Source organism: Poecile atricapillus, chromosome 5, assembly GCF_030490865.1.
Source record: "Poecile atricapillus isolate bPoeAtr1 chromosome 5, bPoeAtr1.hap1, whole genome shotgun sequence".
NCBI classification, from domain to species: Eukaryota; Metazoa; Chordata; class Aves; order Passeriformes; family Paridae; genus Poecile; species Poecile atricapillus.
In genome coordinates, this window is record NC_081253.1 from 22,707,472 (window position 1) to 22,839,404 (window position 131,933).

General features: G+C 37.5%; 4 protein-coding genes across 9 annotated transcripts; 3 read left to right on the forward strand and 1 right to left on the reverse strand.

Annotated features, from left to right (window-relative positions):
- The first annotated feature begins 567 nt into the window (after nt 1-567).
- OSBPL6 (oxysterol binding protein like 6) lies at nt 568-98,257 on the forward strand. Of its 4 annotated transcripts, none has more exons than XM_058840159.1 (24): nt 568-823; nt 41,239-41,476; nt 52,930-53,025; nt 55,899-56,021; nt 59,285-59,338; nt 60,028-60,141; nt 60,260-60,424; nt 60,941-61,073; nt 61,514-61,617; nt 67,268-67,342; nt 71,589-71,754; nt 72,775-72,905; nt 74,921-75,028; nt 77,365-77,502; nt 78,397-78,484; nt 78,682-78,935; nt 81,308-81,445; nt 81,767-81,830; nt 82,395-82,473; nt 83,709-83,853; nt 84,807-84,951; nt 85,956-86,082; nt 86,623-86,745; nt 87,688-98,257. In XM_058840159.1, exons 2-24 carry the CDS (start codon nt 41,375-41,377, stop codon nt 87,794-87,796), a joined length of 2,781 nt encoding a protein of 926 aa, XP_058696142.1. In that variant the 5' UTR covers nt 568-823; nt 41,239-41,374; the 3' UTR covers nt 87,797-98,257. The 4 variants fall into 4 exon arrangements, 3 of the variants coding, with proteins under 3 accessions (XP_058696142.1, XP_058696141.1, XP_058696143.1); XM_058840158.1 differs by lacking the exon at nt 568-823 and adding an exon at nt 947-1,037; XR_009277766.1 differs by lacking the exons at nt 568-823; nt 85,956-86,082 and adding an exon at nt 947-1,037 and having other exon boundaries at nt 87,688-87,833.
- A 7,008-nt stretch (nt 98,258-105,265) lies between these two features.
- On the forward strand, nt 105,266-112,627 carry PJVK (pejvakin). Its single transcript, XM_058840070.1, has 6 exons — nt 105,266-105,476; nt 107,494-107,689; nt 108,937-109,078; nt 109,783-109,900; nt 110,902-111,006; nt 112,326-112,627. Exons 1-6 carry the CDS (start codon nt 105,266-105,268, stop codon nt 112,625-112,627), a joined length of 1,074 nt encoding a protein of 357 aa, XP_058696053.1.
- A 1,722-nt stretch (nt 112,628-114,349) lies between these two features.
- Nucleotides 114,350-119,159, reverse strand: FKBP7 (FKBP prolyl isomerase 7). 2 transcript variants are annotated; one of them, XR_009277780.1, is made up of 5 exons: nt 118,801-119,159; nt 117,267-117,418; nt 116,322-116,464; nt 115,056-115,189; nt 114,571-114,708 (listed from the first exon to the last, which is right to left on the reverse strand). XR_009277780.1 is itself a non-coding variant. In XM_058840324.1 (4 exons), the coding sequence occupies exons 1-4, from the start codon at nt 119,007-119,009 to the stop codon at nt 114,547-114,549; spliced, it is 657 nt and encodes a 218-aa protein (XP_058696307.1). In that variant the 5' UTR covers nt 119,010-119,159; the 3' UTR covers nt 114,350-114,546. The 2 variants fall into 2 exon arrangements, 1 of the variants encoding a protein (XP_058696307.1); XM_058840324.1 differs by lacking the exon at nt 116,322-116,464 and having other exon boundaries at nt 114,350-114,708.
- Nucleotides 119,160-119,209: 50 nt separating this feature from the next.
- PLEKHA3 (pleckstrin homology domain containing A3) lies at nt 119,210-130,428 on the forward strand. 2 transcript variants are annotated; one of them, XM_058840322.1, is made up of 9 exons: nt 119,210-119,476; nt 121,689-121,871; nt 122,942-123,058; nt 124,061-124,216; nt 124,666-124,802; nt 125,757-125,921; nt 127,070-127,113; nt 127,633-127,748; nt 128,561-130,428. In XM_058840322.1, the coding sequence occupies exons 1-9, from the start codon at nt 119,437-119,439 to the stop codon at nt 128,686-128,688; spliced, it is 1,086 nt and encodes a 361-aa protein (XP_058696305.1). In that variant the 5' UTR covers nt 119,210-119,436; the 3' UTR covers nt 128,689-130,428. The 2 variants fall into 2 exon arrangements, with proteins under 2 accessions (XP_058696305.1, XP_058696306.1); XM_058840323.1 differs by lacking the exon at nt 121,689-121,871 and having other exon boundaries at nt 119,213-119,476.
- Nucleotides 130,429-131,933: the final 1,505 nt, after the last annotated feature.

Consider the following 131,933-nt stretch of genomic DNA (forward strand, 5'->3'; position numbering starts at 1 on the left):
GACCAGAGGCAAGTCACTAACCAGTCAGACGAGTCTACAACCTGGCTGCCCCACAGCAGGGTGACCTGTTCACTCCACGGGTTCTCTACACAAGACAGTCCAGCTTCCCCTTTCCAAAGGTGTGTTTAAGCTATCAAGGATGTTGTAAAAGCTGTGATGGAGGATCTACAGGGAAGAAAGAACAACTCCCTCTCCCCAAGAAAACCACCTACCAAAACAAAACAATCCCCCCAAAACCTAATACCAATTAAATCAGAGGAGTCATTTCTACGGCAGCTTTCTGGCGCACGTAATGGTTTTTTACAGCCTCCCATTATCGGATGACAAAGATTGATCAGCTAACGCAGTGACCACTGCGGGAGGGTGACGGTGCAAGGCTGGTCGTGCTTGTGTCACCAAACCTGGGTGGGGAAAGGCCCTTAGGCTGCTGCTGACAGCCCTGTCCCTCGGCGGCACCCCTTTGTCTGACACCATCTCCCGCCCCTGGCACGGAGGTCCCTTTCGCTCCAGCACAGCCCCGCTGTTGCCCACGTGCTTTCCAGTTTAATTCCAGACCTGATGTCATGACCGAAGCCCGGTACGCGGTCGCCGCCGCTGCCCCGTTTCTCCGACACGCCGGCAGCACCCGACTCGGGGTTTTGCTCGGCGCACCGGGGCCGGCTGCGGGAGGGACGGCGAGGTGCTGAGCCGAGCCCCGGCGCCGCCCCGCCGCTGCGCGGAGAGCCGCAGCCGCTCTCGGCTGAGCATCCCTGCGCCGCCAGCCCCTCCTCAGCCCGGTCCCCGGCACCTGTGCCCAGTACCTGTGCCCTGTGCCCGGCCGCAGGTGGGTACGGCCGCGGAGGGCACCTTGGCCAGCGGGCGGGGGCGGGGGGCGGCGCGGCGGGGCTGCGGCGGCGGCTGCCCGCCCCCTCCCTCTCTCCCTCCCTCCCTCCCTGCCTCCGTCAGGCGGGCGGGGAGCTGCGGCGGGAGGGAGCGGGAGCGGCGGGGCGCAGCCTCCCGGGCCGCAGCGGGGATGCGCCGCGGATCCCAGCCAGGAGGTGGGCGCTGAGCGGCGGCGCTGGGGGCGCGGGCCGGAGCGGCGGGCCGGGCCGTGCGGGGAGCCCCGGGTCGGGCGGCGGCGGAGCCGGGGCTCGGCGGGCGCTGAGCGGTGCCGCTGCCGCGGCGGGCGCGGCGCTGCCGCCGGGGGAGGCGGGAGCGGCCGGGGCGCGGCGGGGCCGGGGCCGGGGCCGCGTCCGGGGCGGGGGCTGGGGCTGGGGCCCGGCCCGGCCGTGGCTCTGCGGCCCCGGGGCGCAGCCGGAGCATCCGGACCTGGGGGGGGCCGGGCCGGGGTTACGTAACGGCATCCGCGCAGAGATGCGCCGGTGTCAGCCCCGGCTTCCCCGGCGCTCCCCGAAGTCGTGATCTTTTCCCTCTTCCCTGCAGAGCAATTTGAAATAGTCCAATAAACTGTGCGGTCTGTGAGGTTCAGTTGCAGATGAGCTATTGCCAAGTTGATGCACTCTTAGGATTTTTTTGTTTTGTTTTGTTTTCATTCCGTTTCTCTCCAAAAAAGGCAAGAACGGCCTGTATTCCCAATTTGCTAGCAAGGCTGCAAATCCCTTCCAAGTACTTTGAACATGTATGGATTCATTAAAACTGATGTTTGGAAATCATGTGTTTGCCAGAGGTGCTGATGCTTAAAATGACTGTATGACGTGAGTTTTGCCATTGGCTCGTCATTTCTTGTCAGTTTCTAATTGCTGTCGTGTGCTGGAAGGATACATTGGTGATTTTCTGCCCGAAAGCTTCAGCAATGCAGGTACCATGAACTAACAGTAACTGAAACAAAAGACCTTGGTGGAATTCTCGGAGCAAATTAGGAAGCCAAGGTCGAATAGCAAACGTCAGTGCAACTTGTATGGGGTAGCGTGAGAGAACAGAAGTATTCACAAATCTTATTTGAGAGTTTAAGTGAAAAGTGTTCCTTAAATAGACTATTACTCAGTAGATGAAAAAAAAATGCTTAGTGAAGGTGTGAGGAAATTGCTATTTTAAGACTACAATTAACTATATAAGCTCAATTTTAATGGAACTAGTACATTTAATTGCATTCCTAACAGATTTTCTGTTCTCTAGATGATTAACTTGCAGAATGATACCAGCTCAAAGATTAAAATCTCATCAAGTATCTAATGGTTTCTCTGCAGTGTAATTGTGTTTGGTTTATAATAGTTCTTTCTCTGATAATCAGCCTTTGCCCATACATCTGTAGATACTATAATTAGACTTTTTTTATCTTGGTGTAAATGACATGACCTTGACCTTTAGAGGTTAAGTAAATGTCGTTTTTATGGATCTTCTATGTTTAGTGGAGCATTTTTATGTATATAGAGTAAATACAGTTTTCTGTTTGTTTAAAAACTACACAAGGAGACTACTTTATCTTTTCTCTCCAGCTTAGATAAATTAACAGAGATGTGTACATCCCAAACATTTCCCCTTGCTACTGAAGGCTGAAAGAGGTGCCCTTTGTTGTACTGTAGTTCATCAAGCATGCTTCTTCCACTTCCCATTAATTTGCTATTGCACTCCCAGATCCTCCAGAGCACTTAGAGCTGTGCTGTTGGGGGCCTTGTCTGCAGCCTTGCTTATTGCTGGAAATTTTTTGCTCTTAGCCCATTCTGGGAGCTTATTCATAAATGTCTGCGGTGCGAACATTGGGTCACATGTACTTGTAGGAACACGTGTGGGGTTTTTTCCCAAGTGTTGGTGTTGAATGGCTGTACTCTGTATGTCTGTATGCTCAGATGTGTTTTTTATACAGCCATCAAAAACATTTACTCACAGGTGTGAGAGTTACTGTGCATCTGAGCAGCCATTTGGACATTATCACAAAGGTGTCGTGGCTATGGAAAGTTAAAGCTCCGTGCCTTGTGTAATCGGGCAGTCCCTGGCCTCCTGCTTTACTGGAAATGGTGGTGGACATGAGACTGCTCTCCTTTGCCACTTTCTCCAGTCCACTCTGGAGATGAGAGCAGAGAGTGTTCATCATACTTCTTCCTTTAGTCCTCTGGCACACGTGTGTGTGATTGTGTATGCTGTCATTTCAGCTGAGCCGCAGTCTACCGATGGATTTCTTAGTGAGATGGAAATGAATGATTTTGCTCTTGTTTTCCCAAAAATATGTGATGTCAGCATGGGTTTTTCCCTGAGAATTTATGCTGCTTTACCATGGGGCTTATTCTCAGGAGGGCTGTATTTCTTAAGGGACTTCAGTCAGCCTTCTGTGCCTGTGCCACGCTGGAGAACCTGCTGTCACTGCGGTGGGAGACGGGAAGAAACTGCCAGCGCTCCACTGCTAAAGATGTGTGTGTTTATATTTTTAATGTGTGTGTTTGTATAAAACAAGCCTGTCCTGACAGTTTAATTAGCCACAGGGTAGCAAATACTTGTACCTTACTCCTGTGTTTTCTAATATTTTTAAAAAACACTGAACACTTTAAACAATTCCTAGAGATTTCTGGGATTTTTTTTGTTTTTCTCTCGTAACTTAATGTTTTCTGGTTTTGAAGCTTTTGATTATCCTGGTATGGGAAAAGGCAGCAGTTTCTGTAGATAATTTTCATGGGAAATATTACTCTGGGCAATTAGATTTCAAAAAGGAATGTCTCCAAGAATTTCCTTCAGGCTTGTGTTTCTTTCTTAAGCTAAGTTTAAATGAGATAAAAAAAAAAATCTTTCACAGCGGAATACTAAAGTAAATGCTTACATTTTGGGTTTTTTTGGAGGGGGGCAGGGTGTTTGCTTAATTTGTCATATCAACATTGTAGGTGTTGAAGGAAGCAGAAACAGGTACAATACACAAATGCAAGTAAACATGCTTAGGCCATTTGAGGAATGTTGAATTTCTGGAAAATTTAATATATGACTTTGGTCTTATAAAAGAAGCTCCAGCTGCCACAAATCTAGTGAAAAGAAAGCTATATAATGAGGGGCCAGGTAACATGAGCTGACTTTGGTTGTAATGTTATGAAATATTAAAGATTATGTAGCTATAGAGTCCTGGAATGGTTTGGGTTGGAAGGATCCATGACAGGTCTGCTCATCCAACCTCTTGCAATGAACAGGGGCATTCTTCAGCTAGATCAGAGTGCTTGGCCTGGCTGTTTCCAGGGATGGGGTATCTACTACCTCACTGTTACAGTGTTTTCATAAAAAAAAACTTATTCCTTTTATCTAGTCTGAATCCACACTCTTTTAGCTTAAAACCATTGCCCCATATCCTATTGCTGTTGTCTTAGGCCCCCTGTTAGTAGAGTTTATGCTACCAGTGGTGTTATTATGTTTGCAATTAATTTCACTCTCAGTACCAAGGTTTTCTGAGCTGTAAATACAAACCTACAACTTTCAGCTATTTCTTGTAAGTTAGAATACAGACATGGAGGCAGTTAAAAGTTTGTGGTTTTTTAAATGCTGGTGCATATGTCCTAATAAATGGTGTTTCTAGCATGTCCCTCTTTTGGGGTTGTTCCTTTTGAAAGAGTTGAAAAAGGATGGAAGAACCTTTTGGTGGTGACAGCTGATAAACCAGTGAAAGGGAGAACAGCTAAATGTGGAAAATGAGAGAACACCAGCAGAATTACCCTGTGTTCGCTGTCAAACTTGTGTTTTCTAGGGAAACTTCTTCTTCTGCATAGACTTTCTAAGATTAAGGGAGGAAAAAAGTGAACAGTATCAAAATACTAGAGACAATTTTTAAATGAGGGGAAAAAACAGGTTTGGTTTTGTTGCCATTTTTCCCTTTTTTAATGGGATTTGGCCCAAGTGATGCCTAAAGAGTCCTTCCTACCTAAATTATTCTGTAGTTTTGTTTTGTCATTATAGGTGAAACCCAGAAAATTGTTAATTTTCTATTAACAGTGAAAAATAGATGGTGCTCAGAAACTCAGACTGATTATTTTTCTGGCATATATATACATATATTTTAACCCTGTGGAATTTCCAGATAGTTTTAAAGCTGGTTCCAAGTGAAATGTGTCAGTCTGTACTGAGGGCTATTTACAGTTATGGGTGGTAGCAGCAGGTAGGGAGATGGTGGATTTCCAAGCTTGTCTTTCTGACAAATCTGAAGACTGGTTGCTTAAATGGTTTCTGTGTGAGTTTCACAGAGTCCAGTCCCTTGGCATATTTAAAAGATTCTGTGTTTCTCAATCAAATATTTCACATTTTTTGAATTTAGACCATCCTCCCATTCCAATGTATCTTTTCCCTCTTATTTTGACATGCTGAGAATAAGGTAGGCAAGTTGAATCTACACAGAATTTAGCAGATAGCAAGCTTGGTTATGATCTTTTACAGTGTGATCTGACTGCTTGCATTTGTAGCTCTGATATGAATAAATACAACAGTATATAAAGAAGTTTTGTTTTCCCTTTTTTTTTTCAGTGGAAACTGAGAGGTGGAAATGCTCCTAGCCTATAAACTATGTAAACTCCTCAGTACTTTTTCATTCTAGTGAAATTTGTGAAAATCACAAAAGTCGCGATTTTCATTAGTCCCTATTGATTTACATGTTTCTAGCAGAGGTGCAAAGGCACTGGTGGATTCTCTACTTAAAAGGCTGGATTGAGAGGTGTCTATGTGCTACCAAATTCAGTCCCACTCTAATGCAAATGTTGTTCTGTTGGTATGAGGCTTTTCTAGAGCCCATGTTATTCTCAATTAAATTAGTGAATTATGATTGTGAAGGATGCAGGGGTGTAAAAATTATGCATTTTGTCCTTTACACCAGTACAGCAGGGCACAGGTCTGGGATTGCTTTGTTTTGAAAACAAGTCAACCCAAAGTAGGTAACATTTATCTAAGAATGATCTAAAGATCGATTTCAAGAAACCTTATCTTGGCATGTGATACACTTTTTCAGATGATGAACTGAAACATTTCTCAACAGAAAATCTAACAAACTCAGGTTGCCCAAAGAAGAGTCTATATGAACCCTGTGCCATGGAGTGAAGCCTCCCTGCTCAGACAGATGAGGCCTTGGTGACATCTGCCCAGCAGCAGCTGACCTGATTAATCCTGGAAAATGAAAAACAATAGAAGGACTTTGATCTGTAGCAGTTCCTAACTTCCTGCTTCCTGTAAAATTATGTGGTGGGAGACCAAAGTGTTACAGAAACCTTGGTGGTGACTGCTAATTGACCTTAGGTATGGGCAGTGGAATTGGTGAGGCTTTCATGGCTCATGCCAACAGTTTAAATGAGAAAGGGCTAAATAATAAATAAATGAGGAGGGAGTTAAAGCAGTATCCCCAGGTGCTGGGGGGAGTGACAGGGGCCATGCACTTACCTCTGCCACTTGGAAGGGAACAGCTTGGTGTGAGGTCCAGGCCAGTGGTCAGGACTTGGACACACCGAGCAGCTGGAGTGAGCATTCTGTTCCTCAGGGTCTCTTGTGACCTGGATCTTGATTTTTGTGTGTCATGGAATAGACAAACTGGGATAGAAATGCCACACTCATCCTGATTAATATAGCACGACTATATTTTATTCAGAATATGTGATGCAGTGGTGTCTCTCGATTCTTGTTGCCACCCCAACCTCTTCCCCTGTGACAAACCCAGTATGAATAAGGTGATGTTAAATGCAATTTGGGTCAAGAGAAGTTTCTGTTAATATCCTACAAGAATGGTTCCAGGCTTCTGATTCTTCTTCCTGTTTCATCTTTGCCTTTACTGTGTCTCTCCTGTGTGTAATCAACCTGCATCTGCAGTGGGACTGCAAGTGCACTCTTGCTCCTTCTTCTATTTTATTAGGATTTTTAGAGCTGACCTACTCAGGGATGCCTGGCACCCTTTTTATCTTTTTTCAAAAAAACAGTATTTAACTGTTTCTTCCCTTCTGCCTTTGAAAATCAAATTCAATTCTTGTTTGGAAAGAAATGGCAGTGTTACAGGAGAAGTGGGAGAGAAAATAAACCAGTGAGACTGTGGCTCATGTTCTTAGATTATGTTTTTTAAGATTTTAGCCAGAACATAAGTTTCTTTAATTAATTTATTTTCACGGAAAATGGTGGAGAGAAACTAATTTCTTTTTATAAGTTGATATTTAGGAAGCCAGTTAGCTGTGTTGTCACCTGGTAAGGATAGGTCTAGGGAAAATGGAAAGGCAGAATCACTGATGGAGAGCTACAGAAATGGCAAGAAATGGACCAGATAAAGGGATTTTCATCTTGAAAATGGGAAGCTGGAGTGGTTAGTTTAGTGACAAATATTTCTTGCAGAGTAGAGTGGGTAAGCTGGGTGAGAAGGTGGTGGCTAATGGTGGAAATGATAGTTAAAAGGAAGAAGCTTCAACATAAAACAGCTTGCTGAGATCTGAAACGGCAGCAGTTGGTGTTGAGTCATCTTGAAGTCCCTCTGACCCCAATGTGAGCATGGCATATACATCCCTCTGGTAAGTAATGACGTTGCTTTTCTGCTTTAAGTCCGTGCTTCTGGAGATTATGCTGTTTCTGGAGAACAGGCTTCATAAGATGCGTGCCAAAACCAGAAGGATAGGAATGATATGAAATAGAGCTGTAGAGCAGTCAGAGGATGAGTCTGTCTGTAGCCAGACAAATTCTTTTTCTTCCTGTGTAATGGTTGAAGAATTCTAAAATCCATCTCCTTTTCCCCTTTCTTTCTGCCAGTTAAATACAAGTTGTCTTTCCACGTTCACTTGTGCCTGACAACTCTGTTCTGTGTGTACCTTCTAGGAAGTACAGGCAGGTCACAGTTGCTACCTGGTGTAATATTCTTGTGTGACATAATCATGGGCAAAAATAATGCATTCTCTTACTGAAGGGGAAAAAAAGAGTTCTCTAACTCTCCTTAACTGTGACCTATATTGTGTGGGTGTGCAAATATGCTGTGGAAAGCTAAATGTAAATTATATGTTGTTCTACTGAGCATGCTTTTCTCAGTTCTCCTAATAATTGGTAGCGTAGCCTACATACAAAACCCATGGCCAGTTTGCAATATTAAATTCAGTGACATGCAATGCAATTATTATTTGCAATGCAAAATAATCTTTAAAAAACCCAAACAAGGTAATTTCTTTAGTTAGCAAACTGTCTCTTGCCCAGTCACCATAAGTACTGTTTTGTGACAGAGCTTACAATTAATAAAAGAGTGGCTTCTGTCTCTAATTAATACAATAATGGTTGTTCTTTCTTTTGATGTGGATAGGGGATTGCTGGGGGAGGCCTCAAACCGAGTCAGAAATGAGGATTAGAATTAGCCCAACTGACCAACCCTGAGACCCTTACAGGACTCTTCAACATGGCTGTGCAGTATCTGTGAGTTTAAGGGGAGGAAACAGAACTTCAGAAGTAATCTATGGTATATGCTTTTTAATTTCCATTTCTGGTGATGCAAAGGTTGTGGTTGGATCTGCAGATGCTCTGAAATGTAGCAATGAGATGGCAGCTTGGGTTCATAGCTCCTTCCCTTTCCATAACAGGAGCTGTGTGTGTCTGTCTTCCTGCTACAAATTTAAACTTTCTGAACTACTTTAGGAAGAGGAGAGAGTGTCAGATTTTTTGCCTTTAAAATTAATGAATTCCTATTCATCAATTTCTTTTGGCTTTCAGAGTGTTTTGGCCAAAACAATGTAATATTAATCTACAAAGGTTCAGCTAAAACAGCCATGTTGTAATCATGTGGCCTGTGATATTTTTCCTCAGTAAAACCGTTGGGTTTTAGGTTTCCAGCTGAAATGCCTAGACCAGTTCTGCAAAGATTGTGTAACAGATTGCTGCTCATAGTTCTGCCGATGTTTTGTGCCTTCCTGAGTGCCTCATTCTCCTCCCAGCTGTATGACCTTTATAGGTCCAGATACCCACTTGTCCTCCTGACATGTGCACATTTTATCGTTGGAATGTTACTCAAACTGTTACCTTGCACCATGCCAGGGCAGTGCACGGGACAGGGATGGATGGATGGATGGATGGATGGATGGATGGATGGATGGATGGACGGATGGATTGTTGCCCCCAGCTTTGATGCCTGCCCAGCCCAGAGCTGTTCTGGCCCTTGGCTGCCAGCCTGTGGTGCTAAGGCACAGAGATACTATTATTCCCTGCCACCTTACGGTGTTTCTGGTGTAATTACCTTCTGATATATTCATTATTAGATTTCCCTCTCAATGTTCTTCAGCATTTTTAAAGATTTAGTCAGTGTTTTCAGATTTTTATGCTTTCTTCTTAACTTTGTGAGCACATTAGCTCAGTCATAAACCTATGCTGAATCTCTTTACTATGCCATTAGTATTAATAGTCAATATTATTGACTATTTGAATTATTTTAAGGTTACACAGAATTCTTTTGTTACGAATAAATCCATTGACTTAAGAATCTTCTCCATTTTCTTCATTTTTTTTCACATGTCTTTTTGTAGTAAATCAGTAAGAATTATTTCAAAGATGGAGTGAGAAATAATGCTGTGTAAAATGTAAGTAGATAATAACAATAACTTGCTAACATGGTGAATTTCCCCTAAGGGGAACAGAAGTATGCTGGCTAACATCAAGTGAAGGGGCTTTACATAGAGTAAACCAGAACTAGTTAGGCTGTGATAGATGTAATTAGGCTCACTAGCTCTCTCTAGTATCTCATAACAAGGAAGTTTTATTTTTTGATGCCATTGCATAAGTTCAAAGGCAATGAACAGAGTTCAAAACTATGTTTTTGTTTTGTGTTCTGCTTTGTCAGGTTGTGGGCACTGCTCTCAGTGCAGAGAAACTCTGAATGTGGTTGTGGGGAGTATGGCAGCTTCAGGAACTTTATACTTCAACATCTATGGCAGCATTCCCATTTTGAAAACTAGTGGAAACAAACTGCTCTTTAGGCTGCAGAGATCTTGAGGAACATATAGTTCTGCTTTCTTGGCTGATTCTTGGGTAGTTAGCCTTGAAAAATGTGTCATAGCTGTGTGATATAACACCGAGAAAACCACCAACATTGGCTAAATCTGTTTGTAGGTGAAATTTAGTTCCTTATGAAGAAATGTAATGAATACAGACTTATTTTGAAACTAATTTTTTTAAACCCAAATGCACCAGGGTTGTGTTCATCACTTCTGGCTTTCCAACACTGAGACCTCTTCCACAGCTCTTGCCCTCTTTATCATTCCATCCGTCCTCCACAGGTCAGTCCCCACCCGTTAATTCGCTGCTCTCAGAATTCCAGAGCTGTGCCCAGGCTCACTGCTCCTCCTGGTGACACAATCATGTCCCCTTGGCCAGGCTGGTGATGCTCCATGCCTGTTCCCTCCAGCTGCCACATCTGTGTGCTTCCCCTGAGGTCCTTCAGATCTCGGGAGATCCTTGGGTGGTAGTGCCAGGGGCTGGCAGTATAAAAGGAAAAGGCCTGGATAGTCACAGTGTAAGTATACCAAGGAAAATCAGTTCTTTTCCTACCAGTTCTTACACCTAGAGGCGGTGTAAGGTGCCATTTCTTAATGGCAGCAGGTGAAATATTTTTGCACTTTAGGTTGGTGTTTCTGTCAAGGTTGGTTGTACATCTCAGCCATGCTGAAGCAGATTTAAACGTAATGGTGCAACTTCCAAATGCTGGTTTCTCATTTAGAAGTACAAGTCTGAACAGAAATAAATGTCTGTATGTGTTGTGGGACTCAAAAAGTAATTCAAGCAGAGCTTTCTGAAATTTTTCTTTTAAAGCAATCTTGGTATGCTGCAAAAATGAATTTAAAATCTTTAGTTACCCACAGGTAACAGCACAGAAAATCAATACATTTTCAGCTAATGTCAATTTTTTCCATTAAAAGATAAATGATGTGGTGTGAAGCTTCCAGTCTTCTCAGACTTCTGTGTGCTTCCCAGACAGCTGGTTTTAATTTAGCTTTGTTTTGTATAGCATGTACTTAGTGCTTGTCACTCTCACTTGCTTGTACTTACGAGTTAAATAATCAAATAATGAAGCAACTGTGGTGCATTTTAAAGGCCTTTGTTCAACTAAGAGGGTGAATGTTTTATTTGAGGAAATTAGACTTTGTAGGAAACTGAAAATGATCCCTATCATGGGTTAGATTTTTTTCTTACTTGGAAATGTGTTGGCTCATATTATCTTCATAGTCACTGAAGTGTATCAGTGTTTAAGTAGTGGTGCTTTGGAGGGTCTGGTCTCCCATTTAATTTTTATAAACAAAAATATTGTAAGACAGAATAGGTGTTTTACAAATAATTTAGAAGGCTAAAACATAAATATTTGAAGAGAATGGACTGCAGATTTCAAGCTTCTGCTATAGACTTCTACTCTACATAGCCTTTTGTCTTCTGAGGGTCTGACTGGAGTGATGGGGAAGTGGAGACCACTGCTCTGGATCTGTAGAGAATGGGAAAAAAAAAAAGGAAAATAACCTTCCTAAGTTTTTCAAATGCATGGGCAAAGCCCTGCTTTTTGAAATAGATTCAGTTTTCCTGTTTCAGGATACTTGTTAAAAAACAGAAGAAATAAGGATGAATTTGAAAGTTTCTTTCCTGAACACTACAATTTCCAGCTGAATATCTACAGTGTTTCTTTCCTCCTCTTTTTTAAGCTGCCTTTTAGAATTTCTGTAGTCGGGAAGCTGTCCCAAAATATATTTGTCAGGTGTCACTATGTAGCACTAATGCAATTAACCTTAAAAGTCCTTTTTACTTCCTTAGTGTATTTGCTTGGTAATCTTTCAAGAATTATTTTTCTGCTATTTTCTGGTGTTGATTAATTTTGGAACAGGTATTGCATACAGCAGGGGAGTTTCTTTTCTGTGTAAATGGCTATGGGCATCTTGGCTGAGGTTGCTGACACATATTTGGCTAAATGCTGACTTACCAGCTATTGTGAAGGACTGAAGAATGTTGAAAAAATTAACTGAGTTACTTAAGAAAATTACTGTTGTCCTTATAGCTGGAGTGATTTCTCCTCTCAAGGAAGAAAAAGAAATTGAAACAGAAATTGAAAGCTGGTATTGAGATAAAACAAATGTCAAGGGTAACAAAGTACTGTACTATGTTGAAGTATGACATTGTCCTAAAGTGCCTTAAAAAAAAAGTGGCTAAGGTTGGTATCTTTGTTCATTTTGTAGCAGTATACACATTAATGAAAAGTTTGAATGGAAAAACACTACATCTCACTTTTGAGTAGAACTTGGATGCTCTAATTCAGTTTTCTGGTATAACTTTCTCAAGATATTTTTTTAATGATAATGAAATGGTGATAAAAATCTTTTTGGAATAACATTTATGTATATCACAATATATTTTCACTATCTAAATGACAGATGACTCAGAATCAATGTTTTTTATTCTAATGAATTTACAAATACGAGTTGCCCTTACCTGATTTTATAATTTGTGAATGGTAACAAGGAGCAGAGGGAGAAATTTCAGCTCTATTTCTATCTTTATGGTATCTTTTATGGTTTTTAATATAGTAGCATTTTATTGTTTATACTTTTATCCGGCATTAATGTTGCACAAAGTATTGCTTTCAGGTCTATTCTTATGCCTAGATGTTGCTGCCAGATAATGTTAGGAGATTTTTCAGTAACTAAGAAATCAGTAGGCAACAGGAAGCTTAAAAAGGAGATGCTGAACTTCAAAACCATGAGTTGCATGGCATTAGAAGTTCAGAAAAACCTAAGGACTGGAGTTGGAACCTCTGACACAAATTGTGAGGGCTGGAACACATCTCCTGTGAAGACAGGCTGTGAGAGGAGAAGGCTCCAGGGAGACTTCATAGCACCTGCCATTACCTAAAGGGAGTCTTTTTACAAGGGTGTGTTGACAGGACAAGGAGTGATGCCTTTAAACTGATAAAGGGTGGGTTAAGGTCAGATATAAGGAGGAAATCCTTCACTGTGAGGGTGGTGAGGCACTGGCACAGGTTTCCCAGAGAAGAATCCTTGGCAGAGTTCAAGGCCAGTTTGGATAGGGCTCTGAGCAGCTCTGTCTAGTGGAAGGTGTCCCAGCCCATGGCAAACTAGATGATCTTTAAGGTTCCTTTCTACCCAAAACATTCTCTGATTCTACATTTAGGTTTCCATTGCCAGCAAAATATGAAATGAACCCTTCTATTCCTTTTTCTACTTTGGTGGTGGTGCCTAAATCATCTGTTTCATGGATGTGTGAGTCCTTGAAAGAGAAGAGAGGACGCTTGTAGTTTGGTCACCAGTTTATCATGCAAGTTTATCACTAGGATTCTGCTCATATTTGATTGAGCATGTTCTGGAAAATCCAAATTTGTTGGCATCCTACATGGGAATGAGAAACTCTGAGTGGGAACAGTGCTCCCTGATTTGTCAAAGTCAGTGAGCAGAGGGAGGAGGAATACTTAATGAACACTGTTTGACTGGAGTTTGTGTCAGCCAGCACATCTTCTCAGCTCAGCCAAGATCGCAGATAAAATCTTCTGGTGGTTGTTAACAGCAAAGTTGGAGGTGTGGATGGAATCCTGGCAACGGAGGGATTTATGTTACATGAATGAAGTCGGATGTCGTCACGAAAGAAAATTTTTAGTATCCTGTCTTGAGCATGAGTATACACCCAGCAGTAATAAATGCCTCCTCTTCAGGCTGAGAATCAGTCCTAACAGAATTGCAGGTGAAGGTTGAGCTGCTTCCCTCAGAGAAATCATGATGACAGTAATTGAAACAATCAGATTTATGTTCAGCTGCTTACTGCTGGAGGTCTTTTTGTTATCTTTAACTCAGTGTTAATTTAGGTCACCCTTTAGTCTAAGTAAAAGAGACCACAAATGCTTCTGCTCTTGACTCTGTGTCTGTACAGAATGTGTGGAGAATGCTGTTCATTTTGGTGCCAGTGTATTTTATGAAATGTCTGTTTGATATGAGAACAAAAGGGCTTTTAAAATAATTTGATAGCTTGCAGTATGCATTTATTTATTCTGGGCATCCTCCTGTATTCCTGCTTTTATGTATAGTACCAAGTCCTTAAAAAAATGCTTGTTTTATTGGCAATCATCATGGATGCAAAAGTGCAGCAAGAGCATGTGAGTCTCTAATATCTCTGCCCTGCAGCTTGGAGGGTGCCAGCAGTGTCCTCCTTGAGCCCTCCTGAGACAGATGAGGAGCGATGTGTGCACTAAAGTTTGAGGTCTGCACATAAATAATGTACAAGGAAAAGTATCTTCCAAAACTTAGCTCATAATTGAAAACAGAATGCAAAGAGAAAAACCCCACAAGAGTTACTTTTTTTCCTTTTTAACACCAAATTAGTGCAACTCATCATTTGCTCATGCGGCTCTTCTGAAAATTAACACACTTACAATAGAAATAGTTGTGAGGACAAGTCTTTAATTTTCCTGTTATTTATCTTCTGAATACAGTCCACCAATGTAATTTGTTTCATTAACGTTTCAGAGTGCATAATAATTTTTAATATAGAAATATGACTGTCCTTGCCTCTTCCTCCAGGCTTAAATAACAATGTTTTGTTATGTCTATTTATCTTGTGTATGTTAAAGTGTCATTATGAAATTGAAAGTGCCTCTGAGTATGTTTTGTGGAAGCTGAAAGCCCTGAGTGATAATGGCAGGACATTATTGACCTTGTTGGTGTGTAAAGTACTAGTGGCTGTGTTTTGGGATGCAGAATATCTTGACAGTCAGTTATCTGTGGTGTTGGCCTCTCAGATGCTCCTGTTCAAGTGTTCTCAGTGGTAAAATCTGCTTGCTTATGTTGGAGAACTGGAGTGCTTTCCTTGGATAGGGGAATATGTCTGAAAATGTGAAACAAAAGGAAGGAGCCACCCACTGTGGAAATAATGGAGGCTAAGAAAGTTATTTTGCCAAAAATAGTTGCAAGTACATGCAAATCTAGCTAAACAAACACTATATGAGAGCTTTCTGACTAGCTGTGGATAAATAATGTAAGATTTCCAGAGTTATTCTATATAGTGGAAGCCATACATTTTCAATGAAAAGTTCATTTTGGTGTGTCTTGATGTTTAAATGTTTTTTATACTTGAAATTTCTCCTTTCTTCCTCCTCTAGGTCTCTGAACTAAAAAAGAATCTGCTTTTCATGCAGCCAAAATAGGTTCTGTTTTTCCCGTTAAGGATTTGAGGTTTATGAAACATGTCAATAAACATGCCCAAGGAAGAACTTGCTTGTTCCAAAAATATAAGGCAGACTTTTCTAGTTAAAAAAAGTCATCCCAACATATGGTGTGTTTCTTTAAAGATGCAAAATATACATATACTGAGATGAACCCTTTGGAGGAACTTTGAGGCAGTAGCTCTTGCTCTTAAAGCTTCTGTCTTCATTTGTTTCAGCAGACATGTACTTTCTGAAGATTTTTCTTCTGATTTCTAAAAGATGTTAATGGTGCCTTGCCAAACTGTTGTTGACAATCTGTTTCTTGTAGGATACTGTTATATATAAATAGTGCCTTTTTTATGTTTAATTTTTCAAGCCAGGAGAAACATTCAGATTTGCTTTCAGCATGAGTGTAGAATAACATTGTCTCTGGCATACTAGTTGTTGTAGTCTTGTATGACAACTGTTGTACACAGTATTTTACATGACTGAGGCTGCAGAATATGATTATCTATAGGATAACCATAGGATTTTCTATGTTATTAATGTGTTTTTGCATGTAGGGCTGCCTGATGTGTTTTTTTCAGTGTCTTGGTTGCTGTGGCAGTAACCTGTGTTCAGTGCCACCACGCTAGTGTGACCTTCAGACAGACCAGCAAAAAAGATCCATCTTGTTTGCTCAGCATCCCAAAAGACAATTAGGAATGGTTGCCTGAGCAACATAACATCCTTGTCCAGTGCCACAGGGATGGCTGTGATGCCAGTTGGACTGTTCTCCCAGAAGTGGCACGCTTCCATGCACAAAACAGTGGACTAGCAAAGGAATGTTTTTGCTTCCCATTTGTTTTTTATCTTTGCTTGGACTCTCTTCTGCTGAAGTGGTAGAAAATAAGCAAAGACACAGAGTAAACAGAGGAGTAGAGGGGGGAAAAAAAAGGGCAATGTGAACAAAGAAAGGAATCCTGGGTGAAAGAAAGGTGAGGGTGCTCTGAATTTTGAATTAGGAACAAAGGAATGGAAACAATCTGTCAGAAAAGGTTGTCAATGTTGAAGAAGCACTTAAGCAAAATAAAATAATTTAGAAAAGGAATGAGGGAGAAAACATGGGCAGTGCTGGATGAACAGTACAAATGCGTAAAAATGGGAAATATCTTTTTTTAAAGCATGTAATACCTCTTACATTAAAACTGTATTAACTAATGATATTTCTTAAATCTGTTTTGCTGAAAAATCTGTGTTTCAGGTTTTGGTGTTGCTGTTGTTTGTTTTGGTTTCTGTTCATTATAAAGAAACCAATAGACTTATTGATGCTTTGATACCTGGGTATGTTTTCCTAAAACAAAACCCACCAAAGATCTCTTCTGGATGCAGGTTGCTTATCGATCTTGTGTGGTTAAGGCCCTCTTGTATTTTGCAGCCAACAGCTCACAAGGGAGCAATATGGCTGGTATCACATCTGTCTGCCTTTTTTCTTCTCAGCTTGAATGAAGAGCTACCTATTTACAGCTAGCATAACTGTGGGGAGGCCTTGGCACCCATCCATCCCAAGGGCACACAGTCACGTCTCTACATCACACAGAGATGCTGAAGCTACTTTCCTGCTGTTAACCCACCTAATTTTCCTTGTTTTATACACATATAGCCTGTGAATTTTTGGATAGCTCATGTACTGTATGAAATGTTTGTTCCATCTGTTCAGAACACTTGAGCTTTATAATAAATTCAGAGCAATTCATAGGTTTAGAACTTGACTATTTTTTTTAGCCAGTAAAGAATCATATGGAAGTCTTTCAAAATAAAAGCTAAGCTGTGAGAAGAGAATAACACAACTAACTAAATAGGAAATAAGGAATATTGAAGCTAGATGATTTTTAATGTCATTTCCATCCCAAACCATTCTATAATTCTATGAAATATTTTCTTTCTGTGTTTTAAAACTGGGGTGTATGTATTTGAATTTTAACTACCTGAGTTAATTTAAGGAGAGTTTAACTAACTCTTCTTAAGAGTCACTTTATTCTGCCACTTAGGTGGTAGGTTCTTCAATTTTTACAGAAAATATTTGTTGTTCAGAAATGTTTGCGTTCTACTTTAACAGCTTTTCTGCTATATAATTTGGTTATGGATATTTAAAGCTTTTATTTTTTCATCTCTGGTAGCATGGTTTGATGGGACCAACAGAATCTGTTACACTGAGGTGTGTTCTAATATATTAAAATCTCATTTTTGCTGGTCACTGTGGTAGTCTGCTCTATCAGATGCTTTTAGCATAGCTGCTACTGTGAGCAGTCACAATGACAAAGGACTTGTGCATGTGGAATGGGGTTTAGAGTGCAGAAGCTCATACGTTACAGAGCTCTAATGCCAGCTACAACAAGCTCGTCTCTCTTCTCTAAATAGCTTAATAGTTGACATGAATTTATTTTCTACTTTCATGGCATCCACTTCTCTCCGTGGCCTTTTTATATTATAATCTCACCAACATCTCCTCGTTTTATCACGTGGTGGTCTGAGGGAAAGGTGAAGTTCTGATTGCCCCATCAGCTTCTTATAGAAACATCAGTTACCAAAGTAACAGAAAATGATAAACCCACTCCATAAAAGTACCTATACAGGTTTCCCTGTCCTGTCTCGAAATTAAGTTTTCAGATCATCCATCTTAAAAGGACCTGTCTCTTTCTATTAGAGAATCTGTACTTGGTTAGAGTTCCTTTTTTGCCTTGCAAAGCTTGTTGATGAAGCTTGAAGCAATTGCAGTGACTAGGCACATAAAACAGCCACCCCTCTGCAGGTGTTGGAGCAGCTTTCTTGTAAGAGCTTCGAGTCAGCCATTGAGAATTGTTTATTTAAATTTCAACTCTAAATCAAGGCTAAATGCAGATTTAGGAGGTTAATTTTAGGGTTGATCTAGTAAAAAAAAAAATAAAAATTACTCTTGTTTCTAAGGTAAGAATAAGTAAATGAAAATATTATGTTTGGGTACACTGTCCTCAGGATAAAACATCTCTGTTAATATAAATAGAGATTTTTATTTATTTATTTGAATGAAGAACAGTACATTTTTAAAGTGTAGTTGAAGATAAAAATCTTCATATCTTTGTATAAATGTTATAAATAATAAGCAGAAAGACCTAGGGTATTTTCCCTAATATTAAGGGAATAAAATAAATTTTACTGAAATGTTTTGCTTTTTTTTTTTTTTTTTACCTTGGAATCAAAATCTCTTTTATGATATGTGCACATAATGATTTATAACTTTTGTCTCTTGACTATAATTATAAATATATATATATAAGAAGAGGGTTTATTTACTCTTTAATCCAAAAAATTGGTTACTTTGAACTTTTCAAAGCTGTATATTTTATGGGTTGTTCAGTAAATTCTGAGTCCTCTACCTAGAATTTCTGGTGTTTGAATAATAAATTTATGATGGTCTCCTTTTGAAAAATAAAATTTATTAATTAAAATTTTGATTCTGTAATTGTAGAACTTTTTTTTTTTCCTCTTCCATTATCTCCTCTACATGCAGCCTGTGTAATCTTACTTTCCATTCTTCTGACCCCACACTTCCTGGGAGATCTCTGTGTATTATTATTTTTATTAGATTAAAATAGAATTCTGAATACATTTTCTGTATGCCTGCTATTAATGGGATTGGGAAGGGACCCTGTGGGCATTTTTGTTTATTTATTTGTGTGTGTTCCTATCCCAGAGTGCCTTGTCATGTGCAAGTCAAGTGGCTGGGCGAGTCACGGTGTGCAGGTTACAGTCAGCCTCTCCCATCTTACTCAGTCCTTTGGTGCTGTATGGTCACTGCTAATGAGTCATCTCTCTCCACTTCACTGATAAATTCTTGTCATTTCTGAGAAGGTTGTTACTGTGGCAGATACAGAACAGACTGGGAAGGAATATTTACTAGGATGCATGCCATAACTGAGAGGTGCTAGCTCAGCGCTGGCCACAGAGCTTTTGTGTGCAGTGCAGTTCAAGATAGGCTTCTACGACTGACACTCAAAACTTTCTTTAATCACTACATAATGGGTTTTTAGATTTGAAATCTGTCAAATAACATTTTTTTCAGGCAACTCTCAGAACAGAACCGCACTTTTGTTAGGCATTAGGGAATTTTTAAGACTTGGAAGAGATGATGGATGTCTTGGTTGGTGTGCTACATGAGACAAGAGAAAAACCTCCACTAACAATTCCTGCGGCCATCTAATTGATCTGCGTTGTATCATCTGCAATAATTCTACTCTCTGCTTACACCAGTTCCATTTAGACACATAACAAGACAGAAGAGGAAGAAAACTACTGCAAATGTGGAATATGTAACATTTTCTTAAGAAAGGCTGTTCTTTGATGTTTTATCTTTGTATACTTTCAAGCCTAAATAGCAAGAAGGGAGATTTGATGCGTGAAACAGCGAGCAGCCAACAAGCTCTAAAGGATGTGTAGGTGTTAGAAAGACAAATTAGTTGTTGGTAGAATTGCTTTGTTAAGGTTTAAAGCTTGACATGCGTCAGTGATCTCAGTGAGTTACCAAAGCTTGGGAAGAAGGGTGGTGGACACACAGAATGCAGAATTTACAAGCCACGAGGACATTTGGCAGAACTGTCAAGATAAGGAATAAAACAAACTCAGCAGCTGTGCTGAATCAGCTCGGGCTGGGTAAGAGGCGTTTCCAGCAGGGGGAGATCAGAACCACAACTCAGGGATCACTGACCCAAGAAACCACCGACTCAAAAGAAGAGTGAGCATGTGAACTCTTTTTAGCAAAAGAGAGTTAAGCAATAGCATAGTCATTAACCAACAGAAGACAGAATACTGATTAATAAGAGACCTTTGCAACTTGTGGTCAAAAAATACAAATTCCGTTGTTTGCCAAAATGTACACATTGCAAAAAGTTTTGTGTGCTTGATTTGTGTATTACAGTGAGCACCCAGGCTTGACAGCTCTGTCTCCCTCAAATGTGTCATTATTGGCTATTGCACACTGGGTAAAGAGACTGAATTTTATGGACAACAAAACAGCCCATGTGATTGAATCACATCACATGCGGTTCTGCAGTGGGCAATAATTCCTGAACATCTGTAACAATAGCTGCTGTGGACAGAAGTCAGAAACAGAATAGCAAACATCATAAATCCTGTTGTATAAAAATCCCAGGGATAAAAACATGAATTATGCTACCTAAAAAGCAAGCCTATCACCATTGAGGTACTCCAGTGACTTGGAGGCCTATGCCCCAGCAAGGAGCTCATACTTGCATATCACATGCCTTTCTCCTTTCTGAATTCTGAACAGCAATGACTGAATAATGCTATACAGTTGATCAGTGAATATGAGCATGTGAAGAGCTTTTGAGAAACAGTAATTTGATTATCCGTACTGTACAATTTTTATGATATTTAGAATACTCAGGTTTCCGTTCTGGTACTTGAATAATTATGATTAAAATGCTTTCCTGAAGTGGTAACAATGCACCAATTGGCTCTTAATTCTGTGTTTTGGTGTTTTGTTTTTTTTTTATTTGATGATTTTTGTGTGGCAAGTGTGAATGTGCTCTTTAAGTGATTTGTATTTTGCCTTAGCCTGGAGCTGCTGCACCCTTATCTCCCGTGTGGCTTCAAAGACTTGGTTGGCTTGTAGCATTGCAGATGTAAAGATGATGCATTTGGTCATTATGTGCTCTATTTGTCCTGGCTCTAATAGTGGCTTTTCTGGTTCAAGAAAGGCAATGCAAGCAGCATCTGCAGCTTTGTGGTAGTTTTGCAGAGGCTTCAATCTTCATAAGTGTGTCAGATTCTTCCAATGAATAAGTACTTCACAGTGCTATTTTCTCCTTGGTGGGTTTGCTTTATATGTGATATGTTCCTTAGGAACCAGTCTGTTTCTTTTGTGTGATAGATCACAGTGAGGACTTGTGTCTTTTCCATGTTTCTTTTGGAGTAAGAAATGAGACCCATTAAATGACAGTGTTGATTTCAATGAGCCTCACTGGTACAAATACATACATGTGTAATATCCCTGAACTGGCTGTACTAATAGACTTTTCTTTTTAGCTGCAATTTTCCAAGGTGAGCTTGCACACCAAGATACACTAGTGCTGCCTTTCTCTGAAGAAGGCATCTAGGATTTGTCTCTGCTTCTTTGTCTGATGTGTGAAATACACCGCTTAGATAATGAATCTAAACTTCTGTCATGACAGTTGCCATGTGTAGAAATAGTATTTATATAGTAATTTTCTGGTGATGCTTGTAGGTGGTCAGGAAGTGCTGGCATTTCTGGTGGTGCTAGTTTATTCCTGGAGAGCAGCCTTGCTCATGTGGCTCCCTCATACTGCAGCTTTCATTTGTAGTTCAGAAGAAGAGTGTGTCCCAATATGGGTGTGGTGTTGTTTTTTCCTTTTTCTGAAGTTTTATCAACACTTTGTTTTAAAGCATTTATTAAATCATCTCTATGTGGATGCAATTTGTCATATTACAGAATTAAAATCTGTATATTAGAGCTAAAGTATTTCTGTAATAATTGGCTTTTGTGGCCTTTCAGCCCACCAGATGGGCAAATAGTAAAAGTCAAAAGCATTTCAGGATAAATATTTCAAATTAGAATACTTAGTGTCACTGTGACTAAAACTCTTATTTTTTCTGTGTGCCTGTAGAGTTTAGGACACTGCAGAATATCCCCAGCATCTGCAGTGTGGAGCATAGGCAGTGAGTCATAAATACTCTTCTATTTTAACAGTCTTCAGGAGGGAGGATAATGGAAGTGTGGTGTTCCTGAGTCCTGGCCTCCTTCCAGGGGCTTTCAGGCAAGGCAGAGTGGCCACAGTGAAGAGTGAGATTTGATTGCTGTCAGTTTGCTTTTGATATGTGACTCAGTGGGCTCTGACCATTCCCAGGTTTTGAATCACTGCTCGTGTAGCTGACGTGGGTGTGCCAGCTTTGCCAGATAGGAAATTACCAAGATTCCTTTTAGAAAGGAAATTATGAATCCTGGGTTTATGCTGATATGGAAACATCTAAACCAAACAGAGATAGGAACTTTTATAAAACAACCCAAATTCCTCGATTTTCTTATTTCTCGTTTCTTTTCAAGCATACTACTAATAAAAAAAAAAAATATAAGGGCTTTTCTTTTTGGTTTGGTTTGGTTTGGTTTGGTTTGGTTTTTTTCTCCCCGGCATCATATTGTATCATTTTTTTCCAAATGCTAAGTGAGGGCTGTTAGGATATTTGCAGATCCACAAGCCACTACCCTTATTATATTGAAAAAGCAGTTCAAAAAGAGCTAGTTCAACCTTCTTACATGATTAAAATACCATTAAATAGATACAGGCCTGCAGGGACAATACTGCAAAATGTAGGTGTTGTTTCTGTCCTGGTTTTTAGTTGTGGAATGGCACTTTGGTTTTACATCTTAACACGTTCCCATGCTTAGTAATCCACAGAGAGAAATGTAATTGCATGCAATTTTTGTTTCTCTCAGAGTACTAGTTAATATCTTGAGGTGTGGGTTTGGTGGTAGTTTTTTCTTTCAGGGGGAACTGTGAGTTAATTGCTCAATTGCAGTGAGCCCTATGAAGATGACGAGTATGGACCTGATGACAAGTTTTTCTGTTCTTCATTTTCTAATGTGCTGCTTTGAACTCCCCAGTTTCACTAAATCTGTTCTACTGGAAGTGACCATTGCTCTTTATTGTTTCCAAGCCAAAAAAAAGGAGACTAGTCTTCCTGATGGTCAGTGGCAGGCATTTCACTTACCACTTCTGTTAGGATGTTCAAGCAGGTCCATATGATAGCTAAATAGAGATGGTGCTGTACAATGTAGGTAGCAGTTAGATCGAGGAGAATTGAACTGACTGCTGTGGACTACCTAGAAAATTCTATTTATGGCTTCTTCATAGTAAAGAATAATAGATTTGTTTTCAAATTTATGAATACTGTTTATCATCATGTATTACATTCAGGACAGCATAAGGAATCAGAGATTTTATTACAGTTCTTTTTGTCTTGCAATTTTTTCATCTTCAAAATTGTAGAGAGAGAGACATCCAGGTAGCTGATCCTGTATTGGAGCTTCTTTTTGTGGCAGACTTTCACATGACATTAGTTGAGGTGACATTTTTCTTTTGATTTGTAAATAAAAATTGTATCTCAATGTCGTGTATCAAAAAGTAGAACTATTTTAGCTGATGGTGTGAACCTAGAACATCCAATGTCAGGAGGTTGGTTTTCTCCCCTTTATTTTATGCAGTAAATTCATGATTAGAGGTTTTTAAGGCAGCAGTAGTAACTTATGCCTTTCTGGAACAGATAAAACATTTATATTTGGAAGATTCTTCAAGAAAGTGGTACCTCAAGTCTTTGGCTCTATTCCATTTGATTGAACGTACCATTATTGGAATTTTTCATTATAATTTAGGTGATGAGTCATTTCTGATTAGACAAAGAGCAAAGAATCAATCTGTAAAGAAACCCAAGATATGAAACAAGAATGACAGTCACAGCAGAATAAAATAAGGAAAGGCTGGAAACCTGGATATGAAATTCTGTAGCATCTCCATTTACTATTTACTATTTTAATATTTACTTTTATTTGTCTAGTGAATGAAATAATAAAGAAAACCCTTGAAAATCTATCTCCAATTAAAGAAAGCTACTGTCAATGTGGTGACAGAACGAATGCTTTAATGAACTATTCTTAAACTAATTCTTCTTGTATAACCAACAGTAGTTCACTTAATGAAGTGCAATATATGATAGGCTTTTTTGTGCTAGATTCTTTGAACTGTTAACTTTCAGTTTACCTCCCTTGGGACAGTGAGGTGATGGTTGCCACGCAAATATATAAAGGTGGTGGTAGGGCATGAGGAAGGCAGCAGAAATGGAGTGACAGCCTTTTTGCTCAGATGCATGGATCATATAAATGTGAAGCCCTTTTGGTTTCTTTGATGTCAAAGTCACAGAAAAAGCCCTTATTACTTGTCCTTTATCTTGTTGTGAGGATTTACAGAGCAGCTCATCAGCATCAGTGCCGTTAACTTTTTTGTGCAAGGCAGAGTTACATTCTACATTCCATGTTTTTGGCCTTGCCAGCAGTCACAAGCCATTCAAAAATCAGTGATCTTTTTCTTTGAAAAGTGACTTGCTGAAGTACCAGCTCCAGTTTGGTGAAGCCCTCAGAGCAACAGGATATGGAAGAGGAGAAAGTAAGATATTTGTGATGGACAAATGTTTCATTTCCTAAAGGACTTGAGAAAATAGTCAAATATTTTAATAAAATGAAACAATATTAGACTTCTGTATTTATACTGGGTACTTGCTTTTGTTTAATCTTTTAAATTCAAGGGAGATAGCCGAATATTTGCTATATACACACAGAAAAATGAAAACTGGGAATATTTTCCTTGCTATTCTCTCACTTGTGCTTTCTTAAGCATCTTCCCCATTTAGACAACAGGCTGGGTTAATAATTTTATTTGTCTGAATAAAATTTCAAAGAAAATGTCTAAATAGTTTATAATGCATCCTTCTATTTTTATCTTCTGTGCTATATTGTGCTGCAATTGTTAATATTGAAGTCTTAATCTTACATTAAAGTTGCTGGATAATCCTTGTATTGGATTTTTGCCTCCCTTCCAGCTGAAGACATCATTACCTCATCTCAGAAGGACCAAAAAAAAAGAACCATCAAGCATTCTATCTAGGAGCTTTTATTTCTATTCGCTGCTGCTTTATGTTTTTGCTGCTTCCTCCTCAATGTAGGAAGGAGATGACTGTGTTAGAAGTAGCATCTCAGGAGCATGATCCGTCCTGCCACCACCTCATCATTAAGTTTTGCTATGCTAAAACTAAAGGAGGCCTCAGCACAATGTTGATCCTATGGATATTTCTGGTTTTGATCATAAATTGCCTTTCCTCGAGTGTTTGCTGTCCTTGATAGTGCTGGATTCAAATTCCTGTGTATGTTAGAAAGCTTTCTCTCCCAAAATATTTACGACCACTGAAAACTTAGCTCAGATTCCTTTTCCTACAGCAGTTCATTACCATGCGGGTGCTCTTGCGTAGTTGCTGTAGTTCTCTACCTTCTTGCTATGCCATTTCTTTGTACTTTCAAGTTCTCTTTGTCTAATGGATGTGATTAAGGAAGCTGGAACCATTAGCAGGTAAAATGAATATTGCTGTGATCTGTCATCCTTAGCCTTTGATTTTTTTGGCATGTGGATTAACAGTGTATGGCAAATATTGTGGTACTGCTGCTTGGCTATCAGGGGTTCCTGTGGGTAACCACTGCGGACTGAAATAGCTCTTTTAATTAAAAAACAACAACATATGATTTCTTTGTTAATTAATATAAAAACTCTTTAGTTTTCTTCCGTTTTGGATTTATTATGACAAGTTAGAAATCATCATTATAAATAATGAAACAGGACTTTTATTTAAACCTCTGCGTGAAAATATGGTCTGGAAAAGCAGGCTTACCCTCTTTATAAATATGGGCTTGGGAGTTAGCTCCTGCTGTTCTCTGGAGGCAGAACTCAACACCTTGTGCTACAAGAAGCATTTTAAACAGGGCAGCATTTTATTGTGGAGTGTGAGAAGAAACAAGTTTTTTGCAGATCACATTGACAAACACAATCTGTTAATGGTTTGCTTGTATAAAGAACAACACTTAAAAAGCAGGCAAAAATAGCTCTAAAAAGACCTAAATAGGCCACAGCAAAGTCATATCCAGCTATAATTTACCAAACACTGACAAAATCTTTTTCGCTTCAGCACTGCCTTATGGAGGACTCTGTTGTACATTCTGTTTTTACATCTCTATGCTGCAGCAGACAGACTTTATTTATAAACAGTCAATTAGCACTATCATCTCTAATCTACGGAATATATTATGTCAGGGAAATACCCATCTGAAATTTGATACTGTTATTCTTGAAAACATGCAGATGTCAGGGATCTCCATACAGTTAATATTCCACAAGTCTTCTCACTGCTTCTTCAAAGTGAAACTGTAAATTTGTAGATGCCAGTTTTGAGGTAGAAGGTTCCTACAAAGGCCTCTCCAGTCAAGAATAAATACTCTCAGAGATGTTTAGAGTTACTGATCTTTTTTATTTTTGGAAGGTACTAGCTGCACATTTTTAATCTTTAATTGATCATACTTAAGAGATTTTTTTTTTCCATTGAGGCCTGTGATATATATTAGTGTAACTATTGAATTATTAGTAATAGCTGCTGTAGCACAACACCTGTATCTCTGTTGGTTTAGGTGTCGTGTGTGGAGCTTTTTAGTGCAAGCTAGACAGGTATCAGAGAGTAAATGGGACAATTTTACCAGGCAGCATTCCAGAAATCAGGGAGTGAATGTGGGGTGCAATGCTCATGCATTATCAGCTGTGAAACTTTAGGGGGAAACTGAGGCAGAGGTACCAGAGGAAAAGTGAGAAATGTGCAATGCAGAGCCTCTGTGAACTTGCTAGTGGGATTTTATTGCAGCTGTGGAAGCACAAATACCAGTGACATGTCATTTTGGAGCCAGGTTTGTGTGAGTATTGGATAAACAAGAGGACATTCTTTTAATGACATATTTTTAGCAGTTGCTGTATGGTAATAGAAAACTATGTGTTTCTGTTTGGTTTGGTTTGTTTTAGTTTCATTTTTTCCATTTCTCTATTAACAAAAACTGAAAATGCTTTACAATGTTTCTAGGAAGCCACTGTTTTACATGGTCCCATTAATACTTTCGGATTGTAAAAGCTCCTGAAGGATTGCTGCAAACTTGAGAACTGTTACAATCTTATTCTATTTGATTTTTTTTTTTTTTTTAAAGACAGAATACTACAACCCGCCTGTCTCTGTGCTTGGCACTTATACAGCCATGTCTCTGGATGTTGTTGTACAAACTATCCTGTGTGTACAGCACAGCAAACATTTCATCTCGATAGTTTGAGGCAGTTGGTGCATGCTAATTCAGTGATTTTCTTTGGTGCTTTATCCACCACTTAAAAATCTTATACCTGTGAAATACTTTTCAGTGTATCTTTTCATTATAAAAAAAAGCATCACAAAAGAAGCAAACATCCTTCTCTTGAGCAGGCTGCCCCAAATCTTAGGAGTTACTAAGGAAGGTTGAAATACTGCAAAGTCACACTGACTCCATTGCATCTGCAGTTACAGTTTGGTTGCAGTTACTCACTGTTCTAAGTGCAGAGATCCAATTTATAGCTATTTGCTTACTAAATTTAGATTGGACAGAATTAGAATTTAGTATTACTGGTCTGTTCAGGAGGTGAATATTTCATACCCTCATTATAACTTACATGATACTGTGCAGAAAACAGAGGTGCAACATTGCCATCTGATGCAGGGACACCGTAAGCGAGTGAGGATGTGACAGTCCCTGCTGACATCTGATACTGGTACTTAATCCTCCAGTCCCTCTGGGATTTGGGGACTCTGAGTGGAATGAACTCTGAGTCTCTGCTTTCCTAGGTGGAAAACAATTTGCTTTGGTTAAATTTGAGTTAAAAGTATATAGGAATCATTTTGCTATTCTGATTTCTATTTCAGGTATGATAAAATGGTGCAGTACTTAACTGACTGATAGAAGATTGTTTTATGGGCTATATATATAGCAGAAGAACATATGTGAATTTACACACAGAGGTGAAACAATTCTGCCATATCTGGGACTGACGGTATCAGCCAGAACGTGAGGTGAGGGGAGGGTCCCCTCTCTTCAGGGCAGTGTGGTTGTTTGAAGAAAACACTTTCACTGAAATGCTCATTTTCTTGTGTGATCTTCTGGATAATTACCACACAGAGGAGAATACAAAAAACTGAAGACAAGTAAATAAAAAAAATATTTAATTTCAACTTTTGGCTTTAGTGAAATATTCCAAGATTTATAAAGTATTTTAGTGCTTTTCTGCTTGCTTTTCTCTTCCTGTAAAAAGAGTGTATATAAAAATTGCATTATGAAAAATTAGCCATAATCCATGTTCCAACGCTAACAATTTCTATAATTTATAATATATAATTATAACTAACTATCCACTGCTATTAATATTTTGTTGATTAAGAGATGATAGTACTTCTATTTCAACAGTCCAAAAAAAGCATATTTTGAATAATTTCAGTACCAGAAGGAAAAAACACTTTTTTTAAAAAATTTTTTTTCCCCCCAATTTGTTCCTGCACTGTTCATCTTTCCATGAGCTGAAAAGGCAACAGATTTAGGTCACCTGCATTGGTCAATCTCATGTTAGCTCCCCTACTCAAAAGATTACATTTTCTGAGTCAATAAAAGCCCCGTGGAGTTCACTGATTTATTTTATGACTTTTTATATTTCCCCATTCATATGAACATCAGCTGCCTTCTAAAACAGGAAGCACAGAACAGTGGAACAGTCAAGACTTTCTGTTATGTCATTGATGTTCATAAGCACCAGAGGACAAGATGTTATTTTAGATGACCTGAGGGTTTTGGTTATTTTTAATTCAGACAGACCTTAAATCAGAATTCATCCCTGACTGATCTTACTTTTAACTGTAATGTATTAGAGAAAGAAACCTTACATTTCCTTTATGAATTAAGCAAGGTGACTATTCATGGAAAGCCATCACTGGTACCTATGATTCACCCTGTCCAGCTGACCAGCGTGGAGATGGTCACGACTGCAGACGAGCCCTCTTTCAGCGCTCCTGGTTAATGTCGTCAGTTTGCTGCACTACAGGAGCAATTCTGTCGACTCCTGGATTTTGCATCCCTCTCTTGCTATGCCCTGGCTGCAGCTGAGTCACTGCCTTTGGCCAGATGCTGGGTTTGCCTCTTGGCTGTTCCTTTCAGTTGCGGAGTTTGCTGCTGGCTGTGACGTTGATGCACATCAGCCAGCAAAGCGCTGAGTGTTGCTCTCACCCCGGAGCCTCACTTTTGGCTGCTTGTATCTGGTTAGCAGCTGACCAACTCTGGGCACGTGTGCTTGCTCAGGAAAAGAAGGAAGTAGTTATTTTTATTTTCCCCAATACTAATAATTTTCTTTCTGTCTCACCTTAAAATAAATTTTGGTTTTTCACCCTCTAGGTTCTGTGACATGCGTGAGAACTTGCTGCAGGTTTTTCATTTAGTCTACCTCACTGATAATCTGAGAAGCTCTCCAAAAGGCACCTCTCTAATGATATTTACTTCTATAAATGTAAAATACGGAATTCTGACATTCATAGATAGAAGAAAAATTAATTATTTTATGTGTGGTAACGTTTTTAAAAAGTTTTAAATTCACCTTATGAGGGGCTTAAAAAAACAATTTCATTCATACCAATGTAGGTAGAATGAAAAATATGTAAGTAACCTGGTAAATAAGGCATGATTTGAAAAGTTCTTACATAGGTTAATGAATTTCTAAATCAGAGTTTCAAAAATTTGGAGTTAAATATAAGATATTGTATGTATGTGAGTGGTGTTTTAAATGAAGAATCCTTAATAAGGACTTCGAGAGAATTCATTGCAACTTGCAAACTCTGTATCTTCTGTAGCTGATCTGAGTCCATGCTAAAATTATACTCCTTAAAATGCTTTTGTGGAGTACAGCTGACCCTGAGTAAGTGCTGATGTTGCTGGAATAACTTTAAGCCTCTCAATACAAACTATTTTGCAAAGAAAATTGCAAATAATTTGTGATAAAATCATAGTCTACCACAGGTTTAGTAGTGTTAAAATAAGACATATTTTTGCTTGCTGTCATGCCATTCATTTTTTGTTTAGATGAAGCTGAAGAAGAATTTCTTCATATCTCAGCCCTAGAGAGAGAGAGAAAGACTAGTTTATTGCAAAGTGGCAGGGTGAAGCCACTTGGTCTTTAAATGCTAATTTTAGGTTCTCTTGTTTATTTTTTTTACTTATTACTAGAATCTGCAGTCATGGCCTCTCCCATGAAGAGAAGGTTTTTGAAAATAAAGAATATGTTTAAAATTTTTTCTAAAGAATATTTTTGCTGTGAGCTAAGCTTCTAAGATGTGATCTTTGACATAAAAAAAAGTGGGGCATCTATAGAGCTTGGGTTAGAAATGGAAAGATAAATTCCAAGGAGCATGATTGTGTGCAATTTATGAGAGAACATGAACAAAGAAGGAGGAAGGGGGACCTGACACAGTCATGAAGTATAAAGGAATAACTGGGTCGGTAGGGAGGTAGTCTGTGCCTCAGGATTGCAGGATGAGGGAGAGGAAGAATGGAAATACAGGAGTGGGGGCAGAGAGGTTGGTCTTTGATGGGAATGGGTTTTCAGAACCCAGAGCAATTGTGAGAATCTGGGGTGATGCAAGATAAGAACAGTGGGGTAAAAAAGAATTTATAGTAAAAAAATATGTTAATAATATCTAGTGGCATTTCAAGGATTTGTGTTTCAACTGCTCTGTTATCCCTACAAATCTTTTGTGCTGGTTATCACAGGTTATTTATATGGCACTTGGGAGATGGAAAGGTTCTTAAGCACCAAATATGTCACAAGCACCTATCGAGGCTGGCAGGTGTGAATGTTGATCATTAGCACAGAATAGCCCTCTTCTCTAGCCTGTGTAAAATTAGCCTGGCTCTCAGTTAATTGACTGAGCTTTATACACCGTGTTTCAGACAGCTCCATCCGAGTGGCTCAGCTTATCCTTGGCTGCTGTTGTATGTATTGTGGTTTGTTGTGTGTCAAGCAGAGGAAAACTAACTACATGTCGTCCAAGTGATGCTAATCTGGAAGTTATGCAATTATGATCATCACTTAACTGAAGTGTTAAAAGGCGAGTTGTTTTTAGACAGGGTTTTCAGCTGGTTATTACTAACCTTGGTGTTTTCTATAAGCCACCAAAATGTATGTGTCCTGTCCCAAATTATGAGGAAGTGTAATTAGTGTAATGCTCAAGGAGAACAGCAGTGTTTGATGTTAGGAGGGAAGGATATTGTTTGCCAGCTGGCATGTTTGCTAATTTATGGGTGTCTAACTGTTAATTGTGGCAAAAGATTTCTGTACTTTTTGTCCAATATCCTGTTGAAGCACACCATGCTTGCTGCCGTGTCGAATATGATTAATCATCATGTTGATGTCTAGTTTGTATAAACAAGAACTGCTCTGGGAACTTGAGGAGTTACTGTTGGGCTCAAGCAAGCTCTCAGCGCTCCTCTTATTTACTAAATACAAGCCTTTCTTCACATCTGACTATAAAATATTTGTCAATTCTTCAGTTAAGCCAATTCTTCTCTAAACTTCATCAAGCTTGCTAAAAATCTTTTAGTAACCTGAGAAAACTGAAGTTGGGTGACTAAAGTGTTGTAAAAACAGTGTAGTTGTGCACTAGCAAATCTTGCATTTGTACAGAGCTCTTCTGCATAGTAGGCAAAAGTTTGACAAAGGCTCTTGGCTAAGACCTGAGTTTAGACATATTTAAAGGAGAAATGATTTTCACATTCTTAATAATGCAGGAAATTAATAACTTTTTTTGATTTTTGGTCAGTTTACAACACTGAAAGCTTTTCCATTGGAGCTGTATGGTTTGCTATGTTATATGGTTTATTTCAAATAGGAGCTAAGCTGGAAAATTCCTTTGGTCCTTTCTATGCTATATGACTCCAGTGTTCTATTCTGGTTTTATAATCTGTGTGTGTATAAAAATCAATACATATTAGTAATAATTTTCTGTTTTCAATATGTTTGGGAAATCACTGACTGATGGTAAACATACAGCTTTTCAATTATGAGAATAGGCTAGAAGTACTCAGATATTTCCTTCTGTGCCAGATGCCTTAGGGCATTGCTGTCCTCATATTAGATCATGCTTTGTGCACAGGCAAAGGCAGTTCAGTGTGGTGTGATTTCAGCTGAAATTATTAGCAGTTTAGAAGCAGAGCATTTCGTCTATGACAAATAAATGTTACTTTTGACTACACTGTGATTTTGGTCAGTGTAGCTGAATGTTGATTCATTCGTATTCCAAAGGCAGGAAGAATTAAACATATCTAGCAATTGATGTGTGCTGGACTTGGAGGATAGGAAATATTATGTTTTTACCATATGGAAGAGAGTCAAGAGATAACCAGCTGGGCATTAGCAGAAAAGGGATTTTTCTGTTATTGTGGGGTTTGTTTTGTCTCTGATTCACTCTGTCGGGAAACTACTTTTGAGCCAACTGCCTATTTTTATGTTCAGTTTAACTTCAGTCAATATGTCTTAGACTTTTCAGGAAATTTAAAAGTGATTATTCCATCTCAGGCTCTATTCAGCCCTGTCTGTGATTCCTAATGTATTTGTCAAGTGCTCAAGACATTTTTGGCATTTTTTGTTGCCATGAGCAGTAATTTTCTATTTTTCTTTCTTGTCTTTCTGATGGAAAGATCTCTGAGTGAGGTGCAGAGAAATTTGTGTAGTAATGAAATAAAGAATTACTTTATGATGTGTTCCTGCTCTTCCATGGAAAGTTTGGTTTTAAACATACGTGTCAGTAAGAAAAACAAATATTAACAGTGATCAGAATCTTTCTCTAAACTTGAGGAACATTTACCATTGTTCCATACAAAAGATCAGACGTAATAAATGCCTAGTGACAGAGGAGGATAAAATTGGAAAACCTTAAGTGGAAAAATAATTGAGCTGCACCCGACGTAGAATTAAGAAAAAAAAAAAATTCCTTTTCTTTTATCTCTCTTTTTCTGTGTTACTTTGTTTCTTCTTGATTGGTTGGTTTCAGTTGTGGAGAGGCTGCATTACAGTGTAACCTGAACTCTTGCCATGGAATGGGTCATTAGGCTGGCCAGAATGAATTTCTTCTCCCAAATCAGCAGTGCTGACTGAGTTTTGGAATATATTTTAAAAAAAACGGACTTTGAAAATTCTGTTCTGAATCTGAAAATGTCTTCTCATACCTCTACACAAATACCCATTGTAATCCTCATTGTATTTTAGCAGTATTAATTATCTTCATCATTATAAATCTTTCTTTCTAACCTGCATATATTTATCTCACCTTTGTTTCCCGCTTAGATTTTGTCAGACCTTTGAGAAGAATTCTCATGATAAAGTCCTTCCCCCATATAGTGAGCTATAGATTGTCATCCAGTGACACTTCAATCTTCTATTTGACAAACTAAACAGATTGACCTCTATAAATCTTTTATTAGTAGTGATGTTTTTCAATCTTGTGGTCATGCTTATGGTTCTCTCTTGAACCCATTTGTGAATGTCTTTGAAATGCTGACAGCAGAACTGGACACAGTGATTTAGTAGCAGTCACAGAGGCAATGCAGCCTCCCTCTTCGTTCTCAATATTCCCCAGATTACCTATAAGCCATTAAATATATTATCCTGTGCAGCTGTGATCTCCTTATTATTTGTCAAGCTAATTACTTCTAGGAGTAAAATTGCATTCTGATTTTTGATCCTGGATGTGACCTTCCACACAGCACCCCAAAAACCTTGGTTGGCGAAGCTCTGACTAATCTGCTGGTTTTGTCTCCTCTCTCTCTTCTCCATGACCTGATCAAACTCCATCAATTCTAACCTTTTATTCATTCCCATAAACACATTGTGTTTATATTGAGACAGCACTGATTTTTTTGATTTTTTACATCCTTCCTACAAACATTTGATAATAATGTTCAAAAACGGTAAAATAGGCAGCCCTTAATTTGCTGTGAATCAAAATTTTACTTGGTAGTTTTGAAACATAGCAAAAATGTAATGTTTTTGTGGTAGTGGAAATAAAACATGCAGAGAAACAAGAGAACTGAATACATGAAAGGCAGTAAAATGCAGCCAGACAACATGGATTTTAAGGGTCACAAGAAACTTTTAGGCTCCAGTGATCTGAAGGATTAGTACAATTTTTGTGAAAATATTTTATAGCTCTTTTATAAGGGAAATTAGTTTCTTTGCTTTAGATTGCTGTTTGGTTGAGATTTTATTAAAAAGCATCTAAAATGTCTTGAGAATTCTAATTTAGATTTCTTTTGTCCAAGTTGCTGAGTGGTAAAGAAAAAAAGTAATTAGTAAAATAAGGAAATGATTTCTGATTTTTATTTTTTAAGAGCTTGTTAAAAGCAGGATGAATGCAAATGTTTTATTCTTTAAAGCACTACCTGTGTTTTGATTTTTTTTAATTGAAAAATGTGGTTCTCTGAAAAATTCTGGATGAAAATGAAAAATTCCCCATCAATATTTTCAGTTTTTAACAAAGGGATATTATAGCATGTACTGCATTCTTTTTCTTTGTTTTTTGTTTGTTTTTTTTTTTTTTGTTTAAATGTCCTAAATGTAGGTTAGTCTAGAGAGGATGATAATGTCCACCAGTTAGTTTTTCCTGTTTAACTGGTATAGATTGCCCATTTGTGTTTCTGTATCTGTGAATCTGTGAACCCTCTGCTCACAGGAGTCTGTTTCAAGTGCATGTGACAGAGGCTGAGAGTGCTGACTCTGAACTATGCAAACCATTTCCGTGCCATGCAGATCAATAGTACTCTATTACTGTAATAGCCTGAGGAACACGGAACAACAAAGATTTCCTAATGAAAACTAGGATCACATCAGCTGTTGAGGCAGTCCTCAGAGGCTGCAAATGGTTTGAGGGTTTATTTTGAAATTGTCATCTAAACCGGAGGTTTCGACATAGTGGGACTCTGTTAATTGCTATGAATGCTTCAGGGCCTCTGGAAGGGCAGAAAACCCTGCTTAATCGTGTAGGCAAGCAGAAAATAGAAAAGACAGATGTTGTGCTGTCCTCTTCTTGTCTGAATCTGATTATCTGTTTTTTGACCTCATCCATCTATTTGATGAAGTCTGTCATAATTGTGTATTTTACAGATACATGCCCATGCAAGTAATTTTCTGAATATTATTTTTAGTCTTTATGTGATTGAGACATGCTTGGACTAGCCACTCAGGATAAAAACTATAACTCAGAGTTAAAGAAATCATACCAAGTGTTGGGGCACATAACATTCTGTTAAGGATGACATGAAATAAGAGTTTCTCAAAGTTTGCTGGTATAGCAGTCTCCTGTGCAAAATGCTCTGTATGATGTAGGATTACATATAGAAGTAGAACTTAAAAGCTAAAAACCTACAAGATTTTCTCACCTGCATACTGCCCTCCTCAAAAAACAAATGAACCAAAACACCTCAAATCAAAACCTCCCTTAACCTGAGCACCAAAAAAACCCTTAGGACTTTAAAAAATACTGCATTTAACTTGGTTGTTCTTTTGGGAAACACCATGTTAATTTATTTTAATTTCCTTGATAATTCCTCCAACGAATGCTTGTCATGGGAGGTTGTGAAATGTAGGGCTGTGGAACATCTATGAAATTGTTTTTTATTCCATTACTTTGACTGCATTACTGAATATCAATCAGTCAAGAAGTGGTATCCTAATTAAGAATAGTGATACTTTAGACTTTGCTGTTATTGACATAAACATTGTGTTTTAGCCAATTAACTATTTAATCTTGAAAGAGTTTGCAGGAAACTGCATGTGTAAATTAGGTAAGTGCTGTTCTTGTCTGTCATCATATGAAATATGACATAAAAACCCTTGGGGTTTTCATCAGCTGAGTTTAGCGGTCGCATTGTTACTGAGTATGACTGGTTATATATTTAGCTAAGTTAGCAGAGTAATCAGTGAGGTGAAGGAGATGAGGCCCACATCTAACACACAGCAAGCCCTGAAAGCAAACAGGAGGCAGCAGAGTTGTGCTGAAGCCCAACTGTAGGAGAAAGGCTGAGTGTGTGCCTGCATCACCCGCAGCAGAGAGGCTGCTGATCAACGCCGTGATCTCGGACAGTCATCAGCACTGCTGCTGACAATTCACTCACCATAATTTGCCATTTTCACAGAATCATTACATTTGGAAGAGAACTGTAAGATCATAGAATGAAAACACAACACTGCCAAGTTCACCACTAAACCATGTCACCAAGTACTGCAGCTACATGTCTTTTAAATACATTCAGGGAAGGCAACTGCTGCTTCCTTGGACAGCCTCAGTGTTCTTATTTTTGTGAGGGACCCACAACTGGACACAGGATTCAAGGTGTGGCCTTACCAGTGCTGAGTACAGGGTGACAATCACTGCCCTGGTCCTGCTGGCCACTCTACTCCTGATCCAGGCCAGGATGCCTTTGGCCTTCTTGGCCACCTGGGCACACACTGGCTTATGTTCAGCTGCCTGTTGACCAGCACCCCCAGGCCCTTTTCCACTGGGCTTTCCAGATGCTTATTTCCTATAGCATTGCATGGGGTTAAAGGTCTTTAGACATGATCTTAAAGATATTTTCCAATCTAAATGTTTCTATGATAATGGAAGTTGCAAACGACGCAAAATGCAGCAGGTTGGTCTGTATCAGAGCTCTTTTCCAGGGGAAATGCTGCACACAACTCATTTCCTAGCTACAAGCAGGATCTAGAGCCTCTTGAATAAGGGATAGAGATGATTTATGGCAGTATTTAGGCACTGTATGCATTGCTGTATATAATATCAGATTGAGACTTTGCATATGCCAATGTTGTTATGAATGCCTGAGAACAGACATGTACATTTGTTATCCAAACCTTCAGTATACAGTTCTTAAGAATACCTGAAAAGAGAAATGGTAATACAGTCATATGAATTCTAATATCTTCTATCTTAAAAAATCATTTAGTGGTATCTAGAGTTCTCATTTTTCCTGTAGCACCTCACTTATTCCTACGTATAAATATTGGACTTCAAAATAAATCATGACTGTCTCCCTTGGATCAAGTGTTCTTTTGCTGTCTTTTAATCAGTGATTTAAAATTCACTGCTCAGAGATCTGCTAATAAAATTTAAAATTAATTGATGAAAACCATTTCTTAAGAAGTTAGTAAAAGGATGTTGCTGATTCTCAAATAGTGTCTGTAAAGGGATTGGTTCTCTTTTTTGTTAAAAATAAAAAACAACAAACTGCTTATTTCCCACAATAAGTGTCTATTAAATCACCACATCGTTGCCACTGCATTGAGAAGTTTTATTTCCATAGTATTTTTGTGTTTGCAACATTTATGTACTGTAACAAAAGCAGGGTTATGATTTTCCTGCATGGAAGGTCAGCAGTGAAGAAGGAAAGAGGCAGTTGCATATTGCTCATTATATGAGAACAAAGGTTGGCCTTCAGTGGGTGCTCGAATATTGAATGACTGTGTTCCACAGCACCACAGAAAACCTCTGCCTTCCCAAGTGAAAAGCAGCCCCTGATCAGTTTGAATGTTTTCCTTGAATGAATGCCAGTGACAGTTGCATGCTTTTGCTTCGTTTATGTATAAAGATTCATCTCTGTGCTCTAAATTGTCTTCTCAAATTACTCCAATACCACAAGAGATATTAAACACTGAAGTATTCTGGGCACTCTTGCAGAAAAGACTCAATCTGAGTGAGAAGCAACATAACATTAATCACAGAAGTCTGTTATTTGAGTCCAGACTTCATTTTGAGTCACCGATTGAAAACTTTAATTTATCTTTTATACGCCATGCATTTATTCATAACTCTGGATTTATACGATTTACGTGCCTGTTCTTTTTCATCATTTCTGCTAATAGCTTTCTCACAAACCACGCTGCAGTTGATGCAGTTGCCCTTGGTGGAATATTTTTAGATTATGGGACAGGACAGAGATTTCCTGTTTGGTGTCAATGGACTTGTCATACTGATACTTCTGAATGGCCAAACTCTCTCTGCAGTGTCTGCTTTTCTCACTATAGGCCATGTCTCTTCTGTACGCTGGAGGCAATGAATGTATCCCCTGCTTGGGGACTCATGGCAAAGCAAGGCCAATGCCAGTGCCCTGTCACATTTGTTGGGCTGGATCAACTCATGGTCCTGAGCTGGCAGGTGCTTCTGAGCAGCTCACTGGGGATGAAATTGGTGTGCTCAAAATGCATCCAACAAGCTGATATTACTTGGATATGCAGCAATTAATAACCAACAGCCAATGCTCTTACCCTTGCCTATGTCATTATTTTTTTTCCCAATTGATTTCTGATAGAATTGATTAAAATACTTCCAGGTAGAAGATATATTTGCTGTGAAGTGAAGGAATAATAAAATTTGCCTTATACTTGCCAGGAACAAATGCATAATTACGAGGAGGTCGTCCCCACTCATCCAAAACCTATCATCATAGTTTTTGAATGTATTTTCAGATTTTCTGTTACTCTCCAGAAACTTAATACCATGGTATATGACTTGCTCCTGTTCCCATTGAAGTCAATAGCAAAACTGCTAGTGACTGATGGAAAAAGCCTGTGAAAAATGTCTCAAAAGCAATGTTTTCATTTTGGTAAATTCAATTTGTTGGCCAAAAATTAGATTTCTAATTGTTTGCTTCAATCACAGTTACAGAGAGACTGGCGTCCCTTTATGTCAGTTCCACTAGATTTATTCCTTGTAACATGCTCTAAAAAAGATCTGTTGCTCAAATTTTAAGCCAAATTTGGAAAATAGACTCTTAGTAATATAGAAAGAATCCAAATTCAATGTTCAAGAACAGTAAGAAGGAGCTCTGTGCTCTTTCTAATTTGCCTAATATTTTTTTTTTGCTGTGCTTACAAAGCATGTTTTCTCAAATATTCCAGTTGTCTTTTTTTTTAAATTTCAATCCTGAAGTGCACTGTTTCTTAATCAGAAGTTTCTATGTATAAATAATATGGGTTTAGTATTGAGTCTATTTTTGCTGTGAAATAGGGAAAGAGGAAATGTTTGCTTCTTTTAGTGTGAAGGGGGGTGGTTTAGAATTTTTGGCATTTTTTTGTTCTGTTGTGGTCACAAGTCAGTGTGGTGTGAACAATTTGCTGGTTAGCTTCAGCTCTTAGTGCTTGGAGAGTGCAACAGAACCATCGTGGAGCTTGGCTCAGGTGTAAGCCACTACTTTTATTTAATTCCTTTCAAAAGAAGAAGTCCATAGTCGACAGAATCCCAGACTTGGCAGCTATTACAGAGCTCTTTTCTTGTGTACAGCTTGTTAGCATTGTGGTTGCTTCTTACAAAAGCATCTACTGCTTCCCAAGAGCCTTCAGAACACACTTGAAGTTCCAGACCACTGTCCTTCTGTGCTATTACTAAATATAAATTTTTCCACTTGAGTCAACTGAGTGAAGATCAGATGTTTTAAAAAGGGTTTGATTTTCATTTGCCCAAAGGCTACTCTGCTAAAAAAAAATTCAGTGACCTCATAGCTGAAAGTAACTGCAGATTTCCTGTTAAATAACCCAAGTGTTCTGCATAGCTCTGTGAACTAGGATTATATTTTTGTTCTGATTTTTGTTATTTAATTTTTGATTTAAATGAAAATTGCATAGACTTTGAGATATCCCTGTTGTTACACTTCTTTGACTAAAAATTCCCTGATGCATTTGTAGGATATGAAAATGCTGTTAAACTAGACCAGCAGTCCCTTGGAATGCTAGGATAGAAGGAAAAGCCTTTCTTTGGGTTCATCTTCATTATGTTTTCCCTCTGAAGTTCTGAAACAAATGTGCTGTGCAGCTTGTTTCTTTCTTCCTGCAACCTTTTGTCTTGTTGTAGCTCCAGCATAACCCATCTTCTTAGGCTTCTTCTATCAGGAACTTCTCATCCTGAAAAGAATACAGAATTTGCCAGGGTGTTCAGGGAATGTGGGCACCTTTTGCTGTTGGAGCAGCCATGTCCTCCCAGTCACGTCACTGGGATGCTGTGTAGCCTCTGTGTGCAATATGTGGGATTTGTAATTCTATGGGAGACTTCATGATGGAGATTGAAGCTCATTCATAAGATATAGATAATATTCATACTTATAAAACTACTGATAAAGTGATAAAAACCGATAAAGTGACGCCGTTCCACTCTCCTTAGAACAGCAAGCAGAAAAAAGGTGTCTGTTTTGAATTGTCACAGATCTTGGCTCCAGCAGGAATGTGTTTCTTAGGATGCAGTATTCAGAAGCAGGTGGCACGATGTAAACAATTATTTAGCTGCCTCTCTGTGAGTATCTGGGCTCAGGATGATATTCTTGCATGGATATCTGTTTTTTCTGGAGATGCTCTGTGTTCAATATGGCATCATTTCTTGAGTGTGCAGTCATGTCTGAGTGTTAATGCATTTTTGTCCTGATCTGATTTAACATGGTGCAGGACAGCACCTTTCTCCACACCCATCTGCAGCTAGCTGTGCTGTGCTGACCCTTGGTGTGCTGTCAGCACAGTGAATGTGGAAGGGCACTATTTCAAAATTAGAAGGGCAGTGGAGAAGATATGTCATCTGCCTGAAGCTAACATCTCATTCAGGGAACAATTTTATCCAAGGTTAATGGAAGATCAGACACTGTATCAGCCAGCTGAAGCAAGATGACGGCGATCTGTTAAACATGGAGAAGCGTAACTCCGTTCCTGAACTGTCATGATGTACCTACAGCATTTTGATAGGGATTGACAGGTGGTGTTTGACTGTTTATTGACACAGATATCCTCTGAGCTGCTCTCAGTGTCTGTTTTTCTCTTTGTGGGTGGAAATTAAAGGTTTGGGTGGAGACAAGTGAGAGAAATTTTCTGCTATTAGTGAAGCGGTGATGTACCAACAGTGGCTGAGAAAACGGTAATGGGAACACTCCCTGCACTGGATAAGCCCTGGCCAGGAGCCAAATGACCCCCCAACCACACACTCCCCTGCCTCAGTAACACCTTTGATACTGCAGGTGAGGGCACCACCTTTGAGAGAGGGTTTTTAAAAAACCTGCAGAGTTCTGAATTTAACTGCAGGATTCTTATGAGGTACTGATGATAATGTGGTGTTCAGTGATATCTGTGTTCTGAGGGAAGTCCTGAGGAGTTACTGCATAATGTCGTGATATTATGCAGGATAGTACCCCCACACACCAAGCATTTGTAAACTTTGCCTGAGAACTGTTGTAAATTATTTAAGCCTTTCTTTAGGATTTTTTAAAATAATACCACTTTCATCTTCTGTGAGAAGGCAGAAAAATGCATTTGTGTTTGTGCTGGGTAGTTGTTGGGGAGTAAAAGACTGGGAGATGTGTTGGATTAAATAGTCACCATATTTCTTTGCTGCAGAGCTATTTTGGAGTGAGGGTATGTTAATTCATCCTTTATCTCACATTTTTCTTTATTAAGGTGCAGTTCAGCTGAGACTGACTTCCTCTTTGGCTATCCATAAACTGTGAAACAGAAGGATGCAGGAGACCATCCCCTGCCTTTTCGTCCATGAGTGATAAGAGCACAAGATCATTAATACAAGTTTGCTGCAAAGATGAGTTCAGAGGAGAAGAGTATATCTCCAGCTCACAAAACATCCACTCCATCACATAGAAGTGCCTCCTCCTCATCATCCTCTCAGAGAGACAGGAGGCAGGTAAGGAGATACTTGAGCTTTTTTGTACCATCTAGTGGGATGACACATTTATTCCTGTAATGGGGCTGTTAGTTCTTGTTAGCTCTAGATTTGTTTGCTTATAGCATTGGATGATAGCACTAGAGACAAAACTTGCTGATTTTCTGAGTTTACTTTTTCCATTTCCTGAAGTGGCTGGAAAAAGATTTAGAAGCAACATGGGCACTATGTACAGCACTGGAACAGGAAGTATATAATCTCATGGACAAGTAGGGAACATGCTCTGAAGTATTTTGGGACTTGGTTACTTGGTTTCTTTGGCAGCATGATCCTACAGCTGCTTAAAGTTGTTTTGTGTCACCTGTGAATATCTCTTTTTGTAAATCCAACAACAGAGATGCATTATCCTTTTAGAAAATGGTAATTCAGTTTAAATGCCATGTTGTTCATCCTTTCTGTAAACACCTAATGTTTTAAATATTATTTGTTTCACTATAAATTAACACTGATTGTACTACCTCATAGAGTACAAATCCAATTATGTTACACCTCCATTTTTAAGAGACTCTTGTTTATGTGGTTGTAATTCTCCAGGATCTCTTTGAGTGAAGACTGTATTAATTCCCCTCAAAACAACTTGAGCTTTCCTGTAGGGTTTTTTTGAGGGATGGGTGTACAGTGTGACCACAATATCAGTGAGAGCACTTCAGAAAATATCAATGCTCTCTACTAGGTTTCAGATAAATTCATGCATGCATATTTTACAAATGCAAAGGTTGATACCGAAAAACTGATTAGAACAGAAACATATTTTAAAACTATGGTCCATGAAAAAGAGGTAAATAATTTTGAAAAATTCAAAGAAAAATCATTGGCTTGGGAATGTTTTCTCAGCTACTTGTATGGAAGTTCTGATACTATTTTCTCAGCTGCTGCTGAGGAAGTTTCTTCCCTTAACTCTTAAGAAAATTTTGAAATGCAAGAATTTTTAATGAAAACTCTAAAATTTACAGCTTTGAATGTAAATAGCCTCATCACAAGGTACTTTTTAAATGTTGAATTGGGAGAAGAATTCTGATGCATGCTCAATAAAAGGTAGGAAATGTGTGTGGAATTTCTAATAGCTTCCATTGCTTAAGTAAATACAAAAAGTATTTTCTCACAGGTGATAAATATTTTCCCTTTCACAGTGTACAGGATTTTGGATAGCTGTATTTAGTTAATTAAGTTTTGGTTAGGATATAACCTTTTAATTTTTCATTAATTCCATCTGGAGCAAGAATTTTGATATAATTTGTTTAAAGCATCGGTATATTTTATCTCCCACATTTAAGCCCAAAGAATGTAAATGCAAGACTCACATGAGCTGCTACTCTCAGCTAAGGGCCTGTTTTCTGAGTTTCCTTTGTAATTAGGTAGTTTGACACAATCATGCAACTAGAATTTAAAAAAAAATAAAAATTACCTCTTGGGAATACATTTTACCATGAATCTAATGGCTACCATATCTGTTACCATAGCAACGGTACAGAGCAAGGTATACCTGTCATTATAATGAAATGGATGCTTAACTTTAAGTCCATATTTGATCACGGAAACGTGAAGTATGATTTTAAAATAATGCTATAAAGGTTGATGGTGTGATGCATGCCGAGGATCCCATAAAGTGTGGTGATGCTTAACGATGTACTTAGGCATGTAAATGTGGACTGGAAGGGCTACTCTGTGGCATTTGTTTTTTTGCCTTAGTTCTTTCAGTGTTAAAAGCAGGAGAATGAACGGGTGAGCAATCTCCTCTGCAGAAAGAAACGGAGCTGCAGCGTGCAGCGCGGCATCAACTGCAGTGGTGCTGTGCCCAGGGAAAGGAGCATGCACGCTTCCTCTCTGCATGTAGATACAGCAAAACATCCATTTCATCTCACCATCTACTGCAACAGCTGTACTTTTAATACCTTCCCTTGCTTGTGGTATTATTTTTATATGTTTTGATTTTCACAGGCTTTTGCCCAAACACAATGATAGCAGGGGGTAGGGGATTTTGTTTCAGGGGCTATCAGATTTTACTTTTAAAAGGCTTTGAAATTCTATCTTGCTGCCTCCTTGGACTCTTCAGAAGAGCTAGTGGAAAAGCGCCCTTCCAAATTGATAATATAAATGAATATGGAAAGTGATGTGACTGGATGAAGTGCCAATGTAGCTTTTACTGTCATATGTGAGGATAACACTGGATATTTCTAGATGGTTAATGATCGAAACCTTCTCATCATATAATTCCAGTCAAAGTCATACCAGCAATTATGGAACAGTTTCCCAATAAATTATAGTACAGGAATCTGAATGAGTTTGAACACATCTATGATAAATCATTTCAGGGAGAGTGGAAAATGTCGTGCTGTATATAATGCTGGCATTTTAATGTAGCTTTTTTATTTGTACAGTATACATCACCTAAGAGAATTAGCAGTCAGCAAAAGCTTTGACATTGCTAATTTGCAGGCTCCATGACTAAGAAATAGATAAATGAATAGACTAATGAAGCCAGCAATAACTAAAAAACTGATTTCAGGTTTTTGTCATTCATTTTCATTACAACCATGTTTAATTTGGATGATTCGTCAGTAGAAGGCCCAGAAACAAACTGTTTTGTTTAACTGCTGAGCTGGACAGGTTGGCAAGGCAGTTGTCATGCCCTCCGATAAGGAACACTTTAGCAGGGAGCAGCAACAGTTTTTCCTGCTGTGGAACTGTTGCAGAGCATGAAACCTGTCACTTCTACTGTCAACAAGGTACAAAAGGTAGCATAAAACGTGCAATTCTGATAGCCTTTTCTTGTGGTCCATGCTAACAAGGTAGATTCTTGTGTTTCATCCCTTATGTAACTCTGAAAAGCTAGCTATGTACTGCTGCACAGCAAAATGGAGCAAAACAAACAACTCCTAGAAGTACAGCTGGATATGGTAAAATTGTATGTTGTATATTCAGTTTTATGGGTGTAAGTTCTTTATGAATATTCTGTATTTTTTATTGGTGAAGTATGCAGCTCATAAGGCAGACTGTAATACATTATATATTCTCTGCAATGTGTGGGTAGTTATATTGTGCTGAGAAGAAAGAAGTGCATCATAGGGTTAATAATGGGCAGTTTGGCAAATCGGAGCCTGACCTCAGGCTACTAAACTGAGGGAGTGATACAGAAGGAGAGTAAGAATATTGAAACTTTGAAGAAGGGGAAGATTTTGGCTTTTCTGACCAACGTCTAAAAGCTAGCTAATACATGATGTGGAAATAGATGTTGCAGTGTTTTCCATTTTAAATGTCAGGATTTCTCTTCTAATGTCTTAATTTTCTTTTGGGTCTTTTCTGGGGGAGAGATGATCAGCTGTTCTCTCATTCTTGCTGTGTTTTTCTTTATCAGTTTACTTATTCAACAAATCCTTGGTTCTGTTCCTACACAGCTATCTCAGAAGAAGAAAAGCTTTTAGTCCTATTGCATTTAGCCTTGTGTGGTCACCTTTCTACCAGAGGAGTTTTCATAGTTCAAAAGACTGTTGTCTTTTAGCCATATGTAAAGAGGGAAAGGTGAGGGCTTTGAAGGAAGAGGAAATAAGATTTTCCAGAGTAACAATCTGCTTTTCAGGTTTTAATATGGCTTGTTGTTTGTTTTGGATTGTTGGTTTTTTTTCCTTTCTGTACAAGCAGTATTGACTAATAGAAGGGGTGTACCCAAGGGATTCACAAAGGACTGAAGATGTTTGGGCTGAAGATGTTTACTGGTCACGACATTTAGAAGCAGAGTGTGATTCCAAGGCTCTGGTCTTGCCTAAGGGTCTGCACTGAAAAATGCCTATTTAGCTTTTTACACCACTGTATTTTAATTGTCAAAGTAGTCCCCTGGAAGTGGTATTTCCTGATTTCCTGAGGTGGGTGTCACCATTTTGTAGATGCTTAGACAGTGCTGCTCATACAAGATTGCAATGTGATATAACCTAATGTATTCCATGTGGAAGAGACGTCTGAGTGCATTTATGTACCTTCTTTATTCTGAAAGTGGGTAGCAGCCTACATGCTTGCTCACTGCTGTCAGCCTGATGTGACATCTGGGAAAAATATTCTTGTTGGTTACCTGTAGATTTCATTTGTTCCTGTCTCCCTGTGACTTGTAAAGAAAGAAAGGCAAGGATGTAGACATGGTACAGACCTGAGAACATGCAGCCTTACTTCTAGCTCTGCAACAAAGCAGAGACTTTTAGAAGCCTTTTTACTTTGCAGTAGTCAGTGAGAAGTATTTGAATAATAATTATTAATCTCTCTGAGAGTTTTGAACTAAAGAGGCTACTAAATGCCAAGTACTGTTTTTACAGTGATGTAATTCTCTTGTGCTCGCTTTCCTAATTAACTTTCTTCACATAAAACTATTCAAGCAGGATTAGAGCAGGAAGTGTTGAGTACTTTAAAAGCAACAACTCACTGGAGCAAGCAAATATTCTGAGGGAGCCAAAGAATGAAATATCAGAATTGTTAACAAAAACATGCAATTATTCTTTAAATTGATTAGTTGCTGCTACTCTACAGCATTTTTATTTTTTTTTCTTTTGCCTTTGACAGAGCGTGAAAATGTTCCTTAGGTTTGGAAGGTAGTGGATCTTACTTCAGTGTCTGAAAAAATGTCTGGAGCAATGTAACTTTTAAAGTCATAGAGTACTCATGTAAATGTTATGTTGGGTTCAATGCCATAACACTATAAAAATGATATCATAAATCTCAGACCTGTAAGATTTTTATCATTTAAATGATAAAATTGCTGAGTGAACATCTACACTAGATACAATCAGAAGATGGCTAAACTTATGAAGTTCTTTGGACAGGTGTGTCTGGGGATGGGACAGGAACCCCTGCAAGTGAGACTCAGAGGGAATGGGTACAGATTGATCCCAGGGGTGAGGCAGACCCTTGAGTAGTGATGCTGATGGGTGCATTGGAAGTATGAGACATTCTCCTGTGCTGGGAATTTTTGTGGGAAGGCTGCTGGCATATCCTGGCAGCAGCACATGCCCAGGATCCCAATACACCTGGGTGCATCAGGCTGGCTCAGTGTGTGTGTGAGGCTAGCCTGCAGGCACACAGCAGATGTCCTTCATGTTGTGCCTGTCTTTCTGCCTAGAATTTACCTGAGAGATAGACAGCAAACAGAAGAAGTACTTCTGTCCATGTGCGTGGGATGTCCCTCTGCAGTCTGGATTTGGAGATACTTGGATCATGACTGCTCCTGCCCTTGGTAATACCTGTAGTGGTTTAGAGTGTGGTCTGGAGCACAGACATGGAGATTAATAGATGGAGATGCTGTCTCTTCCCAAGAAAGACTTGGCCTTAAAGCTTAGAAGAAATAAAATGGTCTGGAGCCGTCAAGGAGAGACAGTGATAGCATTTATACCAGGGCTGTGTGTACACATTCCCTGAGCTTCATAAACATTGCTATCTCAGTTATCCTACCTCTAGGAGTGCTTTAAAGGTTTCATGGAGAATGCTGAAATTCAGATGTGGGCTATGAAGAAAGATTTCTTTTTTAAAAATATGTCAGTTTGATTGGAAATGGTGCCTGTAGCTATCTTCTGTTACAGAACCAGGGGAATTTTTCTCATAAAAGCTTAATTACCCATGCAAATGATGACAGATAATTTAAGATGGCATTTTCAGAACATGGTCACTTTTGCATTCCTCTTGTCTCTTTTTTTCTCTCATGCATACAGTCCTACGTATGCATGTCTCACTTTTGTTGAGAATACAAAAACTCGAAGTGCAGCACGTACACACACACTCATACAAAATTTGGAAGGAAAAAGTACAACTCTTCTGAAGTGCCACTGAGGATTTCTGGGAAACAAATGAGAGAGAAGAAAGAGAAGCATGACTGTATTTTTATTTCCTCAGTGAAGAGGAAAGGCACGAAAGTGAAGAGGGAGGGTGATGGCAGGTATGATACGGAAGCTTCTGTTTTCCAGACACTCTTGTGTGATTGAGATTATCCACATGCAAAATATACAAATGTATTAGTCAGAATAACTGTGTGCCTTAGTAATGCTATTTGCTTTTCTGATACCTCTCTTTTCCTGTTTTTATTAAATACTTTATACCCTGGAATTGAAAATGAAGCGATTACATAAAAACATTTTTTTTCCCCTAGTAGGATAATATTTCATGTAAAAAAAAAATTGGATCAAAATTTTTTCAACCTCTCTTTTTCCTATCTCATATATTTTTATAATGTGTATATTGAAGTTTAAAGGATATTGAGAAAGGCTAAGACAGTAGCTTACAGAAGGAAGTGAAAGTCACAGGAAGAAAGGTCTTTCTTCTGAACCTATGCATCTTTTAAAGAGATCCAACTTTTTCATTTATTATTTGTGTTAACATTGACTCCTTTTCATGCCTAGAATGTTTCATTCATAGAAAAATCAACACATCAAGGAATGATTTTCTTTTGTGTATGGAATTTTATTTTCCTGCCTTTTTTCTTTTAAACTAAATCAGCATCATTAATATGAACTGCTAGCCTGAGACTATTTAACAGAATATCAAGTCTTTTAATTGTGGTTATTCAAGATTCATAAAAAAGCTTTCTATCATTAGCTTAAGTTTAAATTCTGTCTGTCAGGCACTGTAAATTTATCTGTTTGTGCTATCTTAAGGTAAGTGCAAAGGGAGAAGACTGACATTAACACCCAGGCTGTGACTTGGTACTGTTCTGGTAGAAGGAAGGTTGCTGGTACAATGATAGATAGCTCTTTTCCGCTTTATCCAGTTGTGCTAATGATTCCCTCCAAGAAGCTCTTCATGAGAGCAAGAGCTTATTTGTCTTCTGAATTTATCAAAAATCACCTTGAAAAGCAAAGACTTCCTTGCTGCCAGAGCCTAAAAGCATTGACACAAAGTACAATAAAAGCTGGAGTTCTGGAAAAGGCTGACAGAGAGCTCCTGAGCTAACAAATCCTTGACATTTCTGTTACACAAGAAGGGTTTACTTTGCATATCCCAGGAAAGAGGTAGGCATACATACCTGGAATTTATTCATGTGCTACAGAACTGCACCTTATATATACATGTCTTTCAGTAAAAAGGTTACAAAAAGAAAATGTTGCTCTTAAATACATTTCTGTACAAGATGAACGTGTGTTACAAGAAGAAAAAAGCCATACTAACTGTGTTTGCTATTCACAAGGTACTGCTATGTTCCTTTGTCAGTTAGCTGATAGCTGAGATTGCTGAAAACAGCTATGGAGCAGTGCCAATAGAAAAGACTGAGGATAAGAATAGGACTACGGTGGCTTTATAAAATTTAAAAAATGTGCTAGAAGATATAAAGGAGAAATACATTGAAGAGATGTGGTTGTTTTGCTTTGCACTCACTCTTCTCTCCCAAAATGTATTCAAGAATCTGTCTTTCTTCCAACATTAACAGGAGGAAAGCCAGAGGTGGCTGAGAATCAGCCTAAGAAAAAAGCAAGTTTCAAGATTATAACCTTGAAAATAATACAACCTTAGCAAATAATATTGCAGATTAACTTGGCATGTGTCACAGCTTGTTTAGAAAGTATAAAACTTGGCGTGTATGCAGTCAAATCCGTATCTACTGTACAACTTCTGTGTTTCAGAGAGACACGAGTGTCAGACTTGTCTTTTACTGGATATTCTATCTCTGCTTACTCAAAATCTCTTTTCTTTCCTTGCCTTTCCTGTGAAAACAGTTGAATGTCATTTGTTTTAATAGAAATTCAGACTCAGTAAGGAAAGGTTAGGGTCTTCAGCCTCTGGTCTGATGAGACCAACCCTGCCATTGCAATGGGGAGGAGAATCAGAGGAAAGAAAAGGTAAAACTTGAGAGTTGAGATAAGAACAGTTTGGTAATTGAAATAAAATACAATAATGACTGTAATAGAAAGAAAGAACAAGAGAAAAAGAAATGAAACACAAGAAAGGCATGTGATGCCCAGTACATTGGCTCACCACCTGCAGTTGAGGCCCAGCCCATCTCCAGCAGTGATGAGCCTCTCACCTCCAACTCCCTCAGTTTATACACTGTCCTTGACATTCTGTGATGTGGAATATCCCTTGGACCAGTCCAGCTCACCTGTCCTGGCCATGCCCCTGCCAGCTCCTCATGCACCTCCTCACTGGCAGAGTATGGGAAAGTGAAAAGTGCTTGATTTAGGGTAAGAACTACTCAGCAGCAGCCAAAGCATCACTGTGCCTTCAACACTGTTCTCATACTAAATCCAAAACACAGCACTATACCAGCTACTCGCAAGGAAATGGACTCGGTCCCAGCCAAAACCAGGACAACAAGCTCTATGAGTCACTGAGCTCCAAAGTGAGAAGCTGGCAAGACACATGGAAGGATATTGTAAAACACGTTTTCCATTCTTGCCTTCCAGTGAAGACAAGAATATGATACAACATCATAGCACTATTTTATTTTCTCCATCAATTTCCTTCTCCTTCATGTCTTTGGGGAAAAAAAGGAAAAAAAGCAAGGTGGAACAAACTTTTGTGTTCCCCATATGGCATGCTAGGGTTATTTTGAGGCAAATGTGTGTAACATACATAGTGTATGTTGTGGATAATAATAAAGATGGAGGAAAGATGTTAGGATGAAGATTTTGCAATGGAATTACATAGTAATTTGAGTTAAACTAGTAATTGTGTTGAGTTAGTTTTCAAGAGCACATGGAATTGGCTAGTGCTGGCATTTTCCTCTAAGAGAAACCATCTATAGTGCATAAATAATCCTGGAACATGGGGGGAGTCTGGAATGCAACAATGCAGACGCTGATTTTGTCTGTCTGTATTTTTGGGATGAGAGGAATAAGAGTACCAGGTCGATTGATATCCCTAGTTCAATGGATTATCATTCATTTTTTTTGGTTTAATTATAAGTAAACCCCAAAAGCTGTGTTGATCTGCCTTTTTCTTCCTCCTTATTAGCTTTTTTATTACTGCTTCCTTTACCAACTCTGTTTTCGTGTTAAAATACAAGAAAACCCCTTGACAATAATGTCAAGGTTTAGATAATTTTTATTTCTTTGATTCTAAATAACTAAGCTCTTGCACTGTAAAATTAGCTGCTTTTTAAAATGTCAAGCAATTGTGTGATTTCTAGCTGTAATTTTGCAGAAAAATAGCATGCATTAATGGAAAACATTTTGCACCAAGTAAGGTCTCTTAATATTATGCTAGAGACATGTCACAAATCTAAAAAAATGATCTTGTGTCAGTGTAATTGTGGTCATGAGTAAAGAGAATTGAAAAGCAAGCATATATAGACAACAAGCCAACACTTCTGGAAGTAAGGAATGTAAAGAAGGCAATTTTATTTAAAAGGTGTTCATTTTCTAATTTTCAAACAAATAGCTGAATAAGTCAGCATTCATTAAAGTGCTGCTGGCTAATAATGTATTTCTCAACTGAAGTGGAACTGTAATGACTGAAGGCTAATTAAAAAAAAAAAAAAAAAAAAGGCACAGAACCTTCCTGACTTAAAATCATGTAATTGAAAATGTCACTGGAAATCTGGCAAGCTAAGGGCTGTTGGGCTACTCCTCCCTAAATGTTGTACAAAATGAAATTGCAGTTATGTAACAACAAACTGCACCAGCTGCTACATATGAGACCTTCAGAACATCTGTGTTGGGCATTGCTCCATCTCAGGATGGATGGATTCCTGCCTGCCAGACAAAACTGGCAAGAAAGTTGGGAATCATCCTGATTATGGTAATCAAGAGACATTTTAATCTTCCTTAGAGGAACAAATTTAATTTCTTTTGTATATTGTTATAATGTCATACTGTTTATATAAGTAGCATTTCCTTTATTTGGTAAGAGAACTTATTTTCATTAGGAACATTGGGGTTCTCAGCTCAAATTAGTTTATTAAATTATTTGATATGTAACATAGACACTTGTGCTACATACATACACATTTCTTTTCATCATCTGACTAATAAACCACACTAGACTAAATCAGTAGGTTGAACTTCCTTTGATAAAGCAGAAGTTTTTAAAGCACAAATGACAAAGCTTTTCACTGGTTGGCCCTGGAGTAACATAATAATGCTGTTTTTTCACATTATTCACTGTAAAATTTAATTAAAAGTAACTCAAAATAAATGTTGATTATCATTGCATGGAGGCAGGGACACTGAATAAACTCCACTGAAAACAGAGAATATTTTCCTATTCTCATTCACAGTCACAACTTGAAAGAGAACAAGGAAGGTCTGTATGTTGCTCTGCAGCAAGATGTGGTCTGTGTTCTACATAGGCATTTAAATGAATAGCTGTGTTTATTTTCATTTAGTTTTGTTATGGTCTTTATGTTCTTAATCATTTGTATAAACAGTAATATTTACATTTCCGTTTTTATGTGCTTTTATATTCCCTGATTGTTTCTGCTACTGCTGGTACCTGGGTAATCTCTTCTTCAGTCAATGTAAAGTAGCTTAATTGTGAACAAAATTTAATTGGCATTTTCAATTGAGAAAAAAATATGCTTCTCAGAGGGTAATTGCAATTGCAAGTTTGTCATTGTGCTGTGTGTCCTGGAAATGAAGTACTTTTATTTTATGCCAAAGAGATACCAATGACATGTTGTGGTAGAATTCTTACCAAATAGCAGTATGAGATGTAGCAAAATTTCACTGGAGAATGAAATACAGATCCATGCATGAGGATTGTGGTCATTGTGGTATCAAAAATGCTTTTTCTTCTATAAAATAGGAGTGAAACATTATGGAAAATGGAAAGACATGTTTAGATGTCTTTTAAGAACGGCAGTTTTTTCAGGACTAGTAGTGACATTATGTATTTCATTTTTATTACACTGTTTTGAAGATACAATTTTTATAGTATATAAAAATTTTACAGTATATAAAAATATATATGTATAAGTAATATAGTATATAAAAGTATATATGTAAAAACAACTGCAATGGTTTAAGATCACAGTGTTCCATGAATGTTCACCAGCAAGCCCATCAGCTGAGACACTGTAACTGATCTTGTTAATACCTGTAATCTATTTAAAAGCATTCCTGTAGTGCGTGACTTTATCTCAGCTGAGAAGCCAATAACAAAATGCTAAGGTGTGATAATGAATATTTTAGAGGCAGTAGTATCTTATGTGAAGTGAATGTAGGGCAGTGCTGGCTGCACAGTATGTGCACTCAGTGTCTTGTATATTAACAGAAAACATGATAAGTCTGGTTAGGAGCACTAAGGATCTCTGTAGATGTAAGAGCTGGATTTTTCCTAGCTCTTTTTTTTGTTCAACATCATTTCTAGCTTAAACTAAAGAAATTAAAAACCCAGTAATAAAAAAGAAGTATATTGCTTCTGAAGGAAAACCCTTTGTTCATTCAAGTCATGGATGGGGTGGTATTTTGTGTTTTGAGCCATGATGTTGTGTTTAATTATTTTTTTAGAGTGTTCATATTTTGGAGCGAAAGGCTTCTTCAGGAAGCACAGACCCTTCTTTAAGCAAGCAGTTCCTTGAAAGTGATCATCTCTCTCTATCCAAGGTAAGCAAAAGCCTGGGATGGAGTCTGGGCAGTGTTTCCCTCTAGAGTTACAAAATAGTTTGACTAACACTTCAGGGACAGCGTTTTGTATGATTCTACCACTGAGTATATTGTGAGTCTGCCCTGGAGCTTATTGTTCTATAACTGAGGTGTAAGAAGAGCCAGTAATCTTTATTAGTAGATGTTATAGTAACAAAATTAAGGATTGGTTTGGTTTGGTGTTGGTTTTTTTTACATGGAAGACCCCAGAAACAAATTTTATTTTCTCAGAATATGGGGCTAGAAGGGACTTTGATGATCCTTGTGGGACCCCTCCAACTCAGGATATTATATGATTCTATGACTGAGAAATTTCCCAGTTCAGTCCTCTTATTAAGGCAGAGCAAGTCATATCAAAATCTCAAATTGCTGCCAATAAATATTAGTTTAAAAAATACATCCTAATAACATCCCTTGAGCATAGTTTGAAATTTCAAAGCTCTTGCTGAGACTTTCTTTCCTAAAGCAGAGAAAAGGATGCAACTGCAGAGGTGACATCACTCTCGTAAAAGGTAAAGCCTTGTCTGTGGTGTTTTGAAGTCAACTTCTCTCTGGGTAAATTGCTCAGTTTTGGAGTAGGTAATTTCAAACAAGTCTAATTCCACATAAAGAAGGCTTCATTTTAAGATACTTCATATGCAAAAGTAAGATTGTTACTGAAAAGGTGAGGGTGCTGTGATGGAATATTTGGTGGAAAAGAAAAATCTGAAATTAAATATCTGTAAGTTGTGAAACAGACTTGATAAAACAATTTTGAAAGGAAATATTTTGTTCATCCGGGGAAAATGAAATGGTTTATTATTTTTTATTTGGAAAAATAAATATTTTGCAGTCAAAAGTTGAGAAAGCAGTTGGTAGTGGCTCCCTTAATCGCCATACAAGGGGCATGTTCAGAGCCAGGGACTGAAAGCTGTGACTGTGTTCCCCCAGTCATGCTGCTTTGCACAGGGCTGCTTCTCATGTAATCCCTGAGGAAACTGAAGTCCTAAACTACTGCTGCTGTAACTGAGAACTGGCCCTGGATGAGGACTCTTCAGGTGTACCACTTTCAGTTTGTTTTTTCCCCATTTTTGTCTCTCCTTCATAATGGCCCTCGCATTGCATGTATCTTAACACACCAAAACTGTGGGATGAGGCACAGTGAGGATTTTTAGGAGGGTTTTAAGAACAGCTTGTAACACTGATGCAGCAGGAGACAAGTATCCACACTGCACTGAATAATTGCTCATTTTATCCCTCTGTGTCTGGCCTTTTGTCTAAATGAATAGCTATATGACATTGTGTGATTTCTAGTTGAGAATTAATCAATACTGATGTTATCTAGTAGATAAAAGACTTATGCCCGCAGCTGATGATCTAAAGGAGAAATCAATATGGTGAAGAATCAGTTGGCAGTGATGCAGAGACTCTCTGCTCACCCCAGGGGAGTTGGAGTTTAATTTGTCCCCCTCAAGTGCCAATACTTCCTTGTAGGGAGAAAACAATACGTATGTTCTTCCCTCTATAGAATGGAAATAGAACATTGAAGCAAAACATGGGAAGCTAAAAAAGCTGCATTTCAAGTAGACTTACAGACAATGGGATAGTTAGTTTATGGTTATTCAGGGGAAACTAAGCTGAATAAAGATTTCTATTAAAATTTACTGCCGTATTTAGTATTTGGGGTAGAGCTTTTCGCCCTTCTCAAAATACCAAGATCTTACTGAAAACTGTAGTTTTGAAATTTGCTGTTACTTTTGCAACTATATTTTCATAATAGTAATGTTGATGTTATCAGAGCTGTGTAATTTATTTGGAGGTGTCATGAAAAACTGACAGCTCTTGGCTCTGAGCAGTTGTTTCAGAAATCTGGAGACAATTTTTTTTCTCCTTTGAGTGTTTGATGCTGTATGACCTCCTTACTCTTTTGTTAACTTTTCATAACATTGCTAGGAATTATGACAGATCAGCTGAGAAAATGCAGGTTTACAGCTTTGTAAGGTATAATTAGTAAAACATAGTCTGAGGAAGCTGGCAGTAAGAGATTTTTAAACTGGTGCAGAATTCTTTTGATTAATCTAGTAGCAAGGGATAGAAATATACTCTAAAAGAAAATATGACTCCATCCTTTTCTCTTTAAAAATATTGTTCTTTACCTGTTCACTGTGTTACACTGTAAATCTGGCTTGAGCTGCGCCAGTCACCGTGCAAAAGAAGTGGTATGTACCAGAAATGTGCTTTAGAAATATGCTTTAATTGGCTCCATGAAAGGCATACAACGGGTTGTATCTCAAATGATACTGTTTCTGTGTTTTTCTCTAGGGAGAAAATTAGTTAGCTTTCCTATAAATTTCTCATAATACAGTGAAAATGAATGCAGGAAAATAAAAAGAAAATCCTTTTGCAGATTTCTGAAGGCTCAATTAGCAAGTGAAACTATCATAAAATGCCTTTGAAGATTATCACTAGCTACACTCAGAATCAACAATAAAGCAACATCTGCTAGTTTTTCTGATTTGGAGGAAAAACTGGGGCATCCAAAACCAATGTAACTTGTACCTTAAAGATGAGAAAATTTAAATTTCTTTGTGATTAAGAAATATCACAAAAGGCACTCTTGCTATGCACCTTAAGGTAAGGGTTAGAAATCTGAGAATGTTTGTATTTGATAGTTTTAAATGAGATATAGCTAGACATATAGTGACCATGTAATTTGGTACCTAAATAGGTTGATTTAAAAGCCTATCTCCTCATTGTTGTCTTGCATTGAAGAATTTGCACCACTCTTAAGTGCAGTTTTTCACCATGTGTGTACAAAATTAATTAATCAATGTATCTTCATGCTTTTTCACCAGGAACCTGACAGCTGGGAAATCATAGAGGGTCTGAAAATAGGCCAGACCAATGTCCAGAAGCCAGACAAACATGAAGGTTTCATGCTGAAAAAGAGAAAATGGCCATTAAAAGGTTGGCACAAGGTAAATGTCTCAAAACCAAGTCAGAATGTTATCACCTTATTTGATGAAGTGGGATTTTTTTTGTCTAGACAGAATTAGGATGTCAAATAAATAGCCACTTTTTCTTCCACCTGTGTAGAGAATTAATTTGGAGACACAGTTCATGGCTCTCAAATCACAGTCCTTGCTGCCTAAGGTTGTATTCTAAGTCCAGATTACATTTGTAAATAACGCTGCAGATGCCTTGTGTTTTAAGAGGTTTAATCAGTACCCCTTTTGTTCTTTCCAATATATTATAACGAAGTGTTGCTGTGTACTCTAAGGTTGCACTGAGTTTACATTGAAGTTACACAGCAGAGGAGAGCTGAGGGACTGTTCCATGTATCCAAGGTGTTCGTACAGGAGAGCATTCCCCTCCAGGTCTGCTGGCTGAGCAGATTTTTTCAACTTTGTCCTTGAATTTTGTTTCTCTTCTTGATTGGACTCTTCATTGTGAGCATGCAGTGGGACTATGCATTTTTGCTATAGGAGATTTCTATTTAGAAAAACCCCCAAACTCCACAAAACTCAACTCCAAACCTCATGATTCTGTTTAGTTAATTTGGACACATATCTCCATGCAGGATTCTGCCTTACACCTGGTGTTCATGAACTCTATTTCATACCACAATAATTGCATTTCCCACCCCCTTTTTTAGCAACAAGATGTGTGGTATTGATGCTCACTCATATTTTTGTACCTGAGGGTACAAAAGGAAAGTAGAATAATTATTGTAGAATAATTTTCTGGGGTGGAATGCATTTTACTACAAACTATGGCAAAATCCTTTCCTATATGTGATGTTTTTTCTGGGAAAGCACTAACTTTGCTCTTTTTCTTGCTAAACACTGTGGGACTTACTTAGGTCCGAGTCCAAATGCAATCCATACTGGTATAAATTACAGCTTTTTTCCAAATTTCTCTCTTCTTTCTGGGTGTTGTACTAAGTTATACATAAGCCTGCTACCCTTTTTTTCTGCATGATTATGTACATTAGCTGTTTTGGCTTTGTTTTACTTAACTAGAGTTCATAGTTTCAGCAGCCTGATACTTAGCCACTACTTGAATTCAGTCTAGACAGATTAATGGATTTCAAACTGATGTAGCTAAAATATGAAAAAACACATCAGTCCCCCATGCCCAACAAATCAATCTGACCCTTCAAAAAAAATCAATTAATGAGTTAAATAAGAATTTAGGGAATAAACCACTGCTCACACACTTTTAAAATAAATTCTATTAATGTGTTACTATTTGGCCAAGTGTACGTTTTGGTAAGGAACTAATTTATAGGAGAGGAAGATGAGTCCAACTTTCACAGTTCTGTAAAGGCAATCACTCCTGATGATCTAGATTAATTTAGAGCAGTTGCCTGTGTAGATAATTTTTACTGTGATTAAGAACTTCACATTTTAGCATCCCTCTCAACTCTGCCTTACATTTCACCTTGGCAACTATGTTGAACTTATGTTTTGAAACTTTGGGTTTGTTAATAAGTTGTTGTGGTTTCTTTTTCAATGTTGGCCTGGATATCTTTTAATTTCCATAACAATACTTTGTGCTGAGAGTCCAGTGAGGAACTTCAGAGACACCAATTGTAGCATGTGCTGTGTTAGTGTTCTGCTAGCAAAGCCATATATAGCATCTTTTGTCTATTGAACATGTCATGTCATATTCTGACAGTCCTGAATGTTCTTTAGCAGCATACCAAGTACAATGTATGCAACTTGGTGAACTTATCATTCTCTGAAGTGCAGTGTGCTTTGGAATGAAATGATGATGAAAGATAATTTTCTTTTGTGTATGCAGCTTAGAGAGACAGAGCAATATGACATGAACATCATGTTGTTGTGAAGTTTGTTAGTGACCATACCTATGCAAAATAAACTCCCAAAATGTTCCTGTTGTTTTGACATCTTATTAAAGAAGTTTTATCTCCAGGTGTGCTGGTTTCAGCTGGGATAGAGAAAAGCACTGTTTTTCTGCCCTGTGGATTGGTACCATCCGTTCTGTGACTGTCATAATTTCTATAACTATCTTTGAGGGGGATTTTCTGCTGTCTAACTACTGGCCCTGCTCAGTGTTAAATGTTAAATAAAAAGTTAAATTAAAGTTTTAAATTAGAGTGTTAATTTAGTAGGTTTACATAAGGAAACCATTGTCCGTCCTCCCCGTGTCACAACAGCTTTGAGAATCAAGCACAGTATTTTGCTGTGTACTGGGATTTTGGCATAGATTAATGCTTCAGGTTACACTCTAAAATTAGGAATTGTTTGCTATTACTTTGCATGTTTTTAAAGTTAGTGATGATAAATACAAGTTAGTGAATGTCATTTCAAGTCCAGTTTTCTGCTAGGCTTTATATTTCTGCTGTGTGCCAAAGTCTGCATTAACTTGACTGCAAAGCAGCTTGAGTGATCTGGTACAGACAAGCTAGGGCACCTTTAATTGAAGGATAAATACAATGTGAATAGGGGATTCTGCTCTCTGCTCTAAGTCAGAACTGCTCAGCAAATTGAAGGTGTAGCAATAGCACCGGCACAGGCCAGTCCTGGTAACCCTGTCAGTGAAGATGCAGAGGCCCACCCTGTATCACTAACACCTGAAACATCAGCCCTCCCGTGACCTGGGGATGTTTGGTAAGCTGTAATGTTTGTTCTGGTACTGTATTACCCAGATTAACACTAGAAAAAGTGTCTTCAGCATGAGTTACAATCTCATCTGTACTTCACCAAGTAGAGGTCTGCCATAAGGCCCAAAGTTTTGGATGGTAGACCAGGGTGTCTCAGATGGTCTTCCTTTTGAGATTAAGATTTTGCACTAAGAAAAACTGCTCACTTTCTGGATAAGGAAGGTAGGTTGTTAATTAGAATGTGACCAGCTTTTCTGGGAAGGAAAACAGGAACAAAATGAAGAAACAGATTTAATTAACTCTTTTTTACAGACTTTATTACATTGCCTGGAAAACTGAAAAAATAATACCTTTAATTATCAAATTTTGTTAAGATAAACCTAGAACATAATGCTGAAAAAAGAGAATCTAGGTTCTTTTGTTTAGAAGATAATTGTTGTCAAAAAGCAAGCAAGAAAATTATTTAATACTGTACTTATCCTTGCCTTCCAACTCAGAAATATTCCTTAATTGCTACAGGGTAATCCTTTTCCAGATGAATTGTTGTACACAGATTAAATTGCATCTGCTCATTAAGAAAGAATGTTGTTGAATTTTTTCTTATAATTTCAGAGGTTTTTTGTCCTGGATAATGGAATGTTGAAATATTCAAAGTCACCAATTGATGTAAGTAGTGTTGAAGACTTTAAAACTTTTAATGAAGTTCAGTCTGCTCATACTCACTCTAGGCATATTTATGAAAGTACACCCATGAAAGTTGTTTATGGATTTAAAGATAAAGCATGTAAGATTTTGGTTATGTCTTCAAGTATTCTACATTTTTTATTTCTATGGAAATATAAGTTTATTGAATGAAGCTGTGAGAGAGATTAACCTGATCACGTATTTTTCTTTTCCAATTTTTATGTCAGCTCTGGCTGATATAGCTCTGGATATATATATACAGCCCTGGATATGACAAAGAATTGATAATGATGTACTCTAGAGATGTAAAAGGTAGCAATAAATTAGTCAGATCAGATACTAATAACTATCAAGTTGTAGCAGCAGGGTGTCAAGTACTAATTTTCTCTGCTTCTCACTTACCTGTACCTGTGCACTGGTGTGAACCACTTTACAGACCCAAACTTTGGAGTTGGCTTTGTACCAGCACTTCTTGTGAGATACTTTTATCTGACTATAAATATAATAAGTGGTTCAGTGGTTTGTCTGAGTGCACCTTTATTTTTTAATATGGCTTTTTGCTAAAATGTTTATAAAATGGGAAACTATTTCAGTACCAGATAGTTTTCTGTTAAATATATCGAAAAAGTGCATGATACTTCTAAAGTTGCACCTTGATTTTTTGATTTTAGATACAGAAAGGAAAGGTCCATGGGAGCATTGATGTTGGTTTATCAGTCATGTCTATAAAAAAAAAGGCTCGTAGAATAGATCTTGACACAGAAGAACACATCTATCACCTAAAGGTAATAAGTGAAAATACATACTGTATTTTCCATCCTCAGTAGAAGCAAATGAAATTGTAAAAGACTGTGCAGAAAAGTATTGTCTTGGATGCTTTCTTGATAGCAAATTTTTCTCCAGGTGAAATCCCAGGATTCATTTGATGCATGGGTTTCAAAGTTACGGCACCACCGATTGTACCGTCAGAATGAGATTGTGAGATCTCCCAGGGATGCCAGCTTCCATATATTCCCCTCAGCATCTACTACAGAGTCTTCACCAGCTGCCAATGTGTCGGATGGAAAGGTGTGCAGTTCTTGGGTTGAAAACTCATGGCTTGCTTGTGGGTAGTTTCAGTGGGCTCTTCTTGTAATGCAAATAAAACAGGAGCATCCACTGTGGGAACTGATGGCCAGCGAAAAGCTGCGAGCGTGTGCAGCTGCAATCAGCTGAAATACTGTCTAATTTAGCCTTACTTCACTGAAATGGGCTGCAGTACAGATCTTGCAAAGTATTCACCACCCATACAATTTGCACTAGCCTTTGTCATCACGTATAAATCTGTCTCTTTGCTGATTATGTTCTTCCTCTTAAACAGCAGCTTTCCTAACTGGTACCTAGCACAGTCCACTTGTGAAGTTCCTAGTTTGATTCTCCAACGTGCTATTCCAAAAAATTTTTGTTTTTGGGAACTTTGGAGATGAATCACGGATTTCACTGAAAACACAGTGCATAATTTGGTTTCTATTCTGACGTAGTATAGTTATTACACTGACAAGGCAATACAGCCACAGTAAATATAAGCATTTTATTATGCTTTAGGTGCAGCAAAATAACTTCCCCTGGCAGCCTCCTATACCTTGCAGTAACAGCCTTCCTGTCACCTGCACTACTGGTCAGAGTAAAGTAGCAGCTTGGCTGCAGGACTCTGAAGAGATGGACAGATGTGCAGAAGGTTAGACTTTATCTTTTCATGCCTTTTTCTTTCAGCAAAACCTCTTGAAAAGAGTTCTGTCAGTAAAGTGGTTAAGTTACATCTTTACATGAACATGTAGTAGTTCTTCAGGTAATTAGAAACTTTTACCTGGTGGTGGGAACTTTGCTCCCTATGAGTTCTGGGTTGTTGCTTTTTAAATTTATCACAATAATCTGTGTTATTTTAATGGATGTCATTGTTCAAATGTGATCACTTTTTGAGGACCAGAGCTGTTGCTGACTCCTATAGAAACAAAAAATGTCCAATATCCCTGAAAATAAAACTTTCACTTGGATGCCTTACTACAAGGGATTTGGACACTTAACTTTTATAATGCAATTAAGTTCTAACAATGGACACCATGGCAATAAAAAGTCTGAATTGAAACACCTAATATATTCTTATTTTATATCTGTTAGATCTTGCTCATTGTCAGTCTAACCTTGTGGAACTCAGTAAGCTTCTTCAAAATTTAGAAATACTACAGAGAACTCAGTCAGCACCAAATTTCACAGACATGCAGGTAAATATGTTTGAACATAAATCATTACACTGAAATATTTGTTCTTTCTGTTAAGGGAAATATAGAGGTGATGTCTGTTAACTCAGAATGTTTTTCTGAAATAATAGTGAAACTTGGATGAAATGTTTATCTTATATGTTTATTTTAATCTTGTGTAATACTGTTTCTGTTCCTGTGTAGACAAGTAATTATGATGTATTTAGTGTTTGAGTTAAATAGGACAAATCAAATTATTAAGTTATTTGCAAAACAAAACTGAGAACTGTTACAATATAACACATGTATAAATTGAAGTTGTATTTAAGGAGTTTTTGTTGAGTGAGATAACATTTTAAGTTTTTTAAGGATTGGACACCCAAAGACCCTCAAAGATGAAGTTGCATGCTCTAGAAAAGGGGGCATAGTTCAAAGGTCCCAAGTTTTGGACTGTTACCCAGTTCAGGGTGAGTGTTCCTCTTACCAGAAAGCAATGGCAGATCCTAAATCATAAATACTTTCTTCCACTTTCACTGAATCTTCTTGTCCATACAAATATCTGAGTAATACCACAACAGAAATCCATGAGGATTTCAAGATAACTTCCTAAATACTACACACCCATGAAAAGAAAGGGTGCCAGTAGTTTTGCTAAAGGAGCCAACTGTACCAGGTGTTTATAGAAGTATATGGGTAGCTACAGCTGATCACTGCTCCAATTTCGGGTCCCCAGCAGCAGCGTTCTTCTCCTTACTTTCTAATTTGTACCTGTCTAATGCTACAATGCTTGACTAACTTGCTGTATTGTCTGTGTTGCTTGTGTTAACTTAATAGCACTTTGTTGCTTTTAACTATTTGTGTAATGTAGGCTAACTGTGTAGATATTTCAAAGAAAGACAAGCGGGTCACGAGACGATGGAGAACAAAAAGTGTCAGCAAAGATGCAAAAATTCAACTTCAGGTACTGAATGCACTATGTTTTACTTTTCACTCTACTTCTAGATTAAATTCTAAGCATGAAATTATATATTAGCTAAAAGTAGGAAGTCAATGTGCTGTCTTTCCTGTTTCTGATGAGGTAAATTAAATCTCAGTTTGTTGTTCAAAACCTAGAGAAGATAGTGAGAGAAGTACTGATTTTATTTTAATTCATATGAAAACATTGCCATCTAGAGAAAGGAGGGGGATCTGAATATTGGTCATTTAAGGTATTTAAAACTCAATATACATACACCATACGGGGATACTGCTATTCCATATCAAAGTTGCAAAGGAGGACAGTTGAACAAGTGACATCAAATTAAAAGCAGAATGAAATAGTAAACATACCGGTTGTCTTTGTCAAGATCTATACTTGGAATATTGCCAATTATAAATACTTTCACAAGCCTTCTGTTATGGAAAAGGCTAATATAGGAGCAAAGAAAATAACAATAAAATAAATTATGAAGCAAGAATTTACTCCATCCTTCCTTAGAACTGAAAACACAGAAATAAGCATAATGTGCATGTATTGCTGCCTTGTGTTTTGTTGGAATCTGTCGTGTATTCTGAGGTTTGATCCAAAAGCTGATCTTTTTTATTACTAAGCAACAGATAATGAAGACTATTAACTGGCTTTGGGAGCTAACAATCACCACTGTGATGTCTGCTATTGAGTAAATAAATGTCAGCAACTTTTAATCCATTCAAATATCTTGAAATTAGTAAAAACCTTGAAAGCATCCCCCAATAGGCACATTAAGGGGTTTTCAATTAAGATCAATAATCTTAAGGAAAGAAAAAGTCATAGTTGCATCAGCTTTCTCATTGCAGCTCTTGCAGTCAATTTTTCTTTTTACCTATTATACTTTGAAAATCACAATCAGTAGAATAATGAAGCATCTGTTGGGATTAAAAAGGTTTATTAAAAAAGGAATTTTTGTGATTGATGTTATGTTCTACTATCTGAAATTGAAGGATCACAGTTTTTCCCTGGTGCTGAATAAAACAGGGAAATTAAAATATCAGGAAAATGCATGCGAGTACTTGGTGCCTACAAAGAGTCAGTCACCACTACATGTTCTTCTTTCATGCCACAGTAACCTCAGAGAAGTCCCATCCACAAAAATGATGGAAGCAGTCAGTGTATGATGATTTATCGTTGGTGATAGTGAATAATGAGCTGTTCCTGCGTTACCTACGCTTTGCCAAAGCAACGCTGGCCTGGGCTTCCATCACAGGCACCTGATTCAGACTGCTGATTGTGGTTTGGCAGGAGTGTGCCTCAGCTCCTGAAACTTTCAGATAGGATTGGTTTGCAGGTTCCCCTGAGAGAGTTCATGTGCATGGCACTGCTCTACATGGGTCTGTCACTTCTGGGTTGATAATGAACTAACTTAGGTCAGCATTAATTCCTGCCAAGCTTCATGCTGTAGATATAAAGCTTATTTTGTTACAATAAAGTATTAAGTTGTTGTTGACTGATTTATAAATTATTTTGCAATGAAACAGAGACAATATTTTTTTTCTAAATTATATGAAAGACGAAGAATACTTGGTGGCTACTCCACTATCTTGCCTAGTTTGATAGACTCAGTTTATTCCTCCAAGGGCTGTCCTGTCTCCTGAGTGCTAGAGCTGTGCTCTGCAGGAAGATGGCCTCACTGACTCATTGTATTATTCCTAATTTGCCGCTAAAATGTGGATTTCCTCTGATGCCTACATGCGCTTTAAGCTAATCCCCATTTTGTTCTTCTGTTAAGACATTCCTTCTTCTTCATTGGCCTTCCTTACTGCTTATTTTTTCAAGACTGCTTCAAGTCTTTCTGAACTGTTTATCAGGATTTCTCCTACTGAGAATCGTTTTGTCTGATTTGTGATCATTGTTTTCATGGTGCTTACATATTTGCTTACAATTTGCTATTGAATGGTTGACATTTGGTACTAATAAGATTTCTTTTATTATCTGTTACTTTCTTCATACCTCCATACATGTCCTTAGTTTTAGGGGATAATGCTAATATTAACAAACTAACTTTAAACTAATTTCACTGTTGATTCCATTTGGAGTATTAATTTCAACTACATCAAAGGTGTTCTGATAGTACAATGTTGAGAACATCCTTCTGGGGAGAATAAAATTAGGGAGCTTTAAATAAAGGTGTGTGCTTTGTGAGTGATGGGGAACGAGTGTGTGATTTCTGCTGGCTCAGTATCCTCTGCGTATGAGGCAAGGAGGGAATTCTCCCATCCAGGTTTTTTATTGTACTTGTTACCATTCTTTTGTTAACAAGATAGCTTTCTTTGGATTCCTGCTAACACATTCTTGCAGTATGAATGCTAGGTGTGTAATGTATTCTTTCTTGTAAGTAAAGCTGCTTGATTTGTTTTCTACACATTTATATTTACCACTTAAATATGCCACTTTGGGTGCAGTTGACTTTGTTCACACAGCTAATCCCTGTAACTAGAGAGGGGTTACTCCCTAAAATAAAACTGGGCATAGCATGTGTCTATACATTTGCAGGTTTGGGTGTTTACTGTTGCCAAGTTGTTTAGAATTAACAGCTGAATTTACAGGCCTTTACTCAAGGGTAATATGAATTGCTTCTCTTAAGAAAGATTACTTTCATGGAGGAGGTTCATTCTGTTTTTAAAAAGCCTATTTAAGATCTTATGAAAATGGCCTACAACAACAGGTTAGTTAACCTCTATTAATTCATTTTACAAATTACACTTTTGTACAAAAAATGAGTTGTAGGTTTTGTTTTTGGGGTTTTTCTTGTTTGTTTGGTTGGTGGGTTTTTTTTACATTTATATATTTATTTCCCTTTGGGTAAAAGGCTAAGTTATCATTCTCATGAGAGCTCCAAAGGAAGAAAAAAACCCAACATTACTGCAAAACATAATGACCCAGTGATACTTTGGTTTTCCACAAAAGCTCAAAGTTGTGAAGTTCCAAGACTTCACAAGGGGAATAGTGTAATAGAGAGCTGTGTTTTATGGAGTAATCTGAAAAATCATCTTGCATTACTGACACTTTCAGCTCAGAACAAACCAGACCTAGACTAGTTACTACTTTTTCCCTAAAGTAAGTATTTCTTTTTATGCTAACTCAGATTATGACCTCACTTTCTGTCGTGGTGAGGAGAGTGTGTGGTTCTGAAAAGCTCATTATTCCCATTTTAATAATGCATACCTGCATTCATAATCTTATATATAAATTTGTGCATATTTCTCTGTGTACATGGGTTTGTCCCTATTATTTAAAAAAGAATATTCTTCCATACACTTATTCACAGGATAGACATATTTCTGTAGAGCACAAAGAGCTTTACATTATGCATATGATCTGTTCTCTGCTTTAACAGAGTTTGTTCCCAGTATTTCAGAGGTTATGTATGTCATTTTAATGTGAGAATTGTGTAAAATATTACACCAGAAGTGTTTTACTGTGATCATTAGACAACTATCAGTGGCACTGCTACTAATATCAGCCAGAGGGTGAAGTGTTTGGCCATTCTCCACTGTAGTGACCCTACTGGGAATGTTACAGAAGCAAGACAGTTCAGCTAATGATTGAAATACAATATCCTGTTCTTCAGCATGGTGTTGATGTATCCAACCTGCAAGTGTTATTTGTGTGACCATCAGGCTGCTTGCAGAAAAGGAAAAATTATATAGATCTAGAGATCTAAAAATACTGAAGTGACTTATGTGAAGATACAGGGGAATAAAAATATAAAGGAGTTGAGATTTTTTTTCTAAAAGTAGAAAGGTGTATTTCCTAGTCTTCCAAAATCTGAAAATGGCTTCAAAATAATGGCATTTTGATTAAAGATTAAATAAAATGATATTATGACAGGTGTGGAGCTCCTCTGCATTAGACAGTTACTTGCTTGACTTTAATGTACTGTGAAAAATTTTCTTACAAGTAAAATAAATGTAAAATTAAGCAGGATGAGGCCACAAGTTAGACATGAAGAAAAGGAAGCAGTTGTTGAAATACTGAGTTTTTATTTGTGCTGCTTTATCTGAGTTTTTGTCTTGGTTTGGAAGCCAAGCATTCAATAACGTAGGGGAAAAACAAGTGGAATTGAAAAAAGTGGTGTGTGGAGAAAATGATACAACAGGCTCAGGGATGGATGTGGGAATGCCAGAGCTACGTACAGGAATGTTTACATAAGAAAACTCACTAGATAACATATACACTGAAAAGCTTTACCATTGAGACACATGCATCTTCAGTGACCACAGTTCATGCACTTCCACTACTGCAAAGTGATCTCTTTCAGAATTCATCTTCTAAATGGTCAAGCGACCTTGAAGGAGTTTGACTTTTGTTTTATTTTCTGGCATGCTGTAGCATCCTTTCTGTTGTCTTATTCCATTATTGCCTTATGACTCTGAATGGCAATGCTAATAGATTTTTTTTGTAGCCTTAGTGAGTGCACTGCAGTCCAACTCATCTGGAGATAATTTTAGTGAGGTGTCCAGCTTTTTATGTCTCTGGCATGCACAGCTGAAAACACATGATATGTCCTCAACATGTGTAGGCCATAAGAGTTAACAAAATGGAAACCCACTTAAAGACTCTCCCTCTCCCTTTTCTGATCACCTTTCATTTTCCTGTGTCCCATCACCCCTTCCCTTCTCTTTTTCTACTTCCTTCTTTTCTTGCATTCACTGTCAGGAAGGGCCGGCACCGAAGGGCCAGTTCAGCACAACACGACGCCGGCAGAGACTGGCAGCTGCTGTGGCTACAACAGTGAGTGGATTTAAAAATCAAGGGATAGCTCTAAGGATGGGAAGCTGTGTAACTTGGTTGTGTAATAAGCTTATGAAAATGTTTCTTGCACTTTTTGGAGGTGTCCATGCTACCCCTTTTCAGCTGAGTTTCTTAGAAGTGGTCAGGCCCAGCACAAAAGCATTCATAAATGTGGGTCTGAGCTTGTTTACATGGTACATGTCCCTCCTCCTTTATGTAAGTGCAAGTGACAGACTCAGGCCCTGCACGCAATAAGTCTTTGACATACTATACAAAATAGAAAAAAATTATCAAATTCTCTTAAAAGATGTGACAGTTGTAGCAAGAAAAAAGAACTAAGGAGATTTGTTACAAAAAGCCATGGAATTATAAAACTTTCTGATATTTTTATAAGTAGTATCAGGTTAGCCTTTTTGTTTGAGGCACTTTCTGTTTGCATTCCATAATCCCAAAAAGTCATATTACTACCTCAGTGTCTGTATGTAGTTTTGCTAATTCTCTACATCTTTGTCAGAAAATACACCAGAAATACAATTTCTAACACTTTGTCAGAAATCAACACCACGGCTGGGAATTAGTTGTGGGAAGAAGTCCTGTTTGTGAAATTAAATTACCATCAAAAGGATATCCTCAGCTGCTGCTTTATCAAGAAAGTATTCATTAGGAAGGCCCAATATAGACATTTGTACTAATCCATCAACAGATAAATACAACAGCTAGATAGGGAGGACTGTGCAGCCAAAGACTGAAGTGAGCTTTAAATGCAAACTCCTTATCTAGCCCAAGCAGTGAATGTCTTCACCAGGCTGAAGTGTTCCAGGGTCTGCTGTTCCAGGCTGAAGCTAAAATTCCCTAGATCTGACATAGTTTCTGCTTAAGCCTAACTACCTTGAGCTCCTGCTACCTGAACCACAAACTCAGTTATTTCTATGCTCATTTAAGAAGTATGAGACATATCAGTGTTTCTCCAGCTTTGAAATTAACTCATCTAAATTTATTCCTCTGTAATCAGTTGATGCTGAATGAGTGCTCTGTAACTGATTGCTGTTTTGACTCTGTCGGTCTGCCTGCCTGCCTAGCACAGAAATCTGCCTGATTCCCAGTTTACAGGGCTGAGCAGTGTTGGTGGGAGTGTCTAACCAGAAGGCTCAGCAGCAGTTAAGCAGCTTTGGCAAGGGCTGTACTCCTTACCTGGGGAGTGCTTCAGTAGACAAACGCAGCTGGGCTTGTGTTGGAAGGCACTAAGAGAACAGGGAATTGCTGAGTTGTTATCTGCACCTGAAGTGAGGACCTGTTGAGGGAGATCTTGGAGAAGCCAAAGAAAATGCAGGAGGAAGGAAAGCTAGAGGCACCAAAATGACTCTGCTGCTGTTGCAGTGTTGGTGGCCATGGCCTGCTCTCCCTGGCTTCCATGCACAGAATGGTTGTTGCTCCCAGACAGTGAAGCTGTGTGCATAGACTGAGGGGATACAGAATTATATCAGCTAAATGCACAGCAGAAAGAGGCTTTCTTACAACCCACTCGGCCAGGAACAGTCTGTTCCTACATGAGCACGTCATTCTGAAGAAGGTGATGGATGAGTGGGTATAACGCCTCTGGTGTAAAGCAGGAAGTTGGGACAAGGTTCATCTCAGGTTATGTCTAGAAGTGTCTGTATGGAGAAAACTAGAGTGATGGATGAAGAAGCTAAATATTTTTTCAAAAACCTTCAAAACAACAACAATATAAAACAACCAAAAAGAGAATAGGTAGTAAAGTCAGGGTCAAGTCACCATTAATACAGAGAGAAAGCACATAAGTGAAAGGAAAAAAGGGTAGGAGAAATATATTGGCAGTGTTTCCTGGACTGTTTCCTATTCAAGAGAATGAAAATGGCTGTTTAATGTGTTTTTTTCTAATCTGTTATGGAAAGTGACTTGGAAACTTTTCTTAAAAATGCATATGAGGAGAGTTCATGTCAATCAACAGTTCAGTATTTTTGGTTCTTGCATTTAAAGCAGTCAGCGAGGCTACTTGTCTCTGTCATGTGAATGTATATTTCTTGCAAGTAGTGTTACGTATTTGTAGGACATGTAAATTCTGTTTCTAGGGCATAATCAAAAATAGTATTTTTTCAATAAACCTCATTATAGAAGCATTTCTTCTCAGCCTGGCCAGCTGAGGTTTGAGGCAGAAATGATGTATCTAAAGTAGCTTGATTCATCAGAGAGTGACTAAAGAGCCCCCCTGCATGTGTGGGCAGCGTGCCTGCAGCTCTGCCAGTCCGTGTGGGTCTGGGGAGCCTCCCCCATCACCACAGGCATGTGGGGCTGGGGGGACTCTCCCTCAAGCTCTGGCATGATAGCTGGTGTCAGCTTCTTTCATGCCTTCTGGGTGGTCTGGAGGGTTGGGTATGTTCTCCATACACACAGGTACGGTATAGATACCTACTCTGCCCTCCTGGAGCCACCTGGACCCGTGGAAACTTCGTGATGCTCCCAGTCAGAAAGTCCTGGAAACATGCTCTCCCGTTTAAGAAGGGGAAAAGTTTTGGAGAAGAAATTTGAAATTCACCTATGTTTAGCCACAGTAGTTCATTAACCTAATGTTGCTGGGCTCTGGACACAGGCGCTCTGGTACTTGTGAAGAAGATAAAGAGTTAAATATCTAGTAAAATAGAAGGAATCCATTCTACATCTTCTGTTAACAAATTCTTTTTGATATGAAGCTAAACTGAAGTCCAGTAAAAAATACATACTTTGTTCATATAGCTGGAAGTCAAAATACATGAAAGCAGGAATAAAGCTTACATTAGATAGGTGCCATAGAATTATTATTTAATGTACGATAGATATCTGGAAATCGAGAAAGAAGAGAGTGGAAAATATATTTTACAGAGTATGCTCATGATTAATAGATCCAACAGGATTTTGAGGGTTTCATTGGAGAATCAGAACCTAAACCTGTGTATTGATGTCAGCTTTTACAGGAAGGAATTAATAAAACCATTCCCTGATATAATCAAATAGCAAAGTGTTGAGTTCAACCACTGATGACAGTATAGAACTCATCTGTTGGTAAAAATTCTTAGTAATATGACTTTTTATGTTACCTGCTACTCTTTATCATGCCTATGAAGAGACATTTTATATTTTGGCCCCATTTTTAATATTTGAATAATTGCATTGGGCTGCAGTGTGACAATTCTTGATTTACACATTTGATCAATCTAATGAAATTAATTAGATTTAATGTGCTAAACAGTGCTTGATACATTAAACAGTGCTTAATATTTAAGTAACAAAATGTAGTTCTGCATGCTTTTCTGTTGCATTTGCGGTTGAAAATTGTGTTCTTGGCCTGATTTTCATATTAATGTGTGTAAATGGTAACATTAAAGTAAAATACAAAATATGGTCGCACACACATCACTTACATAGCAGTGGTAGCCATACAGTGCATATGTAGCATATAGGTAACTGCTCAGTACGTGATACACGCATATATAACTCAGAAAGTCTTGCATATACTGTTTTTCTATTACTTTATTACTTTTATTATGAAAAGCAGAGGAGAAAGAGAAGTTGAAAGATAATAAACCAAATTCTTTGCTCCATCTTACTGAACTGTATCTCTCTGCATTTATTTATGATTCATGTATTTCAAATGAAAACCAGGCAGAGTTTTGATTTTATTTTGTTGTTTTTATTGTTTGTTTAGTTAAAAAAGAAAATAGAAAGACTGTATGCTTCTTCCCTTTTCATAATTGCCAGTACAATGAATTTCAACTGAAGATTTATGAGTAGTTTTGAAAAATTTCAGTGATATATCTGATAGTATTATATCCTATTTCTAGATTTGTGGAGGAACTTGCATACTTCAAATGTTGGTATTGCAACAACAGACTCATCTACAATTACTCTCAAATGTGCAAATATAAAGGAGCATGTCTCATGGTTCAATTTTCCAGTAATCTTCTAAGCATTAGCAAATCATCCATTTTTTCTAAATGTTAGAATTTAAATACTCCATCATTAGCTGTTAGCTATGTGTTTAGGCCTTCTTTTTTCTATTTCAGTGAAAAAAATCAAGAGAAGTCTGCATCAGCTGTGTTGAGATTTAGGAGAGTAAGAAGTTACATGTTCACTCTTGCCATTTTCTTCTCATTGTGAACTAAGTCTTTTCAGAAGAAATTTGTGTTTTCCTTCAACAGAGTCAAAAGTTTGGTTACACCTTATACAACATTTCTTCTGTTTGTCACTGTAGGTCCCTTTCAGTGCTACGATGTCACCTGTTCGATTGCATTCATCCAACCCCAACCTTTGTGCAGACATTGACTTTCAGGCTCCCCCAAGCCATGTGACTGACCCTCTGGAGTGCTCTACTGAGTACATGAAGCTTCAAGAAGAGTTCTGCTTGATGGCACAAAAAGGTAGCTGGAGATGCCAAGCCTTTCCTGTGATATGCTTCTCTGTCGTGTTTCTTTATTGCCTTCACTTGGTTGTGGACAGGGCTTTCACCTGCATTGGGTGATACTGTATAAGACTTTTTATCTGTTCAGGTGGCTTCACAAAGGCAGCATGTATTATCCTTCTTATATTTTCCATGCATGTCATAAATGTAGAAATAGGTAAATTCTGGAATTGCTTTCCCAGTCTTCTGAACTTCTTTTTGTGCTCTATAAATAAGTGTCTGAATTTGCAAACTTTTTTTTTCCCCTCAAAAAAATGCATTCTTTCTCCCCAAAGATGATTTAGAATGTAACTGCTGCACATAATGCTGTGAGTTCCTTTTTGTGCAGTTTTCTATGTCAGTGGAATCAATGGAAAAAGAGCTTATTACAGGAACGTACTTTTGAATTGCAATTTTATTGCCAGTAAGTGAATGGTCCTACAAACTGAAAAATACCATTTTAAAAAGGTTTTTTTATCAGTTTGATGTTATATAACAAGCATAGAAAAAATGTGAGACTGACATCTTAAAAATTCAAAACCTGTTTAAAGACCAAGTAATCCTCTTTATTAGTACAATACTAAGTCTAGCAGAACTGATGTCTGTTACTCCGAAAAGTATAAATAAAAAGTATAAATAAGAAGTATAAATAAAAACCAGAAAGATAATAACACACTGTGTTATTGACTGTGTCCAATGACACAGTTTTCCAAATATGCACCTTTCCATATGTTCAGCACCAAGAATATGCTCAGATGAGATATGTGTGAACGTACAGTACGCACATTACAATCGCAAGCTGTTAAGTGTTTGTACTTTATTTGGCTTGGATTACTTGAAGTTCAAATCCTTGTTTCAAATGTCTATTTGAAATTTTCAAATGTCCAAAATTACTGTGGAAGTTTCGCTCTCTGTCATTATTTCTGATATATTGTAATAGATGTCAATGTGATTTCTGCAGCCAAGAAAACACCTGTTGTGTTTTTTTCTTTTTGCTTAGTGCATTCTCTTTTGAAGTCTGCCTTTAACAGCATAGCTATAGAGAAGGAGAAGCTTAAGCAGATTGTTTCAGAGCACGATCTTGCAGGCCACAATGCTCAAATAGCTCACCTCAGACAGTCCCTCTCTCAGGTATGTTCTTGATTTGATTTCAAGCACCTCTATCTTGCCCAATGCACTACTTCTTTTGTATTTTGCCATTTCCTGAGGTAAAAGGAGCCAAGAAAAAGCCAGGTTCTCAAACAGAACTGTGGCATATTCTGTTATGATATAGATCCTCAGTACATGTGGAGGTGAAGGATATAATTTGTGTAAGCATGTATCATTATGGTTTTCCAAAGTGAAGAAAAAGGATCAAATGTTTTTATACAAATGCTAGATGTCTTTCTTGGAGCTGTTCCAGCACAGCCAAGGAAGTAATCTTGGTTTTGTTACTAAGTTTGAAATTTTGACTGTATATTGTCAGGTATGTTTTATATGTCCGTGTCTCTAAATGCAAAAGGAGTCCTGGGTTGCAATGTAGTCATGTGTAAATTGGATTTCCAGACACACACCTGTTAACTCTTCAGCTTCTTTCCCACTTAAGCTAAAGGAAAAAATATAATTTGCTTTAATGGGGAAGAAGAAATTAGCAATTATAAGTCCTTAGTTTTCAGAATAACTCAATTTTTAAAATTCATTATCAAGGAAGCATAAAAGTATTTGCTGTATTAATGTGGAGTACTGCATCTGCAAGAAGTATGAGCAGAAGTTTAAAGACAGACCTTTCTATAGATACAAATGCATATCATGTTATGCAGATTGATTTCTGTGCATCGTGATAAAAAAGGCTTACAGGCAAGAGATAAGGGTAACCATTTCTGGTTATTGACACAAACTGATCTAAGACCTGTGGATATTTATCAGCAACTTGCATGAAATAGGGAATCAGGTTTTCTTCTTGGTCCTGGCCTCCAACATTAGTTTAAAAGTCGCTGTCACGCATTATTTCACAGTCTCAGTGGACAGTAAGTGGAAAATTGACTGTGACTGGGTTTGTCCGGTCTCATGACCAGGTTTGAGCCTTTGAAGAAGCTATTGTCAGTCTGCTGTTAGTCATTGCCTTCCCTCTCTGGGGGATGTCAGCTATGAACATGTCCAGACCATTTCAGAACAAAGCAAAAATGGGTAATTTAAACTGTTTAGTGACAGTTTAAGCTTACCTATTTTCCTTTGGTCTTTGTTTCAGTACATTCATGCAATCTATTCCTCAATCTGCACTAGGGGGAGACAGAAGAAGGCTTTTACTCCATTGTAACACTCCTTTTCTGCTGAAACAAAATGTCTCTGTGTTCTTTCCCATAGTCCTCAGTGCTGGGGATTATTAAGGTTAAGTCAGCCATGTTCTAGGTATGTAGCATATTGTACTTCTGGATTTCAGAATCTCACACTCTAGTCTTTCCAAATAACAGATAATTTGTATGCACCCAGATTTATAATCTAGGTTGGACTATAAAATAGGAGAAAAATCAGCAGATACCAGACACCAGTTGAATTCTGTTGGAATTTGTGGTACTGTAGTGGGTCATTAGTTTGAAATAAGTACAAGGACGAATCTGTAAAATTGATCTGGGTGGGTAGACAATGATACTAGCAATTATGCTGGTTTTACTGGAAATGAAGAAATTTCTGTTTGAAGCCTCTGGGTGCTGATAACCTTGACTCGGAAGGGGCTATATCACTGTAAACCAAGAATTGCCTCTTTGGGCATTTTGTGGGTAGGTCCCATGTATTGTTCTGCAGTTTCACTCTTTGTTGCTGCACTCACTCCCCATTTCCATAATGTACATAACCCACCAGTACACCTGCCAAAGAGCTCCCTGAAGAACTAAGGTAGAATGCCAGTGCTATGTTGTGGGAGAACATCTGTTCCCCCATCTCCTGGAAAACAGTGAAGGCAAAGTAACCAAAGATGAAGTCATGTTAGAGAGGATCTCAAAATAGATCTCTCCCTATAAATGAAAGAAAGGAGGTTCTGTGATTTTTTTTTTAGGAAATTGCTGGAAAGAAGCTTTTTTTCCTTCTTTTATTTTTTTCTTTTTTTTTTCTTTTTTTTCTTTAATGTTTACATTTTAATTTTAAATGAAATGTACAATTTTTATTTTAAGGCTCTCAACCAGAATGCTGAACTAAGGAGTCGCTTGAACAGAATACATTCAGAATCTGTTATTTGTGATCAGGTTGTCAGTGTAAATATTATCCCTAGTCCTGATGAGGTAAGACTTTAGCCTTTAATGGATTTAGAGTACAAACCTTGCTAATTCTCACTAAACAGCTGAAACACACCTGAAAAATTATTGAATTTTTCAGATTGGCAAATATTCATTCACAGAAAAAGTCAGGTTATATGTCCTTACCTACAATAAAACTTCAATGTTTTGTTTTCCATATGTCAGACATGAAAGAACTCAGCTTGGTCTTAGAGGAACAGAGAAGGACTCCAGTTTTGGAATATTAATTGTTGCCTGTGGGAATTAGTGAGGTTTTACTGTATTTGAATGTATCACACGGTAGCTAACAAATTCTGTATCTTAGTTTCTTTCCAAATCAACAGAACAATTAATTATTTAATGACTTGATTTTGCAAGTGTCTAAAGAGCCTCACATTTACTATCACATTTATCTTTAGAGGTACAGTTAAAATCAAAAGGTTCAGTCCATGAACCAAGCACTGCACTAATATAATTACAACATGTAGGTTTTTTTTGTTTTGGTTTCCTTAGTCAAGAAATTAACAAACATTTGTATTAATAACAGTGATCTTCCCTCATGACAAATCTGAATTTGTGGACTATAATATATTGCAATTGGTATGGTCACTTTGGCAACCATTCTGCTTGCATTTTACAAAAATGTTCTTGATTTGTCATTTCCACTATTTTTTTTTTCTCTGCATATGCCATTTCAATTAACATAGTCTTGTCTCCTAATTATTTCTTCTAACAAGCAAGAAAGGTAAAACTGTTTCTGTTTATTTGCTTTTTGAAAATATCCAGACAATTTTTCCAAGAATCCAGTGTGTTGGAGGCTAGCAACAGAACATAGAAGTGAAGTGGTGCCACAGCACAGCAATGTGCAGTGAAGTTCTGGGCAATGACCTTCTCTTCTGTTCTGTATTTTTTGTTGGTTAGCTGTTTCTTTTTCATTTGTTCATCATTGTCTTGGTAGAAGTGTGCCTGACTGAAAAAGTTTTTCAAAGAAGTTTCCAGACATCACATTCACTTATCTTGCTTGTTTTGTATGTCTCTATGATCTTGCAATGTGTAGATAATGCCTGTGTGAAGGTCTTCTTCAGGTAGGAGCATGTGTATTTTTCCAAGGCCCTTTAGTTTACACAAAACCTCCAAATTTTAATCACTTTCTGTAAAGATTACGGTAAAATGAGCTTCTATTTTCATTATAGTTCATCAAGCATCACAATCCATCTACAATTTTGTAAGTCCTAATGAAAAAGGAATGGTTTTTGACGTCTTGGCTTGTTTATACTTTTTGGGATGCTTTGTTAGTGCATTTTGAGGTGACTGCATAGAATAATTCTACAGAATTAAGATGTCAACAAAACCATATGCAAGAGTTCTGGAATAAGATTAATGGGCATTGTTTTGAAATCTGAAGAGTTAACCACGTTTAAACGGGCTTCAGTAGTTTCATCTGTATTATCTCCAAGGAGCAACATGCTGTAAAAGTTAAGGGATTGAGTCTGAGATCTTTTTCCCTCCACAGCAACAGATCCTGTGGTAAAATGGTACAGGGAGACCATCTTAATTTTTCTTAATGTTATAGCCTGCAGGGTAACATTGAAATCCTGTGTTCCACCCATCACTAGCAGGAAGGGGAGGGTATATTCCATTATTTTAGCTTGCTGCACTACTGGCATTGATGCAGCACAGTTTTGAATCCTTGACTTTACTGTTACATTTCTTTATAATAAACCACAGAGAGTTCGTTCCCTTTACTGGTGTTGAGTCAGTGTTAATGGCATAATGCAAATGAGATTTGGAGTATAAACATAGAATAAAAGCCCATAAAAATACATATTATAGCTATTCTCCTAAATATTCAAACTTTCCAAACATTGTTACTAAACTGGTTCACAAGGGCATTTATTTGGAAAGTAACTTACAAAGCTTTATAATTAAATTTTAGTTTTATCAAAGCTAGCTCCCAGTGATGTAATTTGTTATTTCCAAATGTCATTTAATCTGAAATTCATGTTTGAACTTGTCTGACACAATCCAGCTATTCTCCACAAAATCAATCCTCTGCATAGAGAACTAGATCTCCAATTCCATGCTGGTAAAACTTGGCAGTAGATTCTGGGCAGGCCTCAAATGAAGACATGTATCTCACTGTTCAAAATGCAATTTATTTTGCCATCCTCAGTCTCATCTGTTAGGTACACACAAAGTCCTACTAATATAAAATTAAAGTCCTGCCTTTACTCTCTGTGTTTGTATTTGGCATAGAAATCTTATTCAGGTGTTTACCCCTTCTACGCATATTTCTTTAGTATTAGAAATAATACTTTTACTTTTCTGTGCTTTATTTACAGACGGGTGAACAAATTCATGTCAGTTTGCCACTGTCTCAGCAAGTTTCTAATGAAAGCAGGCTGTCTATGTCTGAATCTGTTTCAGAGTTCTTTGACGCACAGGAAGTGCTTCTGTCTGCCAGCTCGTCAGAGAACGAGGTAGGCTGTGACATCATGTGGCAGCTGTGCTGCTGGACAGAGCTAGGTAGTGCCACCACTAGTGAATTTTATTTTTTTTTTTAGTAATGCTACTTAGATTAAAAAGATACCAGAATGTATAAAGGATACATAAAGAAACCTGAGATCATATAAAGAGGTGCAGGAGTTCCCTGAAGGGTAAAACTGAGTCAAAAGTTAGTTGTGTCAGGAACTTATGTTCAGTGCATGTTCTTTCTAGGCTATGGCAGTTCCACCTAAGGATGACACAGACAGTTACAGCTGACTGTGCAGTCAAATTTAGACTGTGCAATTAAATTCAGATTTTCAAAAATTCTTTAAAAAAAACTTCTATATATGTATATAAAGTTATTATCTGTAACGAGAGAAATAGACAAAAAGGTAATATTTTCTGGAAATAAACAGTTGTGTAAAACAATATTTTAAAATAATCTTAATGCTGATGAGATTCTTGTTTTGCAAAATGATAGATTGATGTTTACATAATTAGTTTGCTGAAATGTAAGTCACGTTTTATTGTTTGCTTCTTTATAAAAAGCACAAATCTGACTATCTCTTCTCACCTCCCATTCCTAGCGCATTATGTTATCAATTTTTTGTTCATCCCTGATCTCACTCGAAGCCACCTTTTGCAGATTTCACGTCTGTATTTGGATAATAAGGAATTCAGAAACGTGAGGACAATGTAGCATTTGTTTTGACACTTTTAGTGCACTGGCACTATGGACTGAGTGAAGCATCCAGTTGATTTAGCTAATAGTTCTAATTGAATACTGATTATTTTTTAATATTTGTGTTTCAGTTAGCTATTTTTGTCTGCTTTGTCAGTATATTTTATATGTATTTGAGTTAATGGATATTTTATTTATGTTTTAGGCTTCTGATGATGAATCTTATATCAGTGATGTGAGTGACAATATATCTGAGGACAACACCAGTGTTGCAGACAACATTTCTCGGCAAAGTATACTGTGTTTCAAGCTTTGGGAAATTACATTGGTTATGCTCTTGTACCAGAATTACTGCATGTCAGTACAAGACCAACTCAGCTGAAAACAGTGAAGTTGGGCTTGCTTGTTCTTGCAGTGATTTGGTTGAATGGAGAGCTCTGTTTTTCTTAGTCTGATGCTTTCTTATGACAGTTTTTTTTTCCCTTCCCAGTTCTTAATGGTGAGCTAACAGGAGGCGCATTCAGAAATGGACGGAGGACTTGTCTCCCAGCTCCCAGCCCTGACACCAGTAACATCAATCTCTGGAATATTTTGAGAAATAACATTGGTAAAGATCTTTCCAAAGTATCCATGCCAGTTGAGCTAAATGAACCTCTGAATACCTTGCAACATCTTTGTGAAGAGCTGGAATACAGTGAACTCTTGGACAAGGCTGCTGAAACAGATGATCCTTATGAACGTATGGTAATGCATTTAGTGTAGCACTGCTTCTGTCTGTGTTAAAAAGGGAGCTGTTGAGTAGGGTCTGTGCAGGGTCCTCTCTTTCTCCTCCTGGTCACAGACAACAGAGCTCCCTGCTGGGTCAGAAAAGTAGTGTGAACAGTTACAGGTGGTAGGCTTGATCTGAACAAGTCTGCAGGGTTTTTCTTGACCTCAGACCAAGTCCTGCAGTTGTAACTCATTTATTTAAGATTGATCTCACGCTCTATGACTGTAGATCATTGTAGGCATTGGCAGATTCTAATTCTGCAGCATCCTTTCCTGGCTTTCACTGATCAAATCCAGCAGCCTTAAAGAGTTAATCAAGTCTGTGGCTGCCTTATGTTCAGTGTAGGTGTGAATAAGATATCCTCCCAGGCAATTTCTAAGACAGAAGTTTCAAAACACCAGAACAAAGTTTGCCTGGGCAGCCTGACTTCAGCTCCCCTGTAAGTCTGTTTTGGTTTTTTAACTGACAGCCAGTAGCCTGTGCTCAGCTCTCAGGGTGCTTTGATCTGTTGTGTCTGCTTTTCCTCAGAAGATGCAGGGAAAGGCTGTAAGGGAAAGTTGGCAGTGTTGTTGCTGAACATATCTGCTGTTCCCTGGTCTGGGTTGGCAGCACTGTGGATAACTAGGAGGCGAGAGGTTGCCTTTGGCTGTTACACAGTGGCACACTCAAGTCCCTGAACTGCCGTGTTCACAAGGCTTGCAGGAAAGTGAGGAGTCCTAAACACTGAAGAAGTTGTACCTATCTTGAGAAAGGGGGTTGAATTATCCATCATCACATTGTTTTCTTATAAGACTCAGGAGAGGATCATAGTGGGTCCCCTCCAACTTAGAATATTCTGTGATTCTGTCCCTCACAAAAGGAGGGAGATTCTGTAAGGAGTGGGCAGGATTTTAATGAGTAAATGATTTATTTACTTATTAAATTTTAATGAGTAAAATGGTTGCCACCTTTGTTGAAAAGTTTGGAAGGTCAGTATTGAAATAGTAGGGAGAATTCAGGAGGGAAAAGCCATGGTGTCACTGAAAGCTTCCTCGGAAATGTGGATTCAATCCCTTTCTCTGCTGCAGATGTCTGCTGCTGTACTTGGGAATACAAGCCAAACTTTTAAACAGCACCCCTAAAGATGCAAACTGCACACCTGAGCTGAGGCATATAGGACTACTTGGAAAAGAGCTGAATACCCAAGGCTTGTGGCAGCAATGCTGTGAATATGTCACTGCTTGTTCACTGTTCTCTGAAAGATCAGGACTTTTCTGTCTTATTTTCTATATCTTTTCTATAAGCATCCAAAAGTAGTGGAAACCCCACTGTTTGGTTTTTTTTCACATTACTCTCTATATCACAAGGATAGTAAACACCTTTGTTTCTCTGCAGTGTCTTATAGTTAACTTGAAAAGGAAGTTGAAATTAATCTGAAAACAGTTTTAGAAGAATTAAGATTTTTACTGCTGAAGAAAAGCCTGTGAAAGCAGTGTTAATTTTGTTGATGCTGCATTTCTGAATAATACAAAGGGAATAAAGAATGGAGTACCCATTACACAGTGGGAAGAAAACAAAGCACATAAAAGCTCACATGAGAGATGTGTCCTCACTAGCAGGAGGAGAAGGGAACCTGGTTAAGATTTGCCCCTCTGGTAGCACATTGCCAGTAGCTGACTCATTTTTATCCCTGTATTGTTTTTCTGAAGTTGCGTTTGGGCTTCGGACTGGCTGATGTGTTTTGGGTTTTTTTACACTCTGCAAATAGGACCTGTTAGCTAAATAACCATGGCATGTCACTTAACTTATTGCTTCCAGTCAGGCCTGGCTTAGGGGTTATTGAATTGTGGTTGTAGATATAGACAAGGGTGCTGTTAAGGCTGCACATGTATGGAAGATTTGGAGATAACTCTGCATTAAGGACATGCTAAGTGAGACCTATTTATGTTTGGCACTAAATAAAATAGTTCCCATCTGAAAATGGTATGTGATTATGGGATGTAATTAGACGTTACTACATAATATTTATTCACAGGAAGAAGGACTACAGGTGGGCCTGTTTTAGGTCACTAAATTACCTAATTGCTAACAACAAGCCTGGTCAAAGGCAGAAAAACTGTGTTATGTGCAGATTGTCATTTTAATAGACTGTTGAAAGACTGAATAAAGCTGTGAGGAAAAAGAAATTATATCAAGAGAAGAAATAAAGTTTATACTTGTTCTGTGTGGGATGCATGGTTTCACCCTCAGGCATGCTTCATTAATCCAGTTGTCATCCTGAGCAGAGTGAGTTGTGTGGTACCACACAGTGATGGCACATATACAAGAATGTCTGCCTATTCTCATGTTCTGGTCTGTATTTTTACAGGTTCTTATAGCTGCCTTTGCAGCATCAGGCTATTCCTCTACGTACTTTAGAGCAGGAAGCAAGCCATTTAACCCAGTGCTTGGTGAAACCTATGAATGTATTAGAGAAGACAAAGGATTTCGATTTTTCTCAGAGCAGGTAAAGCTTGTTTCTAGATAGACACTCCTATTTAGATTTATATTTTTTGTTCTTTATTTTATAGAATAGTACCATTTTTGTTTCCTACTTAGAATGGTTTGGTTTCTTAGAATTAATATTGTTAATATGGGTGGCCTTCATTAAATGCTAGAAGGAATACATTTTTACAGTAATCACAAGGAGCTGTTTTAAGTACAACCACTTAAGTTGTATCTGTTTTCATAGCAACATGGGCTATTTAGTATTTTTATATTGCAATAACAATTGTACTGTCTTAGGAATGAAAATTAGATGTTTTAACTCAACCAAACTGTTTTTCAGGTTAGCCACCATCCTCCCATTTCAGCCTGTCACTGTGAATCGAAAAACTTTGTGTTTTGGCAAGGTATACTTTTTAATTCAAAAGCATAACTCCTTTCTTATTGTCAAGTAAAAGCTTTGTAAAAGTTGAGCTTTGCATTTGGAACTTAGAATTTCTATACTTCTGATTTTGAAGTGACGTATTAGAGACTGATGATCTGATTTATTCTACTCAAATTCTCATTAAGAGTTCCTTAATCTTCCCTTGTCACTTGCAGCCTGTTTATACTCTTCCATTTAAAAGCTTTTTATTTTACCAATAAAATTCCTATTTCTTACAAACACAAGCAGTTCTTTTTACAGTTGAAAAAATTACTCTTTCTTTCCTTGTACCTACTGGTGTGTATGCCTTTAATTTGTAGTAAATGTGTGCACAAGACATTTGACAATCATGGAGCACAGGCATGAGCCTTAATTAAACTTACATTTAGTTTTTTTGACCTAATGTAATTTCCTAGTATTTTTTTCATACTTTCTACTGCCCTGTTTTGAATTGAGTAGTCTAGCACAGATGGTCTGGTGCCAGGATCAGTGCAAGGGGGAGACCTTGGTCATTTCAGTTTTTTAAGTATTTCACTATTATATTCAGATATCAGGTGGAAAAACAAATTCTGGGGGAAATCAATGGAAATTCTGCCTGTTGGAACCTTGAATGTGACTCTTCCAAAGTAAGCTACTGTCCTCTCTCCTCTTGTTTTCAGTCTTTGGTGCACTCTAGTCTGTGCTGCCTTGTGAAGGGGTTGGGGTAAGCAGACATCACATGGATTGTACTGGTGAGAGTTGGTGTCCAGCTCCAGTCTCTCCTTAGTGTTCAGGTGGGGCTACTGGAACATTTCTGAGCCTGAAGATCCATTTTTGGTTTTGGAGGAAAAATGTACGCTCCAGAAAGTGATGGAGAGAGTGGGATGGAAATGTTTAGGGAGAGAGAAGCCATGTTTTATATGCACAGTAGTGATGAGCTGTTCAGAACAAGGCTGCAGTGCAGGACTGCCAGCAGCTGGTGCTATCCTAAAGCTCTCGATGCTGCTGAGGGCTCCCTCAGAACAACTAGACCATGAAAGGTCTTTTTTTTCAAAATGTGGATAAACCAAAGTATGTTCTTCATACTTTATATGAAGATGTTGGCAGAGTCTGAGAAGCAGTGGCTTCACCATCAGTGAGAATAGTTGCAGCTTATAAATCCTAAGAATATGCAAGGAGTGGATACTTTAATGTGTCTTCTGGTTTTGCAGTGGTGTTCTTGCTCCTGTGCATTGCATCCAGCCTTTCTTTCTGCCTCTAACAGCATCACTTCACCTCTTTATCCATCTCATGAAATTGAAGTAAATGCCTTCTGGAGCTGCTTTGTTTTATGTCTTCATGCCTTCCCCTAAACTCTGACAGAGAATGTGCTTTGCACAGTATAATTCTCTGGTTTTATTCTTGTTTGATGTTAGAGATGCTCTGACTGGATAGTTGTTACAAAGGGATGATGTACCAGTGTGCCTCTGGCTTCCTACTTCTGTTCCTTGATCTCCTTTTCACGTTCTTTTTGTTCTATTTGTGATTTAATTACATTTTCTGCTTATAGTCTCAATTCAGCCTTATGTTGACTTGTGGGTCACTGTCCTGCCCCAATAGGAATTGTGACCAAAGCACTTCATCCTCTGAGGACAGTGAATAGGCCATGCAGGGCTTCAGTGGTTCATAATGTATTTATAGCACCTTTCTGTAGTTCTGTGCACTGGAGCTTAGGTGAGCTTCTCTAAGGATTAGTAATGTACCCAAGATACAGGACGTTGTCATCTGTGCAGGTGTTTTTGGGAAATATGGTTTGTTTTTACAATAAAGGAGCAATGTTTTACTTTTTTGTCAGTAATGATGATGAATAGATGTTAACAACCACTTCGTAATCTGTTCTTAGGTATGGAGATTACTATGTCTGGAACAAAGTCACTACTTGCATACATAATATTCTTAGTGGAAGGAGGTGGATAGAGCACTACGGAGAGATAACTATCAGAAACACAAAAAGCAGTGTTTGTATTTGTAAACTCACTTTTGTCAAGGTAACATATGGATGCTAATATATATCTTTTATTCATATAGCTGCGTAATTTAAGGGTACCTCAAGCTGTTTCTTCACTGTTCCTCAAGTCCGCATTCCACGTTTTATCTTTCATTTCTTTTATCAGTATTCATAAAATGTAAATTGTCGAATGAGAATTAGTGAATGAAAATGTCAATTAGTGAAATGAAATGTCAATTAGTATGATTCTATTCCACTGAACATTTCATATTAGTGTGTTTCCTTGCTGTATGCCATGTGCTGTACTGTTGCTGGTTTTCAATTAAAAATGAAATGTATTTTTTTTTTACATTACCACAATGAAAACACAAATTGCTGTACACTACCATGACATTTTACTTTTTTTCCTACTAGAATTTGTCAGTCAATATTTTGTCTCTTTACATTACATATTGCTGCTTTGGTTCATAGTATTTTAATATCCAGACAAGGACCATATATAAAAATAGAAGTCTATATAGCTATATATAGCTATATATATAGCTATATATATATATATAGCTATATTACTATAGCTATGTTACTATCAAGTATTTTCACTAAAAATAAATTTGTCTTCGCATTGCAACAAAAGACATCGATACCACTGCAGTGTTAGTAATGGGGTGTTAACATAAATCTGAAATTTGTGTTTTGATTGATTGTGTGGGATTTGGGTTAATGAGTGACAGTGTAGTTCCCAGATGTGCAGATGATTTAATTAATTTATGTCAAAACCACATGGCAAATTATGCATTGTTTCTCCTATACTAAATCAGTTACTGTTGGGACCATAAAATTTTTGAATTTTGATATTCTCCATTCCAAGTGAGCTGTTCCAACACAGAATTCAGACAGTCAGCACCACACACCAAGATGCATTCATTCTGTTTATTGGTACAATGGATTGCTGGAAAAGCAGTGTGAGCTAGTAATTCTTGCTTAAACTTGCAGGTGAACTACTGGAATTCAAATGTAAATGAGGTCCAGGGTGTTGTGATAGATCAAGAAGGGAAGGTGGTTCACCGCCTTTTTGGAAAGTGGCATGAAGGCCTCTACTGTGGGGTTGCACCTTCAGCCAAATGCATATGGAGGCCAGGTAAGAAGCATGTAAAAAACTCTGGAAAGTGCTGTAGGGTAAACCTAAACTTTGTGAAGCTGGTTTTAACCTTCATTTTAAATACACAAAATAATACTAGAGAAATTAAAATCCCTGTCTAGACAAACGACAATTTACATGAGTTTTTAATAATGGTAAATGGAAATGTTCTTAAAGGGCATAATGCTTTACATCTCAATCTGACTCCTGGTCTGATGTGCTGGGACCTTGGGGTCAACAGAAGAATAAAATTAAGAAAAAAATTCAGCATCTGGGTTGGCCTGTCTGTCTTCTTACAGAGAGCAGGGTAACTTTTTTTGGATTAAAAAAAGAAAACAAATGGGGTTTATTGAGTTTGTTGTCTTAATGCTTTATTAGCCTAAAGGATTGATCTTCAGAGATGGTGACCACCTGGGACTTTCAGGATCTGATTTCAACTTCCTGCTTCTTAGAGGCCTGAGTTGAATTAGTCATCCTTTGCATCTGTATCTTTCATGCATGCATTATCCAGGAATTATTGTTCTTAGAATTCTGAATTCTACTTTGTATTTATGGTGTTTTAAACCCTACTTTGCACCCTGCTCTCTGTGATGTCTGTTCTGACTCCCTGCAGTGGTGAATCAGTCTGTGAGTGTGTGCTAAGTTCCAAAATGAACTCTAAAGATCAGTTAGGGTTAGGTTTCAGACAGACATTTGATAAGCCCACTTTCTGGGCTACAGGAAACTGTTTTTAACTTTAAAATCTTGAAAACATTAGTTTTTGTTTCAAATGGAAGGAAGATCATAAAAGTTGTGAATCTATTAACATGCAATTACAATCTCTGCAGGATAAGCAGTTGATATTTAGTGAATTTTGTTTCACCTAGAGAATAGCTTTTGATGCTTTTTAATTATAAGAGTAAAATATATTAATTATTTTCTGTTAAAAGTTTACAAATAAAGGCATCTCTTGCATATTTAGAGTAATAGCTTACAAAGCTTTTTTCTTTGTCTTATGTATTCAGGCTCCATGCCAACCAATTATGAGCGTTATTATGGCTTCACAAGGTTTGCTATTGAGCTCAATGAATTAGATCCTTTACTGAAAGATCTTCTTCCTGCAACAGATGCACGATTCAGGCCAGATCAAAGGCAAGAATGCTTATTTATATATTTAATATTTGGTGGACTCAAGGCTGAGTTCTGCTGAGTCTTGAATTTTGTCTGTATCTTCACTGCTCTCTGAATTAAGATGTGGAGGATTCTGCTAGTAGGGAAGATAGTATTGTACTCAAATTTCTGCTTAACCCAGCTGAGGGAAATTAGAAAGCTTCTTGTTGATGCTGTAGAGCTATAGTGCAACCTCGGGGCAGATTCCTCATGACAAACTGAAAAACAGGCTCTGAAATGCTGTCCACTTCTGCTGTGGTGTGGAAACAGCACTAATTCCCTCCAAATTCTCAGTTCATAGTCCTTCAGTGTTTGTGATCTGCTGAAGCTGCTGAACAAAGCTTGTGCCTTAGGCTGTAGGTCAGGTACGTGTAGCTGGGGAGTCGCATCTCAGGCTGGATCTGAAAGTACAGCACCAGCAGCACACTTGGCTTCTGCTTGTCTTTTGTGATGATTGGTGCTGGAAAATCCCTTGGACTAGACACTGTGTGATTGCTATAGGGCCTGCTGTTATTCCTACAGGCTTCTGGAGGAAGGAAATATAGAAGCAGCAGCATCTGAGAAACAAAGAATAGAGGAACTCCAGAGAGCTCGGAGGAGGTACATGGAAGAAAACGGCATTGAATATGTACCCAAATTTTTTAAGTGAGTCTATTCATTTGAGTACTAAGTCTCTGTTTCCTATCATGTAACTGGATGAAGTACTACAAGAATTACCACCAACACAGATTGATAATCATGCAGGCGTAGAAAGTTGCAATTTTAAGATAATAAGATATCTGATACCTGCTTCTTGGAAGCTATTTCTACACAGTTAAGCTCCATAATTAAATTATTGTTTTCTCATAATGGGCCTCAGCTATACAAGCCTTCCTACTGCAGTGGAATTAGAAGTATAATATTAGGATCTAAGATTTAACTAGGGTCTTTTTTAAATCCATTGCATAGACAAGTAGTACAGTGTGACCTGAACAGTAACATCATACATACATATATATATATTACATGTATATATAAATGTATATGTATACACTTAAAATGAATTGATTTTTCAATGATGGTGTTGTTTTGTTGGCCATTTTTTAATTAAGCATTCTTCTGAAATAAGGACTAGTCATGCCAAGTAGCCTCATGTCTAACATTGGGAATTAAAAGTGGAAGGACTGAACATGCTTGATGCAGTTGTAGCATAATGTAAGCAAAATGCAGAGAAGACAAAAAATTTAAATGGTTAAAGGCTTATATTCTGCAAGCTGTATCTATTGGATAATCCCCTTCACATAATCAGAATCTGTAGTGGACAAAGGGGTTTTATGTGGCTCTTAAGATCTGCTCGCACAGATCAAACAACAGATTTTTAGTCTCAGCTGTTTTCTCTGTCTTCTGCTTTTGATATAGATAGAGGTTGATTTTTTGTTTTTAAATTCCTGGCTGTTCTTGTGTCTCTTAGAAATATGAAATTTGATTTAATATTGGACTAGATCAAAGAAGTGTGGAATTTGATTTTATATTACATAAGAGCAATATCTATGGTCAAAACTTTTTTCATCTCTTTATCTCTCTTTTTTTTTCCTTCTCTTTCTACAGAAAAGTTATTGACGCTAATCAAAGAGAAGCCTGGGTTACCAATGAAACCTACTGGGAACTGCGAAAGGATCCTGGTTTTAGTAAAGTAGACATTCCCGTACTCTGGTAAACTGAGAATGTAGACCTAGTAAACATATCACTCTGAAGAAAAAAAATAACTATGCACAATATGTTTCCTATAGCTAAGCGTGGTTTGTGGGTCTACAGAACAACCATATCATACGCATTTATATTCATCTTTATAATGGACTTTTGGAAGTGCATTAGACCAGGCCCCTGACCACTTCTGGATCTTTCTAATTTTGCAGCAGCCATCAAAACTGAAAAAAAAAAAAAAAAAAAAAAAAGGAAATAAAAATCTTTTAAAGTTTCATACAATGAAAGCTCAGAAATAAAGAAGCAGATGAGTTATCCAAAGTCACTCGGAAGAGGTGGTAAGCGCAAAACTGAAACCGGTGCTTTAAACAGACATTAAGAGTAATACAATTTAAATTAAAAAAAAAAAAAAGAAAAAAAAAGAGAAAAAAATCCATTTTGTTCCAACTATTTTTGTTAAAAACTCTTGGGTCACAACACTGTCATTTCTGGCTTCACAGGTTAGTCCTTTGGTGTGATGTGCTTGGACTGGCCTTTGTCAAAAAGATATGCTTTTCCGGAAGCTGTTCCCATTCATATGCCATTGTTCATGCCTTAACAAAGTATGAAGATGTACATTAAGTAATTTTAAAATATCTATGCTTAGGCTTGTGTGAAGAGCAGATTTTTAAAGCTCTAGAATTTTATCACAATATAAATACTGGAAGACCTGCATTATTTGAAGTCAAAAGATAACCAAACATCTGACTGTATTTCAAAGGAATGAGATCTACTGTACATGCTGTAGCTTTGGGATGCTGACTGTATAATCAGACTGAAAAGAAACTGCTGGCTGGTTGAATTTCAATTTTGGTAAATGCATATGAGTTGCTGGTCAGATAGTTCATATTCTAAATGACTGATGCTAAGATGCAGTCATCACATTTAGTACTGGCTGGACATAGGCCTCTCAGTGAATCTCATTTTCCCATAGCTGTTTATACAATTAGAAATCCCTGAAGCTTTGCAACAGTGTTAAAAGCACAGAAAGATTTCATGTGAAGGTCTCTGGCTTCTCTCCAGAAGCTGGATAGTACTGTACATGTAACTGTTTTCTGCCACACACAATGTTTATTTTCCTGGCTCTGTTTTTCCCCCATCCACTTTTCTTATCTAAATTTATGTTTGAGAGTATGGCAGAGGCCCCCACGTGTTATAGCTAACAACTTCTGCTTGCCAAAACAGCTTTTGTGCAAAATACACTTTACATTTTTTCATACATTTTTTGATTAAAAACAAAGTCTCTTATGTGTTGCTAAGCCTCAGTTAATATAAGTGGGAGAAGACTTGGCACTTTCTATTGGAAAATCTCTGAAACATTAAACAGTAGGAGGGCAGATCTTAGTAGAAGAAAAAACAGTAATTTATTAGGTAAGAGCTACATTCCATGTGGTATGATCTAGTCTTCCATTTGTGCATGTGTTGGTGGGATGTATACATCCCACCAGTGATGATAGGTTAGATTTCATGCACAGACTCTGTATTCCTTTCTGCCCATACATAACATACAATTTTTCTATTTAAGATTGATTCCAGTCCTGAGACCAAAAATAAAATTACTAGATAGGTATGTGATCTGCCAGCAGAGCTACTTGAACAGTTGTCAGTGCATTACTACACATCCCCAGCTCTCAGCCTGCTGGTCCCTATACAACTGAGATTGCTTTGGTTATTTAATATTAATTTAGTTCTCCCTGTTGGTTGTATAGCAAAGTAACTAGCAGGCCAACTAGCTGCTAATCAGTTCCAATTTCTTCACATAGTTCTGTTATCAGAAAGAACTATGAAAACCTACAGAAAATATTAAGTAGACTTTTCATGAATTGTGAATGCTCATGAATTTTTTATAGAAATTTGGTATAAAAGTCCCTGTGTAGATTAATGGGATTTCTTCCAAAGAAAATTTTAAGTCATTCAAAGAATGTTATCTTTCTCTTTCCTAGCTGAACCTAGTCTGTTTTATTCTTATTGTAGCTCTGCAATTTTTATTATAAGAAAATGCAAATACATCAAAGTTGGCTTTTTAAATAATATTGGTTAAGGTCATCCTACTTGCTTAAATAATATTGCAATAGGAATCAAATTGGCACATTGCGTGTAAAACAGCAATTAATTATTCTATGTAGTTTTCCTTAAAGCAAACTCTATTAAATATTTGCCCATCTTTTGCTCCAGTCTTTGTGTGCAGTTCACCGTGATATTAGGAAGTATTATGTGTGTATGACTGCAAGCACATTTGAGGGACAGAACTGCAGATCCTCAAATCTTTAATTTAAATACAGAAAGAAGGTCTTTAGTTTTACAGCATTCTGGCAGAGCTCTGTGAATGCCATTATTTGTGACACAAACTGAAACTTGGTGGACACTAAAAATGCTGTCACTGAATTGTTTTTTACAGTTGCTTATTTGACACTCATTTAAAGAAAAATAATGCTAATATTTTTAAAAATCTAGAAAATCTGTGATATGCTAAATCTTTCTATTGAAGGCACTTTCTAAGCCAAGTGGATGTTAAATTAGTTAATTAGTAAGTAGAAAAGACACAAAATGATGCAACACAAGATATTTGCATTCTATGTCAGAAATTAAAAAGTTCAAGCAGATGTACCATTAAGCAGTTTCTTGTAATGCAGAATTCTCTGTATTCTCTGTATTCTCTAAATCTGTTATTGCATTTTTTCTCTAACATCATGGAATATTTTGTGCTGTTTCTAAAGTGGATAGGTACAGGGCTTCTATCCAAATTATAATTTTTAGTCAACCTGTGACGTTTCATTAAGTGAGAGAGGATGGTGAGTTTTCCCCACCCCCTGCCCATGTCGTGCAGAACTGAGTATCCCATTCTGCAAAGAGAGTGACCCACTGGCTGTTTTGCAGCCTGGCACCTTTTGCAAATGCCTGCTGGTTTTTGGCAGGGCTGCTGCTTAGACATCTCTTTGCAGCACGTGGGATTTTTCCGCTCCAGGAGCAGACTTTTTCACTCCTATTGAACCTCGTGAAGTGTTTCCTGGCCCAGTCCTCAAGCTGAGCAGTGTCCTTCTGCTTGAAGCTTTGCCATTTGGCATGCAATCTCGTCCCCCTAATTTGATGTCGTCTCTGAACTAGTTATCATGTAGTCTTATGTCCCTGAGCAGGTCACTGGTGAGATGTTGATTGACATGGCCACAGAACTGACCCCTGCAGGGCTGTCCTCATTGCTGGCTGCCAGCAGGGCACAAACCACTGATCAGTGAGTGCCCTTCAAGCCTGGGATTCAAGCAGTTTTCGGCCTAACTCACTGCATTCATCTAGGCAGTATTTCCTTTTGGAAGGCATGAAAAATGCTATCCAACTCAGTAGATTTAATTGCTATACGCTTGGTAAGTGTTGAAAATTAGTGTAAATCATTTGACATGTAAAACTTTTTATGCCATTTGAGAGGTTCTTTTGGTTCAAAGACAAATGCTTTTCCCCTGTGTTTTCTCAAAACACTTATTTCTGTATAAAAATACACAATACTTATGCTTTAGTTTCACAATAATGAGCTGTACTTTCTATTAATATTTTTAAAGTGTACCTTAATTTCTTCCTTCTTCTGGTACTTTGGATATGATAAGGTAATAGTAGCTATTTTCATCAAATGCAATGTCTTAAAAGATTTAAATAGCTTCATTCTTATTTTAGATTAGTATTATTGAGATGGCAGAGTTTCGGCATATTAGAAATTTTTATCTCACAGGAAGACAATTTGAGTTAATTTTCACGAAGTATCACCGTGATTAAAAAGTCATCTAGGCACCCATTCTAATTTTAGACAGATGTAAGTTTCTTCTTTGTATTTGGCTTTAAAAGTGCAATTCCCACTACAATACTCTTCATCATACAAATAATGTTACCCTTCTTTTTTCTCCTTTTGAACTTCTGACTGAATAAGCCCATGTGGCACCTGTGGGTTTTATGTGAGTAACACGCCAGGCATATGTCAAGTACTGCAGTATGGAAACATGGCGCAGTGTTGAAAGATACTATCCTTAATTCCCTACTGAGCACTGCCAGTGCTTTTTGCAAACAAACTACACAAACCTTAAGGCAAACCAGGAGCTAGCGCTGGTCCTGCCCCCATGGGCACCTGTGAGCACCTTGCATCTGGGCCATGTCCTCTGTTCCCCCTGCAGGGAATGGGATTTTCTCACCTCTCACCACTGGAGCTCAGCACAGTTGCAGTCTTACACTGAGCTTCATCCTCAAAAAAATCAAAATTTTTAGAAATGCCCTGGAGGGGAGGAGAGGTTAATTTGCAATTGCACAATAACCAAGAGGGCTGAATATATCCATTCTCTGTTTTGCAAAACTTGCTCTCACTAGTAAAGGCCTGTTAGTATAGGGAAGGTAGGTGTGCTCTCCTTGTTTTACAGGAATTTAGACATTGTCTGGTGCAACAATAAACAATAGCTATTTTACATGTGTTTGCTGCAGTTGAAATCTGAGGAATGAACATTTTTAGATGCCATTAGCAATAATGGAGCTGCATAATTAAAGCAAAGGAGAGTTTTTCAGATTAAATCCATCTGAAAGTGTATCTGTATTCATATGCTAAAATGTTAGGAGGGGTTAAGCTAGAGAGTTTTGCTCACCTGGGGGAATAAGATTAATATTGACAGAAGTGTATCAGAAACACTGGAATGGCCTCACTGGTAACCTTGTGTTATAAACAGACCCATGAGAAAGCTAAGGACATTTGCTATGTCATAACCACTTACCTTGGCAGCTACTGGGGCTGAAAAACACTACCTTTTTTTTTTTTTTCTGTCTGTCATTGAGTAACAGTCACCAAAACTGTGTAAAACTTGAATTTACGCTTCAGTATGTATATTGATAATTTTGAGGTATATTTAATATAAAAAGCAGTATAATTTTCTACTTCACCATTCCTGGTTACATTTATGGCAATACGGATACCAGTCAGTATTTTCATGAAGAAAGGGGTCTTGGTTGTTTTTTTTTTCTTCTTTTTTTTTTTTTTTTTTTTAACATGGAAGAATCTAGACTGTGTTAATAAATGATTATTCCTGGTGAGAGTATCTCCATAAGCTTCATTACAACAGGGACTGGCACCCAGGAGAATGCTGCAAATCTGAGTAAGGTCAGAGAAATTGCACATTTACAGCAATTTATCTTATTTTTATGTTATATATTGTAAGGAATCTACTTACAAAATCAGATATATTATTTACTCTTAAACTAGGGTACATAAAACTTTTATTCATTGGCTTTAGCATAAACTATATGTTATTTCCATTAAACTGAGAAGGATTTTTATACAGTTTCTTGCAAGTTTAAAAAGTAATATTGATGTACTTGTGTTTTATATACCAGCCTACTCCTTTGTCAAATTTTGTGGCACTATAAACTCATCATCTCTATTTCTTTTTAATTTATTTTTTTTTTAACTTTCCTTGCAATCTTTGTCAAACCTCAGAAAAGAAAGGCAAGGGAGAGACAACAATGCAGAATGGTAAAACTAGTCACAGAAGCTCTGTTGATGTGAGATGTAACAAAACAGAAAGTTTTCTAACTTGTAGGAATTAAAATGTCAGCAGAGCTGCTGAATTTGTTTCAGGCTGGTTATCATAATACCATTTTTCTTTCCACTGATCCATGACAGCATGAAAAAGGGGAGGATTGGAAACATTTGCTCAGAATTAATGCTGAAGGTGAAGTTTTTACTCCTTTTATAAATAAAAAATGACTGTAGCCAGCATTTGGCTGAAGATGTCTTGGTAACGTGGACAAGAAAGAGAGTTACATAGTCTGAATATAATCAGCAGTGTGTAATATGTTCTTTCTGACCTATGAATAATTCATTGAAGTATGGTAAAGCTACTTATTGGTACTCCTGGAGTAATGATTCAGACATCTGTGAAACACTAAAATGTATTTTCATATTGACTGCTACTTTTAGTGGTCTGCATTAATGTCAGAGGATATCTTATGCTGATGTATAATGTTGTTCACCCAGAACATTAGGTGTGCAAAATGGGAAGAGATGAGGAAATTCCTTCAGAAATTCAGGAGTGGGTAAATTCTCTGAGAATCAAAATAACGTGCTCTACAAGAGCAGAACACTGTGGCAAATATTCAGCCAGAACTGTTCTTCACTGAGCTACTTGCTTCTGGTGCCAGTCGGTGTAGTCACACATGCAACCTCTCGTTCTGAAATTGCATCTATTTTTAGGATTATGTTTCTGTCCCAAGGCTTGCTATGTCATGTCCACCAAAAGCAATCAGTGGTTGAGTCAGGACTGCCAACTCAGATTTCTTGTCTAGTCGTTCTGTGCTAAATGTTCCCTCTTTCTTTATTAAAGTCACCTGAACAAGGAATATTAGGGTAATATTAACAGTGAATACATGGTTAATCGTCAGTATTTTCCACAGAAAGGAAAATTCAGAATAGCTTCTTTAACTATGTGGAAGAAATACAGATGAGTTCTTCTATTATACTTGTGTTTGCTTATTACTTTATAAAATATTTTGGGACTGGATCACAATAAGTATATTAAAATGACTTCATCCCCTGTCTTGAAGTCGACATTGAAAATTGTCATTCCAATTTGATATTAAAAAATAAGTCTATTAAGTTTTTGAAATAAGTGCTACGGTATTCTTTAGTAGTTGAGATACAGTGTAGCAAATTGAGACCACAATAAATTTTATTTTCTGCTGAGTCTCACAGAAGACCTGACTGAGCAGAAAAATAAGTGCTGATGAATGTGTTTTGTTATGCAGGCAAAAATGCAAAATGACAACTTCTACCTTAGTAAGCTTTCTAATTAGCAAAGACACTGTTCTTGTTCTTTCTTAATAATTTCTAGACTATTTATTTTCAAACATTTTTTCCACACTAAGAATTAATCCCATGAAGTTATAGTTTTAAAAGGTAAACCATGTTTGGAATTCTGCAGATATGAAGGGTGGTGTTCATGTCATGCTAAACGTCCACTTCTCAGGGTGGCCACTAAAATTTCACCCTCAGGCCAAAAATAAATATCAGTGGGCTTTTCCAGTGAGATTCTTCTTTGTATATGGATTTGGGTCTATGTTACATACTGTAAAATAAGTAAGAAATCAAGCTGCCAGCATCTGATGTCTGAAATATGTTTCTTCCCCAGAATTGCATAGCAGACTACCTGTTCTTTATCTGTTACGGCTAGATTGTCTTTTATTTAGCACATGAAAATGAAAATTTCATAAAATGGAACTGCTGTAGCATCAAGAAAGATTATTATAATAATTCTGTACTACAATCATAGTTCTGTCATGTATATTTTATCTGTTGCAACTAGTAGCAAGACTCTTCTCTGGGTCTCTATCTACTTTTCTTTGTATAATTAACTGGTGAATTATAATTTCTCAATATTTCAACAGCAAAGAATTCTGTATTTTCTCTCAGTTTTGCACAAAGCTAATATAAATTGGGAATAGTGTCACACCTTTTTGGGTGTGATCACATCCCAAGCGCACATGTATGAAATGTTGTAAATGTTAGTATTTTTACCTTGCTCAAATTCTGAGCATGCCATTAGAAGAGTAAGGTTTAGATTAGTTGTCGTTTTTATACTGCCTTACTGAGCTTCTTTGCTTTTAGCAACCTTTCAGGTGGTAGATTGTGCTGTGCCAATTCTTTGCTGGCCAAAATATCAGAACCTAAGCAGCTTAAAGAGCATTCTTTGCTGACTGCTGGTATCCATGTATTTATTCTGGAAAAAAACAAGCAAAATAAACCATTTCTGTTGTTTCCTTGTGCACCTCCTTGGGTAGCTTACCTGTGAATGGAGATCCTCAGAGTCTTTCTACTCTGATTATACTATTATTTCAGGTACAAAGGCAAGCAGAAACTTGCTTTGTGGTTTTTAAGATGAATTTAAAGGCAAAAAGTTGCTTTTTAGAAGTGTAATGTATTTAGCCAGTGCTGCTTTTGAGTAGTAGATAGTGTCTGTTTTAAAGGGAAATAACAGACTTTATGGAGGAAAGGGTATGTGTTCTTAGATGCACCAGATAAATTTTTTCTATTGCTTTCAAACAACAGAAAAAAATTTAAGGAAAAGAAAGATAGTGAGAAGCATTTATTTTTACCTAGATACCCAAATGTTGTAGAATGCATTGTTTTTTGAATACTTCAGTATTAAATCTCATATGCAGCACTCCCAATTTTATACTCAATAGTTTGCTGTGGACTTCCATAATGAGATGACAAAGAATAGGATACTGGAAAAAAAAATCAGTACCATAATTTCTAAGTAACTCTAAGTAATAGAAAATTAATTTTCAGATATATGTAGTGAAAATTATATAAGCTACTTATAGTAACACAATTTTTAAAAGAATAAGTTTGGACCTTTGTAGTATATTCAGTAATTTAACATTAAAAAAAATATTGTTAATGGTTCTTGATTGATTTCCTGCAAATGCATTCATCTCTTCATGACTATTCACAGGTTTCGGATGTCTTCATGATGATTCTTCTTTACATCTTATTAATTCTGATTTCAAATATGGGCTGATTATGCCTAAAAAAGTGATTTTATTGCTTATGGTTAGTAAATATCAGCAGCAGAGGAGCAATAAAGAAAGATGTGATTTGTGTATTCCAAACCTGTAGACTTTTATTGCACTGCAGGAGTTAATCAACAGCGCACATGAGATTTTTTTTCCTGTTCCATCTGCTTGGACTCTGACGTTACACAGGCATCAATGTGTTCTTAGCATTTACATTGCACACAGTTCTCATTTAAATCAGTTTGAAAGTGTAGATGCTTAAGTTCAAACAAAATCACTTTACAGTGACATTCCTAAGAAAACAATGCACTGGCTTACCTGGTTACCCCAGGTTTTGTAGCACTTGATTTCTAATTCCTACATGCTTAAACAAATGAGCACCTCCGCAGAGGCCGAGCTGCTGTTGGTACTCCATTCTCTGTTGAACCCAGTGAGCTTCCAGGTGAGTGGATGATCTAGCTGCCCAAATCTATTTCAGCTGTAGGCCTAATGTGCAGTTAAGCCTAGGTATTCAACTAGTTGCCCTTAAGGTTAATTTTGAACATGTGCGCCGTGTTGTGGAAGATAAAATGTGTGAATACAGTTGGTTTGACTGCTTGCCACTCCGAGCAATATATTTGACTTTCCTTTGACTCTCTTGCGTTTTGGAACCTTATTCTGGAGCTTGTAGTTTTTAAAAACAAGTTATCTTCATGTCTCTGCAAAGCTCAATTAGGTATGACATTTGGAATAAAGAACAGTACATTAAACAATTACAGTTTATCATATTATGTCTCATTCTGGCAAGTTTAATCGTAAGAATATTTGCAATCTCTGTTCCTGTTTCCCTATACTTTCCCCAGGATGGTGCCAGCCCAGAGCTGAGGGTTGCTAGTACTGTATGCCAGTCAAAAAAAAGGAGTCTAATCTTTCTGATTTGTGGAGCAGGGTGTGGCAGAGTAGGAGCACGCTCTTAATCTTAGCCCGGAAAAGGATGAATGTGAGAAAGTGCCTCTCTCCGTCTAGGCTTTAGCACATACGTAGAACTGCTTTCTTTTGGTATTTTGAGTTCTCTGGCTACTTCTGAGATTAAGCCTAGCCAGAAAAAAGCAGTAGTAAAACAGTTTTAAGTTTCCATGTGATGCAGCTGCAACACTTAATCTGTGTCTTTGCACTTGTAAGTTGGTTTTGAACGTACTGTTGTAGTAATCCAGAGAGCAGATGAGGCCTCACACTGACTACCTCTCATGCAATAAAACCCAAGCTCATTCAGTAGTTAATGTTGATTACAGTTGAGCATCCTTTGGCCACATGATTCAGGGAGGTGGTAGTGGGGGGAATAGTAAAGAAGAAATAATAATAAAGACTTTATTCCAGTGATATATGTGGTACACTTGATACCCATAACACCAACTCCAACTGAAGGAGGTCCTACAGCTTCTGGTAGGAAATAAAAGGTGAATTTGGCTATGCTATAGTTTTTGTTGTGCTCTAAAATGTAACAAAAGATGTCATCTGTTTCCTTCAGGCTAAGTCAGATTCTCCAGGATATTATGTCCAAATCATACACACAATTCTAATTTTTGAGGAAACACGATGCTCTTTTACCTGTTGCAATGTAATTGGATAATGCATGTACAAATGACTTGTGTAGCCTGCCAATGAATGTTGCTAATGCCTTACCAAAAAAAAAAAAAAAAAAGATAAAGCATATTTTTTGTATTTTTTTTTCCTCAGAGGCAAATCCAAACAATGCTAGATTTGGGAAACTGTTTACTGAAAAGCATTTTCTAATAGATCTCTGAAGAAGTGCAATTGTATAATTACTATTGTTCAGTGCATACAGTACATTGTCTCCATCACTCTGTACACTGCTGCTATTAGTGCTTGTTCTAATAAATCTTAATGTACACTGTTTAAACTGCTGGCATCTGTGTTCTGATTTATTAATATAAGAAACACTTGAGGCAATGGTTCTTGAGTAAACTATTTGTAACTAGTTAGATTAACTGATTATTAATCATAAAATTCTTAATACATATTTTACAGATCTATTTTGAAGAAGTGGGTGATAGGGGCAGCAAAAGCACTGAATCAGTGGCTTTTCCTTTCTAACCTTTTTCCACTGCAGGAATATTTTTATAAAACTTTTTCCACATGATTCTTTATGCAGTTTCTTTAAATCTGTCATGAGCTACCAACTACAATCTCAGGGTAATTTTCTTTTTGGCAGTTCCTAGTTACAGCTTCATACTGCAGCTGATAAGAGCCTTTCTTTTCTTCCCACTTCAGCTTGTTCTTTGTCATTAAAGGGAGCTTGCACTATGCTTCTCAGGTTTTGAGAGAGGGTGTAGAAAAAATTGTTCCTGATGTTCTCTAATAGATTTGAAAAAAGTGGAAATGAACAAAAAAAAATTACTTGACACCCACCCTGTCTGGTCTCTTGGAAAAATAACAGTATGTGGGATTTTGAGATTTTTTTTCCATTATGTGTTCTTGTCAGCTGTTCAGCCCTTAGAATGAAAGCATAATAAAAAAATAAGAATTTGGTTGGGAGGAAGAATTAAGGTTTCTGTTATTTCTTGGCATTGCAAAAAGAACAAGTGTTCAAACAGTCTGGAATGCTGCCTGAGTAGAAGCAATTGCAAAGGAAGGGAAAAGGCTTTTTCCATGAATGGCAGTGCTTTCTGCCTCGTGTCACATCTACATTGTACACATGACACATCTTGTCCAAACCCGTGCTCTGAGGCACGGGCACACTACATGGGCCCTGTTAAACCATTCCACAAGTGAAACTCAGCTCTGCTTTCACATTTGTCCAGCTGAGATCTGTGCTTTACCTCTGAGTGCTTTGGATGACTGTGACTCAGCAGAATTACTGTGCATATGTGAACTTTGAAAAGTTCTATGCCATTACTTAATTGATAAAAAAAAAATCAACACAACAAACCTTTGGGAATAGAGCATGAGAGGCCCGAGAGGCAGCATGAGTGATCTGACACCTAATTTAGCACCAAAACTATTACTTTAGGTATGAAAGTAAATTACATATTTAGATTTAATCTAAGCAAGAGACAGGTGATGCTTCTTCATAACCACAAACACGTAGGCGCTGTGGTGTGGTGAAGTGAGACAGTGTGGGAAGCTATTGACAGGATTTCATTCTGACTCAGCTAAAGGAGTTGCCCACAGAAAGCTGTTCCAAGTTTCACTGCTGGTACAAAAATCTGTTCTGATATGATGATACATAGCATTTTTGCACAGCCAACATATCAAGCCGCATGGTTCTTCAAGTCCTCATGATCTTACTAAATATTTAAGCTGGCCTAAGTGTTAAAAAAACACTGCACTTTAATATGGAAAATTATTTTTCAGGTAAGTAATTATTACTAAGTCAAGTTGAGAGAAACTAAGCTGAAATATGATTTAAACCCAGAGTACCAGGGGCTAGCTGAGAAGGTCCTCTATTTTGATTGTGTAGTGAGTCTAATTTTACTCAAGGGCAGCAAATAAAATGTCTTATATTTAGACTGTCATTTTTATTTCTGAGAGCTATGTCTAAGATTTAACTTAGAGTAGATAAAGAGACAGGTTAGGTTGTATGTCCCATATCTATATCCCAAGTGCATATTAATAATGGTATATTTAAATAATTCAGGGGAAAAAAAGATGTGCATAAATGCATGTTACAGGCATGAATGTGTTGTGAAGATGCTTTTTGCCTGTGATGTGAGTACATTAGATTATGTTTATAATTACAAGGAAAAGTGCCAAAGCAAAACCAAATATACAGTACCTTTTCTCACTGATGAGCGTCTGGCTACATTTCCTTCAGTAAAGAAAATAAACTAATTACTAGCTCAAATTTCACAACCACCCTAGGCTTCTTGAGCAGGTTTTTTGACAAGTCAGTGGAGGAAAAAATTATAATTAAACATTCTCAAAAAGTTACTTGTTGGACTGAAGATGGAATACCAGTTCTGGTAAGGATGTTGGATTATTTCTTTCAACTGATAAAACTTAAGGTGTCAAGTGTCTTTTTAAGTTGCTCTTTAAGTAGGTTATTTCTGAGGGCCTTACATTACATTTAGCAGTCAAAGAAATTCAGGAGATAAAGCACAAAAGCATGTCCATCCTTCAGTTCAAGAGCTGACTTCATTCAAATGCTGATCAGCTGGCCTAGAACAAAAGTATAAGGCTACTTTTTATGTTTAGTGACAAGAATTTTTTATGTCACCTGTCTGTTAAAATGTTTAATATCTGGAAGTCTATTACTTTATGCCTACATGTGTGAAAAGAATGAATTAGGAAACTAGAGGAAGATATTCTTGTAGCATGAAAAGGAACAGACTGAATAAATAGAGGTGATTATGAAAGAGGATGCTGAATTCTTTCATGCCCTACTGATTTAATGTTATCTGTTTATAAATACTCTGTATCCAAAGATCTGAGAGTACTTTGTAATGGTAATAATCAGTTCTTCCCTGAGAAGGGGTGCATTAGCACAGCCACTTACTCTGTAAGTTTCACAGACAGAGGGCAATTGCCCAATATCACTGAACAGCTCGTGTCAATGCCAAAAATTAAAGCAGTCCTTCTGCTCAGTTTAAAACAAAAGGAGAAGCAGCAAGGAACAAGCTGTCTATGACTGAAGGAAGTTTCATATAGATGTAACTGTACCAGCACCCATCAGACAGCTTAGCATGGACAATGTGAGTTATAATATAGTTGAAAAATCCTTTGTTTTGTAACTTTTCCTCAAATGTGGCACAGAAGTGTCTACAGTTCTACATCCTCATACAGGTGGAAGCCCACAAAGGTGTCCTCTCACAAAGGCACACCTGCTGACAGATGCTGGTTAAAAAGGATTTAGCCATTTGGGCATCATCCTTCAAAGGAAGGGAAGCATTAAACATTCTTTAGGTCACAATGCCTTGTTTTTTTCTAGATTTGTCTTCACAAGCTAATAATTCTATGTGACGAAAGTACCTTTGTTGTATACAGTAATGTTTATGTAACAAATAAAAGCTGGAAGGTGAAGGGAGAAAAGAAATCTTAAGCATTAACTGACTGGATAAACTGAGCTGGTATTGAAAACTTTAAACTGAAAATTTACATCATATTATGCTGGTAATTTATTTAATATCTTCTTACTGAGCAAAAGATGCTGTCAGTTTCCAGACTGAGTTGAAAGATGTGCCTGTTTCTCACAGGTGGTAAGTGCAAACATACTCTCTTGGCAAATCTGTCCCTGGAGGACTACTTTTTTTTGACTTTTTACATTTCTTTTTACTAAAGGCTTCACAGCTAACACATCCATCTGTCCATTGAAAATATTACCATTAATACTGGGGCAGTTACAAAGAAGCAAAAGCTGAGACATTTCATAGACTCTAAAGATGGAAACATGAAATATAGATTAAGTAATCTGTATGTCCATTAACAAAGGTCTGGAATCTGAAAGGTAAGTCTGTGGAAGAGCATGTAAAACAATCACCAGAACTTGTATCCAGGAGCTCTGAAGTTATGTAAGTTATGGTATTAAACTACCCAGTTTTGCTCATACATGAGAATCTCTATACAAATACTACCTCAAAAATAAAAACCAAGTAAGTCAAATGCTGTTAAACCCACTCAGGTTGTTGGAAAAAGCCACGAAGTGTGTATGTAATAAGGACCATATTTTGTCCCATAAAATGTTATTTTTGTTACCTTCTGAAATGTACCAGTGTCTGTATTGCACAGATCCTGTCTTTCTAGGGAAATTCTCATGCCATATGCTGGAAAGTTATGGAATTTTGCGAGTAATTTTTTCAGTAGCATTTTCTTTTGCTGTTTTTAATATGTCAAATTCTTGCACTTGTTCTTTTGCAGAGATCTGTAGGCAAACGTAATACAGTTCAAAGGCACTTAAACTGTTCAGTTTCCAGATCTAGCAAGTGATGGCATCTTTTTATGCACTAAGAAGATATTAAACAAATTACCAGCATAATTAGGTGTAGATTGTGGATTTAATCCTTTCAAGTGAAACACCAACTAAGTTTATCGTCAGTTAACACTTAAGATTTCTTTTCTCCCTTCAAGTGGATAATCATGCTAATCTTATGATATGGTTGTCTGTGACAAGAAATAAATTAAAATCAGATCAGTTCAAGTGGATTATAGATGGTTTAAGATTTCTGGATTGAAAATAAAGAAATAATTCCGTATTTTCAGTTCCTTGGACAAATCTCTAGTTTGCACCACCTTAGATCACCTTATAAATGCCTCTTTAGACATTCTATAATTACAGGTGACCAACACTCCTGCAAGGGATAATGTAGGATAACTTTCTAATATTAAACCAAAAATCATTATGGAACTATTAACTACAAAAAATCTTCTGCATCTTCCAACACTATGCAGAGAGCAGGATTGTCTAGATTTTACTCTTAAAAAATCTCCACGTTCAAATCGATATGATGTAAGGAAAAAAATTCAATATTTAAGCATAAAACATTCTCAACTATATATAACTAATACTTGCTATGTTACTACTCCATGGCTAAGACAACTCTGAAAAAACAGAACTCTACCTGTGTAGGAAAAAATCTTGCTCTTCCCTCCAGGGGCAGATAATCAGTATAAATAATCAGATAAAAGTCCCCCTGCTTTTCTGTGGAGGGCTGTGTGTGGTGCAGAGGGGAGGCCTGCTCAGTGCCCTTTTGTGGCTCTGTGCTGGGGGAACATTTCAGCCCAGACCATCCCCAGGGAGCAAATGTCAGCAAGGACTTCCATCTGCACTACTTGGCAAGACAAGGCAAGAATTTTTTTATTCCAGTGATGACTCAGGCCTAACTTACGCACTTGGAAATTAAATGTTTTTAGTTTATTGGTTACCCAGAATGAGAGCACGCCAGGGCTGCAGAAACACTGGAAGTTCGTAGGTACCAAGTACCTACGTGTGCCAAGAATTGTGTGCCAAGTACAAAAGTGTCTAATGCTGGAGGAGCAGGGAAATACCTTAAGATTCTTCACTTGGATGTGCAAAATTAGTGAATGTTTTCAGAACATGGCAGTGTTACTGTACTTGGACTCCTGTTCTCTGATCTGTGGCATGAGGACAACACAAACATCTGCTGAAGCATTTATGATGGATTATAGGGTCTTAGAGTAATGGGAATAGCATGTAAACATATCAAATGAAACTATTCATTATCAAAATTAGCTAGATCAGATTGAGTATGATCTATGACCACATACTGAGTAAGAAAAATACGAATGCATGTTGAATAAACAGTTCCAGCTGATCTTCATAATTTGTAGGAAAAATAGTATCCTGTCAAATGTATCTATACAGGATTCATCTAAACCAAGGATCAACAGGCAATTTTAATTTTAAACTTCCCTTAGGTTTTCCTTCCCTTTGAAAGCTTTTTCAGTTCTGTTAATGTGTTTTGATTGAGTAAATATGCACAGGGTTTTTCAGATAGTGTAGTATGAATTACAGCCAGAATTAATTGCAGCCTTTCCCATGCTTTCAATTCAAAGTCTATATATAACCTGACTTGATTTTTCAGCACCCTCTAGAGTAAGCAGAAAGATCCAGCAGCCTTTTCTTTCATCTTAGCTGAAGTAATGCCCTTCTCTTTTTGCCATGTTGCTGGACTTCCTGATACTCTGAACCTTTAAACATATTATGGAAGTGGTAAGTTCTTAAATAAGTGTTCATATTATAAAAACAGTCCTTAAGATACTTTCGCATGAAAACCTTACTTCAGAAAAAAAAAGCCAATCAAACCAGTTGTTACCTGGCAACCGGGGATAATATTTCTACTGTAAATTTACAAGCCTGTGGCTGATGTTTTACCTACTGTAACTGCAAAGGGAGTCTTTGGAAGAAGTGCTATGAGGTTTAGGCAGTTCTATGTTCATCTGTCTTACTAGAAAATCAAGTAATTGTTTACATGAGGGTGGGTCAGCTCCTTTGCCTCTCTCATGGATCATCCACGGTGCTCTCCACTGTCGGTCTTTCTTTTCAACTTTCTGTCTTTTTACACTGGTGCTTTGTATCTTGGATCCTTGAGTTGTTCCTCGTTCCTCTATCAATACTGACACTCCTTTCTGCAATTTTACTTTTATTATTTAGCATAATTCTCACAATTTAATGGGGTTTCCAGTAGTCTGAGCTAAATGCATGCAGCTCAAGCCTAGCCCTTGGGTCACAGACAGCTAAGTCCATAGGAGATAAATAACAAATGATGGGACCTCACTGGTGTTTCCCCCCTGTCCCCAGCCTGCTCTGATCTTACACTTCAGCCCAGCACAGCGCCCAGTCCCCAGCTGAGCTCTCCCTGGTGGGTTATGCCAGTGCTGTGAAAGGCAACACCGTCTCACAGAGCTGCCTGTGCTCATCAAAGTGTAATTCCAGTGCCCTCCCACAGCATGTCTGGGCTGCTTTGTTGGTGTTGCTAAAACACCAGAATTCAGCTGCAGCAAGGAACCAACAAACAGCAGTACACCAATAACTCCTAGTGGGAAGTTTATGGAAGTTAGTTTTCTGTCTCTATAACAGAAAACAATAAAAAAAAAAATTAAAAATTGAATTTTTAAAAGAGTGGTAATAAACTGCCAAGAAAAGGGTGCCATTTCCCTCTCAGTTTACACTGGTAATTCATTATTCATCACGAAGAATTAGAGAGCTTAACTGAAGGTCTCTGAGAGAAGTCTCAAACAGTACACCATAGAAATTAGGTAGCTAAGATGCTGTTGATTCTTTAAAAGTGAAATATAATTCAGTCTAAAAAAAAAGCAGCTTGACAGATTTTGTTTTTCAAAGCATGTTAATTTGTTTTCAAGAACAATATAAAAAGAATTGAACATGGGCTCAAAGTCTGGAAGCTACACTTGATACGGAGCTTTTTATTATTATCATAATTAATGTCATAATATGTTTGCTGCTGCAACCAAAAACTTTGTTAAACAGGTTGGTGATGGAGGAAGATTAGTTCCAGTGCCCAGCCTCAGTGAAGCTGACAGATACCAACCTCTGAGCCTTGTGATTAAAAAAAGAAAATGTTCACTTTCAAAAAAATCTAAATTTGCTTCAACACCTTTCACATTAAAAGATATTCTTCAAGGGGAGAAGGAAATTTCTGCAGGTAAGATTTTTATCTTTCTTGAAAAATGGATATTTTCTAGTAAATACATAGTAAACATGGTTTAAACTGTGCAGGTAGTATGATGTTTCCTCAGTAAATGGCCAATAATATTTTTCTTGCCTTGTCACGTTATAAATATTTTTTTTAGAAGTACAAATCAAAATGAAAAAAAAAAAAAGGACTTTCTGGAAAAAGAGTGATTGAAGTAATTTATACTAAAAGCCTTGATATTTTCTGAAACTAGTATTAAACAAATTGACTTAAGCTTTGTTTTTTCACAAACCACAAATTCTTGACAGATGTACTGATGTATGTTGATTAATTGCTGCATAGAATTTGTTTAGAATTGTACCCCTTTTTCTGTATACTTATTTTCAGGTGTGTAAGAATGGCCTCAGTTCTGCAGCTCTTCCATGCTGGCAGTCCCTGGTGCTGAACTGAGCTCTGCATGGGCAGAAGCATTTGAAAACAGCTATTATATCTGACTGATGTAATTGGATTTTCATAGGACTTTTTCCATGTTTGCAACCTTTGTGGTGTATTTAAAGAGCTTAATTGTTTTTAAATTGCCTTTTCTATGCAATAGAGTAAAATCTGAGGAGATTCTATGAGAATTATGAGGTGCAAAATTGAACTATTCTATTTCTTCCTGTGCACACTTGGAAAAGTGTGTAATTCATGTCTATGTGCTCTGTTTTCTCAAAACAGTTTCATTCCTTTATTTTTTTTTAAGATGTCAATTCTGACAAAATTATTTATTATATTAATTGCACAACAAATGCACAAGTTGAAAACTCTACTGAGACAAATTAGTACGAGCACAGGAAGACAGAAATACCACTTGATCCCACAAGAGGGGATTTCAGGACACAAACATGATAAGAAAAATTTTAATCCTATGTCTTACATTCAGGAGAATTCAGCCGTCTTGTCCTGAATGAAAAAAATCCAAAAATCTCATTTAAAAAGTCTGAGAAAAAGGTTGCAAAATCTCATTAAAAAGTCTCACAAAACCTTACTAGTCTTTTCTGTAAAGGTTAAATTTCATACGCAAAAATTATTGTCCTTTAACGTAAGCAAAGAGGTTTGTAATTGAATTTCCTTTTTTATGTGACAAAGACAAGCATTTCCAATCCTTCTGGAATTATGAAAATTATATGAAAATTCTTGTTGGTTAAAAATAAACACAAAGAGGATTCAGAATAGGTGACTTCATAATGTCAGTTTATCCTAATATCTTCAAAGGATTAAAAACAAAAAAAGGAGTAAACCCCAGATTCATAGATGTATTTGGACATCTAATCCCTGTGTTCATTTTAAATTGGTAACCAATGCATTCTAGTATTTTTTCTGTTAGTGTAATGGAAATTTATTTGAAATTATAAAGACATTTTTTTAGAGGTGCTTTGGTACCTACCTTTTGATTGTACAATAATTGAATGCAAACTTTCAAGCAAGTTAGAATTAATCTGTTCTTTTCCTACAAAATAAACTGACATAGTCCCTGGGCAGAGTTAGTGTTACTGGCACACCCATGTCTCATTCATGTATTGCAAAAATTATGAAAAATTAGGGTCTTTGTATGGCATCTAGACAAAATTCAGAATTCCCTAATATTTTTTATACAGTGGCTTTCATTTTATTCCTAGTTTTCATATTCTGTGTGGCCTCCACTGAGACATTTTGGGTTTCAGAGCCTCTGTCATAAAAGCCAGAACACACTACATGTGTAGTTTATATGTACCAGCATCATGGTTACAGGTAGAAGTACTTGAGGAGAATAATGATGAACACAGAAATTTGAAAATAACTCTAGTCAAATGCAGGACTCCTATGTACTCTTTCCATCAATCATCAGTAGCAACATCAATAAACAGGAGCTCAATGTAGCTCTGAATTTCATATCATTATGAATTTCAAATGATTATGCACCTAGGAACAGTACCATTTATTCTTGCTATGTGAAAATGCTGTGTTCAGACTTTTCATCACACAAAGGATATCTTCTTTTACTCAGGTGTCTCATCTTATCAGTTGCTCAACTATGAAGACAAATCAGATGTTTCACTTAATGGCAGAAGAGGAAATCAGATAATGAACGATGTTGGTTTTGATGTTGCTGGATCAGATTCTGTTGCCTTTAAAGCTTCGTTTGGCATAGTGACCAAACACGAAGTTGAAGTACCAACATTACTAAAAGAACTTACTACAAGGTTGTATTCTGTGTTTTGGTATCTGTTTCCATAATTCTGTTTCATACAGTTAGGTTGAAAGTCTGAAGTGGTTAGGTTTTGATTATTTTTAGTCACCGTCTGATATTTTCAAGGGTATCAGGCTGGATCACTGGGATTAGACACATGACCTGTATCTAATACAGGCTGTACAAGTTTTCTGAATCCTTGAATTATGGTGCATGTCTGAGGAGAAAAAAAAAAAAAAAAATTCAGTGAAAGAGTCCATCCAAACTCCTATCTGTGTTATACCATAGTACTGAAAATTTGAAATCTACTTTGAATAACTTTACCCAACTTCAGGTTTCAGAAATAGGATTTCTTTGTCTTTGATGAACTAGAGAGACATATATATTGTTGCCATTGTAGATACTTTGAGGTTTTATGAAGCTATTACACAGCCTTTTCTGCAAAAATCAAAATAGGTTTATCTTCTTGAATTTTTCATAACCTTCTGTGACTTTTCTTTAAATCCAGTCTTTTACCAGCATTCTCATTCAGTTGTGGACACTGAAAATGAACTTGGTGTTGCTGTGGTGCTAGCACAGATGTCAAACATGCTGTGACTAATTCTAGGTGGAATTATTTTTTTATATTTCAAAGATTGTCCCTTTGTAACAATGTCATCCCAGTGAATCCCAGCAGTAAATTATTAACTACGCATTATGCAACATTTGGCAATTACAAATATATATTGTTACCTTGTTGTTTTTTACCAAGAAGTGCATGTCATTTTGTATCTGCAACCTCTCCTTCCATATCTACCTTTTCCTAGTTTATTTGTAACTTCCAAGCATTATCATTAATAACTGAGGCTGAGGAAAGAGTATCTAGGCTTCTGAAAAAAAGATTCAGTTATAGAAATGTCACTGTTTGTATAAATTCTTCTACAAACACTTGTTTCATGATTGTTTAGTATTGTTTATAAGTGATATAGGATTTTTTTTCAGTTAATGGCACTAAAACCAGAGTCAGGTGGACAGGCTTTGAATTTTTCAGGGTGTCACAGATGTCCTCTCTAACATCTGTACAATACCGTCTTTCTTTGAATGTTTTAGTTCTTCTGTTCCCAAACACTGAAAACCAGTATTAAGTTTCCAGATATCTCCTTGGTCAGTTGTTTTACTGCTATGAAACAGACATTATGGTGATTTATTTACTGATTTAAAGTTAGCTGCTTTGTAAACTGCTAATTATGTCTGAATTTCCTTCCTGCCTCTTGACTTTAGAAAAATAAACTTTGATCATTGTCTAGTCCATCAATCAAGAAAAAGTAGGATGGAAATTTTGTGTGTGGTCATGGAAAGTATTCGAACTACAAGGCAGTGCTCATTAACTGTCCATACTGGAATGCGTGGAGAGACAATGAGGGTAAATATGTTTGACAAAGTTCTGTAACACCAATGATCAAGCATAAAAAGCTAATTTTTATAAATTTTATGGTTTGATTTAATTGTATTTTTATAATGTAAGCTCAGAAAAAATCTGAAGTAAATCAATATTGTACTGATGTAAAGTGGTTTAGAAGTCGGTCTTTTGTTAGCAGTGCTTGTGTGACTGAGGGATGGGAAATGCATGAAGGGATGGCCAGACAATGAGCCATTGCTTAGGGTAAAACCTTGTCAAAAATGCGAAATTACTACTTCTTAGTTTGACTTTCTAATAAACATATAACTTTTCTTTCATTATTATGGTCATCTTCTGTAACACATTGGAATTTCAGGTTATTATTTGAAGGGTTGGCATCTTGTTCCATGTCTTACGCTCTTCCTCCCCCTTCCCCCTCAATGTGTTTGAATAATTAAACCTACAAGTCTTCTAACTTCGCTCTTTCTGCTATTTATAAGTCCTTCACATAATTTTCTGTAAGTGATGCAAATTACTCTCTCTGTATCAAAACTTATTAAAATGCAAAGCAGTTAATAGAAAATTCTTTAGTTGTGAAATTTGATCTTCAATTTCAAAGTTTCCCCCGGCATTAAAATTCTCAATATATGAAGTTAAGATTAGTATTATGTTTATTTATTCATTTCAATTTATAACTTTTTTTCTTTTGATCATTCTCTAAATTATAGTTTCACATAATTGAAGATCAGAATTGTAAAGGGCGGGACAAAGCCATTGTTTTTCCTGCACATACAACTATTGCTTTTAGTGTATTTGAACTCTACATTCATTTGGATGGTAATTTCGGTAAGTGATGTAAATTACTGTCATTACTGCTATTATTTATAATGATACACATTTTTAAAACTGTTTTATTGCTCTTGATACACATAAGCTCTTGATATACATAAGCCCTGATCCCATTCAATGGGATGTGGATAAGTATTCTGACATTCTGACAGAAACAGTGCTTGAAAAGATGAACAAGGCAGGAGCTAGAAAATAGTCTGCTGTGGGAACATATTTTAAAAGTTAGCTTGACTTTGTATTTTTAAAATTCTGCAGTTGCATGGAACTCAGTTATATTTCTAGCTGGCAAGGAACAGGTTTCTTAAACAATCTGATCAGTTTTGCATAAAACAGGCAAGTACAAAGATAAAAGTAAAGAAAAAAGTGTACAGAACTTCTAAACTAGTAACATTCTTTTTCTGTTGGGGATTTAATTTCAGACTGATACATCATTTGCATATATAAAAATCTAAAGCTATTTAGGAGGAAATAATTGCAGTAACTGGAAACAAATAAATTTTCATAGCTTAGATTTTACCTTAAAGTTTTTCTTTCAAGTTATGGATAGAAACATAGATACTTCTTTTAATTTAAAAATAAGTTTTAATAGTTGATTCAGTATTGGAAGTGTTGAGCACAGAACTCACAGCCTTGCTTACTATGTTTCATTTCTACTTTCACGTAAGAATACAGAAATGTTCGTCCTTCAGAATCAGGGCTTCCATTGGTATGATACTGACTGTCCTGACCCCTTAACATGACCATAATTTGTGTATACACCAAAACAGGCCCTGAGGATGTTAATTGAAAGCTGACAGTTAAAAATTCCCATTGAATCTGTGTTACTTGAATCTGTGGGCTATTACTGCGTGCAGACTTGTATTAAAAAGTTGTACTAGCCATTAAAAACATTAGCAAAGCTAAATTTAATCAGTTAACTTTTTTGATTAGAAAGCATATTAAATTGTGCAATTATGGCTTTTATATTTAGTCCTTTTAAAAACTTTTCATTTTTACAGAACTCTGCGTGACTCCAATTGCAAAAGGAGGATTTGAAAGAGAGAAATCTGGATCATCTTCACTGACCAAATTAAGGAGATTAAAGAATAATTTGTTTCATCGAAGTATGTCTTGATATTTATATACAAATGTCTTATTTTAAAGTGTATCTTTGTTTCTTTAATTTCTGTGCAAGATGAATGTTTAAAGAAAAAATTTTGATGCAGAATGTATCTCTCAATTTCTAGTATTGAAGAGTTATTAAAATTTACATTTGAGAACCTGTCTCTCAGAAATAACAGATCTGTTCATGAAACTCTGAAGCTCTTAAAACTTATGGCTGTTGATAAACTGATATTGATGTTATAGCTATAGTTACACTGCTAACTTAACACTGAATCTATTTCATGTGTTTGCCATTTACAGCTCGTATTATACAAGTTATAATTATGGTAATATTTGAGGGCAAAAGCTGTGAGTTTCAATACCAAACTTACTGAATTTCTAAATACGAACTGCAATAATTGCATGCACTCCTTAGGCAGTATGTTCCTGTGGCAGGGACATGGCCAGGGTACCATTATATTCCTCTTTTTTTATTCTAATATGAACATAGCATCCAACAAAAATGCAGACCCTGTATGCAGCTTTGGAACAAGATCTTAAACTTGTAACACTCCTTGGTCCAAGTACTTTGGAAATCTGCAGATCTGAGTGTGAAGATAAATGCTGAGCAGTAAATGTGTCCTAAAGGTTGCTCTGTTTAGGTGTCCTTTCTCCACTCCATTCTCGATCAAAGGACTTTTATGGAGAAAGCTTTCAGTGCTGCTCCAGTCCACATTAGGAGAATAATTCTTCAGTGGGTATGATTCATCTCAGGAGCTGTAGCTGCCTAAAAGTTCTTCACTCAATCTAGTCAGTCCCTGAAGAGAAAGGGAAAGGTAGGTAGTTCCTACCTGGCACATCGGGATGCTCAGAAATCTGCTAGAAGGTTAACAAGGAGTCCTCTGAGTTTTCTAAACATATTAAGCATTAGTGGGATTTTTTTTTTTTTTTTTTGGAAATAATAGGAAATAAAACTGAATTTACAATGTTTAGAGCATAAAAGTAGAAATGCAAAAATAGAAATAGGGAAGTACACAGCTGTGGTTTGACTTTGCACCAATTTATCAGAAGCCTGCCTCATGCCTTCCTTTAGGTGTATTTCTAAAAACATAATTACATAGGTCATATACAAAAAAATCTGATTTTTGGCAGTATCTTAAGTGAAGTTGAAGAAAAATTTTCATCACACAGGGTTTTTGATGGGAAGCAACCTATATGGCATGCTTAGAACAGTTTTGTGAACAAGTTGTTACTTCTATAATTAAACTGACATTTTTAAACAACAGATCGTAATGTAATAATAAATCACTGCTTTTTTTTCTTGTGTATTCTTTTTCAGATAAAGGAGTAGTGGAAATCGTTGCTAACTCTGACCCTTACTTGGAGGACCTTTTTGCAGACTATTATGAAAAAGCTGCAAGCATGACAGATCTCTCTACAAGCTATCTCAGAGACGGTTCTCATATCCGAATGAATTTACTCAATAACAACATCCCCAAAGGCCCCTGTGTCCTTTGTGGAATGGGAAGTTCTAAAAGGGAGACAGTCTATGGATGCCTGGAGTGTTCTTTTAATGGACACAAGTACGTCCGACTGCATGCCGTGCCCTGTTTTGACCTCTGGCATAAGAGAATAAAGTAACTGATCCGGGTAAGTGCCTGTTGTCACAGACATGGGCATAACTGTGCCACAGCCTTTTCAGAGTATGTAAATATGTCTCCAATTGTGAAATGCAAAACAGTGGAAGTGCAAAACGTTTCATTATGCTGTTATCTTCCAATTCTTTGCTTCACAGTCAATGACCTCTACTTTAAAATGCACATGAACTCCCTGACATTACTGTTTTTCCCAGAACCTTCTCACTGTCATGATAATGAAAAACATACTTTTAAATAGTATTTTCATAATGTCAAAACATATGCTAGAACTTAATGTTGTTTACACAAACTTGATGTTAAACCCCCAAAATGTTGCCTTTCTCTACATTGGTGTATGATGGTTAAATGAGAATATTTGTTAATAATTTAGTGTTCTCATGAATGTTTAATTGAAGTATCAGATTAAAAAACATGCTAAGACTTAGCTCAGTCTAATGTTTCAGTTACAAAATAGAACAACTGGAACTGTGGATGGGAGTTTCATATTAGGGTGCTGTTGCCATATATCAAGTTATAAATATATTTATATATATATATATATATCATATAAACAAGTTTGTTTATTAAAAAGTACCAGCCAGTCCCCCTGGGACTGCTGCAGTTGGACTTTATGTCACAGCTGCTCTTAACTTTCTTTTATGTGCTCAGAAAAAAAACCTGCTTTGCAGAAAATGGTTTGGGAGCTTATGAAAATAATGGAATTGCTTATTCCAACAAGACTTAGGTCTTTAACAGGCGCATCCCAGCCTCAGGAAATTGAGTCTTTTGAAGACTGGAACACCAGAGAGCTCTGTCCAGGGCTGGGACAGGGCGCTGTTAAACCTCTCACCACACTGTTTTATCCTGGCAGAGCAAAATACTTTTTACACCTTTTAAAATTATTTCAAGGATAACCCAGCTATGGAAGCTTCTTTGACTTGTGCTGCCACTTTCACTGTGTTTATCTGATTATTACATGTTGAAATGAATAGAGACATTGCTTTTCACGTGAGAAGAGTGAAGTTTTTTATACCAGTGTTATGATGTGCTCTGCACAAGCAGAACAGTTAACAGATGTAAGTACTGTCTACTAACTATTGCTACTTCTTGGTATTTTTCCAGTGAGGAAAACCAGAACGACTCCCAAGTAATTAATTACTTATTATTAAGTAATTGTAGTATCTGTAAGTATCTGTAGTAGCTCCCATCATCTTCCACTTCATTCAGTTAAATGATGATAGTGTAGATTTTTAACTTGGTGCTGCTGAATAAACTGGCTAACTTGATAATTTCACTAAGTCAAAGTTTAAAAACTCACTGAAAATACTGCTTTTTCTTCAATACGAAATTCTTTATGTTAATATTACATCAAAGAGGTTATTTTAAATGGCTTTAAAAACATATTTGTTTTTGTCTTAACATTCCATAGATTAAAGTTTGCCTATTTTAAGGCTTTTTCTAGTAAGTGCTGCAAATGGCCTTTCCTCAAGAAGCTAGGCTAGGAGTCTGCAGGGGTCTAAGAGTTGTATTCCTGGGATTCTATTTTCCCTTTTTATTTTACAGGAGACTGAGAAGTGTTCATCAGTTACACTGCAGCTATGTCAAAGGATACTTAAGTTTTGTGTGCTCAATAGAACAGAAATAATTATTTTCATCAGTATTTCACCAAAGGAGACTACTGTGCAATACTGTAGATTGGAACATGTAGGAACCACAAATAGTAGGTCATGGTGTACTTCAATTTTATTTCTTTCTTTTGAAAGATCTGACACATTTTATTAGCTGAATGTTAAAAATAAGATTTTTAAAGTCACTTTAAGAGATATAAAAAGATCCCACTATAAAAAAAATACAAAAATTCCATGAAAAAGTATTATTATTTAGAATTCAGTGTCCAGAAAACAGCCAAATATTTTTAAGTACTTAGAGTTCGTCGTGCTGGTAGACATTGTACTCCTTTGCCGATATGAAGCCATCTCCATCGTGGTCATTCTTCTTAAATATATCAGCTAAGATTTCATCATGGGCAGAGGGATGACGTTTTTTGCCATCTCTTGCAAATTCTTCTTTCAAATACTGGCTTATCTAGAAGAAAAGAAGTCAAATCTTTGTGACTTTTATGCCAGTATTCAATCTAGCTATCTTCAAGGACACTGGGAGTCCTTGCAATATATTATATTACACAAGTAATATATTATATATAATAATATAAGTGTGTATATACATATACACACAAATATATACAGTTTGTCTAAAGGAAATGTGAGACTTATTAACCTATTAAAGCAAATTTCAGCAAACTACAGCACAGTGTAGTTTGTGTAAGCACACAGAAACTTTACATAATCAGTTGTCATGTAAAATACAACACTGATGCAGCCACACATATAGTTTTATGAATTACTTGTTTCTAATTATTTGCATAATATTACCTCAAGTTCAGAGAGTTTCTTGTCACCATCCTTGTCTATTTGATTAAATGCTTCAACACTACGAGGTCCCTTATTTACTGCATAAAGCTCAATCTCAAAGACCAATGTTGCATTGGGTGGAATCTTGCCCTGTGCTATGAATAAAAGAAAAAAAAAGCATTTAAGGAATCAGACACTATGGACAGAGATCACATGTATGATAAGTTCACACGTAAAGCATTTTTTTAATTAAAAAAGTCTGTGTTAATGTTCAGATTAAACTCTGAATTTAAATTAATTTAATCTAGACAGGAAGATTGTGTTAGATAAATTATTTCGGACGAAACTTGCTAATCATGTACCTGCCTGAAACAAAACTGTATTGCACACTAATTCAGGTACTTTCAGAGATTAGGTGAATGGTTATCATGAAAAACAAGTACTTCTTCTCTTTGACATCCTGTCACATGACAGGGCTTATTTAGAGACTGGTTCTAAGATGTAAGTCTTTATTAAACAGCTGCAAGCTGATTTAAAATATAACAGTAGTAGATCAGTGTTCTTATGAATTTTCTGTCTGAAGAAATAAGCAGACAATATCATGTTTTACCTACTTTGTATGAATTACACCTATGGTAGAAGGTATTCTACATATGCTGTAAAATAGTGTTTAAAATGTACATCTCAAAAAGCAGCAACAGAATGTAAGTCATCTGACTTGCAAAAAAACCCCACAGAAACATCAAACTACTGGAATACTTTGGCTCCTAAATTAAGAGAACAACCGTTAGAATTCTTTGTTCCTAGATCAAAGTATTTTCTGCCACCTGATGTAAAACCAGCACTGCCTACAAACACAGGTCCATGTATCATGTATTTGGCAAAAAAAGGGATCTGAGAAGAGACAGCAACAAACCAATGCAGTCTAAAAATAGTGCCAAAAGAGCATAAAGAAATCATGCAATGTAAAATTAAAATGTAAACATGCAAGCTGCCAAAGCCAGTGAGCATGATGTTGTAACCTCAGAATTTTGAGCTTGTGTCCATCCTTCATAAACTGAAGAATCTATACTGTTTGTAAACAGAAGACAAACAAAACTATTACGCTACTCATCTAAAATAGACATAGTAAAAATGACAGGTTTCAGAGTTCAAAAGCTTTAACCTTCCACGCTTTAGGAAAGTAGAAGTTTTAAATACATCTGAATATAAATAATGATTTAAATAGCACTTACAAAAGAAAGATACAGTACTAGAATTCAGTGCCAGTAGTTAAAATATACATACCAACAAAGGAAAGACACGTAAAGATTTAGAAAGCCACATGCACTTTTCTAGTTCAAGATTAGGTAGGCATCTTCCCCAGCATGCAGGAATACGCTGAGACAGAAGACAGGTGTGCTGTAGGGAAATACTACTTCCTTCAAGTGCTACCTGGAACAAATAGTTAATACTAGTATTAAAGAACATTTTTCATTTGAATTGGTGTTTTTCCTTTTTGTATGAAATTGTATTGAAGACAAAACTGATGCATTGAATCCTGACATATCAGTACCAAAGTATTATTATAGAGCAGGAGTTACCTTTTCACAGAAACTACTACACCCGTGTCAGAACTGAATTCATCTACATTTAAGTGCTGAAACACTGCATAAGACTTGTACTGGAACTTATAAAAAGTAATCTGCACACTGAATTATCTTATATTCAAATCAGGTTTAATGAACTGCACTGTTACAATTACTGTGTAATGTGATAATGAGAGCCATTAACTATTCAGAACATAAGCGGTATTTTAAGCAAATTATTTCTACTTAGATTAATTGCACTGCATTATATTCCATTTTACTCAGAAGACACAGATTGTCATTAAAAGGCTAAACAGGTAGCAGTCAAATAATAAAAACCAAATGTGACTGGAATGTAATAGATCAACACAATAATGCTGATGCGTCTCCAGGAGATCTTCCTTTTGCTGCCCATGTTTCACACTGTGGCAGTACTTGGGAAAACGCACTGGGTGGCATGCACTGAGTTCCAAACTGCAAGGCCTGGGTGTGGGTCTGTGCTCAGGACTACTGAACCCGTGTAGCAATGAGCAGGACTGGGGCTGCACAGCTGCACTGCCTCCAAATGGGAGCACCGCTTCTTACAGACATCTACAATACTGTATGTTTGAAAGGGTAAAAACACAGGAAAGACAAAGTTTAGCATTAAAACTTCTTTTTTTACCGTATCCTTGCTGTCCGTATGCTAATGATGGAGGAATTGTCACTTTCCGTTTTTCTCCAGGACACATATTCATCATAGCAATATCTAAGCCTTTTATGACTTGTCCAACACCCAGAACAAACCATTTTGGATGGCCTTCATTTTGCGTCCGACTATTAAAAAAAAATTCTGTATGAGTAACATTAATATAGTACTTTTTTACATACATAAAGCTTTTAGTTACAGTCAGTAAGAATATGGATTATTAACACACGAGAATGGTTAGAGTGCAAGAATAAAAAGTATAAACACTTTTTCTGCTACATTTATAATTTAAGGTCAAATCTTGAGATAAATATAAGTGGAAACCTCCTTTTTAAACTGAAAAAAAACCCTTGCTTTTGAACTTCTTACAAAAACATCCAATCTTCCTGATCATGTACGCTGCATGCCAGAAACAAGGTGCCACTGAAACAGAAAGTCTCCAAGAAGAGGAATGTGGGGAGCACTAGAAAGTGAAAATGTCTTTAGCAGTTCACAACACTGTAGGATGGGATGGGACTGAGAGTGCAGGTGTGCAGTGCTGGGGAAACCTGGCAATGTCAGCTACAGTACTGTGTGCTCACCTGCCAAGGGCAGGTCAGATAGCCAGTGCCCAAGACAGCTTCTGGTCGTATGAGACATCCCCAGAACGTGCACTGCAGAAAACAGCAACTGAGCAAAACAGCCAGAGAGCACTGGGCACGCTCTGTGTACCAGTCAGTCACTTCAACAGGCAAAGAAATGCAAGTGAAATGGTACTGTTAAATGTAGAATTAACCTATACTGATTTTTTTCTTGAATTATACAAGTGGGGGAATGGATCAGGATTTTTGTAATGAGCAAAGCTATTGTCTGAGAATAGATGGATGAGGCAAAGTGAAAAAGCAAAAGCCGAAATGATAATTTTGCAGTAAAATGGATGGCTCAATGAATCAAGAAGGGAAACAGCAAAAGGGATGAGACAAAAAGGCTGCAAACCACTACTGTAATAATGTGGCTGGCACTGCACAGTGCCAACTATGTGGGAGCGCATGCTATATAAAAGTTTCTGCCTAAAATTGTCAGTGTGCATTCCTACCAGGAGCTCCTCCTACCAAGCCAAGTTTTTCTGCACGCATTACAGCACAGCAAATATCAACATGATGGGGGCTTTTTTCTACCCTGCCAACGAGGGTCTATACGTCAGGTGTGGGCTACAGGCTCTCCAAGTTTTTCCGTGTCGGGCTCCTTCACTGACGACGGCCGCCAGCCTCGAGCCTTTAAAGCCGTCTTTGATTTCCATCTTTTGCCTCTGCGCTTCCTCTTGACCCTAGGGAAACTGCACCCTTCAACATTCGCTTAAGGAAGAGAGAAGGCTGAGACGGGGAGCAATTACTGCTGCTGGTGTGGTCAGTGCGGGCCCGAGCACACTGAGTCCCGCTTAGCCGGCTTCGGGTGCGTGGGGCGGCCGTGCCACGCACTCCGCCGGGCAGTGCCCAGCGCCCGTCCTCCGACCCGCTGCCAGGGGGCTCACCTGCAGTAAAACTTGGATCCGTCGCTGGCCAGGAACCCGTCATAGTGCGCGTTCAACAGGTCGCCCTTCTTGCTCTTCGGGCTGCAGGCCTCGGGGAGGTGAAGCACCTCTATCTGAACCTCCTCCGCCGCCGCCGTGCCGCCCTCGGCCCGCGCCGGGGCCGCCAGCAGCGCCAGCGCCAGCAGGAGCAGGGGCAGCCCACGGCCCATGTCGCTCGCGGGTGGCCGCCGGCGTGGCACTGTCCCCGGCGCGCCGGGGGCCGAGCCAGCGCCGCCGCCCCGCCTCAGTCGCGCCGGACGTGCGGACTAGCCCGGCCCAGGCAGCGGCAGCGGCCGCGGGGCGGGCGGTTCTTCGGGCCGCCCTCTCCGCTCAGGAAGTGGAAGGGACGTCGGAGGCAGCCGCGGGGCGGCGGGGCCGGGAGCGGGGCCGGGCGCGCATGGGGGATGCAGAGCGCCCCGCGGGGCGGGCGGCGCCGCCGGAGCCGCCGCGGCCGCCGCGCCTGAGCTGAGCGGCTCCGCCTCCGCGCGGGGGAGGCAGCGGCGGGGCCGGGAGGGGAGCGCCATCCCCGCGGCGGCCGCGGCCGCCCGTACCCCGCGGCGGAGCAGGAGGATGCGGCCCGGTGCCGGGCTCTGAGCGATGGAGGGCGTCCTGTACAAGTGGACCAACTATCTAGCGGGTAGGCGGTGGGGCAGGCCCGGGGGGAGGCCGTTTAGGGCTCGCCTCGGCCTCGGCCGTGATGCGCCGCAGGTGCTGCTGCTGCCTCGGGGTTCCCGGCGTCCGGCGGGCGGCCAGAGCTGTCGGTAACGCCTTGGCTGAGACATTTGTGCTTGGAGCCGAGCCCCGGCGAGCGGCCGAGCGTCGCGACGGAGGCGGCCTCGGGTCGGTGGCGCCTGGAGGCGGCTCCGGGGCTGGGCCGGGGGACGCGCCCGGCGGAGCAGCCCCAGCGCTTCCCCACGGTCACCCGGGCCGGGCCGGGCCGGAGCCAGGCGAACCCACTGCCCCCCGGCACAGCCCGAACCGTGCCCGGCCCGGGCCTTCTGCCGAGCCTCTCTCGCCACCTGGATTGCGCCTTGCCGAGTTAGTCAGAGACTCTCAGCAGGACAGGGAGCTCCTGTATCCCAAACTGGAACACACATGATGAGCTGTAGTTTCATTAAGTGCGTTTTTAGAAGCTCTGCAGACAAAAAGTGCACCAAATGCCAGCATTTGCCTGGTTTTGTTTGGCTGATCCTCTGCTGTAATAGAGACTCCATCTCCCTCTGGAGCAGGCAGTGGTGTCAAGGTGAAATATTTCTTCGCTGACACTGTGATAAGACTAATTGTCTCTCCCAAGCAGATCAGCGTTGGATCACATACCGTGCTTAATCGTGCCTCTCGTGCTTAATCGTACACTGCTTTGGCAGTATCTTCTTTGCCCTCTGGTTCTTGAGCACTTCATATGTGGAATTCTGCTTCAGCATATGCAGGTTGTGAGTGTCGAGTGGTGTGAAACTTGGTTCTGAGGGAGTATAAAATGTGGGCTGCATTGTGAGGATTGTACGGATGTGCTGTGAAGTGTACAGAGCATAGTCTTGCATTTTTCAGAGCAATAATGTGTCCGCAGATAGGAGTCTTCTGGTAATAGGGAGCAGTTGTGCAGTAATTAAATAGATACTTGATGTCTTTGTCACTTTTTCACAATAGCAATAGAGAAAACTCATAGAGGAAAAGTTGTGAAAGAATGAGCACAAGGTTGTTTTCAAAACAATGAAAATTGTCACTTTCACTTACATGATTGAAAATGTTGCTGTAGCCAAAGATAAATGGAGAAAGGCAGTGAACTCTTGTGGTGTTTGCTCTTCTTTTATTTAATAAGCAAATACTCACCAGTAGCTGTGAATGCTATACACACAATGGACTGTTAGCATGCAGCTAATTTCTGCTGAAATCCAGTACTCCTCTGAACCAGCAAACTTCAGAACCCTTCCTTAGGCTTATGCTGGCCAACAGAGACCATCTGCTCCTGAATTTCAAAATTAATGTGTCAGGGATTACCTAAAATCTCCAGAACGTAGGAGGGCAGCGTTTTTTTAAAAAGTAATCATATTAGTGAAATGTTTTAAGTTTTGTTACTGTCTGCCTTGTTACTCTGCTGTCTGTATAGTATCTGTTTTTGTGGCAAAATATAGGCTGTAGTACTTGTCATTAATGCTAGACACCAAGCAGCAAAGGAGCTTTATTGTTGCTTAAGTGTCATGGAAAACATTTAATTTCTTCCTTCATTAAAAGCAAACCAGAAATACAGCTTTTTAATTTTTTTCTCCTCAAATAAGAATTTGTGAAGTATAAATTCGTTAAATATTTTCTCAAATGTAGGATACCGCCCAGTTTCAAATTACAAGAGGTGTTTTGTTCTTTGCCTTGCTTCTGTGTGGCCTTTTAAATCCTTTGCTTCTGTTTTTTTCCAATATTAGAATAATGTGAGGCTGGAATAGTCATTCATGTAGGTTTCCTTTTTAGCAGAGTAAGACTGTTTTGACAGGCATTGACAGGAGATAAAGACAGTACAGTCTCGCAATAGATTGTAGCAGAAAAAAAGATCCATGCATTTTTGAGTTGCATTTTACAGGACAGAGTCTTCTGAATTGCATATTCTTTTAGTGTTGATGTACACACACCACTTGAAATTTTTCCTGTATGAGTTCTTATCCTTTAGAGTTTGTGGTTTTTAACATTCTGCTTTTGAGTGTGGACATGCTTTTTAGTTATCACTCATTTAAAAAGACACCTGTACTTACTGTTAAGCTAGTAAACAAAAAAGAAACAATACACAGTTATGTGTTACTATTTCTTTAACATGGAATGGTAATGTGATTTAATGCAGCCTGGTCTTACTTTTCATGAATTAGTGTTACAACTTGTAATGACGCTGGTGCTGGAGAGTGTCCCCAGAAGAGCAGTGGAGCTGGTGAAGAGTGAGTTGTACCAGGAGCAGCTGCGCCAGCTGAGGGGGCTCCACCTGGAGAAGAGGAGGCTCAGGGGTGACCTTATCACTCTACAGCTCCCTGACAGGAGGCTGGAGCCTGGCCAAGGTCAGGCTCAGCCTCTTACAGATAACAAATGACAGAAGGAGAGGAAACGGCTTCAGGCTGCACCATGGGGGGTTCAGGATCAGGAGGAAGTTCTTCATGGAAGGGGTAGCATTGGAACAGGCTGCCCAGGGAAGTGGTAATCACCGTCCCTGGAGGTGTCCAAGAAACAATTGGAAGTGGTCCTTAGTGCTTTGGTCTAGTTGACAAGGTGGTGATGCTATGAATAGTATGAAACCTGAAGCTGGCTTCTGAGTCTGGTACCTGCTTTAGCCTCCTGTGTTAAAATACAGTGCTGCTGGATGGCCTCAGCTTGCTCTGTTGGGGTGGCGGCTGGAAAGTACCCTGGGCCACACTGTCATATCGCCAAATTCCTAGAGGTTTTTGGCCACACAGTTTTTGCCATTCCAAACCCTAAACCAAGCAGGAAGTTAAAGTTTGGTGTCAAGTTGTAAAATAGAGGGATAATCTGCTCCTGTTGTACAGCTGTGTACAGAGTATAATGGGCCAGTGTAATTGTTACGCTCTACTGGAATATTTTAGTGCTGTGTTATTTGTAGAAACAGAGAAGGTGTGAATACATAAGTGTGAAATATAAAGTTTTCACTGAAATACAGTAGCTAAAGGACAACATAGCATAGCAGTTGGTGGCGTCAGTCATTTATTTGTATCTTACAAATAAGTTTCTACAGTCTTAGAAAAATCTGCCTGAAAAATATAGTTGAATGAGAATGGTTTTTCAGAGGTGTGTAATTCAACACAACCTTCAAAACAGAATTCCATGGTGGCTAAATTAAAATTTATTTTTTCTCTAGAATGGAATACAGTGAAAACAGAAGAGAGTTGCTGATCTTGCACCCAAAAAGAATGGGAGTGAAATAGCCACATAACACTAGTCTGGTTATAGAGTGGCTCTGGTCTTCATACTGCACAGATTGTTTACTTCCTAGTGTGTTACAAGAATAATTTAATCTTTGCCTCTTTTATTAAAGTTTAACAAACAAAGAGATTAATTTGATTTACAATTTAGGAATTAGATTAAACCTTCTCTTTCACATTTTTCGTCTCTCCAGGTTGGCAGCCTCGGTGGTTTGTTTTAGACAATGGGATATTGTCGTACTATGATTCCCAGGATGATGTTTGCAAAGGCAGCAAAGGAAGTATAAAGATGGCTGTGTGTGAAATAAAAGGTAAGAATTAATAGAGTTCTGCTTGAGAAAATTTTAGCTGCCATGGAAATAGAAAAGATCACCAATCATACATTTTTGCATCACATGTTTTTCCTCCTCTGTTTTTGTTTGCTTGTAGTCCCATGTGCCAGCTTCATAGTTCACAAATAATAAAGAATGTTAATAGAGTTGTGTTTTGAGATTTAGAACACACCATTTATTACTCTTTGTTTTTAATAGTTATGTGCATGAGGTTCATGCTTAAAGTTATCTCAGCTGGCTGTTTAGTTCTGCTACTTTTTCCTATTTTGACCAGGGACAGAGACTGAATCATAAAAGCCGGTTTTCCAGAAGAGCAGCAGCAGTGATCCAAAAGTGGAGATTTCTATAAACCAGAAGTGTTTAGTCTTTTGGTTTCCCAAGTAATTTTTACTTTTGTCACTGTTACCAGCTGTGCACATGCAAATTACTATTTGAGATAGTAAGTGAACTGTTTATTCCAAAGTTAGAGTTTAGTCTACTGTATTCCTAACTGTCGACCAGCCTCCTTGGCTAATAGCAAAGAGTTTTCTAGCTTCCTGTTGCTGTTAACTATGACTTTTTTCTAGATCCTCACAGGTGACTGAGCTTGTGATGTGGGTAATTTCATATTAAAAAGTAGCACTTAATTTTTACTTTACATGAGCCACTAAGTATTTTTCATGTGGTAATTGCTTTTTCTTAGTGTTTCTTTAGTGTAGATTAAATCAGCGAAGTAAAGAGAGAAGGATCACATTTTTTAATTTTTTTTTTGCCATTCCAGTTGATTTTGCTTGTTACCTTGTTCTTTTGGTGAGGGAAAAGGGGAGAAAGGTTGAGCAGCTTTGGGCTTTTCCTTACTAAGCAGTGGTGCGTTGTGACTTACTGTATTACTGTGGGATTATCATAAGCATTTTAAAACACTTCAAGCAGTGTTTAATAAATGATTGTTACTGAGTTGAGATTATTATTGTTATTTCAATTTTTTTTCTCTTCTATCACAAGTTCATGCAACAGACAACACAAGAATGGAGCTAATCATCCCAGGGGAGCAGCATTTCTATATGAAAGCAGTTAATGCAGCTGAAAGACAAAGATGGCTGGTAGCACTGGGGAGTGCAAAAGCCTGTTTAGCAGATACCAGAACAAAAAAAGAAAAAGGTACGTGTGTTACCTAGAGTAGATCACTTCTTCAGATAATCATAGTGCAAATATTGTGGTACAAAGTCAGTATTATTGTATTTTAATATAAATTGTAATTATTCCTAGTCATCTCTATGGTAAATTCTCCCTCAGTATTAGTTAGAAACCACCTGAATTGACCTCATGTATCTTAAGAAGCTGAAATACCAGCAAGGTGTTACTGTCACTAGAATAAACATGCTGTTTATAGCTGTTATGAAGACATTTCATTTCTGCTGTTACAGTAACTTTTTATAGTAGCTATTTTTTTTTTCCATAATTTTTCATGGATAGCCTAATGTAACTATTTCAGCCACTCTGGTGGGTGGTATAATTTTTAAGTTGATATTCAAATGAAAAGTGCTTAAAAATTACAATATGTATGTACATTGTATGCAATAAATTGATATTTCCATTTTTTTCCATAGAAATAAGTGAGACCAACGAATCTCTTAAAACCAAAATGTCCGAACTTCGTCTCTACTGTGATCTTTTAATGCAGCAAGTTCATACAATACAAGAATTTGTCCACCATGATGAGACTCGCTCTCCTCCCAGCATTGAGGTGCACAATTCTAGAATTTCTTTTCATTCCATTATATAATACACCTCAAGTTACTGTTGATGTCTGAAACCTTATTTATCTCCCCAGTGTTGGGAAACCTAATGTAATGTCAATTTTTGAATGCTTGAGTGTAGATGTAGTAACAATGGTTTTCTGTGTGTAAAGTACCTGGATGGTTTAACTGTAATTGTTAGGAACCAACTGTGTTTCTGAGCCATTTGGTTGAAAGGCCAGAAGAGCTATCATATGAGCAATACAATATTTTGTCTTGTTTTGCATCTCTGTTCAAGTAGTTGGAGCAATCTTAGTTTGTCCAATCTTACTTTGTTACGTGGAAGGGTATTCCATTATTTGATCAGTGAAAGCTAGTGTTCCAGGCATTGGAAACATGCAGTGTAGATATCTATCTCTGAATGTGCACAAGTACAATACTAGAATGTATTCCTGCTTTTCAGTGAAAGGACTGGAAATTATGAATGACTTCATTCTTAGCACACTTGAGCAGCATGTGAACAGTGTTGTTTGTCCTTTAGTGCAAAGCCAGGGGTTGATGCTAAGGCACAACAGAGCGAGTTTTCAGTTTAAGGAGGTGAAATGGACCTGCAGCTCCTTTCTCTAGTGTGATAAAACTGTTCACACCTGCTGCAATTCATTTGTTTCACTGAATGATCTTCTGGTAGCAGTTAGTCACTGTGAGAAAAGCTTTGTAGTAAGGCTTTGTTGGCTGGTACCCTAAAGAAACTCAGATGTCAGAAAGAAATTGCAATGCTGTCACATTTGTTTTCTTAAGTTTGCTTTATGGTAAAGTGTACATTTGATTAACAAAATGGGAAATGTAAATTCTTAGTGGTAATGAGGGAAATTGTTGTGTCTGGGAGAGGTGATGGAGGAAAGTTGTATTTGCATCTTTTAATTTATTTTCTTGCTTATGCTTCTGCTTTCATTTATTTTCAGAACATGAATGAAGCCTCTTCCTTGCTTAGTGCCACATGTAATACATTTATCACAACACTTGAAGAATGTGTGAAGATCGCTAATGCCAAGTTTAAGCCAGAAATGTTCCAACTGCCTCACCCTGATCCCTTGGTTTCTCCTGTGTCACCATCACCTATTCAAATGGTTTAGACATTTTTTTAATATTATCTTTTCTAAGTGTCATACTGGTGGTTGGACTGGGGGGAGGAGTGGCAGAATGCCATGCTATTGTTACATGCTATGATGTCAACAGTTGTAATCTTGACTTGTAATCTTGTGTTATAAATCAGTACTGATCCCAAATATAAATCAGTTTTCCATTCTCAGTCTTTGTTTGCTAGCCTTTACATCATTAGAGTAAATTATCATAAGTGTCAAGGCCCTATGATTAGGTTATCTCATAAATGAATGAGGTTTAACTATTCCTCAGTTCAACTGTTTGATTTTTTTAGAGTGCACACTGAACACTGATTATAAAAATTACGTAACTTCACCTCCTGCTTAAGTGCTTTGTGACTTGAAGCACTTCAGCAAGATAGCATGTTTCAGTGTATGTTATTCAAGATATTTGTATTAATATATCATTCCCTCATCATCATCAAACATCATTAACAGAAAGGTATATAATGATAAAGATATTACTTACATATCTTCATTATTGATAAATTCCCTTGGAAGGACAGTGTATGGGGAATCAAATGCTTTCTCTGTTCTGTGTATGTATTCCAAGATGAGCTGGATTGTGCAGTTTTGTTGTGGGAATCTCTTTCTTTCCAAATGGATTTCTCATCTCTTTATCTCCACTTTACTACGAAGCTGATCATTATGATTTAAAATAATAACTTTGATATGCATAGAGATTTGACAGTGATAGCAGGGAAACCACAAGGAATCAAGAGGCATAATTTGGCTTTATTGTGTAATGAGGAATTTAAACTTCCATTTGATACTTCTGTATATCATAGCAATTAACAATGGCTCCTGAAGGAGCTTTGGTGCAAGAGGGAATGAATTCCATAGATAGGAGGTAGCATCTTTTTGCAGTAACCTATTTCTTTTTCTTGTGTGAATGTTCTAAAACATTTAATATTGATGGCAATACATCTGCTTTCATACAGTTAAATCAGATTTTTAACTGAGAGTGGTTGCTTTTTATAAAAAAAATATTGCCGTCTCTTTTTGTAAAGACTGTAAATAAAGTAAAAAATAATGTAGATATCTGTATCATTCTTCTGAGTAGCTTGTGACATTTCTGGTGTTGTTTGTTCTTTGGAAATTTTTTTTTCCCCTAGATGAAGCGTTCCATTAGCCATCCTGGTCCTTGCTATTCAGAAAGGTAATTTTCTTTTTTCTTAAGATTTTTTCTTGTGTCTCAATAGACCTCCCTGAACTTGCTAGCATTAAAATAAAAATGTGAGAAGAATTGTTTGCTTCGGGAAAAAATTAAAAATCATAAGTTGATCTAATTTTGAAAACAAAAGGTTCAGATTATCAGCTATTGGTGGCAGCTGTTATTTTGAATACAGTACCAGAATTTCATCATGCTAGAAGCTTTATGTAAATGGCTTGTTTTGACAAGTTAATGGAATTAGAGAGCGAAATGTTAACATTCTTTTTCAGTTAGTATTTCAGATTCTCAAATTATTTCCTTCATTTTCATTTCCACTTTTAGGCTTTGCAGTTATGAAACTATGATTGACTGTGCTGTTTTTAGTTTGCTATAGTAGACTAGTATAGTTAAAAAGTATTGATACAATTTAATCCAAACACCAAAGTTATTTCAAATTTGAAGTACATTAAATTTGTGTGGGTTGCTACAGATTTTGCTTGCTAACAGAGCTCATTTCCATTGTAGGATTAATCACTCTGTAAAAGAACCCAGTTCATCTCTCAATCGATTTTCTCAGCGGCGCAGAAGAACATACTCAGATACAGAATCTTACAGTGATACACCTTCTGAAGATTCTCAGAGTAAGTTTGAAAGGGAGGGAATTTTCTTTGTATCTTTCAGTACAGTTTATTTTCCTGCTTACAGCAGCTGTTCTAGCACTGATATCAGCATGAGGAAAAAGATATGATTCTATTCTATGCTATGCTATTCTATGCTATGCTATTCTATGCTATGCTATTCTATTCTATGCTATTCTATTCTATGCTATTCTATTCTCCTGTATAGTTTGTTACCTGGCTGACTTGGGTTGGCTTCCATCCATAATACAAATGATCTTACAGCTGGAGTAGTTACATTCAGTGTCACAATCAGTGAGACTATTGGCAAGATAAAATTAAGACATGTCCAGAAAAGGGATGTTTGTCCTAATAGACTCTTGCACAAATGTTTATCTAGTAAGTGATGTGGAATATTGCTATTTGCCACCTGCTTATTGTCACAGAAGAAATTATCTTTTTTTGACTTCTGTGAATTGCAGGGGTAGTTTTCACTCGGTGCATTGTGGAAAGATGGTTCATTTCAGTGGCTTCTTGTGTTTTGTAGAGAACAGCACTTCTCAGAAGGTACACAGCCTTGCCAATAAGAAAGATCATGATCAGAATTTATTCCCTCCTGATTAGGTGGGCTGACTTAGTAGCCAATTCTTCCATGCTTTTTCCTTCTGAGTCTTGCTGGCATTTTGACTTTATTGTAGCTCCTCTCAAGCAGACTTCAACTTGACTAGTTCTTCTGCTTGCTTATATATAGTAAATATTTTGCAAATACAGTAATGGACAGATTGGACAATACTTTCAGGGATTGAAAATTAAATACTTAATTGATCTCTTTATAGGATCTGCTCATTGTTCTAGAAGTGCTGTCAATGGAGATCTGGTATCCTCAGCCATTCCTGAAGAAAGTAAATCAGTGTCAAAGGAAAGATCTGAACTGGAAGAGACTCTTTCATCCTTTTCCTCCTGAAGCAATTGAAAGTATTAAATTTTCTATAAATAATGCTATGCAAAAGCTGCTGTAATTATACTGTTGTTATAGGAAGTAGTTATTTCCCTTTTTAGAAGGATTTCTCTGCACTTTATAGAATAACATAAATACTATCTTTGAAGTGTATTTTATCTTTATATAGTTTATTTGCAAGAGTATTTTCCTAATATTTCACAGTTTGAATGTGCATTTTTTGGAACAAATGATGGCTTTAATAGATAAGCATCCACATTTGTAAATGCAGCTCTTTTTAAAACGTGTGGAGGTCTGACTGATACATTAGTAAACAAGCATTATAAATTTCAGCAAAATGTTTTCATCATTTTGGAGAAAATGCAACTTGTGCCATGGGCCTCTTGGTCATTTGAACCAGGTCATCCACCTGGAGCTGTGATTAGCCCCACAATGGCTTTATTTTGCCAGTGTAAGGGCTATGGGAATGGGCACTAATGGCTCTGCTCCAGCAGCTTGACGGTAATTGACATTGCCGCCTTTAAAAACACAAGGATATACATAATCCAGTCCTTATTTTTAGGCAATGAAAGTAGAAATATTTAGTGTATTTTTCTAAACAAATGTATAAAAATAACTTAATATGAAGTATTTGTACCAAACACGGAATATTTAATAGTTTTTATTTATTTATTCTTTTTTGCATCAAAAATTTCTACCTACTTTCACTACTAAAGGTCTAAGATCTACTAAAATCTTCAAAATGTGCATAAATTGTTTCTGGGGTGTGTAGCATCACAAATAATTAATACAGTGCTGTTAAGATTTACTCTGCTTATTTAAGATGTGTTTTTAGCAAAGTATGGTAAAAACAAGAGCTGAAATGTTAGACCGTTCTAAGCTGCTGTTGTAATGAATATTTGTATCATATACAAATACAAATACATGTTTTATTTATGACATACTTATACAAAAGGGAGCGTCTGTTTTTGCAACTCCTTTATATATCATTTGAGGATGGTATACACCAGAAGATGGATTCTGCTCTCAGTTACATCAGTGTAAATTTGCATTAACTGTAAGTGAGGTCAGGGTCTGACTCTCTTAATAATTAATGAGTAATATAGTGTAATAGTGCCTACTAGCACCTTGGTCAAGAAGGTTGTTAATGTAAGCTTTTGGGGGTTTTTTGGGTGTTTGTTTAGAGGTGAACTTGGTCTTAGCTGTAGAGCACTTTAAGAAAGCCATTTACTGTTCTTGATTTACACAATTGCTAAAGAAACATACAGGGTTTTTTGTACTTAAGCACATACCAAAATCTGTTTTTATAATCAGATCTTTAATTTGGTTTAACTAGTCTTCCTTTTGTGTGTATAAATAATTTCATGCAGGCTGGAAAGAACAGATGGGAATGGGAGCTTTCCTTATAAACTTTCAGAATGTTGATTTATCTTAATCAAAATAGGTCCAAGTGTTGAGGAAAAACACAAGAGCTGTTGGTCTTATATAAAATGCCAGTTTATAACCATTATGTCAGTTCAAGTGGAATGGAATGGTTTGTAAAAGAGGTTTGTGGATACCAGCTCAGAGCTGTCAATTGTGCTCAGTTCTGTCAGTTTTCATGCAAACTGGCATATGCATATCAGCCACACACATGCTTGTACATATTTTTTTCTGAATGTTTGCTTTAATGTTCTGTAGACACGACAATTGTTAAAATATGTATTAAAGAAGATATTCAAAGAAGTAAACTACATACTGCACTGAGAGTGTTGTCTTGAATAATATGCTGTCAGAGGTGCTTTTTGATATTTCACTGAGGTTTCTGCCAGTTTCTGCAGTGTTAATTACATGTCACAGTGACAGATACCTTTTTCTGCTTTCAACTACTGTGAAGAGAAGAGGTTGGACTCCACATTGTGCAAAAACAAAGTGAGACTGATCAGTGAATGTAGTAGTAATAATTTTAAATACTGCCACAAGACAAAAGTTGTGATCAGATCCAAGCACAAAATTTGCATGTAATTGCTTTAGTGCTGTTCTTGTTTTTTCTCGATCTGCAAAGCCATCATTTCAATTTTATGCATATATATGTGATATGTTTCTATTAAATCAGCCTTTTTTATAGATACCTGTGCCAAATATTCTAAAATGTATTTCAGTGAAAGTAATGAAGTTGATATGCTGTCATACTATCAGTTGTTTGGGTTAAGAAAAAAATTTTGAAAATTACATAACTGAATTACAATGATCCATGCATAATAAGACTAAAAACTACCTGGCTGGTCTTACATATTTTCTTTACAAACTTATGGGAAGCTTATCAGGAATGCCTGATTGTATCATTCTTTGTAGTGCAGAATGAGAGCTGAACCTCAACAGGATAGGTAGCTGGTACTTCTAGTTTTGATCTCACATGCTTCTGAAGTGATCAATCTGAAACCAATTCAAATTTCTAAATAGTAAGTATTGATCACTTAAGGAATATAAACATGGGACATGTATTTAGGTGAAAAGTGGTAACTTCAGTTATATCACTGAAGTTTCTAACGTCAGATAATTAGAAATAGAATGCTTGGAAATTACAGGCTTCCATTATAAAGAATTAACAGTAAGGCACTCAATGATTTGGAGAGCTGTGAATATTGAGATTACAGTGTTCAGGGGCTTTAAAGTACTCTAAATTAATGTTTGTATGTCCTTCAACTTAGTAATTCAGCTTCACTTTTTAAACTTTTATTTTTTGCCCCCTCAGAAAAAGTAATCTTTGGGGTAGGAATACTTCAGTGGTTGCTTCTGCAAAAGAATTTATTCCTTACTTAAAAATTGAAATCACACCTATTTGTTTTTGTTAAGGTTATTTTCACAAATTATAAACTTGCATTTTGCTCTACTCCTATCACTTTAAGTATTCTAGTGTAGCTGTTTTTCCTGTTGGTGTAAATCAGAAATCTTTAAAAGGGGTATAATACCTGAATAAGGAAAAAGTCTATGTATGAAAACCAGCTACAATGCAATAAAATTAATCTCTCTGTTATCTCCACCATCACAGTTATTTTTCTCAGGTGGCCACATGTAAAATATTAGTAGAAACTACATAGCTCTACAGTAGGATTTAGCAGCTCACAGAGCTTTGTTAAAAAGTTTTTCCTTATGCATCAGAACTAGGAAAACATGAGTGCCAAAGGCTTTCATACACCATATTAGTGGTGGGATATTTTCCTAAACTTGGTCCTATAGCACAATAGATTTGAGCTTTAAAAAGAGCAAAT

Coding starts and splice junctions, on each gene's coding strand:
- PJVK (XM_058840070.1), top strand. CDS start 105,266: ATGTTTGCTGCTGCAACCAAAAACTTTGTTAAACAGGTTGGTGATGGA. Junction 105,477..107,493: donor GGAGAAGGAAATTTCTGCAG/GTAAGATTTTTA, acceptor TCTTTTACTCAG/GTGTCTCATCTTATCAGTTG. Junction 109,901..110,901: donor TCATTTGGATGGTAATTTCG/GTAAGTGATGTA, acceptor TCATTTTTACAG/AACTCTGCGTGACTCCAATT.
- FKBP7 (XM_058840324.1), bottom strand. CDS start 119,009: ATGGGCCGTGGGCTGCCCCTGCTCCTGCTGGCGCTGGCGCTGCTGGCG. Junction 117,419..118,800: donor GGATCCAAGTTTTACTGCAG/GTGAGCCCCCTG, acceptor TTTTTTTAATAG/TCGGACGCAAAATGAAGGCC. Junction 115,190..117,266: donor ATACGGACAGCAAGGATACG/GTAAAAAAAGAA, acceptor TTTTATTCATAG/CACAGGGCAAGATTCCACCC.
- OSBPL6 (XM_058840159.1), top strand. CDS start 41,375: ATGAGTTCAGAGGAGAAGAGTATATCTCCAGCTCACAAAACATCCACT. Junction 72,906..74,920: donor TCAGACAGTCCCTCTCTCAG/GTATGTTCTTGA, acceptor TTTTATTTTAAG/GCTCTCAACCAGAATGCTGA. Junction 83,854..84,806: donor GTAAACTCACTTTTGTCAAG/GTAACATATGGA, acceptor TTAAACTTGCAG/GTGAACTACTGGAATTCAAA.
- PLEKHA3 (XM_058840322.1), top strand. CDS start 119,437: ATGGAGGGCGTCCTGTACAAGTGGACCAACTATCTAGCGG. Junction 125,922..127,069: donor CACCATCACCTATTCAAATG/GTTTAGACATTT, acceptor TTTTTCCCCTAG/ATGAAGCGTTCCATTAGCCA. Junction 127,114..127,632: donor GGTCCTTGCTATTCAGAAAG/GTAATTTTCTTT, acceptor TTTCCATTGTAG/GATTAATCACTCTGTAAAAG.